Genomic DNA, 143,681 nt, shown 5'->3' with positions numbered 1-143,681 from the left:
CAACGTTACATTTTCTGAATCTGCTAACAGTATGGTTATGTAAAGGTCCCAGTTTTCTCATCTATAAAATGGGGCAATAATAGTGCAGACTTTTTGAGGAAGCTGTGTTAATTAACTTATGTAAAGTACACAGACCAAGGAACAAAACATAGTAACTCTGCAAAAAAGTCAGGCCTTTTTTCAACCTTAGAGGATCTGGGCATTCAGAAGAAGAAAAAAGCTCCTAAATTTTATCAGCCTTCCCTCCTACAAGGCCAGCCTGTCCCAGTTTACAAAGCCCTCTGGTCCACCACGTGCAGGCTGTGCCGAGATGAGGAAAACCCAGGCCCTGAGAGGGGCAGACACCCACCCCAGGTCACACAGGAGCAGTGGCCAAGCTAGACCAGACCAGGTCTCTTGCCTTGCAGCCAGTTCACCCTCAACACCTCACAGGTATGTACCTAGTCAAGGGCCCAACCAAACCTGGGCTTCCAGAACAAGACAGGAAAGGGCATTCCCCACTATGCTTAAGAAATACACCGTGAAGTAATGTGAAGGGGTAGAGGAATGTGATGGAGGTGACAAATCCTCAAGTGGTTCAGAAAAAAAGAATACATGAGCGAAAAAAGCAACAAAGCAAACATGACAAACTTGAAACGTAGTGGATGCAGGTAACTGGTATATGGGAGTTCCCTGAGCTACTTTTGTCACTTCTCTGTGTGTTTGTAAATGGTTGCAGAATGAAAAGCTAAAGTCGAGTTTGGCCCACTAGGACGTATGGCCTGCTATACGGTCTCCTGGCCCCCTTTAACCCATCCTTGCTTCAGCTGCTCCAACAGAAAGTGGAAAAGAGCCTCAGTGGACCCAGGTGTCCCTGCCCATGACTCTCAGGCCCCTGTGCCCTTCGAGAGGCTAAGGTGGTCCCAGCCCCCAAGCCTCCTGCCACCTTGATTTATGTCCCTTTGAGCCTCAGCAGCTGTAGCCTGGGTCCCGCCAGGCAGCCTGCTGGGGTGGGGGGTGCAGCTTTTGCTTCTCAGCGTGTCTAATCCAGACCAGACTTACAGAATATGTGGGCTTGGGATCAAGCTCCCAGGAGGCCGGGGTCAGAGGGCAGGCCAGCAGGGCCTGGAAACCGGGGAGGCACTGAGGGTGAACTGGCTGCAAGGCAGGAGACCTGGTCTGGTCTAGCTTGGCCACTGCTCCTGTGTGACTTGAGGTGGGTGTCTGTCCCTCTCTGGGCCTTGGTTTTCCTCATCTCGGCACAGCCTGCACATGGTGGACCAGAAGGGCTTTGTAAACCGGGACAGACTGGCCTTGTAAGAGGGAAGGTTGATGAAATTTAGGAGTTTTTTTCTTCTGAATGCCCAGATCCTCTAAGGTTGGAAAAACTCCTGACATTTTTGCAGGGCTACTACTATGTATCATTCCTTGGTCTGTGTACTTTACCTAAGTTAATTAACACAGCCTCCTCAATAATTGCCCCATTATTGGCTTTACCTAAGTTAATTAACACAGCCTCCTCAATAATTGCCCCAAATAATTGCCATGCACTATTATTGCCCCATTGTATAGATGAGGAAACTGAGGCCCAGGGAGGTTAAAAAACTTGCCCAGGGTCACGTGGTGGCTGATAAATGAGTGGATTTGAACCAGGTGTTCTGGCTGTAGCATCCCACTGGGCTCTCAACCACTGCCCCACACGGCCTTACCAGGTATATACCTAGTCCTGTAAGGGCCCAACTAAATCTAGGCTTCCAGAACAAGATAGGAAAGGACATTCCCAGTCTGGCTCTTCACCCTTGCCCCAGTGTGTCAGAGCATTCCAGGGCCCACCTACAATAAAGGAATGAGAGTTTGGGGGTGCATCTCCCATGGTCTCCCCAGCATTGCCAACGCTTCCTGAACTGAATAGGCTCAAACACAGACTCTTAGAAGGGTCTAAATGGGAGGGCCTCTGGAGCTTATCTCCTCAGAGAGCTTCAGTCAACAACGGGGACACTGAAGCCCAGAGCAGGCGAGCTACATGCCCAACATCACACAGCGAGTCCCAGACGAGCCAGAACCATATTCCACGTGTGTGTGTCCATTGCCTGGTGGCACCTGCGAGAGCAGCAATAAGCAGGAGAGTGGTGATGCTGCTGGGCCTTACTAGCTGGAGGCACCGCTCTGGGTGACTTACTTTAAGGGCTTCACTTCATCTCGCAACAGCCTGCATAGGTAGCTACTGTTGTCATCCTCATTGCACAGACTAGAAAACCAAGACCAAGGTCACCGAGCAAGGCAATGGCACAGCCATGATTCGAACCCAGGGGGTCTGGCTCCAGATGCATGGCCTGAGCCACAGCTAGGAGGTGTAGGGTAGAGTTTGACATCACAGAACAACTTAAGATGGTGGATCAGCCTGTCAGTCAGTCAGTCAGCCAGCAAACATGTATTGAACGGCTCTAAGGATGAATCAGAGAATAAGACATTTCTGGTGCCTGCCCTCGTGGCACCACTCTTTGAAAAGCAGGTATGAACAAATAATAAAAATGTGACGGATACTTCCGCGGCTTGTGGGGATGTGTGACGGGGAAAGAGGAAACATAGAAATGATGCTTCTGAGGCAAGGGCAGGCTTTGCCAAGCGTAAAAGTTCTGCAAAGTTGTCCAGCCCACGCCTGCATCATGAATGTGGGGCACCTGTGGGTCTTCAGGTCACCACTGAACATAACCTGATAATCCCTGACACCTCTCCTCTGAGCAGCTCTGAGAAGCAGTCAAAGCAAGACCAGCCTCGGTGGACAGAGGAGAGTAATAACAGCTAAGGCTGGCTGAGCTCTGCCTGTGCCAGGCACTGTTTGAGCCCTGTCGCTTAGCTAATTCTCCCCAACCCAGTGAGGCAGAGGCTATTATCTCCATGGCTCCCCAAGGTCACACAGCCCCTGAGTGACAGGCCTGGCTTTAGACCCAGACATGCAGGGTCCAGAGCCCACCCTCTTTACCTCCCTCCTCTGTTGCCCATGTGCTAAATGCTGAGGTTCCAAGGCAGGATAAACTCTTTCCCAAGCCACAGAGCCCGGCCAGAGCCCTTGTCCACCACACCTTCCGTTTGCTGTCGTGCTGCAGCAGCCCCGGTGCCTCACACGGTGCCAGCACACAGTAGGTGCTTTGCAGATACCTGCTGAAGGACCAAGAGGCATCGCGCTGTCTCGCTCAGTCTGCACACCACCCTGCAAGGTCCATTTTACCCATTTCACAGATGGGGCTCAAAAAGGAGCAGTGGCCGATTTAAGGTCACACAGCTAGAAGTGCCGTTAGACCTTGAACCCATATCTGTGGTTTGTCCGTCTGCAGAAAGCCCATGCCGTCTGGAAGCGCAGAAGACACTGGCAACAGGCCTTTAAACATAGAGGAGAGAGGGATGGGCCCAGAGCTTAGGGAGGAGGAAAGGCCCTGACCAGCTGGGAACTTCGTGGGAATGTCTCTCACCCCCCAACCCCACCCCACCCCAGTGTGTCCCCCAGGCAGCAGCCAGGGCAGGGCGAGGAAGGGGTCAGGGAGGCAGGCCTTGGATTCCCAAGGAGGATACCCCCTCCTGCCCTCTGTTGGATGATTAAGGAGCCACCCAGAGCTGAGCCTGTCTTGCTCTCTCTATCCTCACTCTTCTCCTGGACGCAGCCTCCCCTCCTGCCCACCCTTCACCCACCTCCCCCTGCCTCTTCCCCCCTCTCAGCCCAGGCCCACCTTCTCCCCCGCCCCTTGCTCTCAGAAAGCCCTGGAAAGGCTGCTTTCTTTGAGACAGGAAGGTGTCCTCAAGTCTCAGGAAGGAAAAACAGTCAAGCTGAACCCACCAAGACTGTCTCCAAGGGGCCGGGGCTGGCGCCTGGCCAAGGCTGACATCACCTGGGAACTGCCGCAGCCACAGCTGCAACACGCCTCCTGGGGGGACGTGCTTTTGCTATTTAAAATAATAATAATAATAATAAAAAAACGTTTCCAGTCTGGTGTTTTTAAATGTGCTTTTTATAGTGGGCCCTGGGGTGTGGGTGTTTTGGTGTCCCCCCTCTCCTTTCCCCTCACGCCCTGATTTCCACACCACACAATGAAGCCTTTGACTGATTCCTGCTAATTCCTGGGAATGCTGGGTGGAAACTCATTCCAGTTTCTGACCCCCTCTGATTATCTCTTATCTATCTAGATACATTTAATTTTAACTTTTAAAAAATGTTTGCCCGTGATACCAAATTTAAAATGGACCTAAGAGCGTGGGTGAAAAGTAAGTCTCTCTCCTGCCACTCCATGGCCTTTTCCGTCCGCTGAGGCAAGCCTGCCTTTCTTTCATCCAACAACACCTCCTCTCGTGCTTACTAGGTGCCAGGCACTCTTCTAAACACCTATCTCATATTAACTCATTTAATCTTCAGAAAAACAATATGAGATAGGGTTTCCATTGGCTATTTTCTTGCGAATATTGCCAAAGATAGTCTATGTACATAGAAGCAAATCTAGATCTATGCTCTTACCCTCTCTCTTTTTAAAACCACAGAGAGATGCTTTTTACATACCCTGGTCTGAACTTTACTTCATTTACTTAAAAATATTGGAATGATTCCACATTTGGTGCATAGAGATTCCTCATTCATCTTTATAGCTGCATAGTATTCCCTTCTATGGGAAGAGGTATCTTAACATAGTTAATGCGTCCACTCTTGGTGGACATGAAGGGAGTTTCCAATTTTCTCTCTTAGGAATAATAATGCTGCAATGACTAGCCAAAATGATCTTTCTAAAAACAGCTTGGACCTCATCAGTCCAATATTCAAAAACATTCCGTCTTTCTCCCTTGTATGCAGAAGGGCATCTGAAATGGAGATGTTATTAAAACCTCCCTCCAAGACTGATGAAAGTAATGAAACTGCTCCCCCTCCCCCACAAAAGCTCATGGACAACTGAGTTTCGTGTGAGGTTCGGGGGTCTCCCCGAACCCATGGACGCAGTAATGACCAGACACATCCCCCAGCTGTGTGGTGTGCCCATGGCTATGAACTGGGCACTTTGCACTGACAGCTCTGCTGCTTCTGAGTTACAGGGCCTTGGGAAAACTGCTTAATCTCACCAAGCCTCCATTTTCTCATCTCTAAAATGGGGGCTAATTACAGTGGCTTCCTTCTAGGGTTGTGGAAAATAAATTTGTTTAGCCTGGCACACAGCAAGTCCTGAACCGAGGTTGGTTATTAGTGGTGGTGGGGGTGGTGGTGGTGGCATTGTTTCTGCAAGATAAATTCCCAACTCATTCATTTATTCAACAAATATGTATTGAGAACAAACTATGAGCAGGACCTGAGGGGTTCAGGGAGGTGAGGAGAGAGAGGGGCTTTCAAAATGTCAAACAAAGCAAGCAGCTCTGCGTGATAGTGTGCTCAGGGCTCTGAAGGTAGAAGTGGGGATGGAGGGAGCGCGGAAGGGGAGGGGCTAAGGCAGCCTGGGCCGGGGAGTCAAGGAAGGCTTCCTAGAGGAGTGAAGCTGAGGTGACTCTTGAAGGATGAGGGGGAGAGTCTCTGTAGAAGAGAGAGTACATACACCAGCCTCCAGGAGATCGAGAGCTGGAGGCAGCAAGGGAACTCACGCGAGGCTCAGAGTGGCTGAAGTGTGGGGGCCGAGGGTGAGGAAAGGGCAGGGGTGGACGGGAAAGTGGGGAGCGGCGGCTCTCACCAAGGGAATGACTGACTCCTCAGAGGCGCAGTAGAAAGAGCCCCTGGGGACCATGGTGAGGGCTCGGCTGGCAGGAAGCATGGAGGCCAGTTGGAGGCCACTCAGGTCGTCCACATGACAATGATGTCCTCAGCTAGGTAGTGGTCATGAAGGCAGGCCGAAGAGGGCAGCAGGCAGGAGAGAGATTCAGGAAGCAGAGGTGAGATAACTGCCCTGATTCAGAGACTAACTGAGTCTTGGAGAGAGGCAAGAGTTGAGTAGAAACGGCCAGCTCACGTTTCTCCCCTGCCTAACCCTGCAAGGGCTCCCATCACTCTTACAACCAAATCCAAAGTTCTCTCTCAGTGGCGTGCCAGCACCTGTAGCCTCATCTCCCTCCCTCTCCCCACTTGCCCTCTGGGCTCCAGGCACACCAGCCTCCTTGCAGTTCTTAGAACACACCAGGCACACTCAGACCTCATGGCCTGCTAAGTCCCTTCATTTCAGATCTCTGTTCAAATGCCACCTCCTCAAGGACGCCTGCCCTGACCACTCTAGCTAAAACAGCATCCTCCACTAATCTTTTTTTTTATTATTATGGGAAAAGATATGCAACATAAAATTCACCATTTTAGCCATTTTCAGTGTAAATCCAGTGGCGTTAAGTACATTCACAATATGAGACCATCATCACCATCCATTTTCATCATCCCAAACAGGTCTCCATCAATCTTTTTCCCCTTTACTTGTCTTAGTTTTTCTTTGTAAGTTATACTACCTGACACTATGATATTTATTTATCTATTTATCATGTTTACTGCCTGTCTCCTGTGACTAGAACGGAAACTACAAGAGGGCAGGGACTTTGCCTATGGTGTCTACTGCTATCTCACCATCCCTTCAAGAGTGCCAGGCGCATAGTAGGTGCTCCATAAATGGTCATGGATAAATTAACTGATGAAGGGCACTCTTCCAGAGAAGGAGGATGGAAGCAAAAAAGTAGACTGATTTTCTGTCCAATTCAGACACATCTGTCCCTGCCAGCCCCTCTCCCACCACTTCTCTACCCACCTCCCTTCTTTCCAGCCACAGTGACCGTGCCCTTCCCTGCACTGCCAAGCCTTTGCCCGAGCTACTCCTCTCACTGGAAATGTTGTTTCCTCTTCATGCATCAAAATCGTCCTCATTTTTCAAAACCCTGCTCAAATCCCACCCGCATAAGAAAGGATTTCCAGACAAATCTCCATCACTCCAACCGCCCTGCTTTTCCAACTTTCCCATGTGTTTCTGCCTGGAACCTGGAATTGGCCAGGTTCCTTCTGGTGGTAAGTGACAGAAATTCAGCTCTCAACATGGCTAATGGGAAAAAAGAAAAAGATGAATTATTGGCTTCCAGAACTGACTTTAGGACACTGATTTTGTGGCTAAATCCAGGTGATCTTATGATATCATTAGAACTCTTTCTATGTCTCATCCTGCTTTCCTCAATGCCAGCTTCATTCTCAGAAAGCCTCTCCTCTTTTGCTGGCAAAGATGGCTGCCAGCAACTCTGGATCACCCTTATCCTTTTAGAAAGTCCTTTGGAGTGAGCAGTTCCAGCAAAAGTCCTGGAGAAAGCCACGATTGGCCTGCCTTGGGCCACTTTGTCTAACTTTATGCCAACGCCTATGGCCAGAAGAATGAAGCATTCTGATTGGCCAGACCTCATCATGTGTCCACATTTGAAGTGGGTGTGGGTTTTGCCTGGCCTGAGCTACAAGAAGCAACAGTGGGGGAGGGATGGTTTCCAGAAAGAAAATGGGGAAATGACCATTCTGTGGGCAAAAGCCCCAGATGTCACTAGTGATGCCTCTGTTGGAACACTTGCCACACTGCCTCCAGGAACTTGAGTTATTTTTGCGGGATGTGTCTTTCCCCTTAATCCCTGAGTTCCCTTGAGGCAAAGTCAACACCTAGCGCAGGGTCTAGCACATGGTCAGTGCTGGATGAACACCAGCGTGTTTCACTCCTCCACTTCAGGGCCCGGGTCCTTTCTGCCTTCAGTCTGTAAGTTGACCAGCTTTGGAGAACCCTGACCCTGGCCAGTGTAGTGGGCAAGCCCATAGGCGTACACTCGATCTCTGACCTCTGTCCTATCCGTCTGGCACAGGATGTCCCCATCACAGCGGGATCAGGTGGTCCAGTTCCCAGTCTATGTCATTGGTGTGACCTTGAGAATGTCCTTTCCCCTCGTTAAGCATCAGTGGACCCTTCTTTTAGATAGAGACTGGGAGAAGCATTTGACCTGAGAGGCATTTTGTCCTTTTCAGCCCATCACATTCCTCTTTATAATTTTTTTCCATATCTGGGTACCACCTGTGCTGCCAGTTACATAATATTTTCTTTAAATGCACCCTCTTTCAAAAACATAAAAATATTCATTTCAAAAGGGAACTTGAGATCCCTCCATAAATGGAAAACCAGTATCTCATGCCATAAATAGAAGGTAACCATAAAAATAAGTACAATGAAAACAAAACAATGTCATTAAATTCTTGCCAGATCCGGCTGCCCGCCCAAGGCTCGGAGGTGGAGGGCCTGCTCTCTGTTAAAAGGGGAAGTAAGCGTTAAGAGAGGTGTTAAAAACACACCAGCATTCAACAGAGACTTTCTCCTTAATAGCAAGTTGAAAGAAAAATAGAAAGGGAGGAAAGTTCTTGCTCTGGGTTTTGTTGCTGTTTAGTTAGTTGTGGCTCCACCTAGCAGCTGCTCAGGTGTAACCTGTTGCACCCAGCCCACTCATAGGAAGTGGCGGGACCTAGCTGTCCCTTCTCAAGGAGGGGCTGCACCTCCCCTGCACGCAGGCCAGATGGGGAGGTCAGAGTTCCAGCCAGGATGGAGCCCCAGTTTGGGGCTCTGACTCATGTTTCAGGGTCAGTGTGGAATGGACAGGAGTTCCTGTCTACTCATTCCCAACTACCCTCACCAACTCTGGGAATAACAATAGACATTTTCATTTGCATAAATTTGCATGAAGAGATTGGGAAGATCAGAAACTGACAACAGTGGTGAGAACCAGACAGATGGAAAATGGAGTGAAAATGAGACGCTTCACAGTATCCCTTTTTATAGTTTTTGAACCGTATGAATATATTACTCAATTTTTAAATAACAAAAACAAATATTTATTAGCACCTGTTATGTAAGCAGACTTGGTGTTAGTCACTGTGAGTCCATTCATTCATTCATCTCCTTTATTCACTCTCTTATAAACTAATCGATTCAATGAGCATCAGCACAAACTGTGGATGGAGCCTTCTGCTGGGCCCTGTGGATTTGTTTCTTCATTCATTCAGTCAACTAATGTTTATCAGGACTCTGTGAACATTGTTGTTCAGTCTTGTGGGGATGGATCAGCGGTAACTCACAGTCTAAAGGAGGAAGCAGGTGACCTGACAGACAAGTCCAGGAGTCCGGACAGTAAATACAGCTTGTGCGAGGACGGGAGACAAGAGGTTGCTGGGGCTGTGCACATTGCACATTCTCCTGGGAGGTGGGACGGGGGGTGAGGCAAAAGGCAGGTCATGGGGGCCACATCAGGAAGGCCTGGTCACCAGGGAGAGGAGTCCAGGCATCATGCAGGAGGAAATGGGAGGAGGGGGTTGCCTTTGATGCTCAATGAATCCCACATGGTCCCTGCCCACCCCTACAAAACGCCTCTCCACTCCAACCATTCTTTCCATTTCCAGTGCCATCTTTCATGTCTGCTGTCATCTCTTGCCCAAAAGACTACTATAGCCTCCTTGCTAGTCCCACCTCTCTATTTTGTCCCCCTCCAATTCACAGCAGCCCAAGTTATCTTTTTAAACTTAAAATCTGATAAAGTCACTCCACAGCTTAAACCCTATAATAGCTTCTTGATGCTCCTAGAATAAAATCCAAACTCCTTACTGTGGCCCACAAGGGGTTGTATGACCCAAGCCCTGCCAACGTCACTGGGCTCATCTTCTCCCATGTTCTCCCTCCGTCACTGTACTTCTGCCACTAACCCCTTTCCTGTTCCTCAGATACACCAAACTCTTTTCTACCTCAGGACTTTTGTACATCCTGTTTCTCTGCTTGGAATGCCAGCTTCTTCTCGTTCTTTGGGTTTTATCTTAAATATCATCTTCTCAGGAAAGCCTTGCATGACCTCATTATTTAAAGCAGGGATCAACAAACAATGGCCTGTATTCCAAATCTGGCCCTCTCTGTGTTTTTGTAAATAAAGTTTTATTGGAACACAGCCATGCCCATTCATTTGCATATTGCCTATGGTTACTCTCCCAGGACAATGACAGAGCTGAGAGGTGTGACAGAGACTCGATGTCCCTCAAAGCCTAAAATATTTACTGTCTGGTCCCTTGCAGAAAAAGTTTGCTGACACCTGATCTAAAGTGATCCTTCTGTCTTCCTAAGTTCATCTCTATTGTATCACTATGCTTATTGATTTCACAGCACTTACAACAATCTGTAATTATCTTAATTGGTGTGTGTGTGTGTGTGTGTGTTTCAAAGAAAATTCAGAGACACAATAATTTAGGAATGAAACAAAAATTTACCTGAAAAGAAGTTTTACAAGGGAGTCCAGTTTTTAGAACCATAAATCACCAAATAAAAAAATACAACAGATGTTTCGAGGGAAAAAATTTTTCAAGGGTTAGTCTGTCCAAGGTAGAAAAAAAGCGATCTTCTCACCTGATTATTATATCTGCAAAGGTAATCACATGTTTTCAGATGTGGTTTTGCAGAAGTAAGAAATAAAGTAGTTTTTGTTAGGGAGTCAGTAACTCACAGGAAAGGCCCAAGACTGCATTTATTTGGGGATTTAGAACTAGACAGAAGAGCCCTGGTTTTTCTCAGCGCACAAAGTGCTTTTATAATCTGATTTTAGACAAAAATGGCAAAGATTCAGTTTGGCTTTCAAAAATTGTCTGTTCCCCGTCCCTCCACCCTACTACTAGAACATAAGGGAACATTATAACATTTCCCTTTAGGGAGATACTGTGTCTGTATGGTTTACCTCTGTGTTACCAGTACCTAGCGCAAGTCTGACTCATATCAGGGAAAAATATAAAACACTTTGAAATAGAAAAATTAAAAAAAAGCCCACAAAGATCACTGGATGTCCTATGGAATGCTATGCATTGTCTTTTCCTCATTTCGGGTTCTATGGTGGTTAATGCCCTTTCTTATCTTTGAGCTATCGTACACCTCTGTAAGTTGTAACAAGGTTGATAGTAATACAAATAATTCATGCTAATAGAGATGCAAATACATTTCATCTGCTGGAGGTACAATTGATCCCTCCCACCAGTCCTCTTGGAAGAAAATAATTTTGCACCTTTAGCAAATTTATTTCAGCATTCTTCACTGTGTGTGTGTGTGTGGTGTGTGTGTGGTGTGTGGTGTGTGTGTGTGTGTGTGTGTATCTTCTCTTTGGATTCTCCTTTGAACCAGTTTTTAACACCTGTTTGTTTCTTCATAAGTTAATGGTTTAAATAAAAACTTTGACACAGGTTCATTTTATATTTGAATGAGAGGCATGATTTTATTATTTTGAAAAAAATTATCTTCTAACACATATAATATCTTGTTAAATAGTTGTATAATGAATGCTACAATGAATAGTGAATATGTTCTCAGAGCATTCCGTGCTTCTTTGTACGGCTGACTTAATAATTTAATCATTATAGTTACTTGTGCATTTATTTGTGTATTATCTGTCTCTCTTGACCATAAGCTCCATGAGGGCAGGGACCTTGTCTGACGTGCTCATCACTGTTTTCCCGAGAGACTAGCATGGTGCATATGTATGTATGTAGATTGTATATATATATGTAGAAATACACGTGTATGTGTGTGTATGTTTGTGTGTGTGTGTGTGTGTGTGTGTGTGTATATATATATATATATATATATATATATATATATATATATATAGAGAGAGAGAGAGAGAGAGAGAGAGAGAGAGAGAGAATGGGTATGTGCTGCCCATTAAAACTGACTTGGATACCTCTTTAAAGCTCCCAGTACAAGATGAAATCCTTTCAAATTTCTGGGACAAATTGAATAAACAGAGGATGAAAGAAAAGAGTGAGAGGAAGGAAGGAAGGAAGGAAGGAAGGAAGGAAGGAAGGAAGGAAGGAAGGAAGGAAGGAAAGAAGGGAGAAGGAAACCAGTGATGGTTCTCTCTGACAGGAACAAGCCAGTGGTACTCAAGACCCATCCCCTCCCATCACCCACACAACTTCAGGGACCATCTATCCTCACCAATGAGACTACAGAGACCAAGATATTGTGGGCTGTTGAGCATCTATTGAAGGAAGAGCTATGATTACTAAGCCATCCTCCCCCACCTCTCTGCTGCCTCCTCCTTTCCAGACTCTTCTCTGCTCCTTCACCCAGTCCAGCCCTCTTGCAAATCACCTTCCTGTGTCTCTCCACGTGCTGGCCGCCTCCCAGACGCCCAGCCTGACCTTTAGTCCTCTCCACCCTGATCGTCATTGGGCAACAGCCCTCTAACCCACTTGTTCCGATTCCATCAAATCATCAAATCTCTGTCCAGAGTCTGAGCGGTCCTCCTCCGTAAGTCTGAGCTAGAAGCTGCCAGGGTCATCAGGATGATTAAAATAGCCCCCTGCCCTCAGGGAGCTCACTGTCTAGTGGGAGAGAGGTGTGGAGTCTTCACACTACGGAGACTACTGGTGCCCACATATCTTCTTCTCTGTGGCAGAGACCACTAGTTGCCCCCTTAGAGCCATTCTCCCCTTCTCCTATAGAAATAAATCTTCTGACTTTTAGCTGGACATTTAGCCATACAGAATAAAGACCACATTTTCCATTCTACCCCTTGCATCTAGCTATAGCTGTGTGACTAAATTTTGACTGATAGTGTGCAAACAAAAGTGACATGAGCATCTTCTAATTCACGGCTGCCCCTTGTCTTTCCCCCTGCCCACTGGCTGTGGTATAGATATGGGGGAGCTATCTGACACCATAGGGACCACCCTACAGATGGCAGAACTACAAGAAAGAAGAAGCCTGGGACCCCCAACTCTATCAAGCTAGTCCTGAATCATTTACACCAAGACTTGACAGAAATAAAATTCTAACTTCTTTATGCTATTATTACTTTGGATTTGTGTTAGAACAGATGAACCAATATATTCTGTATTCTAATTGGTCATCCATGTTCTTTACAATAGAATTCAAGCAAGAAGAAATATATTTTGAGTGCCTACTATGTGCCAGACACTTTTTAAGAATCTGGGGGTACAGAGAGAATCTTTGTAGTGTATACTTTATTAAATGAATAATTGTATCTAAGTCATGTGTGATTCTCCTCTTCTTACTGTCATTCCTCCTTCCCTACTTATCTACCATGTTCGGTGACTAGCATAACCATACACCATGCCCAAAGAACAATGAGAGAAAGGCAGCAAAGAGTAGTGGAAAAACGTGGAGTTTGTTGCCACATGGACTACATTGAAAGCCTAGGTTAACCTCACAAAGACTCAGTTTCCCGATCTGTAAGAGGGGGATGAAGTCATACCTACTTAGGGTTTCTGCGGGTGGGAACAAAATGAGATAATGCATGGAAGACTTATAACAGTGTTTAACACACAGTCTACAAGATAGGATCGAAAAATACGGTGAATGTCTAAATAAAAAATTTATTACAGTAAAAGACACATGGCCACTAATCCCTCTCAAAATACTCCCTCTTGCTTCGAACATACTTATCCTATCATTCTGGCCACTTTCTGAAGCAGAAATAACTGGTGAATGGTGAACAGATGACTGATGGGTGAATGATAAATACATAGACAGATGGAATAATGATGATGGGGTGGGTGGCTAGCTGAGTGGATATATGGATGATTGATAGATTCATGAGGGATGGATATAGAATAGATGATACATAGATGGATAGTGGTTTGGTGGTGAAAGCATGACGATGGATAAGAAAGAGATGATGGGTGAAGGATGAATGGATGTTTGCTAGATGGATGGTGAATGGATGATGAATGAATTGTTGGTGCTTGAATGTACAAAAAAATGGATAAGTGATGGCTGGATAGATTGATGGATGCTGTGTGAACAGTTCGTGAATAGATGGGTGTTACCACGGATATTCTTTGAGGATCTTTCTAGCCCTGCTATTTTGTGAGTCCCCTCTCTAGGAAAAGGAATGAAACTGATATTTGATAAGCATCCATGATCCAGGCATCGTCATGGGCACTTGACTTACGTCATCTCAAGGAATCATTGCAACAACACCGCAAAGCAGGTATGGTTATGCCCACTTTACAAATGAGGAAAATAAGACTCAGGGGAGGAAGTGATTTTCCCAAGCCTGGCTTCATTTGCTTCTTTGTCTGTTTTCTCCTTGTTCCTCTAGTGATACCTCATCCTCTCTAACCATTCTACACATCCCTGCACCATTCAGGGCTTATCTTGTCCAAGAGTCTCTCCACACCTGGTCCGCAGCGACCTCTGTAGTTCATACTTGAGACCCCCAGCCCTGCCCTTCTCTACCTTTCACTTGGTCCTACCATGATTCACAATCCTCATCAAGACAACCATTTATTGAGTGCTCACCATGTACATTGACCTCAGTGCCCTACATATATTACCTCATTTTATTTCCATGAGAGCCCTAAAGTTAGGTATTATTATCCTTATTTTAAATGCGAGGAAGTCAAGACTCAGGATGTAAGTTGCCCAAGGTCACCAGCTAGTTAGTGATGAAGATAGGGGTGTAACTTCTGGTCTGTTCAATCCCAAAGCCTGCATCTTAACGGTTAATGCTACATTTCCTCTTGGCTACTGCGATGTTTGGTTCTCCATGTTTGCTTGTTTAAGTGTGCATATATGTGTATGCCCAGGTATTTGTGTCTTCTCTCTTCGTGGATTGGAACAGAGACACTTTATCATGCTTTTACTGAATTCCCTTCTGTGTCGGACGCAGAGAAGAACCCCCAAACGTCAATGTGGGTGTCCTGAAGTTCAACCCCTTTATGTTCCTGGTGAGATGAGGTACCAGTCGCCTATATGGGAAACTGGTTCACCAGTTCTCAGAGAAGCGATGTACCATGCTCGAAGCAATTTGGTGGCTGGGCTGGGACCTGAACCTAAGCTTTGGTGTTCAGCAAAAATTTATTTATTGATTAAACTCAGCCTCCTGAAACTACTGGGTTGGGTCTCCTACTATTACTAATTATTATTATTATCATTAGTAGTAGTAGTATTTTAAAATGTGAAGCAGGTATAACTCTTAGTCCACACCCAAAATAAGTAGTCTCCCTTCCACTGGGTAGTAGAAACTTGATCCTAGACAATTTGGGGTGTCTTCTTTCACTTTTTTCTGCTCAGGTCACCTACTCTCCCTGTGAGCAGAAAGGGTCCTGGTCCAGGGGGCCTGCATAGCCACTTAGGTATCTAGGCTCAGGGCTTCCTTAGGTTTGACCCAGGAGGAAGGCCCTGGGTCTTGCTTTTCAATCCCTCAATATTATCTAAGGTTTTTGTATTCTTTCCTCAGGGTCACACACCAGTCTCTACACGTTCCATAGTTTCCTATATGTAACCCTCTGTACTACTTGGGATACTAATTCAGCTGTTGTAGCATAGGCCAAACTAACTGTGTCCTAAGTAAGATAAAGTGGATTTCTCTCTCATTAACCAGTAGAGGGTAAGTAGTATAGGCTGATATGGAATCCCATGGCATCAGGTATCCTTCCAATGCAAAAACCTTCCATTTTGGATGCTCTGACATCCTTCACACGTGGCCTCCAACTTGTGGACTAAGATGGTTGCTTGAACCCCTACCATCGTGTCAAATTCTAGCTGGCCGAAATGTGATACGAGGCCTGGTAATAGAATGTCCCTCTTTTCTTTAAATACACAACCCCAAATTTCACATATCCTTTATCAGAACCCGGTCATGTGGCCACACTTAACTACAAGGGAGACTGGGAAATGTAGTCTTCAGCGGTGCGGCCATCTGTAGCTATAGAAGAAGGGGACGTCGGCTCATTGCATGACAACTAAATCTCTCTGCTACACTTCCCTTCTCTTCATCTCCCAGATGATCTTCACCTCATTTCCTAAACAGGAAAACTAATTTGACTCATCTAGTCTTAGTTATGGCACAAATTGTATACCCTCCAATTACTCAGGGCTTTGACTGAATTTCCATGACTCTTGCAAACCAAAAGCTTTAGTCTTCGAGACTCAGAAAAGAATTTCTTCCGTTTCTGTCTCATGATCCCCTCTCTAAGGTGGTAGAGGCCACTAACAAATAAACCAAAGGTCAGGTGCACCAAGAAATGCGGGAGATGCCCTCAACGTTATCAAATGCTTTACAGCCACAGAAAAAAGTCAGACAACTCCTTTTTCTGGTAAGACTTTTGGTGGCTTCCCCTGAACTTAGACTCTCAGTCTTGGCTCAAATGAAGATGCTCAAAGAGACATTTTCTGTCACCCTATTTGTTTCCTTCATACAGACATCACAGTATATAAGTTATAAATATATACATTTTAGTTGACCTGTGAGCAACATGAGGGAAGGGACCGTATCGGTCTGTTCATCTTCGTATCCCCAATGCCTGGCGCAGCACCCAACACACAGTAGATGCTCAGCAAATATATTTGATTGAATGATGAGTTCATGTACCAGGGCCCTGTGAAGTACAACAAAATGTTCAGGCCTTTTCCCAGGTGACTGAAAATGGAGTGGATGTGACCCTACTTACAGTTAGTGGCCCAGGAGGAACTACGCTTCTTTGACCACAGAGGTCAAAATATCCATGTGGATGGGCCTTTTCCCAGTGGACGCCAATGCAAGGAAGCATGCTGGAGGGTCAGATGGGTGCTACAGCTTGCAAAACACCAGTGAAAGAACTCTCCTCTTCCCTCAACCAATATTAAGATGCTCCCACCCATCCAGTACTTAAATCAACCCAGGAAAAAAGCCAGGAAGGGGAAAGCTTGACTTAATCATGTTCAAATCTGAAATGACTGGGTTTTTTGTTTTTCTTGTGTGTGGTTTTTTTTCTAGATTTGATTGAAGTTTGCATTTTCTGGCATCAGGAAAAATAGGAGCACAGGAGAAGCAAAATTCAGTTATAGAAAATGGCGTGTTATATTTCTTGTGTATCTGTGTACGTGGCTGATAGGCATGTTTTAGCCATATTAGAATGACGTCATTCTAGAACCACAGACATGGTTAATTTATGAAAACTTATAATCACAGAGTTAATATATTCAATCTTAGAACTACATTAGAAGGTTAAAATCATAAACTGTATTCAGCGACAACATTAGATATTGTCTTAGTTTAGGTTCCCCAACTAGCAGAACATAAGACAGGGATTTGGGTACCAGTATCTCAGGAAGCCAGAGGAATCTGGGAGAGTGAGACAGGAAAGGGATGAAAGGCAATAAAGGTGAGTTATTGAGCCAGTTTCCAATATGGGCGACTGATGCCCTATCTCACTCAGACCTTCTGAGCAACCAACCAAAGGGAATCGCCTCCAGTGGATAAGAGGCTGGGAAATTTATCCACCAACTCCCATCCCCCAGTGATTAAGGGTTTCCCCAGGGTGCATCAACTCCTCCCAGATCCTGGTTGAGAGAGGTCCCAAGGCTTCAGAGAAACCAAAAGACTGACAAGCACTTGAAATAAGATGCTGTCAGTATGCTGAGAAGTGCCCACGGTAGCTGCAGCTAAAGAGAGTGGTAGGCTGAGGGGACAAGATAGGGGACACCAACAACAAATAATGATCCGATTTCACCCCAGAACAAGAATTCCCTTCTAGTAAGTGTCCAGACTGGGAGTCCACAGGCTGCCTGCCATCAGTCTGGTGATTCATTTTGTTTCATTAGCATCTTATTAAAATGAAATTGGAATCTAAAGGCCTTTAGGAGGCTCATGCAGTCTTCATTTTGTCATGGACTCCACCACTCCCCATTGCTCACATGCTTTCAGGTTTCTGTTGCCTGCCTGGCCCCAGAGGCATTTGACATGGAGGCCCCTGCACAGCACCTCTCAGCAGCTACAGGGTCCTTAAGAAGATTGTTGTCTCAAGTCTGTGTCTTCAGCTCCCCGACACACAGCCTGGCCCATGATGGGGCCTAATAAGTGTTTCCCAGTGAATTCAGCCTCTGTTTGCATTTTTCCCTGCCTGGGAGCTCACTCCTGTCAAAGCTGCACGTTGTATTGTCTGCTACCTGCCCCCACCCCCTCCTGCCCGGGCCCCCAGGCATTCCCAGTGGGGACTGGGGGTGAAACTCCCTGCTTGGGGTGAGCAGCAGGTTAATTTCCTCCTGGAGCTTCCCTCAGCAAACAATGAGACAATGGCCAGCCGGAGGTGGCCTGCGTAAGACAGTGGCGGAGGGGAAGTTGTAATCTGTGCGTGAAGCCAGCGGGCAGGCAAAGGGGCGAGAAAAGCAGCCCTGGCCAGACCGGGCCCTCCACCCAGCTGGCCCCTGGGACCACTGCAGGCCCCAACCTGAAGGTCACCTGAATCGCCCTTAAAGAAAACAGCCACAAACCACCACCCATGTGGAGAAAACACGGAAGGGTGGGGCTCGCCCCACACCCCCTGCCTGGCCAAATGATCCTAGTTTCTCTCTGCATAACCCCATCTGCTCACCTTCTGGGTCCTGCTGGCAGGGAAACATCCCTGGACAGACACAATCTGATTCTGGCTGTGTGACCTTGGGGTGTGTTACTAAACCTCCCTGTGCTTTATTTGTAAATAGGGAATGATACCACCTCCTTCCTCTGATTGTCAAGAGAATTCCAACCCTCCATGTATCCAACAGGCATTTATTGAGCATCTGCTGTGTACAGGCACTGTGTTGGGTGTTGGGGATATAGCTGTGAGCAATGGCCCTGCCCTTGTGAAATACACAGTCTTACGATGGAGAGAGTCAATAACCAGGCAATTGCACCAATACATGAAATCACACCAGTGACAGGTGTTACCAGGAGAGCAGGCCAGTACCATGAAGACCATCCAACACTGGACCCAACCTCGTCTGCAGGTCAGGGTGGGCTTCCTCTTGGATGAGGCAGCTAAACTGACTGAACAGGGAGTGGAAGTTGACTAGGCCAAGGGGAAAGAGTGCAGGGAGCAATGCAAAGGCCCGGATGCTGGAACAAAGTCAGCATTAATTAGGAAGAGCGAGGAGGCCTGTGCACCTGGGACAGGAGGGAAGCCACTGAATGTTCCAGTGGAGTGACATGATCCCATCAGCTTTCAGCTAAGCATGGAAGCACTTAGCCCAGTGCCTGGCCAGGTAGGTCCCTCCTCCTTGATGGTGAGGTCCTGTCCAAGCACCTCATGCACGGCAAACCACTGCTTCCCCAAAGCTCCCCATCACCTCCAGCCAGCGTTGGGACTTCCAGGGATCACCTCACAGATGAGGAAACTGAGACTCAGGGCAGGGGAGAGAGGGAGGTGAATGAGCACACCAGATGGATCCCAGCTTCCTCCGGGAAAGGGTCAGAGCTTGGCAGGGCATCCTGAGACCACAAAGAAACTCAGGAGGACCCCTGGCCTCCCCCCCACACACTCACACATCCTCAGGGTGGCTCCTTGCCCCAGAGGTTCCCCTAAATCCAGCTCGGTACCGAAAAAAGGGAAAAGGGCCACAGATGATTCAGGGATATCCCCATCTCAGGCCATGACCCCACATGTCCCCAAGAGCTGAGCAGCCTTACTCAAAGCCACAACCACACCTGGATTCAAAGCTAGCCATTGGCTCTGCCACCAGAGCCTGTCCATTCAAGCGAGTGGCTGTGCTCCACGGAGACTCAGAAAGAGCAACTCCCACCAGGGACAGTTGCAGCTGTGCCCTTTATGTCCTTCCTCTTAGTCATCCAATTGCTGTGAGCCCCACTTTACTGAGGGGGAAACTAAGGCTTGAGAAGGAAAAGCCTCCTGCCCACGATCTCAGAGCCAGCAAGGAGCTGATGGGCCTCAAAGTTCGTGCTCTAGGTACACACCCCCTGGAGGGCCCCCAGGTGGCTCATTTTACAGACCGTGTCACTGCACCCTCAGGGCCCTTAGTAGCTTCCCATGAACACAGGGAAGTCCTTGCCACGGCCTCCAAGCCCCATGCCTTTCTCTGCAAGGCCTTTCCTTTCCTCATTCTCTCGTTCCCACCTCAGCGCCTTTAGCACCCACTGCTCCCTCTGCTTTATTCACGCCTCTGCTCACATGTCACCCCAGCAGAGGCCGTCCCCAAACGCTTGCACCTTGCTTTATTTCCCCCCCACAGTACTCATCTCCAGCTGACCACATGGGGGCATTTATTTGTCTGCTCCTTGGCTGTGAGCCCCAGGGCAGAACGACTTGGTCTCTTGTTCATAGCTGAGCCTCCGTGCTTGCACAATGGCAAGTACTCAATGGGTATTTGCCACTTGAATGAATGAAGGACAAATGAAAGGTCTGCAGTCCCACCCCTGCCCTAACTGCATCCCCAGACCTGCATCCCCAGCTCCCCTGAAACACCTCACTTGCCAGTGCTGGCCTTTTTGGGTTCGGGAAGAGCCCAAACACGGCCAGCACCTCAGTGGACTGGCCATCGGCCTTGTCAGTTCCTGATCACAGGCCCCACTCTAAGGAGGGAGGAAAGCAGAGCTCAGCGAGAACGTGTGGCCTGTCCAAGGTCACAGAGGTGCAAAGGTCACAGAGCTGCGATTCCCTAGGAGGGTGTCACTGCCCCATCACTACAGTGGGAGGTGCCTCAGCTCTGAGGGCACAATGGAATGGGAATATAGAGGCTCACCCCCTTTATCCAGAGGACCCAGTTATGGGGGGATGGCAGGGGTGTTGCTCGGCTGCCACCAGCTCCCCTCCTCCCAGTGCTGGAACTCCAGCTCCGTGTGTTCCAGGAAACCCAGTGAGCATTTCCCTCTAGGAGCCACCGCCCAAAGGGACCCTCTGGGGAGAGACAGAGCATTTTTGAGGAAAAGGGGGGTGAAGGTGGGGGTGTGGGAGAGTCACCAAAAAAAAAATTGTGACTGGGCCAGGAATGTGCCTGGGTGAATCAGAGCCAAGCCTCCTGTCACATCCACAGCTGTGCAGGCTCGGGCGGGGTGCAAGACACAGGACGGGCCAGGTCACTCTCAGGACAGGACACCAGCTGCCAACCTGCTCCTGGTGGGCAGGCCGGCTCCCTGCCAGCACCCTGGTGGGGGAGGAGCTAAGCAAACGCCTAAGCCAGGAGTCAGGACACGGGGCTCTGCCACCTCACTCCAGTCATCAGCCTGGGCCTCAGTTTCCCCATCTGTGCAATGACAAGATTTGGAGAGATGCTGAAATAGGGTGACTTTTTAATAAGAGACCAGTGGAACAAAGTGAGAGACAGCCACACTTTTTAGCAGGGTGTAACCTGGAGTCCCAAACTCAGGGACTCTGTGAACTTGGATAGGAGAAATAATAACTTTATATTGATTAACTCTAACTGAAATGCAGCATTTCCTTCAAGTAAGCATGTGAGCTGTGAGCCACAGCCGGGTGAACTGACTTTGTCACGATAGATGTCGAAGACACTTTGGTCTGACATCGCAGTGGCTGCAGACACCTCCACAAATGGTTTGTGCTCCTCTACACATGAGTGAGACCTGTATCCACCCCTTTTATCAAAGGCGCTATTAAAGAAACTCATCTGTTACTGCATCACAAATCCGTGTTACTATTGCAGTAACAGCATTTCAGTATAGTGGGATTCCTAAAGTGTAACCCTATGCACTTTGTTTTATGTGCTGAAAAAACATGATCCTTCCCATCACCAGATGCCAAAGGGGCCCATGATACAAAAAGCCAAAAATCTCTGCTTTAGATGCAGCCATTTTTATTTTTAAACAGGGAAGTCCTCTATATACTGACTTGGAACAATGTCAAAACACAGTGCTAAGTACAATCCCCAAAGCAGGATACACCAGGGTCTGTGTAAGAACCAGGCCAGGTGCCTAAGTTGGCTTCATGCAGGGAGCGCCGAACTGTAACAGTTGTCATCCAGTGTCTGAGGGGGACCCGACACTCAATAACTTGAGCATTGATTTTTTTTTTCATAGACATATATTCAGAAAGAGTCAAGATTCTGGGAAAGTGGCTGTGAGAAACACAGTTTTTGAATCTTCCCAAATCACCACCTCAAAACAAGCAAATCAACTACGAGGTAGCAAACCAAAACCCTGCGAACATGGTTTACAACTAAGCTCTGTGACAAGGAGTCCCCACAAATCCCCAAATACAAGTGGGTGGCGACAAAGCTACACAGTGTCAGGGTCTGTGTGAGAGAACACTCCCACCATGAGTATTTATTTGTTTTAGGGGATACATGAAATGACGATAACGTCCCAGCCACCGCCCCAGGGTCCAGGATGAGTAGGGGACACAAATAATCACAGAAACACATAAAATTGTAACTATGACAAGAGAAATTCTAAGAGTTTGAGACTCTGAAAGTACATAAAGGAATCCATGTATAAAATATTTAATGTTTAAAAAAACAAAACAAAGAACCAAGGAAGAAAGAAGGAGAGACAGAGGCCAGTAACAGACAGACATTCATGCTGGTGACCCCTCCTTTGCAGGCCCAGATCAGTGGCCACTATGGCGTCTGAGGGGAGCTACCCAGCCCTCAGCTCCGGCCTCAACTCCCGCTGCCCATCGTCTTCCTTTCAAATGAATCATATGTTTGTGGACTAAAAGGCAGGGTTACCCCAGCCAGGAAGCCCTCAGAGTCATCAGCATGGAGGCAACCCCTTAAAACAAAAAAAAACACAGCCCTCAGAGGTTGAAGACACAGGTTTAAGTCCCTGGAATTCACAAGTGTGATCTCACACTAATCTCAGAGGTGCAGAAAGAAGGCACCTGCCAGGGCTTTCGCCTAGTTAACCTGCAAGACGTTTCTGGACTCCCAGGTGAGCTCCTCCATATGGGGGAAATAAGAAGCCCTGACAGCCGCTAAAGGTAGGGGTGAGAATGAAAGTATGATGTTGTACCGTCGCTCCCCAGGTTCTCCAGATACTGAGGCATCACCACTTTCCAGGCAGGACAAGAACAGAGCAGTCGGGACCCTGCCACACTTCGGTTTACTCTCAAGAGCAACCCCAGCAGGCAGCTATCCTGGTCCCCATTTTACAGGTTAGGAAACAGAGGCTCAGAGAGGGGAAGAAGGCCACCTGTGGCCACACAGCCCTAATGTGCTTTAACCCAGGTCAATCACAGGGGGTGCACCTCACCCCCGGGGGCAGCTCTGTCCCGGCAACCCCAACCTCACACCAAGCCTGGAGGCCCACTCAGGGGTGTGGCTGTCTCCCTATGAACAGGACTATTTTTAGTGTCAGCAGCAGGGGCTAAGGGCCAAAGCCAGGAGTGACAATGGGGGGAAGGAGGTGGGGCTGCTGGCGGCCGCCCCCGCACCCAACAGCCGCCCCATTTCCTCGAGGAACCAGGCCGTGCACAATACAAGGAAAGCCGAGTGGGGAGCGGCTGGGGGCTCCCGTGGTGGTGGGGGGGCGGGGGGACTGACCTGGCCCATCAGGGCAGCTGGGGGCCAGGAGGAGTCCTCGGGACCGGGGGAAATGGGCCGTTAGTGCAGCTGCCTGGCCCAGGCTGAAGTGATCTTTCATGCGCTAGACTCACACACACTTGCATTCTCACACACTCACGCTCATTCTGTCATACAATAATCACACTCACTTTCACGCACTCGTTCACTGACACTCATTCTCTTACACACTCACTCACTGGAATTCATTATCTCACATTCTCTCTCTCTCTCTCACACACACACACGCACACACACACACAGGTCTTTTATTAACTCCTAAGCCAGGTCAGGACCTACTCCAGCCTCAGAGGCAGAGAACTGAGCCCTGGGGACTCAGTGAGGTAAGATGCCCTCAGAAGCGAAGCAGGCATTGATTTGGGGAGCCAGGTGGGAACTGCTGTCATGAGCCCCCGAGACACTTCTTCTGGCCTCCTGGAAAGGGGTGACCCTGCTGGGAAGAGTCCTAGCCTGGGGCGGGGCTCCAGTCAAGGGAGGCTGTGTGACAGGAGCAGGAAGGTGGTTCCCCACAGCCTGGCAGCAGGCGCTTCCTTGCACCTCTACAAAAGGGACTCCTGTTTTGCTGGGGCAAGGGCCCTGAACTGAACTTGATGTCTGAGGTCTCCTGTGTTCTCCCGTGGCTTAGGTTGGGAGATGGCTTCTCTCCCTCCCCCTCCCTGCACTGTCAGCAGCCACCACAGACTGAACTCTGCTGATGCCTCCTCTCCATCCCACCCCACACCCTTGTGGATGCCGTGCCCCCTGCCCGGGATGCCCTCCTCTGTCTCCTGTTCTTCTTCCACCATTAAAGCTCTGAGAGCAAGGACAGTGACATTTTTGTTTGCTATCAGGTACCCAGAACAAAGCACAGTGTCAGGCACGTAGTAGATGCCCAGTAAATACCTATGGCATGAAATCTTTGCCTCCGCTTGGAGGCGTCCCCTCCTCCCTTCACCAAGTTACCTCACTGGACCTTCTTGACGACCCCGTGAGGCAGACACATTCATCCCTACTTTAGGGAGGAGGAAACTGAGACTAGAGAGGAGATGTGGCTTGCTGGGGATCACACAAGGGGTAGCAACATAGGCAGGCCTCATATCTCGACTTGGGGTTCCCAACTGTGTCCTCACAAGGCCATACCTGCCCCTGGCTGTCAGCTCTCGAGTCTGAAACTGATGGCTGGATGGGGTTCCTGCCACAGCTGTTCCACTGAGTGATGAAGGAGATGGAGGGGTTGAGGAGATGGGATGAGATTTCAGATGTATCTTAGAGATGGCGCCAATAGGACCAGCCAATGGTCAAGAAACAGGGGTGACGTGGGAGGACACAAGGAGATCTCTAGGTGTTGGGTGGCCCCTTTACTGGGTCAGGGAGAAATGCAGGAGGAGCAGTTTTGGGCACATCGATGAGCAGCAGGATATCAGCGTCTAGAGCTTAGGGGAGAGGCTGAATCTGCGTCTCAGATCCACATTTAAGGGTCCTCAGGGTATGGGTGGGCTGAAGTCACAGGGCTGCGTAACATCACCTGGGCGTGAGTCCACCAATGAGAGAAGATGGCAGAGTTTTACTAAAAGAGTAATCAATGCTGATAAGCGTGAGGTTTGCTTGCTTTGGGGTGGTTCACCCCAAGAATGAGGGCTTCTCCCGCCCTCCCAGGGCCTACCCAGAACTGGGTTCTCCTGCACATGGGATGCGGCTGCACCCAAGGATCAGGAGGGGATGGAAGAGGGTTTTGGACACGCGCTGGGGGCAGACTCTGCACAGAATGAAAAGTGACCTGCTGGAGATATTTAAGAAATATTTGGCAGAGTACTACTCACCAATGAAAAGAAACAGACTGCTGATCCTTGCAGCAATACGGCTGAATCTCAGAGACATTAATATGAGTGACAGAAGCTCGCCACAAATCAGTACATGCTGTCTGATTTACTGATGTGAAATTTTAGAAGAAGCAAAACCAAGCGAGTGTGACAGAAATAAATTAGTGTGGCCTGGGCCCAGGAGGTGGGATTCACGGGTAAGAGGCACCAGAGAGCTTTGAGCGCGATGAAAATGAGCTGCATTCTAATTGGGTGGTGGTTGCAAAGGGCGGATGTTTATCAAAATGCGTGGAAAGATACACTTAAGATGGATAACGTTGGGTACCTTTGGTTTTATGTTAATTACATCCTAATATAGTTGATTTAAAAGATTGGCATCATCCTCTCAACCTTGAGAATGTATGATTGCTTATGAGTTGGACTACGTTCTTTCTGGTAATGGACAGTGCCTCCTCCCAGACGGTTCACAAGTCCCAACACTGAGGTTGCAATTAAGCATCAGCCAAAATTATTTCCAGGGCTGGGGAGGACTGCAAAGCGAACACAGGTTGCTATTAATTGAGGACGTACTTGTCATGGGTAACTCACTTCCCTCAGCACCCATTGAAGTGGGTGGTCTCATTCTCCCCACTTCACAGAGGAGAAAACAGGTGTGGAGAGAGGGGTCTTACTCAAGATCACATAGCTGGCAGGTGGAAGAAGGGGGATCTGAACTCCGCCTGGCTCCAGAGCCCCCGTTCTCTGCCATGTGGGAGAGGGTGCTGGGGCCACTGTTCAACCTTCCCAATGGTCCCCTCTTTTCCAGCCTCAAATGTCCCCACCACTTCCATAAAACAGAAGCCCTGCATGGGCACGGGCGTGCTGTCCTTAGAAGACAGTTTGGTGCTGGGACCTGGGAGTGTCCAAAGAGGCTGGAGCTCATCTGAGGGAACTTGTCACTGTGTTCCTCCCCACACCTGCATCCGGCTCATCCTGTTTCCTGGCTCTGTGACCTGGGGCAAGGGCCTCTACCTGCCTGTGCTCATCTGGAAAATGAGGGTAAAAACACGACTTATCCTCAATGGGTACGAGGTTTTCTTTTGGTGATGAAAATGTTTTGGAACCAGATAGAAGGGGTGGTTGTACAACCCTGTGAATGTACTGAATGCCACTGAATTGTCCACTTTAAATGGTTAATTTTACGTTCTGTAAATTTCACCTCTATAGAAAAGACAAAGAGGAAAAAAGAGATCATCTACATAGATCTAACTGGACATATACATTAAGAAAACAACTACCTACCTAAAAGTTGTAGTGAGGACTAAAAGAACAGTAAATATCAAGTACTTAGAATAGCACCTGACCGGTACTAAGCATGCAATAATACATTTTTATTTCCCTCAATATTTAGTGCTTCTGATCGTTGGCCAAACTGACATCCTTGCACAAGCCTTCCTGCTGCAGCCCTTGCTGCCCTTGTCTGCCCTCACGTTCCATCTTTCTCTTCATTCACTCATCTCCATCCATATAGGCCTCCTTGCCTTTCACACATCTCCCCATGCCAGGCATGCTCCTGTCACAGGGCCTTTGCACTGGCTATTCCGTCTGCCTGGAATGCTCTTCTCCCAGATTCCTTCAGATCTTTGCTTAAATGTCACCTCCTCAGAGAGGTCCTCCCTGACCACCCTCAGAAAAAAGCTCTGCTCCAGTCACTCGTCACCCCTCACCAGCTGTACAGCCTGATGTGATATTGTGCATTGATTTGTTTTCTGCATTTTGTTCATCTCCCATGAGATTGGTGGCTCCTTGAAGAAGACGTTGATTTTTCTTCTTTGTTTTGGCTGGAAGCCCAGCTTGGTATGTGGTGAGCCCTCCATAGATAATTGTTGATTGAGTGGATGGATGGATCGATGGATGGATGAATAAATGCATGCCCTGGACAGTGTTCATCTGGTCATGCAGCTGGGCTCAGAGTATGTGAGTCTCCGAGGGCAGGGACCCTGGGCTTGCCTCAGTGGCCTCAGGATCACCTAGCACAGCAGTGAGGGAAAATCTCTGCTTGATTCAGTGTCCTGCCACCTGTGGAGTCTGGAGTGGCAGGCGTCTGAGTCCAGAACCCTGGTCCAAGGGCCCAGCCTGTCCCCACCTCACCCCTAGCTCTGTCCCCAGGACTCCAAACTCTGCTTCCTCCCTTGCAGCTGTTCCTTCCGCCTCCCAGCTTCTTCCTTTCTCCTCATCTGGGCCCGAGCTACATCTCCTTAGGCCTTTATCTTTCCCCTCAGCTGCCCTCCTGGGGAGGGGAGGAGGTATCTTCCTCCATCCTCTTCTTCCCCACCTTCCTGGCTTGGGCCTTAATGCCTCTCCCTCATGCTCAGCACCCCTCTCCAGCCTCTCCGCTCACCTCCAGCCACTTCCAGAGGGCAGATATGGTGACCAGGGGCCAGACAGGAGTGGCCAGAGGAGACTCAGATCCTTCCTCAGCCTCCAACCTGCTGTGTGATCCATCTCTCCACTCAGAGGCCAGCGGGGGAACTGGGCTATCTGTGTTCCAGTCCCAGCTCTGCCACTGCTAACTGTGTAGCCTTAGGCAAGTCACTTAACCTCTCTGTACCTCAGAATTTGACTTAACACAAGGATGCAATGCAATACTGTGGAATGGCTTTGTAAATTGCAAAGCCCTAAACCATGCTTGGCTGTGTATTTGTGCCATGTTTCTGACCCAATGAATGTGGAACTCTGAGGGAGAATCTCCCAGTGGCTGCTGAGCTATCTCAGAAGTTATCTACCATCATTATCCTTATCATTAAATGATCAATAACATCCTCAGGTTTCACGAAGGTCACAGTCAAGGGTCCATTTCCTTTGAGACAGGGTTAAAATCCCAGAGAACACTCTAGAACAGCACCCTTCCAGCTAAGCCCTCTGTCCCTCAGGGGCCTCATAATAATCCAAAACAGGGCAGAGTCATTATTGTTCCATTTTACAGATTTGGAAGCTTCAGGCTACCTGACCCCAAAGCCCGAGCTCGGTTGCTGTTCCTGGCTGACAGACAGGAGTCCCTGTCCAGACTTCTGTACCTGCACCCACCTGAGCCCCCTGAGGACTCCCTTGAATTCCCCCACACTCTTGCTCAGCAACTCTTCTCCCCAGTTTTTCCCAAGCCCTTGCCTATCCTTCCAGAATCCTTCTGATCTCAGCCAACCTGGCAATACCCGATCAACTTCACTTTCCCTCCTAATTCCAAAAGAAGAGAGGCTGGCGTGCCTGGTCACTGCAAGGGCCCAGGCCTAGAATTGTGTGTAAATATTACCAACAGTTACCACATGGGATGGACTCTTCTTCCCAGATTAAAAGACAGCTCAGAGAAATCAGGTGAGCAACTTGCCTGAGGTCACATGGCTAGGGAGGATGTTAGCTGGAACTCAGGTCTGTCTGACTCCAAAATGCTTGACATCATCCTTCGAAGAGTTTGATGACATTGGGCGACTTCATTCCCAGCTCTTCTCAGGTTCCTCATCTCTAAGATGGAAAGAGTCACACTTCATGAGATTTGTGGAATTTTGAGAATTCAATTGGATGGCTTTATAACGTGCCCAGGACAGCACCTGGATGTGGCATCGCTGAAGGACTCGGGGTTCTGAGGTCAGGCCGACCAAGGGCCAAGTCCCAGCTTCACCACTTTGGCTCATCCAGACAATTACTCTACCTCTCTGAGCCGCACTGGACCATGTGGACAACAAGGACGACCAGTCCCTCTTACAAAGATGGTGCTGGTCCCAAAAGCTTAATTTTCTGGAAGTTAAAAACATGGCTCTTGTACCGATAAAAAGTGAGCATGTGCCAAAAGCAGATGTAATTCATTAGCATGACGGTGAAACTGCTTCAAACATTGAAGAGAGGCGGAAAGGTTTATAGCCAAGGAAAGACAAAATGCCAAAATAAGACGGAGAAATGAAACTGATTAATGTCCTAGAGGACAAAGCAAGTGTACTCTTCGGGGTGATCTTTTCTATTGGAGAAAAATGATTTGCAACTTAAATCTGCAAGTGAGCCCATAACTCCCCCACCCTTTAGACCCTAATAAATAAGGAAATGACAAGTCAAACAAAGATCTGTTCCCCTAGAGAGTTAGTTAACCCTTGGGTGGCCCTGGAGACAATACTCCAGCATGTTACTCAAAAAAGATGCCGTCCTCCTTTTGTTTTATTCCCAAGTTTTGGATACATTTTTTAAAAACCTGATGATACAATGTAATAATGGAGGTAGAAGGAGTTTATGAATTTTGAAGTGCTAAACACCTCCAGGCTTGCTATTTGTGTAGTGTCTCTGCCTCCCAAATCCAGAACTCTGAGCGTCAGCCCTTACACTCACCAAGGGAGGTGGACAGTGATCTAGGAACATTCACAAGACTGTAAACAATTTGCAAACATGGTCTTATTCATCTTGATTTCCTCCGAGAGTACTCTGACCATCAGGCCTGGGCCTAGGTTGAGGCAATGCTGCATATCACACAATCCGTTCAGTATCCTTTCCAAGGAGTCCCTGCTCACCCACTGACTCTCTGGAAGAGCCTGAAAAACTCTTCAGTTGTATATATTCAACCATTATTTCCTGGGGGCCTATTTGCAGCCAAGCAGTGTCCTAGGCACTTGGGGTAAAGCCGAAAATGAGACAGACCCAGTATCTCTCTTTGAGAGCCTCGACTCTAGATAGGAGACAGACGATTGGTTAATTGAGATAGAGACTAAATGATCACAAATCACCACAAGTACTGAAAAGGGAAAAAACAGGGATCAACACGAGCAGAGCCACCAGCTTTAGAGAGGAGTAGCAGAAGCCTCCTTGAAAAGGTGACATTCAAGCTGAGGCATGAAGAATAAGAGGATGCCAGCCAATGCAACAGCTGGGGGAAGCATCCCAGGTGGAACGTAAGGCATGTGCAAAGGCCCTGATGTAGGAATAGGCTTCAAGGGTCATGTGACCATTGTTTTGCATATGTGCTTCCCACAGGGCCAGCAGCAGGAGATAAGGCGAGGGAAGAAAGCAGGCCCTGAGTTATAGAGGAGGTGGAGGAGAGTGGGAATTTGGCAAGTGACCTAGGTTTAATTCCAAATGTGATTGGAAGATATGGGGTGTTTTGATCATACACCTCCATTACCCCACTGTGTTTCTACCTCAGGGTTTCAACCAGGGGTTTTCACAGTGCGAGCCCTGAACCAGCAGCCTCAGCATCACCTGGAACTTGTTAGAAGTGCAGATTTTTGGGCCCCACCCGAGACCTACAGATCGGACACTGAGCAAGCTAACAAGCCCTCCAGATGAGCTGATGACGTTTGGGAAACACCGCTCCGGAATCAATACCCTACAAGTTAGAAATGCAACCCAGAGTCGCTATCTGGTGGTCCTCGTGGAAACTACATCCCGGCTGCCGCTTCCAGCACCAGCCAGGAGTTCTCACCAGGAGTGAGAACAGAAGGCCTCTTTCCACTTAAAGGATCCAGGATTATAGACAGGAGGGTGGATTTAGAGTGTGCCCATCCACTCTTTTCACATGCAAGGACATACAACCTAAGAGGACTTCCCCAGTGAATCACTTCAAGTTTTCTCCCTGCTATGAATGGAATAAAACCCAGATTCCTCACACAGTCTCTCTGTCCTCATTTCCTCTCTCCTCTCACACTCCCTGCCAGCCATACTGGCTTCCTGGCTGTTTCACAAACACACCAAGCATACGCTCACCTCAAGGCTTTGGTATTTGCTGTTCCCTCTGCCTGAAATGCTCTTCACCCCATACTTGCATGGCTTGTTCCTTCACTCATTCAGATTTCAGTTCAAACACCACCTCCCTTGGGAAGCCTTCCATGACTACACTCACCAAGGAGCTCTCACCCTACTCTTTCTGTCTGTAACCCTGTCTTCTTTTTCTTCATCCTTGACATTATTTTATATATTTATTTAATTTTTGTCTATCCTCCTTATGAGACCGTGAGTTCTAATGAGGCAGGGATGTTTGTCTGTTTTGCTCACTGTTGTATTCCCAGTACAAATAGTAGGTGTTCAATAGGTATTTACTGAATGAATATACTCAGTGAGGTAGGTAGTATCACCCCCTTTACCGTGAATGGGGAAACTGAGGCTCAGTGAAGTGATTTGACTCACTCAGGCTCACACAATGAGTATAGAGCTGGGGTCTAGATTTGACGTAGGAGTTCTGGAAGCGGAAGAGTGAGCTGTGTCCCCAGTGGCACCATGAGGTTCCTGAGGCTGGGGAGATTTTTCAGTCAGGCCACCATGTCATTATCACCTCAAATCAGCAAGCAGGCAGCTGTGAGTTCTAAAGGATGTTCTTCTCGGGAAAGGGACAGAAGACAAGGGTCTAGCGCCAAGATCCTAAGTGGGGCAGTGCTGTCAGGACTGTCAGCGACTGGGGGGTGCCCTTGACATACACAGGAGGGGAGCAGGATGCAGCCATCCCACAACAGGTCCCAAGTCCTACATAGTATTCAAATCTGTTAGTAATTGGCGTAGGTGAAAACCTTGTTTTTAATGCTCTGAGCCCCAAATTCTATTTCACATGCAAATACTGTGTTTTGTTATTGTTAACTTGTACTAGAATTTCTCTTGTAGAGCAGTTTTAGGTGTACAGAAAAATTGTGCAGAAATGACACAAAGTACCCTTATACTCCCTCTCCCCAGGACACACTGTTTCTCCTGTTATTAATGCTTTCCTTAGTGTGACACATTTGTTACAACTGAAGAACCAACATGGATGAATTATTACTAACTGAAGTCTACAGTTTACGTTAAGGTTCACTCTTTGTGTTGTATAGCCCTATGGATTTTGACAAATGCCTCGTAGCCCACACAGAAGGCTGTCACCGCCCTAAAAATGCCCTCTGCCCCATCTTCTCAGCCCTCGTCTGCTTCCCCCAAATCCTTGGCAGCAGCTGATCTTTTTATTTTCTCTATAATTTTGCCTTTTCCTGCACAGAGTGTATTTGCCTGGTTTTAATATACAATGGCCCCGCCAGGAAAGTGACCGCCACATAAGTTGGGAACCAATCAGGTTTGTTTGGTTCAGAACTTTACCCAGCACTGCTGGCATTTTGGGCACTCACAGCCATGATGTGGTGTTTGAGTTACCAGAGCTCCTGATTCAGCCCTCAGAGTCACCGTGATTCCACCCACAGCCATGACCTCCCGACTACTTTATGATGTTTTCTATGTGCTGTGCCCTAATATTTATGTATTAATTTATTCAAAATCACTTTTATTTTGTTTTCTTTTATATCACAATTAAGATATTATTTATGTTGAAAATTCTGTGTGTCAGTAGGTTGTGTTATCCAGGAAGTTTATTTTAGAAAAGAAAAGAAGCATTATAATTGTTGTTAAAAGGAACTTTGGGTCCCATAAGGTTTCAACCCACAGTTATACTGCGTGACCATCATAGTGGCAGCAAGCACTCAAAAGGCACTGTGGTAGGTCAGCGACTTACGGGTACAAATCATTACCTCCTCACAGCTCCCTGCCAGGTATTACGTGGTGTGTAGCATTTCCCTACTTTACAGAGGGGGAAACTGAAGTTCAGAAAGAATAAAATCCCTGAGTGGGGCTAGAAATTGAATCCAAGCGCACGCTCCTGACAACCCAGCATCCAGCCCTGGATTTCCTGGGCCTCCTGGAAAGACCATGTTGGGTGAGCTGAATATCTCCAAGCCAGGAGAGGGTGGAGAAGCACATGGGGGAATGGAGAAGTCAAGAGTACAGGGTCTGGCCTGGGTTCCAATCTTGGCTGTGCCACTTACGCATGTGTGACCCTGGGACAGTCACACCCCCCTCTGAAGCTCAGTTTTCTCACCTGTAAATGGGGGTGATGTCACCAAAGTGTGTAGGTACTGTCCCTTTCCATGTTACTGATGTGAAAACTATGGTTCATAGAGGAGAAGTGGCCTGCCCAGTGTTGATTGGAGGGTGATGAGATGGTCCTCTAAGGACATGTTCTGTTTGCCAGTAAGGTCCCCGTGGCTCCTTCAAAGCCCAATTAGAGACTCACAGGGCACCAGGCAAAGGTTAGGGGCCACCTTCTCTGGCTACTCATTCCACATGTCACCCCACAGGGCAGAAGTATCTGAAAGCCCCAATAGGCTGGGAGAGCTGGGGGGAGTTCTGTCTTTGTAAGTCCTGGACCTTAGTTTCCCTGTGGTGGATTCCAGCTCCAAAACACGTCCCAAATTGATCCATTCCTCTCCATCTTCACCACTCCCATCCTATGCGACCATTGCCTCTCATGTGGACCACTCCTGCTTCCCTCCTGCTCTCTCCCCATCCAGGAGAGGAGATCTTTTATAATGAAGTCACTCCCTTGCTTAAACCTTCCATGGCTTCCTATTGTTCTTAAGCCAAACTCCTCTACATGGTGCACAGGACGCCGCCCACCCCTCCCATCTCATTTCCCATGATGCTCCTTCCACTCCCTTCCTCCCTCCCTCCCTCCCCGTGTATGTTCAGGCCACATTGAGCTCCAGGCCTGTTCCTGTCTTAGGACCTGTGCCCATGCCGTTGCTCTTCCTTGGTCAGTGCATACACAGCCCCCTCCTTTCCCTCACTGGCAAACCCCTCCCATCTGCCTCCACTACATCAGCTTTTCCTGTTATGCTGTCTTGCACCCCGCCCGCTGGTCTCTCCTAGCAATTTCAGTTTGCAAGGACAGATTTGTCTGATATCTTCTCCCCACTTGACTGAGCTCCACCAGGACACTGATTTATTTCCCTCTGGACTGAGAAACTAAAGTGTCTGCCTCAGAGTAGGTACTCAGGAGAACCTGCTGACCGGCAGACTGAATGGTCACCCAAAGGAGAGGAATGGCCCATCTCCTCCACCATGTGGACTAAGATATCCAAGACAACTTGAAGGGAAGGAGGAAACTGGGGAGAAATGGAAGGCAGAGGAAATCCCAGGCACAGTTTAATTCTCTGTCCAGCATGAGCCCACACGTGCCGGGCACCACGCGTGCAATGAGCCGGCACTATACCAGGCTAGTGAGAAAACAAGCTCTGAGCCACATTGCCTGGGCTCAGAGCCCAAATCACTACTCACTAGCTGTGCAAGTTTGGGTAAGTCACTAAACCTCTCTGAACCTTGGTGTCCCCAACTACAAATGGGAGAAGTGAAGAAGTAACATCATTAGAGAAAACCCATGCCTTAGCTCATTAGGACTTAATATGCCCTTGAAACCCCAGTGGAATCAACAATTCTGTCTGGTTACTATTGCTGGATCACAAATCACTCCAATATTTAGTGTCTTAAAACAAACTTTTTTTTTTTTTTTACTGTTATATGAGTGGGGGACATTGGAAAGGATCAGTTGGCCTGTGATTATTGGAAAGCTCAGTGACTAGCTATTGGCTGGGGGCACCAACATGTGGCTTTTCCACCGTGGCAGTCTAGGGCAGTTGACCTGTCATGTTCATTACATGCACCCCATCCATTATCTCAGTTTCAAGCAGCCAGCTCAATGACCATCACCTCCTATCTTTCCAGCTCACTCTCTCCAGTATCCAAACTCTGAAAATCCTTCAAGCCCCACTGGAACCTCTGATCCATTGAGCCTACCACCTTTTCCCTCATGTCCTTACCTCCTTCCTCACTGATTAAAGCCCAGGAGGCATTATTACGCCCCAAGATGCCTGCATTGCACACTCCTGAGAGCCTCCTGCCCCTCTCTGGCTAAACAGATGCCAAGTGTCTGTTTCTCTGTGCTTGCTCCCCTGCAGTGGGATATGGCTGGAGAACAAACAACACACCACGGTGGACTGGTCTCACTTTACTCACCTGCTGGCTAGCCTCAATAAGGTCTTCAGTACTGCCTGACAGTTACACTACAGCTCCCTCGGTTCATTCATTCTCCCCAGGCAATTCCTTCCTATCTTCTCCTCAAGACTCCATCACCTTATCCCCCATTCTCACTCTTAACTGAGCACCTTGTTTCCTGTTTCATAGGGGAAATTGTAGCAATAAACAACACTTCCACAATCTTCCACTACACAGCTACCCATCTACTCGCACGGTACCTATTTATAAATACTATGCTTCTCTTCTGTGTCCATGGACCAACTATCTGTGCCCCAAGCCATGGTCAAACCCTCCTCCACTTGTGTATAGATCCCATCTTTCTCTCTCTTCTCCTTCGAGAATCATCATTTCCAATTTACGGAATCATTCACATCAACATAAAAATATGCTAATATTTCTGCATTTAAGTAACTTCTCTTGACCCCACTTAGCTTTTCACCTATGACCCCATCCTCAGTCCTACAGCAAAACCCCTCAAAAAGTTGTCTGGGGCCGGCCACGTGGCGAGGGCTGCCGGTTCAATTCCCACATGGGCCAGGGGGCTCTCAACCACAAGGTTGCCGGTTCGACTCCTGCAAGGGATGGTGGGCAGCGCCCCCTGCAACTAACAACGGCGACTGGACCTGGAGCTGAGCTGCATCCTCCACAACTAAGATTGAAAGGACAACAACTTGACTTGGAAAAAAGGCCTGGAAGTACACACTGTTCCCCAATAAAGTCCTGTTCCCCTTCCCCAATAAAGTCTTAAAAAAAAAAACACACAACAAAAAGTTGTCTGTACTCACTGCCTCAGTGTAGTGCACACTTGCTCTCTTTCCATTACAAAAAGGTACACAACGAGTACAAAGAATGCCCAAATACAAACCATGAAGCCTTTACCATGTTTGCTCTATCATTCTCTTTCTCTTCCCTCCTCCTGAACTCGTTTACAGTAATTTACGTACATGAATCCCTTTATCTCTAAAAGCCAGTATTTCCTAAAAGCAAGGACATTCTCTTATAATAACCAACATCAGGAATTTTTACCTTGATATAATACTATTATCTAATCTACAGACCTCATTCCAATTTCCCCAACTGTCCTACTAATATCCTTTAGAGTAAGTGAAAATCATTTCTTCCTGGTCCAGAATCTCACATCACATTTAGTTCTTGTGTCGCTTTCGTCTCCTTAACCTAGAACGGCTCCTCAGCCTTTCTTTGTCTTTCATGACCTCAACCGTTTTGAAGAGTACAGGCCAGTTATTTTGTAGAAATATCCCTCAGTTTGGGTTCATGTAGTGTTTCCTCGTGAATCAGTTAAGCACTTTTGGCAGAAATGCCCCTATGGATGCTGTGTCCTTCTCAACGCATCACATCAGGAAGGACGTGGTGTCAATTTCCCCCATTACTGATGCTCATTTGGATGGGTTGGTTGGTGTGTCTGCCGGGCTCCGTTGCACAGTTCCTATTTTACCCTTTGTAATGAATAAGTATCTTGTGAGGAGATATTCTGAGACTGCAACTATCTTGTTTCTCCTCCAATTTTAATCCACTATTGATTGCAGCATCCATTAATGAGTCTTTCCTGAAACAATGATTACTATGGTGGTTGCCAAAGGGTGATTCTTCTAATTCTTACTCTCCTAGATTTATTAGTTGACGTTCTCCTCTTAAAAAGAGCTTTCCTTTCCCTTTCTGTCTTTTTGTCTTCCGGTCCTTCTGTATATATGTATTTAATTCTCCTACTGTCTTAATCGCACGCCAATCAAGCTTTTGCTCCCACCAGTCGACCTAAACTCTTTCCTGCCAAAGTAACAATGCCCTCTGCTTTGCTCAATCAGTTCTCGGTTCTCATGTTCTCGATCTCTCAGCAGCATTTGACACAGATTATCAACGCTCCCCGCCTTGAAATGTTTTCCTGACTTGGTTCCCAGGATACACCTCACTGGTGCTTCTTCTCAGGCGCCTGTGTTGGTTCCTTGTCTCTTTATGTTGGAGGCTCAGTCCTTGGTCCTCTCCCCTTCTCCATCTATGCTCACTCCCTTGGAGACCTCACCCAGTCTCATGGCACTGAAAACCATGTCTACAATGAAGACTCTTGTATTGTATACTCAGGCGGCCAGAACAAGACACCGCACACTGGATGGCTTAAAAACAGAGAGTTATTTTTCATATCTCCAGTTCTGGAAGCTGAAAGTCTAAGATGAAGGTGCCAGCAGGGTTGGTTTCTGGTGAGAACTCCCTTCCTGTCTTGCAGCGTCCTCCCTGTGTCCTCACGTGACCTTTCCTGGGGGGGGGGGGGAGAGAGAGAGAGAGAGAGAGAGAGAGAGAGCTGTGATGTTGTCCCTCTTCTTATAAGGACACAAGTCCTATCCAATTAAGGCCCCACCTTATGACCACAGTTAACGTAATCACACCACCACCCCAAACACCCTACCACCAGATACAGTCACATTGGGGGTTAGGACTTCAACATAAGAATTTTGAGAAGACACAGTTCAGTCTATAACAACTACAGCCTGGACGTCTCTCCTGGGCTCAGATTCATGCATGCAACTTCTAACCAGGTGTCTCCACTTGGAAGTCTGATGGGTGACTCAAATTTAACAGGTCCCGAATGGAACCGCTAATTCCTCCCTTTTTCCCCCCAAAAAGTTCTCCTCCTATAGCCTTCCTCATCTCAATCAAGGGCAAATTCCTTCTTTCAGTTCCTCTCGCCCAAAATCTTCAAGTTACCTTCAATTCCTTTCTTTCTCAAACACCTCATACTCAACCTTCGGCTTTACTTTCAAAATAACCCCAAAGTTAGAGTTGAAAGTCTAACTTTGGTTCAAACCATTGCCATCTTTTGTCTGGGTTGAGGCACTAGCCTCTTACTTGGTCTCCCTGCTTCAGCCCGCATTCCCATTCCACTTATTCTACACCCAGCAGCGAGAGTTCCTGTAGAAATGCAAAGCTGGTCGTGTCCTCCCTCTGCTCACAATGCTCCAATGTCCCCCACGTCACTCGAGCAGAAGCCAGAGTCCTCACAATGACTCACAAGGCTGTGCATGCTCTAGCTCCCATGGTATCATCTTCCTCTCGCTTACTCAGCTCAGCCACCCTATCTGCTGGGTGTTCCTTAAACCCACCAGGCATGAGTCTCCTCCACAGCCTTTGCCCATTCTGTTCCCTACGCTTGGAACAATCTTCTCCCATATGCCTCAGGGCTTCCTGCCTCACCTTTTCCAGGTGTTTGCTCAAGAATCACCTTCCCAGGGAGGCGTCCATTGATTACACCATTTGAAATTGCACCAAAGCACTGCTTTCTCCTCCCTTCCCTGCTTTATTTTCCTCTATAGCGCTCATCACCGTCTGACATACCACACGTGTCTCCCCAGGACATGAGATCATAAGGTCAGGGACTTCGTTTTGTTCACAGTTGCACCGCCAGGAATAATCACTCACACTGCTGTACCCTTGCTATGTGTTATCATATTTTTAAGGGCTTTACTGTATCACTCATTTAATCCTGACAAGATCCCTGTGAGGTGGGTATATCAGTTAGATATTGCTAGAATAATGTTGCCTAACAAACCACCCTAAAAGTCTGTGGCTTATAATAGCAAACATTGATTTCTCCCTCTCTCATCTGCAGTCATTTGGGGTTTGGCTGATCTTGGCTGGGCTCTTGTGGGGCTTGGCTCCAGGTCAGGACGGCTACATGTGTCTTTCATTCTTCTGGACCAGTCTGATGCTGGGGATTTGGATAGGAGCTACTGCTTCACTAAATTGACACAGAGCATTCTCTTCCTACCTCTTTAGGTTCCTGTCATTCAAAAGATATAGAGTTTGTGTGAAAAAATACAATTTAAAATTTAATGCAAACTAACCCCAAAATACAAAACTATTCTCAGCCCAGACTTTCCTACAGCAATTTTGATTGGGATTTTTTTTCAAAAGATGCAATGCACCAATGAGAGTCCCACCCTTATGGAAGAGGTGGAAATTCCAAAGGGAGCAATTGAAAACATGAGAGACCTCGTAAGGCCTAGTATCGACCCTGAACATTGTCACTTTCATCTACATTCCACTGGTCAAAGCAAATCATATGCAACTACCCCTAGTTGGGGGAAAGAGCAAGTCACTAAACAGTAATCTAATTTACTGCCAGATAAGTCATTCTATATATCCCTTCTCCCTCCTCCTCCCTCTCTGCCAACCAAACTACCTCATTCTCCTTCCTTCCTTCCTTCCTTCCTTCCTTCCTTCCTTCCTTCTTTTGTTCTTTCCTTCCTTTGTTCATTCCTTCCTTCCATCCTTCCTTTTTCTTTCAACAGATGAGGAAATTAAGTTTCAGAGAAGTCAAATAACTTGTCTGTCCAGGGTTATACTGACAGAAAATGATGGAGCTGGAATCCAACCGAGCTGGAGTCAAATTACAAATGTCATGTACGCCAGGCCAAGAGGTGTGGACTTCCCCTGCAGGCGATGCAATGCCATAGAAAACTCTTGAGCAAGAAAAGAAGGTGGTGGTTAATACACTTTCCTCCAGTGGCAGTGTGCAGGGAAGGATGCGTGGGAGAGGGAGGGAGGAGGGGCCCCCAAGGCAGTCACAAAACTTCAGGCCAGAATTGATAAGGGGCTGGGCCTGGGCAGTGTCAAAAAAAGAAGAAAAAAAAAAAAACAGTAAATGTAAAATTCAGATAGAAAAAGACAGAGGTGAGAGACAAGTTGAAAAACATTTTTAAAAGACCTTTTTCTTTATGGAGTATTAACATAAAAATTTATGTTTGTTGTACAAATATTCAAACAGAAAAATGTGCATAATGCAGAAGTGTTTAAAGTAAAAGTTCCCTCCTCTTCCTCTCTTCAGAGATTAGCTCCATTAATAGTTTGTGGTAAACCCTTCCTGCCTTTATGTAAAACTATAGAACACATATACATCTATTCATTTTTAATGTTTTTTACATATGTTCTGACCAAATTTTTGCTTTGTCTCTTGCTTTTTATCACATAACAGCATGACAGGGCCAGCTTTACATGTCAGGATATTAAATTGTCCTCATTCTTTTTAATGGCTTTGCCACTTTACTAGCTGTGTGACCTTGCACAAGTTGTTTAACCTCTCTGATCACGACATGGTGTGCTTACTTTGTAAATAGGGATAAAAATGTACCTGCCACACAGGTCTGTTGTGAGGATTAAATGCGTTAACATACGTATGTATGGCATGTTGTAGAGTTTTTGACACATACTAAGTGCTCAAAAGATTAACTCTTATTGTTGTTAATAGCTCCATACACAGCTATACCATAATTTATTTAACCAGTTCCATACATATGGTCACTTAGTGTGGTATGTTGTTTGCAAAGTGATCACAACAATTCCGCCCATCCCTGTACACATGACTGTTTACAATATGACTTGATGATTTTCCCATCAAGAGATGGAGTCTATTTCCCCTCTCTTTGAATCTGAGTTGGCCATGTGATGGGCTTGGATCGACGAAATGCAGTGAACATGATCCTATAGCTCTTCTGAGCTTAGGTCTCAAGAGACCTTGCTGCTTTTGTCCTCTTCCTTCTGGAGGCCATCATGTAAGGAAGCCTGAGCTAGCTTGCTGAAGAAGTCCTAAGGAGAAGTAAGGCACTCAGGTCACAGGCCAAATCCGTGGTCAGACCTGTGAATGAGGCCATATAGAACCACCCAGCTTGCCAACTTGCTAACTGACTGCAAATGGGGGAGTAGGTTCAGGCAAGACCAGATAGAGCAGAAAAGAGTGGTCCCAGATGAAACATGTCCAAACTGCCAACCCACACAAACATAAGCAAGTAAGTGATTCAACAATCTTAAAAATGATTTAAGCCACTCTGTTTTGGGGTGATTTGTTAAGCAGCAACAGAAAGCTAACACATTTAGATTCTTAGTGTAATGAGTAAGGCCCCGGTTGAAATGCAAGTTCTGTCTCTGGCATGTGACCTTGGGCATGTCCTGTAATCTCTCTGAACTCAGTTTCCTCATCTGTACAATGGGATACTTTTAGTTCCTACTTCCTCAGGCTGATGTGAGGATTAAATGAGATGATGAGCATTCAGTGTGTGGCACTGTCAACATCTTTACTGTGGTTATTGCTGTTGTTGTTTGAAGGCAGTCTCACCTGAGAGTTGTGATGCAGGGAGTCAGGAAGATTAAGTGTGAAAGATCACTGAGCTGGTCTTTGGAGGCTTCATAACTAATGGACATTGAAGATTGGGAGCTTCTTGGGACCAGAAACCCCTGGGAGATGGCAGGGGTTGGGTCGCAACTGTGTCCTATATAGTACAAAGGGTTGTATGTGTGTGCCTTGGGGCCTTGGTGAGCCCTCTGAATGAGTTCATGGATGGAGGCTGGAATTGGATGGAAGAATGACGAATGGCACTGTAGGAGGGGCTAAGATCATAGGAAAGGTGTAGAGCTAAGCCTCGGGAAATAACCTCCCCCTCTCTTTTCAAATGAAATCCCAGACCTCATACCATGGCTTGCATGCTCTGCCCACCTCTCCCACCATTTTTCCTACCTTCTTTCCCTCATTCACAGTGCTTCAGCCATCCTTGGCCTCCTGCTTCAAACTTCAAGTTCTTTCCTGCTTCAGAACCTTTGTACCAATATTGTTCCCTTCTCAGAGCAATCATCTGAACCATTCAGGCTAAAGTTCTCCCCCCTTTTATTCTTTTTCACAGCTACTTATCTTTTTCCTTCATGGCACTTATTGATACCTGAAATGACTGTTTATTCATTTGTTTACCTGTACATTACTTATCACCTTACAAGTGAGGGCCATAAGGAACTGGTATGTCTTATTCATACCACATCCATAGCACTTCCCAAAAATAAGACCTAGCCGGACCCTCAGCTCTAATGCGTCTTTTGGAGCAAAAATTAATATAAGACCCGGTCTTATTTTAATATAAGACTGGGTCTATAATATAATATAATGTAATATGATTTAATACTGGGTCTTATATTAATTTTGCTCCAAAAGACGCATTAGAGCTGATGGTCCGGCTAGGTCTTATTTTGGGGGAAACACAGCAGTAGAGTGTCTGGCTCATAGCAAGTGATTAATGGCTATAAATGTGAACAAAGGTGGGGGGAAAGGAGCAATGAGAGCCAAAAAGACATGGCTTACGAGCTAAGTGGAAGGCCAGTCATTTCCTGAAAGAGGGCTTCACAGAAACCTCAGCATCATCTCATCTAACCTCCTCAGTCCATAGGTGAGGAAACAAAGGACCAGAGAGGAGGATTGACCAGCCTGAGGGTACCCAGAGAGCCATTACTGTGGATTCCCAGCCTACTGGGATCAAATGCCACATACCTGTCTGACAGATGAGGCCCAGAACAGGTCCAGGCCACTTTCCTGAGGCTATCACTGTATGCCTGCAACTGCCATTACACTCCATCCCAGGGAGGACGGGGAGGAAATTGTCTCTTTGGGAGCAGAGGTGCCAGTCATCTGACAAACTGCCAGAGGAGGGCTGGCGAGGGTGGGGAGGCCCATCACTAGGCCAGATAGTTACTCTGAGGCAGGTGGGGATAATAGCTGGTACCAAAATAACCCAGCTCCTCACCCTTGTTCCAGCCCTCACACCTCCTCCGGCCCATCATAGGTGAGGCTAACATTTCAATTCCTCTCAGTAACACTTAACAACACCAGCATTTAGCAGGGCCTGCAGGGGACAGGGTGATAATCAGACCCAGCCCTGCCCACTGGGGGCTCACAATCTGAAGGAGGCAGGCTAGGGACCAGTCAAGCTGCCGAGTGATGGTGCCTAGGTCTGGGGGAGCTCAAGGGAGAAAAGATGCCCCAGAGGAAAGGACCCCTGAATTATTTTGATGGACATATAGAAGTTAGCCAGTCCAGGAAGTAATGGTAACAGAAAGAACTGCCAGTGCGAAGGCAGGGAGGCAACACGGATACATTCCAGGAATAATTTGCAGTGTTAGTGGATGGCAGCATCAGGAATTTGAGAGGAGAGGGGCAGAATGGGAAGTAGGAAGGCGGGGTGGGTGGATTGTCCAAATTATGTAGGAACTTGGATGTCAAGAGCAGAGCTGGCGCTATCTTTGGTGCGTGAACAAAGGAGAGCTTTGGGAGATTTTTAACCAAGAAGACGCGATGATCAGGTTTGCAAGGTAGAAAGTGCCCTATGGCTGCTTCGGGGAGGTTGCCCGGGCAAGGATCGGGCGGGGGCAGACAGAAGGGAGAAAACACTCTTCTGCATGGGCAGCTCTAGATAGGGCTTCTGTAGGAGGCAGGAATTGGGTCTCAGTCTCTAGAGGGCGAGTATCGTCACCTCCTCGACTCCTGTGCCACACCACTTCCGGCGTCCAACTTTCGTTCGCTTGCTCCGAACTCCAAGTTTGAGCAGGAAAAAAATGTGCTGCTGGAACCCTAACCCTAGACTAGGGGTCCGAGCAGGAGACTTCAACTCCCAAAATGCTTCGCTCCACCTGCAGGTCGCGCATGCTTCTTTTCAAGAATGGCGGGCCGGCTTGTAGACTGATGGGACTCGTCAGCTGGGTGAAGTGCGGGAAACCTAGGGACCGCCATCTTAGCTTGGTTCAAACCAATTGTCCACTTAGGGAAAGGTTCGTGTTCTCTCTCTCATCAGTTCTTAAATGTACTAAAATAAAACGCGCTCAATTATTACAAGTCGCTTTATTATGCTTTCCGTCGAGAACTCCTTCCATTTTGCGCCCTAGTCCGGAAACGAACCCCAAGGCTGCAATAGAATATCCCAGCATGGCCGCACTCAGCGCGACTCCGCTAGGGGCGGAGTCTGAAGTGGTCCCGTCCGCCTCCTGGCAGGAGCGGGTTTCCGCTTCCGGCAGCGGAGGCTGCAGCCTCGCTCTGGTCCCTGCGGCTGGCGGCCGAGCTGTGTGTCTCCTCCTCCGCCGCCGCCATATTGTCTGTGTGAGGAGCGGGGAGAGCGGCCGCTGCCGCTGCTGCTTCCACCACAGGTACCGTGGGAGCCGCCAGGCGAGGTCGTTGGGGGTTGAGGGGTGGCCCAGGATAAGGTAGCCGGGCGCGGCCCTCCCCTGTGCTTCCATCAGACTCTGAGCGGCCCGCCGCTTTCCCCTGCCCCCCCTCTACACACACACTAGCCGAGGCCCCTGCAGCCCATCGGGGAGGCCCGGGGCCACCCCCCAACCCGAGGCAGGTAGCGAAGCTTAGGGGCAGGAGCTGATGAGAGGGTGGGAACTGGCTCGAGAGTCCAGCTTATTAGGCTAGGGGAGAGGGCTGCACTGGGGCGGGGACAAGGGGGCAACTTGGAGGAGGGGGTCGCCAGAGGGGGAAGGGAGCTTGAGGGGTGGGGCCGCAGGGGGATGCTGGGGGCCGGTGCCTAGGGGAGTGGTGCCTGCTGTGTAGGGTGGGGTGAACCCTCTCGCGGAGCAGAGCAGCTGGAGTGGGGGGCATTCTAAGGGTCCCTGTGGGCGACGCTGGACTTCCCACCTGCAGACTGGGGTGCAAGGTGGAGGGAACCCCGGGCGAGGTCGCTGAGGAGAAAGGCGGAGGGGACCGCGAAGTAGGGCAGAACGAGTTGGAGTTAAGGGTTAGTTGGGATCCTGTGTGGAAGAAGAGAGATTTGTAGAATTAAAGGTTGGCTAAGAGTGTACATATTAGTTTGTGACCTTTTGAAAGAGTAGGACTTTTCGTTTTTGATTTTTTTGCAGCGTTGGAACATTTCAAGCCTAGGCAGGTGATGGGTGGAGCTTCGGTAGTTTGTTTTTGGAAAGCAAAGTCAGGGTCAGAAGAAGTTGCTTCTTGGCTATTGCTATTGTGGGAAGGAAACAGGAGGTGGCAAATTAATTTGAAAATACTTGATTACCTTTCAACTGCTGAATTCTATGTGAAGGGTGTGAGGGGAGATGAAATGAAGTGAAAAGAAAGCTAGAAAGGGAAAATTATTTCCTAAGAGTTGGGAGACCTTATTCCATCTAAGGGGTGGCCCAGTGGTAAAGAATGAGACTGCCTGAGTTCTCATATATCAGTTCTACTACTACAGTAGTTGTGTGACCTTACCTCTGTAAACCTCAGTTTTCCTGTCTGTAAAATGGGGGGTGATAATGTGCCCTAGATCATAAGTTTATGTTGCGTATATGAGATAATTTGTGTCAAGTGCTTACCAGTGCCTGGCAGGTAGTAAGTGCTCAATAAATCTTACCTGTCACTATAATTAAAAGGGACTAGCTGGTATATTTGAGGTTCTTTTGTTCTTATGGTCAAGAATCTGACAGTAGGCAAGGCTTCAGAATATGATCTTGGTAGTTGTTGCAGTGTTTTGTTTTGTTGTAAGTCATTTGGCTTAATTGGCTTGGCGGACCTTGGGCGGAAAGATCGGGGCCATATCATTTTTAAAAGTTCACCTGCAGTTTTACCTGGGTAGGTTTGTTCTTCTGTGACTTTGAGAGGGTGGGAACTGGCTCGTTTCTTTTCATTTCTTTTGAAATGAGTGTATGACTTGAAGAAGGAACAAAAGGATTGGAAGTTTGCTTAGATTGATTTATTAACTGATTACAAAGTTAGGTCACTCTGGAGCAACTTTTGTTTTAAAAAAAATGCCTAGTTATATGTCTTCTCGTGCTGAATACAGGAGAGGAGAGAAGCACACATTTAAGGGGGAGCAATGGGTTACTTTCTGCATAATGGGTTAATTGCCTTGCTGTTTGGGGATGAAACAATTGGCAGCTTCTTTTCCACAATGTATTTTAAGCTCTCCTGTCACCTAGGTGAGTCCTTGATTTTACTATCGTCTCTATCTTGGAACATACACCTTTACTTCACGTATTCTTTTAGAGAAAAATTTTCTTTAGAAAGCGAGTTTAAAGCCTTACACAGGGTTTGGGTTTGTAGTAGGCAGAATGACCTCCCCCCCACCACCCCTTAAAAAAGATGTCTGTACTCTAATCTCCAGAATCTTTAAGTATGTTACATGGTGAAAAGGACTTTGCAGATGTAATTAGGGTTAAGAATCTTAAAATAGGAAAATTGTCCTGGATTTTGTGGGTAGGCCCAATCGAATCACATGAGCCCTTAACAGCAGAGAACTTTCTCCAGCTGGGCGTTGACAGATAAGGCAGAAGAGAAAATCAGAGATTCAAATCATGAGAGGGACTTCATTTGCTGTTGCTAGAGGGGCCACATGGAAAGCATGAGAAGGAATGTGGGCGGCCTCTAGTGGTAAAGACCAGCCCCAGCTGACAGCCAGCAAGGAAATGGGGACCTCAGTCCTACAACCAGGAGGAATTGAATTTGGCCAACAGCCTGAATGAGCTTCTTCCCTAGAGTTTCCAGCAAGGACTACACCTTGGATTTGGCCTTGTGAGACCCTAAGCAGAAGACATAGCCAAGCCCACCCAACTTCTGACCTGCAGGAACAGTGGAATAATAAATTTGTTGTTTTAAGCCACTACGTTTGTGGTAATTCGTTATGGCAGCAATAGAACACTAGTGTAGATTTTGGTACCAGGCGTGGGGTACTGTTAACACGTTGCGTACGGATCACGAGAATCTTCATTTTTTCTGAGCGGATTTTTATGAGGGATTTAAACCCCGCCGTACGCAACGTGTTAACTAAAAATGTGGAAGTGGCAATGGATGCCAGAAAAATTTTTCGGAGTATGACAGAAAAGGACTAGAACAGATTGTTAGTCGAAATATGGATGTTAATGACTGTTAGTGAGGGCTCAGGTGGGAGTGAGGTATTCATTGGAAACTGGAGGGAAGAAGATCCTTGTTACACAGTGACAAATAAGCTTAGAATTGTGTCCTATGGTTATGTGGAAAAGACAACTTATAAGTGATAAACTAGGACGTGTGGTTGAGATTTCCAAGCAAAGTCTTGAAGATGTACCTGATTTGTGGGTGTGAGTCTAACTAATGGAGTGAAGCCTTATAAAATTCATGTAAAGCCTACTGGATTCTTGATTTTATACTAGCAGAAACAAAACTAGCTTGGATTGAAAGAGACAATTGGGAGTTAAAGAGTGTTGTCAGACCCCCTAAATTCTACTGGCAGGAAGCAGGCTGGTAAAACTCCTCAAGTGTAAATGTTCTGCTTTTTGTTTAAAAGAAAAAATGACTCGGTAGAACCAAGAGCCCCTGAGAAGTAGAGCTAAAAGCCACAGGATTTTTCCCTGGCTTTGAAACGGGATGGAGTTTCCTTAGATTTTGAAACTGCTTTGGACCCATAGATCTGTTTTCCCTTAAACATTTTCCCTGTTTGGGCTGAAATGTCTGTAACTGTTGCCCTATGCCTGTGTCCCATCATTGCATTGGGAGCAGATAACTTTATTTATTTATTTATTTTTTTAGGAATTGTACTCCAGGGATTGTAGCCTCATCCACACCTGATTTAGATGATGAGAGTTGGGACTTTGATGAGCTTTAGATGCGATTTTTGGACTTTGAGTTGGGAAACCAGAGGGTGGGCTATGGAAAAGAGAATTACACCCCCATCCCCAAAGATTTCTGTACCCTAATCCCTGGAATCTGAATTAACAGTTGTGTGGTGAAGGGACTTTGCAGATAGGAAGTTATCCTATTGCAGATTATCCTGCATTTTCTGAGTGGGTCCAGTCTAGTCACATGAAAGCCCAGAATTTTCTCCAGCTGGAGTCGGAGAGTGAAGCATGAGAGGCATTCAACCTACCATTACTAAAGGGGGGGGGGGCCTCATAGAAAGCATAAGAAGGAATGTGGGCAGCCCCAGCCGACAGCCAGCAAGGAATTGGGGACCTCAGTCCTACAACCCAAAGGAACTAAATCAGTCAGCAATCTCAATGAGCTTGGAAGCAGATTTCTCCCATTTTCCGACAAGGAACACAGCCCTGTGGACATCTTGATTTTTGGCCTTGCGGAGATCCTAAGTAGAGAACCAATCTACCTACGCTCACCTGACTTCTGACCTATAAAAATTAAGACAATAAATTTGTATTGTTTTGTGTTTGTGGTAATTTGTTATGGCAATAATAGAAAGGGTTTGCTGGTTTTATTTAAGAATCTTTGGGAGGTTATTTTCTAGAGAACAAAGTTAGCAAAAATTATTGTGTAAAGGGATTTGGTCCTGGAAGACTGCAGAACAATGGTGTTGAGTAGAACCTATGCCTCTTCCTTGATGTTTAAATATTGTGTTACTGTCCTTATATGAGATTTGAAGGGGTTAGATGACCAGCGTGGTAAGTGTATATTCTAGACCTACAGGCCATTTAGTAGGATTTCTATAAATAGATGATTCTTCCATGCCTATAATAAAAGTCTTAGATAAATGGCATAATTTCTTCATTAATTTTTATTGGCTGAATAAAGCAGTGAATTTATGTGACAACCTTTTAAAGACTTATTTCCAAATTTTTGAGGAGATAGAAATGGGTGATGTGTTTTATGAATTGATAAACACACACACACAATGGTCTGTTCTTTCACACCTCCCATCCCAACCCACGGGTATTGTAAGGTCTTTTCTCCCTGTCGTTGTCATTTGAGGTGAGTCAGATTTGGGAATCATAATTGCAGAATGGAGTTCTAGCTTTTAAGAAAAGCTGTTTTTGTTCTTCAACAGTATCCTATTGATTAGATTCATAAAATGTGGACTCCCAACTTTAGTGAGGGAGACTTCAGAGGGTGGAGGAAATGAGACTTTCTTTTTGAGTTAGTTACCTGATTAGAAAGATGGTTACAAAATTAGAGCGTTTCAGGGTATGAACAAAGTTTGAGGTTATCTGTTTGACTTGGTGGTTTGGAATAAAGGAAATTGGGCCACATGAAGGTTAAGTGGCTCAACTAAGTATCTCATCTCAGCCCTAGAGCTGGCCTAGAGTCCTGGTCCAGGCAGTGGAGAGTAATGGCTTTTGAACAGTGAGTCCTTGGTAACGTTTTTTCTTTAGAAGGTTGATGAGATGCCATAGGAATTTCACTCCTTTAGATCAATTAGCCTATGGTAAAATTGGTGTCATTATGTGTTGTGTCACTTAAACTTGCGGAACCTATAGACGCTTTAAGTGAGCACTTATTGGATATTCCCTGTGCACCCCTGCTTACCCTTCTTCTAGATTTTACCTTGGACAGATGATCTCTCTGCCTCAATTTCCTCATGTGGGCCATTATAAGTATTGAGATAATGCGTGTAACAGGTTTAGCCCAGTATCTAACACAATGCCCAAAATATGTTAACTGTTATAACCTTTGATAATTGTTTTGACAACTATATGGTAACTTTTGCATAAATATTGCAGTGCAAGAACAATTTGTGTACGTGCAAGTTCAGAGATTGAGAACTGATATACTTAGGCATTAGATTTGGTAAGGACTTAGCATTTTAAGGTAATGATGATTGTGATACTTGATTTAAAATGAGAAACGGGATTTGATCCTTGGTCTATCAACAATTCATTGGGTGACCTGAGCCAAGTTTGTTTCATAAGAGTATTAGTGTGTTCATACACCTAAATTTCTTTGAACTCCTAAAATGATAATTTCAAAAGTAGTGTATCGTTTAGTTGTTTCTTAATAGAGAGAAATCTAGGCCAGCTAGCTTTTCAAATGAAGGAATTCCTCTAGAATTATTAAGGAAAAGGAATTGCTGTCATTGTAACAAGGGATATATTTGCATTGGATTATAGACAATTGGCAGTTTTTCTTAAATATTTAGTATGTTCCAGGGTAGATGGATACCAGCAGACTTAGTTGTTGACCAAACATTTTTTTTCACATTATAGAAGTCAAGGATGGAATCCTTTTAAAAGTTTAAGGTGAATGAATTCACAGTATCGTGCTAGGAGTGGAATTTCACTGGTTTCTACCTATTTTGTGTTTTAGACATAAGAAACCTGCTTAGCAACAGTTGATATGGTGGGCAAACTCTTTTACATTAGTATTTTATTAGTATTTACATTAGTGATGATAGTATTTTATTGTATAAAAATATTGTTACCTGAAGTGAGGGTTTTAGGGTTAATTACCAGGGTATACTTAGAATAATCTTTTATAGTTTTATACGTGTCACATCTTAAATACCTTTATGTTGGCCACTCTTTTCTTTTTACACTTTCTGGTCTTGTGGATATTTCCGACTGGTTTTCATTAGCCAGATAACATTTTAATCTGTTTGGAAAAGTAAACACTTGAAATTTATCTGAAGTTATGGCTAATGCGTTAATGGGCATTTCTCAGTTTAGTCATATCATTAACATTCTACAAAATTTAAGAAAGCAACCCTGTTAAAAATGAATGGGTAAATTATTATCCTAAAAAATTGAATCATGTCATATGGGAAAGTACAGAATAACCATTTTGGGCTATTGAATTTATAACCAGTCAAAAGATGTTGCTCATTCAATGGACCCTGAATGCTTAGTACATTTCAGGTAGGTGCTGTGCTGAGGATCTCTAGATTGTCGCTGTCCTCAAGCTTAAAACCGAGGACATTTTGTAACAATGCATATATCGTTCTACAACTTAGTAGTTTTCTGAGGTGTTTTCTTATGAAAATCTCTGTTGGCTTTGTATCTCAGGTATAGTTTCTGAAACAGCTACAGAAAATTCCATTTTAATAGAATTCTTTAACTGACATTGCTGGCGGGGATAGTTGGAAAGAATTCCAACCTTGGAGTCAGACAGACCAAGTTTGAGAACAGTTAACCTTTCTTAAGCCTAGGTTTTGTCATCTTGACAACTTATTTGTTCATCTCCGTTTCTTCATCTGTAAAATGGGGTTTTGTTGTACTGACCTCAGTGTTCTTTTGAAGATTAATAACAAAACAGCAGATAATGTTATCTAGGGTTGCTGTGAGGATTAAAGGAGATGATTTATGAAATGCTGGGTGCCTGGCTAATAGGAGTTTCTTCCCTTTGCTGTCAGTGAAGACGGTGGTCATTGTCACTGCTGCTACTGTTTGTTCTTTATTTTCATTTTCTGCTGCCAGGAGTTCTTATTAATAAAGCCTTTGACTGGTACTTTCTGTTTCTTGTATGGCCTACGGGGTGGGTGAGGTGCTGAATTGCTGCTGTTTAGGGATGGGTCAATATGTAATTCAAGCCCTGTGTAGATTGCCTCAGTTACTCAAGCACAGTGCAGATTGCCAGAGTGCGTATCTAATCTTGGTGAATACAGGGTTGTCTTGCTTCTAGGTAGAGAAGTGAATCTTCCCATCCCAGACTTGGGGAGAGTTCAGGGTGTGCTCACCTACAGACTTGTGAACCTGGATCAGAGATCTTATTTCCCAATTGTCCTTTGGTCATAGTTTAGGAATTACTTGTGTATTGTGTGTTAGGGATATGTTTCAGGAACTTTTTCCTGCATTAACATCTTTATGTCCTCTACTTAGGTGATGCACTAAATTGCTTTCTTGTTTGCTCTGTATTCTTAAATTATAGACTCCATAGGTCTAGAGCAAGAACCTGTCTTTATCAGTATTTTAAACTAGTTAAGTGTTCTGATTATTTATGACTATATAGGATGAATACAAATAGCCATCTATCTTGGAATTTTCCATCTTTTAAAACCTTGTTTTCATACCGTGTGGCCTGGTGGTCAGCCCATTCAAATAAGAGAATAGTGAAGACTGGATTATTGAAACTCACATCCCCCACCCCTCACCTTGCCTCCAGATTTAAAGCAATCCATTTCATTGTACTATTTATGATAGGCTGTTATTGAATCAGTGTGCAGATTTAGGGAAATAGGGTTGAATTAGTGAAAATAACCTATTTAGGTCTTATTAGGTTCAGGTCCTATTTAGGTCTTGAATCCTAAACAGACTTGGGTTCAGATCTGGCTTCTGTAATGTAGTAATCCTGTGCTTTGGGCAGGTCATTTAGCCTCTGGTCCTGTTTATTTCTAAAATGGGAGTGTATATCTCATACCATGCCTGGCTTATAAAAGTCATTCAAATGATAGCAATAATTATTACATACATCATAAATGCTGGAGTATACTTTAGATTACTCTAGGTTTCAAATGAAGTTTTTTATCTTTTGGTTCCAGAGGATTGTGGCCAGTGGAATAAATATTCAGATTGTGACTTTATTTTGCTTGTGTTGCCTTGTAAAAAGATATACAGATGATGATGTCTTTGCCCATCATTTATTGTATTCTGTATTATTGGGGACAATACTGGACTGTATTAATTCAAATCCAACTGCTTGGGTTTTCTTATAGTACTTCCCTTTATTGGAAGACCTATCACTGTTGCAGTGTTATTTATGTAACATTGGCACTCTGATTCCTTTTCTAATTTAAAGGTAGAGAAATAAAATTCACACAGAGGACCCAAATGCTAATGTCTCTTGTTATTCCATACTTGCTGGTTTGTTTTATGAAAATGCTTGAGTGTATTGCCTTTTAAAGCAAGAATGTTGTAAATTTTGCAGTTGGGAATAAAAACAAAATGCCCAGTGTGATACGATAAGATTATAATGTCTTAAATAATCCGGTAAGTTTACCTAAGCAGTAACTTAATGAGTTATTAAGTCTTATTGTGAATATCTATATTCTGAATTCAGCTCCTTAACAGAACCAGAAAAAACTTATACTGTTGGCCTTGAACAGTTTTCTTGCTTACTCCGTGTGTGCGTGGAATCTTGGGATTTGAAGGTCAGAATGGGTTAGGGGAGCTGTCAAGGAGCTAATTGTTAACCATTTTAACCTGTATCATTTTCCCCAATTAAAAAAACAACACTATATGGCATTAGTTTGATAGATGAGAGAGAATATTGTTGGCTCTGGTTACCATCTTAAGTTGAAACAGGAGAGGAAAAACATAACTTCATTTAATTTAATGTTGCATTCATTTTTACCACCACCTTTTAGTTTTCTTTTGGCTTATTCTTCCAAGCTACGGTTAGGAGGTTTAGTTTGTGTTTATTGTTTTTGGTGTTTTTTTTTTGTGCCAGTCACCTCCAAATAGATGATCTCCCAGAAGAAATGGTTGCTCATTAGTGATGCATCTGGACTAGAAAGCTGCAAAGATTGCATAGCTCTCAAAATAAGGGGAGTTATGAAATAGTTTTCTTAACCTACTGCATGGATTTTGACTATTTGGCTGTGATCTCTATAGGTTATTTGCACCAAAAATTTTCAACCAGTGCACTACCGTATCAGGAGGAGTTGCAGATGTGCAGGTGTGGAGGGTACAGGGCATCCAAGCCAGTGACCGTAGGTCTGAAAGTCTTGATCATTAATCCCAGTGTGCCATACAGATATTTTCTGTTTGTATTTTGACTTTTTAAAAGGCTATAAGCACTAATTTAGAAAGTTCAGTAATGGTATCTTAACAGTTTTAAGACTCAGGAGGCCACCAATCTTAAAATAATCTTGGCTTTAAATTTAGAAAAGACAAGTATCTCTCTGACCCTCCAGTGATTCTCTTTCCACATATAATTCAAGGGATATACTTAAAAATGTAAGACTCTAAATGATGTAAGTTCGGACAGTTGTGAAGAAATTTAAATTCTTATTTTTTAAGCAGTAATGTGAAACAAAAATAAAGTTCCCTTGTGTAAAACCGTTGTCCTCGCCTGACTGACTCTGAATGCCACTGTATCTTTTCTGAAGCTGACATTTTGTTAATCATTCATCAAGCTTGTGTCTCATGCTGGAACATAAATTGAAGCCTAGGATACATTGTTTTTTCCTTCAGGAGAGAATGGGATATACTTAGTTTGAGAAACTTAATTGTTTAATATTTATGTAAGTTATCCAGTTAACCTTTTAAAATGGATATTTTACAGTGTCAAAAAATGTATGTTTCCTTTTATCTAACTCAGCTGTTCTTAATTCTGCTGGGGTTTATAGATTCCTCTAAGTCTGTAATAAAAGCTACAAACCTTTTCTTCAAAAAAAGAAAAAAAGAAAGAAACCTGCAAATGCCATTTTGTGTATACTTTCAGGGAGTTCATGGACTTCTGATCTCACTGATGAACTCGCTTTTCAGTGTCATAATTTGTATTGTTCAAATAATAGTTTCCCCATTTCATTATTTGTTTAATACTGTAACACTGCCTGATTTGTCATTTGTCATAGTATTCTTTCAGCAAGTATTTCTGGACCACCTTCTATATGTCAGCTTCTGTGGTAGATTCCTGAGGATACACTGCTCTCTGCCCTTGGAGCTTTGTAGCTAGAGATGGATGTGGAAACAGTCCAGTGGCAGTGCTAGATGGAAGAGGCAGGCAGAAAGTGCTGTTGGAGTACAAAGAAAGGGGTCTTGACCATTAGAACTTTTCTGTAAAGCCTTGGTCAGTTCTGTATTTCTTAATTGGCAAAAGGCATATTGTGAACTGCCCCAAGGTTTTTTTTGTTTTTTGTTTTTTGGAGTTCTAATCGAACTAGTAATGGAAACTAAATCAAGGAGCAGGTAGTCTCAAATCGGGAGCTTACATGTGCTTGTGACTGCATGTGGTGATGCTGAACATTTTCTTTGTCCAAGTTTTTTCCCAGTTAGCCTTTTTAAATACGTGGTTAATTAATTATTTTACAAATTCCCATACAGAGAGCAGGGATTGCTTAACTCAAATACCCACGGATAAATGAGTTATTCGGGCTTACCTGTGTCATCTCCAGGGGGTGGGTTTTAGAGCCCATTGTTGGATAATCACAGCTCAGTAGATAGGAGTAATTTTTGTCAGTGTGAATACCAGACAGACAGACCTACCTACCTTTTCTGCTTCCTTCTTTTGAGAAACTGAAGGTTAATTTTTATTTTGTTTTTTTTAATGTTGGCAACAAAGTCACATTTTAAAATAATTTATTACAAAAAAACACATAATTCAACTTAATACCTGATTTACTTGCTAAAAACACTTATGTGAAAAACTTGTACAAGGATGTTCACAGGCGCATTATTCACAGTGGCTGAAAAGTGGAAACAACCCAAATGTCCATCAGCTGATGAACAAAATGTGGTCTATCCTTACAGTGGGTTTAGCCATAGAAAAATGAATTAACTGCGCTGCAAATAAAACTGCAACATGGATGAACCTCGGAACCATGCTAAATGAAAAAAGCCAGACACAGAAGGTCATATATTATGTGATTTCATTTATATGAAATGTCTAGGGTAGTCCAATCCATAGAGACAGAAAGCAGATTAGTGGTTGGGAGGAGGGGCAGGGAGTGTTAGGATGACTGCTGTGGGGTATCGGGTTACTTGTTTGGGCGATGGCGTATTCTGGAATCAGATAGTGGTGATGATTGCACACTGAATCTACTAAAAACCACTGAATTGTGTACTTTAAAATGGTGAATTTTGTTACATGGATTTTACCTCTATTTTAAATGGGGGGGGCAGACTATGTGAGCCAAATAGGACATGTGCAGAGGGTGCCAAAAAAATATATATACATTTTAAGAAAGGAAAAAGTGTATAAAAATTGTAATACAGTGAATGACGCAAGCATTCATTGATTCACACCATCTTTTGAGCGAACGTCATACTACACGTTGCTACCGTAATTCAATTCAACTTTGAAAAGTAATATATAGATAACATCTCTTAAAATGGGTACATTTTTTTGGCACCCCCGGTATGTTTGCTAGAGCAGAATGAATAGGCTGTGGATCTAAACAGACTACTTTTAAATCACCACCTTTTTGTGATATTGTAGAGATTACGCAGATTTGCCTTCTGTAAAGTGGAAAAGGTATTACTGAGGTCTTGGACTTGTTTGGTTTAAAAGTGATCAATATAAATCCCAAGAAGCAGTGACTGACCCACCATATGCAGTCACAAACCTTTGTAATTGGAAGCCAGCCAGTATTTGCTATCCTTGGTTCCAGCCTATTTTTTAGTGTTGGTAAGTTTAGGACAACCCACCCTATTAGTTAATGCTTATCCATCACCTGTAGGAAGTATGGTTGTCTTCTGTGTAATCTACCTCCATGACAGTGAAGGAGGGTATTTATCCATATATTCTGCAGTTTAATTGACAGATGCAAGCTCGTTCTTAGCGGTTCCAAGGTTCTTGTCTTTCAGTAATAGAGTACTGACCTGTTTCTGTAGCTCTAGCAAGGATTGCTGGGCACTGTGCTCGTCACATATAAATCACACAGCTTCAGAAAAGCTCATGGCCTCAAAGAAACCAGTGGTTTCCCATCTCATTGGGAAGTAACAGTATGACCGTTTTCCCTCTGCTGTTCGTGATGGGTGTGATAACATTTGTGTGTGTAAGACCAGAGAGCGTCTTTAAAATCAGCTACAGATCAGCTCTCCATGATACAGCCAAACTGCTTTTCTTAATTTTGAACAGGAGATGGTTCCTATGTAAGCAAGGTTAATTTTGGCCAAACTATTGTCTGCTACTACTGTCTTGGTATTAGGTTCTTCGAACATTTATGGAACACCATGCTAGACGCTGTGATACATGCAGGGCATATACCAAGAGAAATCAGGGTCCAAGTAGGTCCTTGAATTCATAATCTACTGAGAGAAGGATATAAACAAAACACACGATAATGTAATGAGTTTGGGAGGGCTTTGGCTCCACAGAGGAAATACTTGACTCGTTTTGGAGAGGTATGGAAAGGCTTCATCGTGGATGTAAAATTTGACATTTTTGAGGGGTGAGTAGGAGTTCTCCTAGCAAGCAGTATTGGAGGGCAGTGTAAAGGCACAAAGAAGGGGTGGCGGGAGTATGTTCAACACTTATTTGCGTAACATTTCAAAAGTTTGTAGCTTTTTAAGTGTTTTGGAAGTATAAAGCTGTGCAGTAAAAACGTTAAGATAGAAAACAGGTTGTAAAGTGATACCCAGATACTGACTGAACTGGTGATAGGACTAGTCAGGGTTTTCATTTCTGGTGTCAGTGTTGGTCAGTCTTTTTCCTCTAAGAATTTCACATTTACTGGCATCAAGTTGTTTATGTTACCCTGTGTTTAGTTATCCTGTGTTTTAGGACACCACATATGATAGGATTTTTCCCCTTTTTTAAATTTTATTTTCACAGTTGACATACAGTGAAATTGATTCCTCTTTGTGTGTACAGGTCTATGAATTTTAATGCACATAGATTCCAGTAGCTGCCATCACAACCAGGACACAGAACCCTTGGTGGTCACACCCAATCTCCCAACCCCATTTTCTTGCAACCACTCTTCTGTTATCAGTTACTATACTTTTATCTTTTCAAGAATATTATAAATGTAATCAAACAATACATAATATTTTGAAACTAGCTTTCACTTAACATACTGCTTTTGAGATTCGTCCAAGTTGTATCAACGGTTAGCTCCTTTTTGTTGCTGAGTAGTATTCCATTGTATGGATGGACCACAGGTTGTTTATCCATTTAGTTAACATTCTTTGATTATGAATAAAGCTTCTGTAAATGTACGTGTATAGGCTTTCGTGAACATGAGTTATTGCTCTAGGGTAAATCCCTATGCGTGGGATTGCTGGGTCATGTGAAAAATGTAATTTTAACTTTATAAGAAAACTGCCAGACTTTTTCGGAATAGCTATACCATTTTGCATTCCCCCAGCAATGGATGAGTATTGTTGCTCATTCTCTCTAGCAACTAATATTATTAGTATTTAACTTGCAGTTTTGAAATAATTTTAGATTTACAGAAGAGTTGCAAATATGGAATCCTCATATACCCTCCATTCAGCTTCCCCTAATGTTAACGTTTCCCATAACCATGTCACTTTATTAAAACTAAGAAGTTAACATTGATAACAATACTATTAATTATGGACTTTATTTGGATCTTACCAGTTATGTTCTTTTTCTGTTCCAGGATCCAGTCCAGGACATCACATTACATTTAGTCATCATGTCTCCTTAGTCTCCTCCAGTCTGTGACAGTTTCTCAGTCTTTCCTTGATTTTTCAAGACATTGACACTTTTAGAGAAGACTGGTGAGATTTGTAGAATATCCTTCAGTTTAGGTTTGACTGGTATATTCTCATGATTAGATTGTGGTTATGGATATTTGAATACCAAGAAATGACTGTCCTTCTCATCACATCATATCAAAGGTATATGATGTCAACGCAACTTTAAAGATTAGTGATGTTTAGATAGGGGTTTCTCCCCTGTAAAGTTACTCTACCGTCCTTTCCATACTTAACTCAGAAGGGCTTTCCTAAGTCCAAACCACCTTCCAGGGGAGGAACACAGCCCCACCTCCTCAAGGGAGGCATAGCAGATCGTTTTGGGGTATATGTTAAAACCACGGTAGTCATTAGTGTTCCGGAGGGGATACTTAGAGGCTGTGCAAATGTCCTGTTTCTCCTAAAAGTTTTACTCAAAAATTGCAGCATATGTCAGTAGATCTCGCCTGCAGCAATTACTCTGCTGGGCTAATGGTGATTTCCTACTTCTTTCCTTCTACATGTATAAGTTGGAATTCTTATTAAGGAAGATTTAACAATTTTATTTAGTCTATATAGTATGGACTCGTGGATATTTTATTCTTTGGGATTACAATCTAATACTATGATTGTTTTATTATTCACATTGCTCAAGCTTTGGCAGTTGGAGCTCTTTTCATGTTGGCTCCCGTGCCTCTTCTACTGCAGGATTTGCCAGGCTGTCTTGTATTTTTCCTGCCTCATCTTTAGAAGCAGCCATTTCTCCAGAGAGCCCTTGTTCCTTTTATCGGAGAGAGGTATTGAGAAACCAAGATTGGGGCAGTAGTTATTCCCATTGCTACTTACTGATACTGCTTCTAAGTGCTCTCAGTGGACAGACTAGGAATTTGCACCCAGTAATGTCCACTCTTCGTGATGTACAGTTCTATGGGTTTTTGCAATGCTTACAGTAATAAATTTTCCTCTACAGTATTACACAGAACAGTTTTATTGTCCATGGGGCAATCACCCATCTTATCTCTGTCTTTATGGTTTTGCCTTTTCCAGAATGTCATATAAGTGGTGAAAATTCAATACGTAGATTTTAGGATCTGGCTTTTTCATTTAAAGTATATTTAAAATTCATCCATGCTGTTGTACAAATCAAAGTTTGTTTTCCATTGTGTGATTGTACCACTGTTTGTATATCCATTTACCTGCTGGAGATCTTGGTTGTTTCCATTTTCTTGCAATTATGAATAAAACTGTGATCAAAATTCTAATGCTGGTTTTTGTGTGAACATAGGTTTAAGTTCACTTGAGTAAATACCTAGGAGTGGGTATGCTGGGTTGTATGGTTAAGTGTGTGTTTAGTTTTATAAGAAACTGCCAAACTGTTTTCTAAGGTGGCTATATGAGTTGTGATAAAAAAATATATGGTGAATGTTTAAATTTTTTAAAAATTTATTATAGTAAAAGACACATTGACATTAATCCCTCTCAAAATACCCGTGTTTCAAACACACTTATCCCATCATTCTTGCCACTTTCTGAAGCAGTTCTGGAAGTCCTCTTTCGTGAGTGTCTTTAGTTGCGCTGTCGTGGCTGCCTCCATGTCTTGAATCACTTTGACTTTGGGGAAGAGCCAGAAGTCGCCCGGTGCCAGATCCAGTGAATAAGGTGGATGAGGACACATCATAATGTTTTTATTTGACAGCAATTGCTGTACCAGAAGCGATGTGTGACAGAGTGTTGTCATGATGGAGGATGAAACCGTTTGCCCATTTCATGTTAATACATTGTTCATGATCCATGATTTACGGCATACTTTAAAACACCTTCTCTCAACCATAGCTCACACCCAACTGACTGAACAAGTAGAAACTTGTCACACACTGTGACAAAGGCGCGCACCCACTCCTGTATCTTCTGTGAAATGTCATCAGATCTTTTGCTCATTGTTTAATTGGGGTTTTTTTGTTTGTTTAATTGTTTTTGTTTTTTTGTGTTTTCTTAATAAATTCTATTGGGGAATATCGGGGGACAATGTGTTTCTCCAGGGCCCATCAGTCCAGTTGCGGTTTTCAATCTTTAGTTGCAGGGAGCGCAACTCACCGTCCCATGCGGGAATTGAACCAGCAACCTTGTTGAGAGCTTGCTGTCTAACCATCTGAGCCATCCGGCCGCCCCTAATTGGGTGTTTCGTTGTTGTTGAATTCTTTATATATTATAGGTTTAACTCCTTTTTTATATCAGGTGTGTGAGGTTTAAGTTGAAGTTCATGATTTTGGATATGGATGTCCAAATTTTCCAAAACCATTTAAAGAAAAGATTATCCTTTCCTCATTAAACCGTCTTTGTATCTTTGTCAAAAATCAATTAGGCATATTTGTGTGGGTCTATTTCTGTACTCTCCATTCTGTTTCATTGATCTGTTATCCCTTTGCCAATATCACATTATTTTAATAACTGTAGCTTTGTAATAAGTCTTAAAATTGGATAGTGTGATTCCTCCAGCTTTATTTTTCTTTTTCAAAATTGTGGTTATTCTGGTTCAGTTGCGTTTCTTTTTTCCAGTCTGGCAGTCTTTGTCTTTTATCTAGATAATTTCATTTATATTTAGTATAATTAGCCATATTTCTGTTTTAACTTTCTGTCTTATGTTGAGTTTTTTTTCTTATCTTTTCCTACTATTCTTTTGGATTCTTCTTATTCCATTTCTCTTCCCCCCCCCTTTCCTTTCTGGTTTGGAAATACATGGTAATTTTGTTCATGGTATTATGATGGTAAGTAAATACCATCATAGATGTTATAACTTGGAGCCCAAACATATCAAAGTCTAGTATTAATCAGTAGTCAATGTTTATTTGAACTTTTCTATAAATTTTCCCGTTTTGCTCCTTATTTTCTCATTTAAACCTACCCAATGGGATTATTCTTTATCTTCTTTCTTTAGAGGTATTTACTGGATACAGAATTCTAATGTGGCAGAGTTTTTTCCTCAGCACACTGCAGATATTAAACTGTCTTGGTTTCATTTGTTGCTATTGGAAAAGCAATTGTTCTCATATTTCTATGAATGTAATCTGTCTTCTCTTTTTGCTTTTCAGATTTCTCTTTGTCTTTGGTTTTTTGTTATTGTATGCTTAGTTGTAGATTTCTTTTTATTGTTTGTTATTTGTTGGCTTCTGGAATGTGATTGTGTCTGATTGCTTCTGGGAAATTCTCGACTGTTAAAACTAATGTTGCCTTTGCCCTGTCCTGTTTTCTTCTTCTCTTCTACCAGTTAAAAATATGTCAAACTTTTCACAGTATTATTCCTCTCTTATTTTTACATAGCTTTGACTTTTCTGCTACATTGTGGATAATTTCTAGCCTATTTTTCAGTTTATTAGTTTTCAGCTTTGTTGAGTCTATTGTTAAATCAATCCATTTCAAGTTTTTTGTTTCTGAAAGTTCTATTTTGTTCTTTAACTTTTTGAAATCTGTTACTTTTAAAAATATCCTGTTCCCTGTTGATATTCTGAAATTTATAAGCATATTTGTTTCATAGTTTAAATCTGGTAAGATCAGAAGTGTCTGTGGGTCTTTCCTGTTGTCTGTCTTTCTGCCAGTTTTTAATCTTGGAGTCTTTTCCTTCAGTGCTTCATTATCTTTGACTACAAGCTGGATGTTGTATTTGAAAAGTTACTTGTAGGAATTGTTTGAGCCCCACACATACATAGCAGGGTACTTTTCTCCTGAGAGCTTACTTACTCATGTCAGGTATCTGGACATTACTGGTCCAGGGACCACTTTAAAACAAGCTCCAGATCTGATATTCCCCCCAAAGGGCTGTAATTCTTCCCTGGATCTTCACTCCCCATTCTCTCTCACCCTAAGGTTATCACTCTCTGAACTCGCATCTTTTTATGGAGAAGTTCTCCTTTTAGACTCTTCACCTTGTGAGGGCCCTAGGCTTTGGTTTCTGTTAGAATAAATTCTTATTTTCAGGGATCAACAAAGACCCTTTGGGCTTCCTTCCTTGTTTGCTTGCTTCTCTGGGTTCTCATTTTTTCTTCACTTTTGGCTATAATTGCTTATCTGTTTTATTTCAGAATGAGAGACAGAAAAGGGGAGAAGGTGTGTGTGTGTGTGTTCCATTTTTTTAGTTGTTCACAATGGGAAGGTTGACCCAAATAAATTAGCCCACCATTGCTGAAAACAGGAAAATTATTTGCAAAAATCTTGTTTTTTTACTTTGAAAACTGAAAAGCTGTAATCACACATTCAAGGATCATCTACACCCCCAAGTTACTTGTCCTTTTTAGACATTCTGCTCTGTGACCTCTGCAGTAAAGCTGATTTGTATGTGGAGTGGAGAAAGGAAGAGAATGAGATCTGAATTGCAATGATTGTGAATTAATGATTTTTTTTTTGAAGACACACACAGTAACAGCCGAGTAAAGTGCACTAGTATTCCCCAAATCAGATATAAAAGGGTTGGTGATCTGATGTGCTTCTCGTAGGGGATAAAAGGTGTGTCAGCCTTTGGTAATTTCAGGGTCAAAATTACAGGTCTTTAAAATTCTTCACTTGCTTCAAGTATTGTGCTTTATAATTTCTTGTTTTCGTGTTCATGTGAGTAATTCCTGCGCATTCTTCAAAACTAAGCTTAGATGTTATTTTTTCCCTGACAGCTTTCCCCCAAATATTGAGGTACTCCATAAATATTTGCTGAATGAATGACAATAGGTTGGTGGGTAACCTGCATTCCCTTTGATGCCTGCAGAGCACCCTATGTAATTCTTTCAGGCACTGATCACTTGAGATTGTAATGGTCTGTTTTCTTTGTCAGAGGGGAGAGATACTTTCTCTTTATTCTCCAGGGCCTTGGTAAAGAATCCCTTCTTGGCAACAGGCACACATTTCCTGGTACATAGTAAATGTTCAGTAAATGCTTACTGAGTGAACATTCTTCTCCTGATTTAAAAAGAGGAGAGAATAATCATTATGTTGTTTTGTACACCTGAAACTAATTTTTAAAAAAGGAGAATATTGGAAATTAAGGCCAATATGGACATTTGAAACAAGTTTTACAGAGTATTAACAACTTTTTTGTGTTCACATGGCCTTCTAAGCAGTGCCATGTTTGAAAGGGGAAAAGGCAAGATTTTGTGACTCAGTTTGTCTGCTTCTACAAGGCAGGAACATATACCCAGTTTTTCCCCCTGAGTTCCACAAATCCTGTTCTCTCCTACCAGTTTATGCTGATTGCTAGGAAGAAGAGGTCGTTCTCTCCAGCAATGTTAAAAGTGTTGTTTTCCTCATATAACTGCTTTTCCTCTCTCAACAGGCAGTCCTCAGTTATGCAGAGAGTATAATATAAACACGTTCCTCATTCTTTTTTTTCTTTTTTTTAAGATTTTATTGGGGAAGGGGCACAGGACTTTATTGGGGAACAGTGTGTACTTCGAGTGCTTTTCCAAGTCAAGTTGTTGTCCTTTCAATCTTACTTGTGGAGGGCGCAGCTGAGCTCCAGGTCTAGTTGCTGTTGTTAGTTGCAGGGGTGCAGCCCACCATCCTTTGTGGGAGTCGAATTGGCAACCTTGTGGTTGAGAGCACAGGCTCCAACCAACTGAGCCATCTGGCCACCCGGGAGCTCAGCGGCAGCTCATTGACTTCATTCTAGTTGCAGAGGGCACAGCTCACTGGCCCATGTAGGAATCGAACCGGTAGCCCTGTTGCCCAGAGCTCGTGCTCTAACCAACTGAGCCACCTGTCCGCACTTCCTCATTCTTTGCTACAGAAATCTTTGTCCTGTCTGGATGGTTATGAGATCTTATTCATTCACTATAGTTGATCTATGGTTGCCAGGAGGTTTTGTTTTTTTAAGATAAAGACCCAAATAAACATTAGGGTTACAAGAACTAATAAAACTGTAATACAGTTTGAAAATGGACTTAGCTTTTCAAAGTTCTGAAATAATCTTTTACAGTTCTAATACTAGAAAATTCATTCTCTAAAAATACATTAGCGCAAATGACTAATCAGACTTGTGCAGTTTTCTGGTGTTAGACCATTTCCTAAACCTCTAATTTTCTTTTTAGTTGCCAGATTGAAAAACACAAATCACATGGAATAGAAGAGATTAGAGGGACTGAAGAGGGCAAGAGTTGTTTTTATTGAAATTAATTAGTTCTGTTACATTCCATTTTATGTCAGTAAACTCTGATTGTGGCAGTGCGTAATTTAAAAGCCTTACTGTTTAATGGAGTTTTCATTTCCTTGCATTTCATAAAGAACAGATCAAGCAGAGCCATGTAATTGGCTTTGGTTATAGGTGTGGTCTAGTTTTAGTAGGACAAATTTTTTTGACAAGATAATTTTTCATAGTTGATTGGTTTCTGTTGGTTAAACATTGAACAAACAAAATGTAGCCATGTCTTCAGGGTCAATCTGAGGGCTTTTAAGATAGAAGTAGTGATCTGAAATGGTTAGCTACTAAAGTTAACACCTCCTTTATGCAGTTACACAGGAACAGTAAGGATTAAGGAAATGGAAATTATTAGGAAAGGTAATACTTTTTCTGTAAGTCAGAGTTTCAGGTGTACTTGTATGATGAGCAGTGGGAAGGAGAATTGACCTTGCTGGATATATCGCTCTTAAGCACTTTTCCAAACTTTCAAATAAGCTGTTACAAAAATTGCTAAAGTAAAGTTTCTCCAGTATTCTCTTAATATTAATTGTTGTGGGGAGACTAGTCTTCACTGTGGCCCTGTTATTTAATAGAAAAACTGTAATAATGGGAGGGAGAGAGAGCAAAGGGAACAATTACTCAAGAATCCTTGACGTGGTCTTCCAGTTCCCCTAGCTGTGTACCCGATGACCAGAAGTGTTTAGGGCACCCTACGTTTTGGAAGCAACTTCATTTTCTTTTCATTTTTTAAAAAAATAAACCACCATTGATTGATCAACAAGTGAAATTTACTGTGCGTCCTACAAAATGCAAAGCCTTGAGCTGTGTACTATGAAGTAAAAAGATAAATCAGACGAGATCTTGACTCGGGGAGCTAAGAGTCTAATAGGGAAATTAAGATTTGAAGACTACTGCATACGAGGTGCAGAAAGTGTTAAGTTCTATAGGAATGAAAAGACTTGAACCTTGAAGGTCAGCCAACTTGACTTGGAATCCCAACTCCATGTCTGCTGGAGATTCTCGGTCAAGCTACTGAGCTTTACTTAGGCTGTTTTCTTAATCTGTAGATTAGGGAAGGAAATGCCTGCCTCATAGAATTGCTGGGAGGGTTAGATATTTAAAGCTGAGAAGCTCTTTCAGCTCGACTTGTGATATGTAATTGCTTATTTGGTATCTTTTTTAATGTCTAAAAGCTATTTTAACCTCATGTCCAAAACCTGACTTGCGAGCTCTCTTCCAGAATGTTTTCTATTTCCGTGAATGGCATCAACAGTCTATCTAGCCAGAAATTTAAAACTCAACCTCCCGCTCCTTACCCCATTATCTAATCCACCCAGAGCTATTTATTTTCCACCATAAAGTTTGTTCCACATAGTAGTCCACTCACCTCCATTGCGACCACCATAGGTCAAGCTTTCATCATCTCTCACAACGGCCTCCTGTCTCTCCTTAGCTCTATTCTCTCTACCTGTCCCATGCCCCGCCAAAGCAGACTTTTCAAAATTACATGTTGGGTCACTTTTCTGTTTAAAACTCTTCGATGAATTTCCAGTATCCTTAGTCTACAGATAAATTCTTAAAGGCATATTTGTCTCACCTTTGTTCTGCCTTGCTTGTTATTGTATTCCCAAGGCCTAGCATAGTAGTACTTTTCATACTATAGGCTCATATATTTAAGGGATGAAAAAGGAAGGAATGTATGAAAGAACCAAACCAATAATTGAGAAATTTAGGCTGTCCCTCCCTGTATTTCCTTCCTGTTGGGCTGCATGTGAATATACTTGCATATTTTCAGAGGTGCAAGTGAAATACTGTTTCTGAATAAAATGTTTATCTTTGATGACATCTTTTTCCTGTCTTCATGACCCCTCTTTATTCCCATCCCATCACCCTCCCTCAACTCTCTTTGCACCCTTTTATTGATCTGAAGTTGCTGAGCTACGGTTCAAGAACCCATTTTCTTCTCCCCATACAGTTAATGAAGGCCAGCCATTTCAAATGTGTGTGATTGACTCTCTTACTATAAGCTGATTATTTGGTATGCATGAGCGTTGCGTGAAGCACCCTTTTGGGGTGCTGCAAAATACTTGTCCTCCCAGTGGAGAATCACGTCCACCAGTTCATAAATTAGGTTCCAGCTGATGAGACACAAAGCTGCAAGGGTCAAACAAGTACTTGAGTTTCAGTGGTGAAGTCTTGCTCTGCTCTTCACAGAGAATGCCAAGGCCTTTAGAGAGCAGAGGAAGACTGGATGGTAAGCATGTGATAGATACTCATATGGGCTAGGAAATGGGAGTTGGGAGGTATTTCCCACGTGAGTCAGTTTAAAGGAGAAGTGAGGTCTCATTTTGTAATGTCATGTCTACCTATGAGTTGCCCTCAGAGGCTGGGAAGTATTTTAAAGAAAACTGAGGATGAAGACTATGTAGTCTTTTAAAGATAGATTTCTGTTTATTAGTTTTCATTAAGGAACATGGCATAGTAATAATTTAATAATAATTTACATGTGTTTGGTGTTTCTGAGCCCTTTCTGCAAGATACTCTCACTTAATCTTCTCTTCAGTCTGCAAGTGCAGTTAGGCAGGTTTCATAAGTGAACCAAAGCTGGAAGAAGCCCAACAGAGGTCCACTTAGGGATTTGAAACCAGGACTCCACTGCTTGTTTCATCACCCTATTGCATCTGATCCCAGTTACTAAATTTGTGTTGATTTACAAACTTCTTAAGCTGATAGGGGAAGGACTTTGAGATCCACAGGTAAAGGTTATCTTCTAATAAGGTTTAAAATAGCAACCAAAAGAATAAAATGCCCATAAAGGAATATCGGAGACCGAAGAAAAAGATAGTTTTTATCAGATAAGAAGCTAAGAATTTAGAAGTTGAGTATCATTAAAAGTCACAAATACTTAGGGACAATATTTCTACTGGTTTCAGCTGTTGTCATACTGTTTTGGCTGTTTGTGTACACACACACACACACACACACCCATACACCCATACACCCATATCCATCTTCTCAGTGTCTTGGTGTTGTCAATGTAGACATAATAGCCCCCCAGAAGGGAGCAGTCCTACAGCATAAATGACCTTGTTTCTTTGGAAAGAACAAAAGTTACCATCAGTGTCTACTTTCTGGTTTTTTGCTTGTATGTGTTTTACACTTAACTGATATTAGGTAAAGGTAAATTAGGTTACTGTCACCCTGGTTGTTTTATAAAACCAAGGAATGAATATTTGGAAATAATTTCTAAGACTGTTTTCGTTCACTTTTAATAAGCATTTGAAATTTGAATAGTTTTATTGTTTTCGGGCTATTTAAATTTATACTCACGCGACCCCAGAGTTGAACACAGGCAAGTTACAGGGGTTTATGAATGAGAGATTTCATGAGTAGATAATATGAGGTATGATCAAACAATACAGTGAATGTTTAAATTTAAAAAAATTTATTACAGTAAAAGACACATTGCCATTAATCCCTCTCAAAATACTCACCCGTGTTTCAAACACACTTATCTCATCGTTCTTGCCACTTTCTGAAGCAGTTCTGGAAGTCCTCTTTCATGAGTGTCTTTAGTTGCAGTCGTGGCTGCCTCAATGTCCTGAATCATTTTGACTTTGCGGAAGAGCTAGAAGTCGCCCGGTGCCAGATCTGGTGAATAAAATGGATGAGGACACACCGTAATGTTTTCATTGACAAACTGCCATACAAGAAGCGATGTGTGACATGGAGGGTTGTCATGATGGAGGATGATTTACAGCACACTTTAACACTTTAAAATACACCTTCTCTCGGGGTGGCCGGTTAGCTCAGTTGGTTAGAGCGTGGTGCTAATAACACCAAGGTTGCCGGTTCAATCCCCGCATGGGCCACTGTGAGCCGTGCCTTCCTTTAAAAAAACAAAAAATCTACTTAATAAAATAAAACACACCTTCTCTTAACCATAGCTCACACCTGACTGCCCCAAACAAGTTGAAACTTGTCACCCTGTTATTAAGGTTCCAAACACCGCTTCCCGTATTGAAGATCCCTGCTTTTCTGTTGGATGGCGCTCAGCAGCAGCATTTACCGTATTTGTTGGTCACAACAGAAAGGCTATGTTTTACAGGGGTATCACTTCTCGTGTGGCAATTTCTGTCAAATAAAATCATTACTGTGTGTCCTCATCCACCTTATTCACCGGATCTGGCACTGGGCGACTTCTGGCTCCTCCCCAAAGTCAAAATGACCATGAAAGGTAAACGTTTTGAATTGATTCAGGGACGTTGAGCAGCCACAACAGCGCAACTAAAGACACTCACGAAAGAGGACTTCCAGAATTGCTTCAGAAAGTGGCAAGAACGATGGGATAAGTGTGTTTGAAGCGAGGGAGGGTATTTTGAGAGGGATTAATGGCAATGTGTCTTTTACTGTGATAGATTTTTTTAAATTGAAACATTCACTGTATTTTTTGGTCATACCTCGTACGTGGATCTTTTGATCTCATGTGTTGTGGGGGAGTATCACTGATTGTGTTTGTCATACTTTCAAGTACAGCATTAATCCCCAACCCAGTCTCTCGCTCTCTGAACGCTTCAAGCCACTGAAACCATGGGCATAAGAAGACATCTCTTCTGGCTTCTCTTCTTTGGGTGTGGTAGCTAAACTCCATCTTCAGTACAACAGTGGAAAGACATGGGGTTGTTGTAAACAGGTCTCTTAGAGCTCTCACGTAGGCACAGTTCTAAACAGTTTACATTCACTAACTAACTGAATCCTCATCACAAACCTGTGAGGTAAATACAGTTATCCCCATTTTATAGTCTGGTTGCATGTCAGCTCTTCCACCTGTGTGTCCTTTGGCAAGTTCCTTAACCTTTCTTTACTTCAGTTTCCTCATCTGTAAAATGGGGGAAATGATAACTTTTCTCACAACTTATGTGGTGAGGAGTAAATGAAACCCATTTAAAGCGCATAGTGAATGTGCATATCTTGCTGGCACACAGTGAGTGAGCACTTGTAGATGTTAGCTGTTGTTACCTAACTAGTTTATGACTGTATGTATGACAAACGAGACCACTATCACAGCAGTCAGTATTAAGTAGCTATGTGATTGTGGGTACATTTTCCGGTTTTCTTATACCCATTTTTTAAAACCTTTTATTTGGAAGTAACTTCAAATATGCATGAACAAAAATAAAAATAATACAGATAAAGACACTAAACAAAAGATAAACAAAAGACAAAATAAATTGGACTTCCATCAAAATTAACTTTTGTGCATCAAAGGACACCAACTGAATGAAAAGGCAGCCTACCCAATGGGAGAAAATATTTGCAAATTGTATATCAAGGAGTTAATAACCAAAATATATAAAGAACTACAACTCGACAATTAAAAAAAACAAAAAACAAAAAATGGGCAAAAATCTTGAATCTCTCCAAAGAAGGTATATAAATGGCCAATAAGCACATTAAAAAGATGGTTAGCATCATTAAGTATTAGGGAAATGCAAATCAAAACCACAGTGAGATACCACTTTACACCTATTAGGATGGCTACTATAAAAAAATAAATGCTGGCAGGTGTGGAGAAATTGGAAACCTTGTGCATGGCTGATAGGAATACAAATGATGCAACCACTGTGGAAAAGAGTGGTGGTTCCTCAAAAAATTAAACAGAATTACTATATGATCAAGCGATTTCACTTTGGGTACATACCTAAATGAATCAAAAGCAGGAACTCCAAAAGGTATTTGTACACCAGTGTTCATAGCAGCACTGTTTACAATAGCCTAAAGGTGGAAAGAACCCAAGTGTATATTGAGGAATGAATGAATAACCAAAATGTGGTCTCTACATAAAATGGAAATATTCAGCCTTAAAAAGGAACTTATGGCATATGGTACAGTACGGATGTACCATGCTAAATGAAATAAGCCAAACACGAGAGGACAAATATCCTATGATTCCACTTAAATGAAGTACCTAGAGCAGTCACACTCCTGCAGACAAAAAAATAGGGTGGTGGTCATAAGGTGCTGGGAGGAGGAGGGAATTGGTGTTTAATAGGAGTAGTGTTTCAGTTTGGGATAATGAATAATCCTAGAAATAGAGGGTGTGGTGTGGTGATGGTTGCACAGAAGTGAATGTACTTAATGCAGCTGAACTGTACACTTAAACGTAGTTAAATTGGTGAGTTTTATGTATTTTTTATCACTATTTTTAAAAATATATGTTTCAACAACAAAAAAAATAGTACGAAAAACATCTGTATCCCCTTTAGCCAGATTTACCTGTTGTAGTATTTTATTTACCCCATTTGCTTTATCGTGTGTGAGTGTGCTGTTAAGTATACCTAATCTATCATCTAAATTCCAGTTTTATCATTTGATCTTGATAGTACTGTTTTTTAATAACATTTCCCCGCTCCAGTACAGGATACAGTCTAGGATAGGACATTGTGTTTAGTTGTCATGTCTTTTTAGCCTTCCTTTGTCTTTTATAATATTGACATTTTTGAAGAGCACAGTACCACCCTCACCCCCACCCCTCAATAGAATTGTCCTCATTTTCTGTTTGTCCAGTGTTTCCTTTTATTTAGATTGGGGTACACAGTCTTGGCCAGAAAACTGCATAGGTGATGATGTGTTCTCCTCAGGTTATTGCATCTGGAGACTTAATACATTTTTAAAGGCATTGTAACAGGAATCAACAAATGCTATAGGAAAAGGAAACTTAGTTTACCAATTTGGTAGAAAGCATATTTCTAAAATTTCACCCGTTTTCTCTCAAATTTTGCATTAGTTCAGCCAATATGTATTACTGGTTTCTGCCAGTTTTTTTAAGCTTGCTACTGTATTAAATCAAGAGGAAATTACTGATTTCAGTTTTTAAATTTAGTGAAATCAAGTGTGGCTTTCAAATGGTGACCAAGGGTTTGCTCATTATTACATAAGATTCCCCAAATGATTTGGATCAATATAAAATGACATTGAACTTCGATGTATGAGAATGAGTCTTTATTCCCCCTTCGTGGTTTTATCAAGTATTAGTCAGACTGACGGTTTATACTCTTGGCTTTGCCACAATTCCAGAGCCTTTTAGCACACCTATTTGAGCTGTAGAAAGTTGCTGAAAGGAAAGTACTGTTCTTGCCAATATTTTTTGTAGAATGTGTAGGTGCTAGTAGTGCTGATGGGTCTACCCTCAATGCCATTTTTCCCTTCCAGGCTGTCTTATAAATTTTAGACGAGGTAACAAACTACTTTGAAGAATAGGATTAGGGCTAATACATGTTTGAGTTTCTTGGGGTTGTGTCTTGGGGTGGTTTTGTTTTGTTTTGTTTTTTCCCCCATATGACGGGAAACACTGTGGTTGGCACAGTTGGGATATATTCATTGATTTAACAGGTAGGAGAGCCAGAGGTATATTTGAGGCTATTGTTGTAACTTGATTTTATTTTCTTCCCATATGCTTTAAAAAAAATAATTCCTTGGCCTTTGTGAATTTTGTTTCTGCAGTTTGAAGAACACAGGTCTGAAACAAGGTCTTACCCCCCAGCCGCCTCTGAACACAGTAACTGCAGATCTCCAAACAGCAAGTCCAGCTTTGTCGCCAACCTGTCTGACATGTCGGGACCCGTGCCAAGCAGGGCCAGAGTTTACACAGATGTTAATACGCACAGACCCCGAGAGTACTGGGATTATGAGTCACATGTGGTGGAATGGGGGTAATTGTTTCCTTTTACTTCATTATACTCACCCAAAGGGCTGACTCTTGTGGATTTGTTGAGTAATTTATGTCAGGAAACCTCCCTGACTGTGCATTTATGAACCTCAAGATCGGAGTCTGATTTGTGTTTTCTTCTGCAGTGAAGAACCAAGGTATTGCTTTGGCAAATTAACAGTTTTGATGGGCTTGTCATTTAAGAATCATTTCGGTCTCTTCTTCCCTCTGATTTATATATATATATGCAAAGCTGGTAACAAGGAGTAACCTATCAGCTTGCCTCAGCTAAGGGCTTTGCAGTTAGGTGAGAATTAATACTTGAGAGACTTTGAAAACACCAAACTCTAACATAAAGTATTTTTGAAGTCAGAGAATTTTGCCCCATGATGATGATAAAGGATAAAACAGTTCTTCAGAAAGGTGTATGCTTTCTATTGAGAAACAAAATCAAACCCTTAAACATTTGCCATTATCACGAGACTCAGCATGTGTAAAATGTAATTCAGCCCAAAGTCTATCTAGAACAGTTGCAGTCTGCCTGAACAGCTGCGTTGGCCCTCTTAATTCTCTGTGCAGTCTCATTTGGATGTTTGTATTTCTTGTCCCAACGTGGTATATATTTATCAGGTCATACTTTTTGTGATAAAAGCATTTTGACATTCAGATGCAAAAGAAAGCAATTTGAAAACTCAAAGCAGCTCCCGTATGCTGCATTTTATATGTGATGTCCATCGCTTACAGGTGTATAAATACAGCCTCCCAAAATTGTCGTGATTAGTCATGATTGGGCCGTAATTCTTACCAGTAAGTATGTTGCCTCTGCACAGAGGCACCATGTACTTCAAAGATACCGTCAAGAACCAGTGGCACAATACCAATAAATGTTATCATTATTAATAATCTAACAATTCCCCTTATGTCACAGGTTTTGGATTCTAGGAATACCTGTTTTACTACAGAAATTTCAACCATTCTATTCAAATTGAGTGCTTTGCACTTAGTTCTGCTTAAATGTCACTAAACAGCCCTTTTGAGATTTTGGCATGGTGCTGTTTGGTTGCTTGCATTTGTTTTCTATGCCCTCCCATGGGAGGAGAACTCAGCCAGAACTAAGAGCTTCCTTCCTCTAGACCTGCCATGATTATTACGTTGTTTGTCCTTAGTACTTTTTGCGTTCCTCTTCATTCACTTTTCTTTTTAGCTGCTTGTGGAGAATGAATGACTTATTTGTTACATGTTGGATTCTCAGTGTCTCCAGCAGGAGTAAATAGAATTTAGGCCTTATTAAAAGGACCATGTTTGTCATTTAGAGCAAAGTCCTGTAAGTTGTAAGCAGAGGCAGAGAGAAAATGTTGGCATTTCCCTTATTTTTATCTCTGATGTCGCTTAGTGGTCATGAAATATGGGTAAAAGTAGAGGAAAGGATGCCCAACTATGGCTCATGCTGTAGTGTGATTTGCAAACGTATTACATGGACTGTCTTCAGAGCTTGACTTGGGGAGCAAGTGGGAGGTCAAACCTGTATGTTTGAAAACCACTTATGTGCAAAGAAGCCCATTGAAAATCCGCTGCTCCCCAGGTGTGGTTGAATTGAAATATTCTTCTAGCATGTATTCACTTATTGCTAGGTACCAACAACACTGGGCCAGGCACTAGGGGACAGGAATATATAAAAATTATTCTCCCGGGAAAGCTGTCTGTTGTTGGAGACAAGCATACATAACAAACCCTAATGCAAGTCAGCTATGTGTAACATGGCAGTAGAGGTGTAAACAATTCAGGATTTGAAAGAAGAATTGAAAGGCTTACATTTTTCTAATTCTAGGATTTGGAACAGACACACATTTTTAGCTGTCCCAATTAAAAAGAAACCAGTTTGGAATTCTTTAAAATAACTTACTTTTAACCATTGTGACTTTGACTCTTTTTGTTCACAGAAATCAAGATGACTACCAGCTGGTTCGAAAATTAGGCCGGGGTAAATACAGTGAAGTATTTGAAGCCATCAACATTACAAATAATGAAAAAGTTGTTGTTAAAATTCTCAAGGTGAGTACAAGAATAGAGATGATAATTTCAGAGGTATAATATTTGGAATTTAGATTTGTTTTAAGTAATAGTAACGCTTTCTTTAAAGTATCATTTGAAAAGGTTTTTTGGAGGGCTTTAACACCTTTATTTTATTATATCTTCTGAAATCAGTAGAGGTCTTCATTTGACAGATCAGGAAACTAAAGCAAGAGGAGTGATTTGACTCAAGTCATACAACTAGATTGTGGCAGAGGAAGGGAGTAAAAAAGTTCAGTCTTCTCTCTCCTAGGCCTAATGCTGATGGGATTGCCTAATACTGATGTTCTCGATTTTTAGCTCTATTCCATGCTTTTATGCTCAATAAGTTGTTACCTGTACTGTGTAACGATGAGCAGTGACAAACGCAGGCCTTTACAGGGCAGGCAAGTGACACGCAGCTGGCCTGGTGTACGTGCCAGTGCTGAGAGATGAGTGGGGACTGCCGCATATGCTCCAGCACCAGCTGCTTATCGCCTGCAGTGGTGCAAGTCAAGTGGTGCTTGATACTTTTTTGTAAAAACAAGCCAGAAATGTATATTTGTATATCAGTTGCCCTGATTTCTAAATGTTGGCTCAAGAGTTTTTTAAAACACTGTACAGATCCTAACTCAGTGGGTCAAAGTGTGTCCTGGGAATGTACGTATTTAAAAAAATCCAGGTTAAAATCCAGATTGTTAATCATCAAAATTTAGTCGCCACCAGTCTTGTTAATGAAGAAATGATAATATGTTTAAAACGGTTTCTGAGAATTATATGCGCATGTCAGTAATCTGAGGTGACTGACACACTAGGAGAGACCTGCGTGGTCCGGTATAGCAGGCATGGGTCACATGTGGCTATTGAGCATTTGAAATGTGGCTGGTCCAAATTGAAATATGCTGTAAGGATAAAATATACTAGATTTCAAAGGCTTAGTACCAAAAAAGTGTATTAAATTGCTCATTAGTAATTCTTTATATTGATTTCCACGTTAAAATAAGATTTTGAATATATTTTGTTAAATATTTTTTTAACATGGGTACCTGAACATTTAAAATATATATGTGGCTTGCATTGGACCAGCATTTTGGACCAGCACTGTTGTTTTAGACTATATAGAAGGGAGGCTTTGTGGAGGGGGTCCAGTTGGACCAAAGCCCTCAGAAAAATGAAAAGGGTTCTGTACCACAAATGATGGGTGAGGACAAAGGAATATGAAAGATATACTCAAGTGGCTCAGCAGAGTGGTCTTTTTACAATAGAGGGAAGGGTTTATTTATAGGAATGTTGATCATAAGTCTAGACAGATAGTGTGTGTTATGTCCAAGCCATATTGTGAGATCTTTTCATATATTTCATTTGATTCTTACAACAACCTTACGAGATTGGTACTCTTGTTGATCATTTTACCTGTAATGAAAGGCTTAGAGAGGTTATGTCACTTTCCCACAGGCACGCAGCTAGCAGGTAATGAAAGTAGGATTTGTACTAGGCAATCTCGACTCCAGACCCACATTTAGCCCACAGGGTTATGCTGCGTAAACATGGTTTGGTCATCCTTTCTGTCGGTCCTGATTCTCTCGCCTCTGTTGGGTGTTTATAGATTTAGAGGGAGGAATAGAAAGAGCCCATGTTTGATCCCAACCAATAAAAAGATTTTTCAGGATGTACCTTAGTCTTACTAACCACTTCTTTTCATAGTTTGTATAGTTGTAGAAAGTTAACATGTATAGACTGATGATTGGAATGAAATGCTGATTCTGCAGAGGTTTGATCTTTGGGATGGAAATCTTTTTATTTCAAGTCAACATTTGCTAAGTATTTGCAAGGTGCCTGGCAGAAGGCTAGGAGAAGGGGGTTCAGAGATGAGTCAGACACATTTCCTTCCTTCAAGGAGCTCATAAGTAAGCCATTTATGTATTATATTACCTGTTGAAATACCCTGAAAACTTTACCCTTTCACTGATGGACTTTTACCCTTTCAGCCAGTAAAGAAGAAGAAAATCAAGCGTGAAATAAAGATTTTGGAGAATTTGCGAGGCGGTCCCAACATCATCACACTTGCAGACATTGTAAAAGACCCTGTGGTGAGTATAATAGGTGCTAGCAAGGCCCACTAGGGCTGAAGTGTTTGCCCGGAGCACACAGCTGGCCTTTCTGTTCCCCCCTCTACTGTTAAGTCCTGCTTTAAAAGTGCTTAATCAGTTATACCATTTAACTAGCTTGGGTCTTTCTTTCAAAGAGACCTCCACCCACAGACTATTTCTTATTCTTCTAGGCTAAGAGACTGATAGCACTGGAAACTGAAATGTGTTAATCCATTTTGCAAACTCAGGTCCGATGCCGATGGGCGATGGGTGCATTGTCGGGCTGCCTAGAGCCTGGTGAGACTTCAGCTCCATGTCTTCTGTTTGAAATCCATCCCCAAAATGACCTAAGTGTGGTGATGATCAGAGCGGGGAGGGCTTGTAGCAATAGAGGGTTTCCTGCTACTGAGGCGAGGACTGCCAAATTCACCATGTAGCATCTGCAAACATTGTGCCCGCTAAAGCTGCCAGGGCTATTGCTAATGTGTGTTTTCTTTTTCTTTCCCCTAGTCACGAACCCCTGCCTTGGTTTTTGAACACGTAAACAACACAGACTTCAAGGTATAACATATAACCAACCACTTCAAGCTGTGGGTTTTTAGACCACATAGAAAGCCTTTTAGGGATGTTACTATTAGAAGAGCTTCCTTCTAATTTGCTTAAAAAGAGCTTTGCATCTTTACAGTGTTAAATTTTAAGATAGAAATACTCCTGTACAAATTGTCCACTTTCGACATCTTGGTATTTTGCCCTTTTATTTGTTTTGTGCTCTTCTTAATGAGGAATAATGTTTACTTCTCACCACCTTTACCATTCATTTGACAGTTTCTGCTGATGTCAAATCTAATGAAACAATAACACATGTTCAGTCAGGATCTGGCCTAGGGTATTTCACTTTCAGTGTTCAGGAGGAATGTGTTGTGTATGGAAAAGCAAGATCTGCTTATACCTTAGGATTCCTCAGAAATTCTCGGCTTTAGATCTTTAAAAGGGACGGGTGAGGAAGGGTGTCATAAATTCTGCTACAACACAAACCTCTACAATAGATAATGTCTCACTTCCAGCCCTTCCAGCGGGCCCACTTATTTCAAACATTTCTCAATTCCAGTATAACAGAAGAATCCACATTTTTGGGTTTCAAGTTGTAAAAGTATTTGACTTGCCTTTAAGCCAGTCTCAAGAATGTTCTGTATCAATAAGTGGGTGAATTCTTTTGCTGAGAAAAGGAAAAAAAAGGAAGAACTGTTTTAGAATCAGAATAACATCAAAGAAAACATTGTCAGAGCATATCATTAACCATTTAATGATATACGTGCATGTTTTTTAAAAACTGCAACTCTTTGGAAACTAGAAAGGATACGTAACAGTTGTTCAGAGTTTACCTTCAAATTGGGACAAGAATAATTCTGTTAAATTGGCTTCACAAATTTGTATAGCTTCAGCAATACGATTTTAAGTAATTTTTCACTTTTACGTGTAGAGTTGAAGACCCAAGTGTCTCTTTAAAGTGAATGTTATGTTGGAGAAGTAGAGACTGGTATAAGGACAGATCTTGGAATGATGGCAAATGAGCCAAGTCTTGGTTTGAATTACTACAAATGAGGATGAGAAATTGCCTTCCATCGGTAGTGTTTCATGGCTCAAATGTTGCATTTTCTTTAACAGCAATTGTACCAGACGTTAACAGACTATGATATTCGATTTTACATGTATGAGATTCTGAAGGTAAGGGAACCTTGAATACTAAATATCTTTAGGTTCGTCTTCCCTTGTTAAATAATCCAAATGGCTGTATAATATGTTGAAAGAAGGGGCCTCTTCATCTATCTAAGTTTTTAATAAGTTGCTAGCATCAGAATTCTTCTGCTAATGTAAGGGTTATGAGGTAGGGGTTAGTAAGAATAATTTAGAATGCTTTGGAAAGGATATTTAGAAGAGGGCTGAGACCCCTTAAATATTTGTAATCTCTATTTTACTCCTATAAAAGTTAACAATTAAGTTGTCTAAACTTGTAAAAATAAGCTCCTGATGTCTTGGCTTCTGGTATACTTTATTTCACTTAAAGTTGAACACATAAAACATTAAACTGAGCTGTCAAAGGGTCATTGTCCTAAGGATTATGTAAATCTCTGCTTAGAGATTGCTAATTTAGAGTGGACTTTGATTTCTAAAGTGGAATCACCAAATATCTTGCTCCTGGTAGTCACAAGGTCAGCTTTATAGATGAGAAAATTGCTAAGAATTGGCTCAAGTTTCTCACTAACTGAGGGTTGGGTGAAAGCCTGCATTTGAACCTTAGAAGTACCCTGAAGAGACTACGCCAGCAGAGATATTTGATCTTTCCATTGGCGTATGTAGTCTGTGGCAAGCAGGACTTTACAGACTTAAGGATATGCTTGCCTAGCCCTGGGAACCATAGGAACCCAAGTTGCCCTTTGGGAAGGACAAGAATTTGGCCTGTGACATCAGCTGACTTAAAGGCTGGGATTAGCAAACCCCAAAGGTCGTGCCATTCAGTTCACCTTAGTTTGAGATTGAACATGGTTTTTAAATTGGATTTGATGTCATAAATCAGAAGTTGGCAAACTTTCTTATAGGGATAAACAGTAAAATTTCTGGCTTTGTGGGCAGTAGGGTCTTTCTCACTACTCAGCTCTGCTGTTGTAATATGAAAGCAGCCACAGCATGCAGACAAATAGGTGTGGCTGTGTTCCAATAAAACATTCACAGAAGCAGGCAACAGGCCATATTTTCTCCTTTTTTTCTTCTTCTTCCCCTAATAGTTTCAGGTGTACAAAACAATGTAATATAGTTAGACATTTATACCCCTCACAAAGTGATAGCCCCCCTCCCCCAATCTCCTACCCCTCTAACATCGTATATAGCATTACAGTTCCACTGACTCTATTCCTTATGCTGTACTCCACATCCTGTGACTATATACATATATAAAATTATAGTTCACGTTCATTATTCAGCTTCAGATGTACGCTGCAGTTGTCAGGCTGTATTTTCTCCTTTTGAGGAGGCTGTTTGTGCAAATAATCCAGGCTTTGGGTAAGGAGGAGAAAATGGAAGTGATGCAGTTGGTGTATGCTTTTGTGTCTTTTTGAACAGAAAGGATGTTGAAACAACTGCAAGAACAGAACTTGAAGTTCAGAGGCCATGAGTTAGACTGTGGGATCTTGAACAAGGCTCTGATGAATAGCTGTGGGAGTGATTGTCCTAACATTGACTCCTAGGGGTGTTGTGAAGCTAGAAGGAAAACTATGGAGGAAAAAGTAAAGGACTTTAACTAAAAAAGCACTCTTATGCAAGCTTACTCTTTCCTTTCTTACCTATTCCTTTCACAGGCCCTGGATTATTGTCACAGCATGGGAATTATGCACAGAGATGTGAAGCCCCATAATGTCATGATTGATCATGAGCACAGAAAGGTAAGGAGATAATTGGCAAGTCTTTATCATCATGATAGAGTGAACAGCCCCGCATCTGTCACAGTTCCTGGTACCTGTTAGGCACTTGACAAATATTTGATGAATGACTGAATGAACATCAGAATGTTTAAACCATTATTCACTCATATTCCTATGAATACTATCAAGAAGAAAACAGATTAGTGTGGTGGGCAAAACACTTAATTTTGGGCAGGGAACCTGGCTTCTTGTTTTATTTATTGAATAACTAGTATCTTGGAAAACTCCTTTCTCATTTGCCTCCTCTTTCTTACCTGTACAACAAGTATAATGATATTTGCCCTGCATGCCACTACCGTGTTTCCCCGAAAATAAGACCTAGACAGACCATCAGCTCTAATGCTGGTGGTCTGCCTAGGTCTTATTTTCGGGGAAACACAGTAGGTTGTTATGAGAATTAAGTGTGTACAGTTGGAAATGAATGAAATAGTCAAAAAATGCTCATACTTATTCGCAAGTGTCATGAGGCCCCTGAGCTCTACAGGTGCTGTTAATGAGAGCTGCAGAGACCACGTGCTTACTTTTTTTTTTAAGGAGGGCGCAGCTTGCAGTGGCCCATGCAGGTACCGAACTGGCAACCTTAGTGTTATTAGCACTGCGCTCTGACCAACCAAGCTAACTGGCTACCCCCTGACCATGTGCTTTTTAACATTTCAGTTTTGTAAGGTTACCAAGCCCACCTTTTGTGGGTAGTAATGGCTCTTTGTTGTAGGCTTTGGGGATGTAGGTGATTTGTTCATTGAACTAATATTTGTTTTAAACACACACTGTGTAATAGGTATTTTTCTAGAGACTGGGAATATATATGAGACAAATAGTAAAAAAAAAATTTTTTAATTAAAGTTTATTGGGGTGACAACTGTTACTAAAGTTATATAGGTTTCAAGTGTACAGTTCTGTAATACAGAACTATATATCATCTATATATCATGTTGTGTGTTCACCACCCAGAGTCAGTTCTCCTTCCATCACCATATATTTGATCCCTTTCACCCTCATCTACCACCCCAAACCCCCTTACCTTCTGGTAACCACTAAACTATTGTCTGTGTCTATGAGTTTCTGTTTCTTCATTTGTTTGTCTTGTTCCTTTGTTGTTTTCAGTTTTATATAGTACATATCAGTGAAATCATATGGTTCATTAAAAATTCTTGTCCATAGGGAACTTGCATTTGGGGGAGGTTGGTGGGCTAGAAAGTTAGACGTGGTATGGAAGAAAAATAAGTCAGGAATAGGGAACAGTGGAGGGTGTTGCAGTTTTAAACAAGGGGAAAAAGGGAAACTTTCATTGGGAAGGTGACATTTTTGTAGAACACTTGAAGAGAATCAGCCCTGCAACCTGTGTCCCAGGTAGAGGATATCATAGATGCAAAAGCCCTAAGGCATGAATGTGCCTGGCATGTTGGAACAGTGACAAGGTTAGAGCCGGGGTAGAATGAACCGTGTGGGTTGGGGTTGTGGGGAGAAAGGAAATGGGATCAGAAATATAAAGAGAACCAGATCATGTAAAACCTTAAGTATCATCGTCAGGCCTTTTCTCTGAAGATGCAGAGCTTTTGCAGGATTTGAGGAGAAGGTTGGCAAGTTCTCACTTGCATTTTAGAAAGTTTACTATATATCCATTAGAACAGCTAAAAGTAAAAATAGTAATAATACTAAATGCTGGCAAGGATTCAGAGAAAATCTCATACATTATTGGTGGGAATGTAAAGTGGCACAGCCATTTTGGAAAAATGCCAAACAGTTATTTTATAGTTTGTTGGGTTCTTTAAAAGCTATACAAACATATGCTTACCAAACAAGCAGTGGCATTTATCCCAGAGATACAAAAATGTATGTCCATATAAAAACCTATATACGAATACAGCCTTATTTCTGATAGCTCAAAATTGAGAGAAAACAAAAACAAAAAATGTCCTTCAGTGAGTGAATGGTGAATAAAACTGTAATATATCTATAACATGTAGTTTATTACTCAATAGTATGACTCAGCAATAAAAACAAAAAAAACTATTGATGATGCAACAACTTGCATGGATCTCATGCTGAGTGAAAACAATCTCAAAAAAGTTATTGTGCTTAATGATTCCATTTATAATAACATTTTCAAAATGATAGCGTTAGAGAACAGAGGGGTTAGAAAGTGCGGGAAAGGAATAGCACAAGGGACATGTGTGTTGATGGAACAGTTCTGTATCTTCTAGTGGGAGTTACATGAATCAATACGTGATAAAATTACATAGAACTACACATACACACCAACATGTAAAACTGGTGAAAAATAAGGTCGGTCTGAATCGTGCCAATGTCAGTTTCTTGTTTTGATATTGTGCTATAGTTATATAAGCTGTTGCTATTGGGGGAAGCTGGTGACAGGTACACGGAACATCTCCAACTTCTGTGAATTTATCATCATTTTTAAGTCGAAACCTTTTTAAAAGAATCATTCTAGTTGCTGTGTAGAGAATAGAGGACTAGAGTGAAAGCAGGGAGACCAGTTAGGAGAAGGGGCTGTTATAGTAAATCACACACCAGATGGTAGTGTCATGGACCAGGGCAGTAGGAGGGGAGGTGATGATAGTGGTCAGAATGATGGAGAGCCAACAGGATTTGTTGACAGATTAGATGTGGGGAAAGGAAACGACTGCAGAGTGAAAAATTTTGGATTTGAATGACAGGATGAATGGAATGAACCTTTAACTGAGAAGGGGAAGGCTGTGGGAGAAACAGGTTTTGCAGGGAATAACCTTTGAGATGTATGTTAGATGATCACAGAGGGAGAGGTGGGCTGGTAGGGAGGCATGGACTGGAGCGTACAGGAGAGAAACACGGATGTGCTGTGTGTGAAGCCACAAAACCAGAAATAGTCTTCTGGGAATGCTTACTGATTAGAAAGGAAGCCCATGAGCACGTAATACTAAGAGGATGAAGAGAAAGGCTATAAAATATAAAAAAGTTACACTTTCCTACCTTTTGTTATATTTCCCTTTGTTTACTAAAAGAAGACACTGCCTAGTTAACAGTGAACTTAGGGAGACAGAAACAGAGTAGTCAGGCATGAATCAGGCCTGACTGCTCACACGTCAGTGGTTATGCTTTGCATCGGGGGCAAATAAGGTTGCCTCTTGTCCTTGCTAGTCCTTTTACACTTCAGGATACATTTTGGTAAGAACCATCTTCTGTGGCTTTTCTCTTCATTCACTCAGCACATATTTCTCATTTTCCTCCTGTGCACTGGTCATTATGTTGCATTCTAAAAATTACAAAGATGAATAAAACAGCCTCTTGCCATTAAGGAGCTTATAGTTCATATTGAAAAAGAAAGATAGAAAACAAATATAGAATAAAGAGTCTTATGTTCTATTAAAGACGTATATCTGAGCTTCAGGGGGTGCTAAAAGCAGTGGTTGGTTCCACTTGGATAATTAGAAAGACTTCAGTGAAAGGGCTAACTTCAATATCTCAGTGTTCACTAGTAGGAGTCTAGATTGGATAGTGGAGACAGTCTACTCAGATGAGCAGTTTAAGAAATTCGCAGAAGCACAAAATGAGATTGTGTCTTTCTGAATGTCTCACTGGAGCACAGGGATTAATTAGATCATGGAGAACCCTGTATGTCAAGGTAAGTTTGATTTTCATCCTCAATATAGCAGGTAGTCACTGAAGGGATTTCATGGCTGGTATTTTAAAAAGAGTACTCTAAAGGCAATATGGGGCAGTAGCTTGAAAGATAAAATTGCTCATGGTTTATTTATTTTTTTTCTTTCAGCTACGGCTAATAGACTGGGGTTTGGCTGAGTTTTACCATCCTGGCCAAGAATATAATGTCCGAGTTGCTTCCCGATACTTCAAAGGTCCTGAGCTACTTGTAGACTATCAGGTGAGAAGAGAAAGGCAAATAAAATTTCAGTCCTGTGCTTGCTTTGTACATAATTTGCAAAAAATGTCACTTGCGCTTTTGAGTAGGTCATTTATACACATCTATAGCTGTCCCTTTATATAAATGAATCTAAAAGATGAGTCACCTCAGTTTATGTACCATAACTTAAGTTTTTATTGCCATAATGTGAGTAGAACATGAATAGATCTGCATTTGATCTTAACTAAAGAGAAAGTATACCAGAGATACTTTTTTTAATCAGAAACTCTAGAGCTAGTTTGAGAATTGTAAGGTAGGTTTAACCAACCTAAGAAGTACACTGAAAAATGTTCTCTTACGATTTTCCTAAATTGTATTGTTAGGTTGGTGCAAAAGTAATTGCGGTTTAAAAGGTTAAAAATAATTGCAAAAACTGCAGTTACTTTTGCATTAACCTAATACCGATAAAGACCTTCCCCTTACTAAAAAAGAAAAAAAGTCCTGTTTCTCCTCACAGAAACAAAATCCTTGGGAGTACCTTGTCCTCCCAGATGTTATTATCAGACACCTTAAAAAGTTCAGACTCTGTCCTAGAAATTCCTTTCCTGGGATTTTGAGGATATAAAACCCTGAGCTCAAACATTTTATGCATAAAAATATTCTTAACATTATTTATAATGGTGAAAAACGAAACATTATCCTATTATGGGGAATTAAAAGTTAAATTCTGAAACATTTATGCAATAAAATAATGCTACAGATTAAAAAGTTTCCATAGGCTAACGGTTTGGGATGTTCTTATGTAAGTGAAAAAAATAGTATGCACAGATTGTGTTAAGACTGGGGGGAAATGCATAGAAGAAAAGATGAAAAGAAGTACATGAAGATGTTATGGGGGGTTGGACTTTTCAGTGGAGTGATTTTTTTCTCTTTTTTTAAATTAAGAGCAATTTTTAATTTTGAAAACTGACATTTTCTTCACTTTCATGCAGATGTACGATTATAGTTTGGACATGTGGAGCTTGGGTTGTATGCTGGCAAGTATGATTTTCCGGAAGGAGCCATTTTTCCATGGACATGACAATTATGATCAGGTGATATATTTTGTTCCTGTTTTGGGAGTTGCTGATCTAACCTAGAGATGGCCAAATCTGGCTACTCCTTGGAAACTGCTAAAACACAGGTGCCCGGCCACCACCTAAGACCTATTCAGAATCTCAGAGTGGGGCCCTACACTAATTTTCAATTCATGGCTTATTCAGCTAACCCAATATTGATCCTCAAATTGGTGTTTTGGGAGCTATCAGTTTAGCCTTTTGAAATTGCAGTTTTTCCCCTAGTCTTTTTGATTTGTATTGTTTGTTTTATTGTAAAATAGGACAGACATTACCTTAGAATTTCCTAACATGAGCTTTCATTAGAGTTGGGGATGTTTTCTCCGTCATGTTGGTTTATATGTGGTATTTCTGTGCTCTTTTTGTCTCTATATGGATTGAGTTGGAGTCTGTCAATAGAAATATAGATGGTGTTTTTAATACTAGCTCCACTTCCCCTTGAAGATCGGTTAAAATCAGTATATCAGGTGCCATACAGGGCTGGGGAATACAGACAAAAGGGAAAGACTAGTCCCTCCTCTGATAGTTCATAGTCTGTCTAGTAAGGGAATCAAACATATAAGGAAATAAGTTACAGTTATAAATGTCAGCGTAGAAGTGAAGACGGTACAGAAGGCAGTCGTGGGAGTGAGTGGTCTGAGTATACGATGGGAGCCTCCAAAAAAAGTGACATCTTCAGCTGGGCTGTGAGGGGGAAAACACAGGACTTCATCAGGGAGACATTTCAAGGGGAAGGAACCAGGTTATAAAGTGGTTTGTTTTTTCTTTTTGGCACCTTCACATTGAGTAATAATTTAGGGAGTTTTATGTGGAAATCCATTCGTGCCATGCACAGAAATTTGAAGTAAATTGAAATGTAGCATTCATACCTGTAGCCATGAGGAACCCTTCCTATTAATTCAATCATGGTTGATTGTCGATTTAATCATGTAATGGGCTTGTCGTGTGGATTTTTGTCTTTCTTCAATCCTAGTTGGTGAGGATAGCCAAGGTTCTGGGGACAGAAGATTTATATGACTATATTGACAAATACAACATTGAATTAGATCCACGTTTCAATGATATCTTGGGCAGGTAAGTCGTTAAAAAAAAATCTATGCATCCCTGCCTTAAGCACTTTGGGTATAAACTGACACTTTGGATCCTCAAAATAGTTATGTTCTCTTTGCCAACACTGCTGAGGTGGCAGTGGTCCAGTGCTATAGGATGTGGCCTGAGCAGGCCTGTGATCAAAGTATGGGCTCGAAGGGCCATTTTCCCAGATTCGCCAGCAGGAGGCTGCATGTGGAGATGACAGAGGATTCCTGTAAAATGAATGCAATGTAGATTCTAGTAAAAGGGTTGCAGTTGAGTCAGACATCCAAATCTCTTGATTTAGCTTCTCCAAAAGACAAAAATCCTCTTCAAAGAGAAAGAAATAGTAGTAGAAAATGCATGCTTCAAGACTGATGTGCAGATGACAGACTCTGAAAATAGTGACCAGACACAGTACTAATTCACCGCTTAGCAGGAGGTGAACTTGCCTGATGCAAAGGCGTTTTGCTGGCCGGGTGGCAGACATCACAAGAATGTGTGTGGGGATGGGAAAGAGGCCTGGTTAGCTCAGCCACCTGACCCTCCCTGCTGTGCAGAAGCATTCAGTCCTGTAAAATAACCTGAATCGTGTTTCATAAAATTGTCAGGACCCGGATTTCTCTTTTCTGCAACACTGCTCTTTCCAATCTCTCGGGTTAGATTTGTTGTCTCCCCAGTGGCAGAGTGGATAAGACTACTCTCTTGAGTTTTTATCTCTCTCTGCTACTGGCTGGACTTCTCTGCCCCTTGGTTCATTTCTCATTCCCGCTTTTGGCTCTGTAGACACTCCCGTAAGCGATGGGAACGCTTTGTTCATAGTGAAAACCAGCACCTTGTCAGCCCCGAGGCCTTGGATTTCCTGGACAAACTGCTGCGGTATGACCACCAATCACGGCTCACTGCGAGAGAGGCCATGGAGCACCCCTACTTCTGTGAGTCCCACTGTCCGATCCACAGAACCTGCACAGGCCCGCCCAGCAGACTGTCCAGGGCAGGGGTGATGGAATATGTGCTGTGAAGAAAGCTCTGGGCCTACAGTCCTACAGAACCGAGCTGGAATCCCAGCTCCACTTAGCTTGCGGCAAAGTTACTTCACCTATGATGAGTCTTGGTTTCTTCAAATGGGGACAATGATGGCAACTGTCTTGCAGAATTGTTGGAAGGATTCTTGTCTAACAGAGTACCTGCCACATGATCACTCCTAAATAAACTGCTTTTCCTACTGTGGGTGACACTTCTCAGTGGCTAGTCTGGAGTGCTTGGATTGTAACAAGCAGCCCTATATCTGTCCTATTTTTGGTAATCGTTTATTGGAGAGAGCCAAGGAGGCTTGAAAATCTTACTGTATGAACGCCTTGACCTAGGTTTGTGAGTACAGCTAATTGCTGTCGGGTGAAGATGTCACTTAGACCCACCCCACCCTCACTATGATGTCAGCTTCAACATTGGATTGTCCCTTGGGGACTGATGGAATGGTTCTGTAGGGACTCGATCCTACTCTTGCCCAGTCTTCTGTACCTGAATCAGACTGACAGGCTGAGATGGAGAGTGCAATCTGTGCTCGTAGCACTCATTTGCACAAACCTCTAGTTTTGGCATCTTTGGCACCATGCTTGAGTAGCTGAGTTGGGGACTGCAGAAGACCAGTTCACTCCGATAACGTCACTGTGCAGGCCAAGTTAGATTGTATTGTCTCATTAAGCCCTAAGGGGATCAGTTTTGTTTTAAATTAGCTCTACGATGGATAATTAGCTCATCTTCCTGCCATTTAGTTTAAGATGTCGCCTTTACCACAGTTTGACAGGAAAGATAATTCTATTTTCTATTACTTGTTTAATTCACGGTGAAGGCAGTTGCCACCTTAAGTTCTTCTGGGAATAATAGGCAGTATAAATAAAATGCAAAGAATGAGGGTGACTGCTTTAAGACCATTAGTTTAATCATTAGACGTAACAGAAGCAAACCTTTTTGTCTCTTTCTAGACACTGTTGTGAAGGACCAGGCCCGAATGGGCTCATCTAGCATGCCAGGGGGCAGTACGCCTGTCAGCAGCGCCAATATGATGTCAGGTCAGTTCACTGGGAAATTTCTTTGTTAAAAAAAAAAAAAAGTAGACGTCAATTATTCTTCCTAGTTTTGGTCCCTGTTTGTGGCCTGATTTCTTGTGGACTACCTCCTCTCTGTAATGATCACCTTATTGACATGGTGACTTGTGTGGCTCTTTCCACCAGGTTTCAGGATGCTTTTGACACCTGGTATACTTCAGTGACACTGCCCTGAATAGGGTATCAACAGGCTATTCTAAGCTAGTGTCCCAAACATTTCTCAGAGGGACTTGAAAGTCCAACAAGCCATGAAGAATAAAAAGAGATCCTTTCATCTCACAGTTTAGGGCGGTAATATTTGACATGGTCCTGTGTCAACAAGATTAAGAAATTGAGAGTAGAGGTGAGATTTGTACATGGATGTATATGTATAAGAATGATTCTTTGATTTTTTTTTTTTTTTGCCAGAGCAACTACAATGTGCCTAGTAAATTGTAAAGGTCTATATGAAATTATTTTTCATTATTGTTGAGTCACTGTGATTTAGAGTGAGTTTTTGTACAGAGTACACAATTTTCAAAAGAAGCTATAGGCCCATCTTCTAAGAATTATACATGCAGGCAACATCCACATGGGTACACTTGTGGTAATGACGGCATTTACTCAGACACCTTCAGATAATTGCTGTTGTCCCAATTCTTTCTTAAAGAACTAGCTCCTTCTAGACTTTACCCTCTGGGTACCTTTCCTATGTGCAGAATGCTGTATATTCAAGGTTACTCGTCATAGCCTTATTTGTAATAGCAAAACATCGAGATCAGCTCTCAGTAGGGAACTGGTTAAATGATTTATGGGACATCCATTCAGTAGAATGTGTACAGTCAGAGAAAAGAATGTGAAATAAGCAAGATGCAGAAGCATGTTGAAGACTAGGGGTGGGCAAAAGTATATAATCACATTCTTATATATGATTCTTATATGACGATTCTGGTAAAATTTTATTCATGTATGTGCATAAAATAGTTCTGGAAGGATACACCCCAGAAATGGTGCCGTAAGTTGGCCAAGCAATAGAGCAAGGGAGATTTATCACTGTATACTCTTGAACCTTTTGTATTTTGAGCCACGTAAATATATTGCCTGTTCAAAATACATATATAACATTTTGAAAATTGAATAATTGGCTGATTGAGGGCAATTAACAGGTAGTTCTGGTCATTGGATGGAAGAAACCAAATGGAAATAAATTCTAAAACACTACTTCAGCTTAGAGATGGGAAGTGCTCCTTTCTCCACTGAAAATGACTTAGTGATTTTGAAATTTGAATGGCTTGTGGTGTAAGAGTATATGAGCTTTGACTCCAGCCATCAGTATGGGAGTGACTAGCCACGTGTGGTATTTAAATTCATGAAAATCTAATAAAACTTAAAAATCAGTTCCATAGTTTCACTAGCCAGAGGCTGCCACGTGAGCGCAGAGTACAGAGCACCAAGTTTGGACGGACGGTGCTGCACTAGATGGGCGGGCGTGGGTTGGGACCCGGGCATAGCTGCCACTTACTCGCTGTGTACTTGGACAAACTGCTTAAACTCTCCAAGCATAATTTCTTTTTACCTGTCTCCTACATTTATTAGAACTTGTCATTTTAATTTGTGAGTACTTAATTTGAAATTGGTTTAATTTATAAAAATCTGGCTAAGGAGATGCCTTCGATAAAAAGAATTACTGTGTCACCTTTGAGGTAGGTCCTGTGAGAAACTGGTGACTGAGATTTCCGTGGTTGGTATCTGGCTCACTGTCGGCTGTTGTCTTTCAGGGATTTCTTCAGTGCCAACCCCTTCACCCCTTGGACCTCTGGCAGGCTCACCAGTGATTGCTGCTGCCAACCCCCTCGGGATGCCTGTTCCGGCTGCCGCCGGTGCTCAGCAGTAATGGCCCCTTCTGCCTCCTGATGCCTGAGCAGAGGTGGGGGAGTCTACTCTCTCCTTGATGCAGCTTGCGCCTGGCGGGGAGGGGTGAAATACTTAAGAAGCACCGTGTCTGAACCGTTGCTTGTGGATTTATAGTAGTTCAGTCATAAAAAAAAAAAAATTATAATAGGCTGATTTTCTTTTTCTTCTTTTTTCTTTTTTTTTTTTTTTAACTCAAACTTTTCATAACTCAGGGGATTCCCTGAAAAATTACCTGCAGGTGGAATATTTCACGGACACATTTTTTTCCTCCCTTTCCAAATTCAATTTCTCATCACTAAAGAACAAAGATAAACCAGCCTCAATCCCAGCTGCTGCGTTTGGGTGGAATCTCTTCCCACGCCCACCATCACTCCCTCACCATCCCACACGATGGGGATTTGTATCATGCTGTTCTCCAGAGATTACAAAAATGTAGCTTCTTGAAGGGAGGTGGGAAGGAAGGAAGAAGGGAGGACCCAATCTGTAAGAGCGTCATGCTGGTCACTCGCATCACTTTACTCCAAAAGTGCTCCAGTGGGGCTGTCCTGGTGAATCTAGTGGGGATATGTCTTAGTGACATGGAGATGCTGAAAAGCTACCCAAAGTGCAGACAGGTCCAGAAAACTTCTGTTCAGTATGAATCATGTCTTACTGACCTAACCCGAAATCCAGCTCACTTAGAAGTTTAGTTTCCATTTAGTTTAAAATTTTAATAACCTTCCCTCCCAGGCTCCTTACCTTGGTCCTGTCCCCTTTCATCTCCCATCACACTCTGTAGTTGGTAGGAGGGGGAAGGCAAAACCTTTTTCAGCTTTCTTTGACTTGGCCATTTTGAATTTAGTTAGTTACTGGGTATAACTTATTGCTTTTTACAAAAGAATACGTTGTATAGGTTTTATGCTGGCAACTCTTTAAGAGCTAATGGGAGATGTGGCCACAGTGTTTCATTTTAAGCTTTTACCTTCTTTTCCTCCTACCTTCCCCTTCCCTCACATGTCATCCAGTGAGAAGGACCTGCCCCTCGGTCTTGTAAAGGTATCTGAGAGGTAGGAGCAGAGCCACTGTCTCCAGTGAAACTGAAATGGTAGACCTGTAATTGTGGGAAAACTATAAGCTCTCTTGTTACAGCCCTGCCACCCCTTGCTGTGTGTATATATATAATACTTTGTCCTTCATATGTGAAAGATCCAGTGTTGGAATTCTTTGGTGTAAATAAACGTTTGGTTTTATTTATCAAGGTTAGATTTAAGTTCCCTGTGTAAAGGTCTCGCTGGGTGGGTGTCTCACGTTCACATCTGAGGGGCCTACAGCCCTGTACCATGGAGGCTTCCTAAGGCCCCCATTTTTATACACCCCTCGTTCGACCCATGGTACTGGGCAGGGCAGAGAGGCCTTAAAAAAAGCACCACAAGCCAAAGCGTCTCTGGGGATTAAGGATCCTTTGCCATAAAACTCATTTTGTCTCAGCAGTGCAGGGATTGGGGATGGAAAAGTCACCAGTTTTTGTGTGTTTGTGTATAGTGGGTTTTCCACTGTAATCCAACCACCTAAGTTTATCAGGTGCTTCACTGAGGAAGCCTAGTTTTTTAAGCACAATAGCAAAACCATCAGCTCTGTATTTTCTCCTGTTACTTCATTACAGTAGCTGCTTGTGGGGACTAGGAAAAATTCTTCCAACATGATTTAAGGCCTAAAGTCTTAGTTCCCCATTCTCCTACCTTTATAGATTCATAAGCCTTTCTCACCTGGGCGTCATAGATAAACATAATTATTTGAGGAGTTGAATTTAATGAATTTAACTAACTTTGTAACCAGTCTTAGCTCTAGTAACTTTATCAAGGTGATGGCTTTAGTGAATATAATGGTGAACTTTAGAGGAAGCTGAAGCCTCCTTTTATGCTTCTCAACCATAGGGAAAACATTCTGACGTGTGGCAGGGTGATATTCTTCCTTGTGGCCACTTACAGTGGATATTTATTGTTCTTGACCCTTTTATGCCCCAGAATGCTCTGGAGGTTACCATGTTGACCTTGTGCAGAAGCTAAAAGCACCGGATGTGCCAGAGATGCAATTTGTGATTACGTTTGCACTGGATTGTGATTTGAACAGGACACTTACGACTAATAAATTCTTTCTTTTAAGGTGGGGAGGAGGGTTGTAAATCAAGGCTTCATATCCTGCCCTTGTAGCTCAGAATCTAGGCGTAGCAGAGGCTGATGTGGGGAGCTGCAGACAGCTGGACTTCCTAAAAAGCATCAGACCTTGCAAGAAACTGAAGGTGAATGCAGAGGACTCTGAAAAGCCACCCAAGAGCCTTTAAAAGAAATAGAAGTTTTTAAAATGCTACTTAAGGAGTCACTGCAGAAGCATGGGAAAAAAAGAGACCCAACTGGGTGGGTGGGGGGGGCAAGGGTTTACAGAGTAACAACTTCTGTGTTGTTGTAAATTACCTCATCTGTATACCTTGTATTGGGACACTATTTCTCAGCACTACCTGTGTCTGCATTGATCAGATGGCAGGAAATGGAATGCCAATATAAGACAGTTGTGTTGGCAATTACTCTGAAAGGTTTTTTAAGTATTTTTTAACTTTGTTTGAATTGGCCCCCACCCTTTTCTTTTAAGTTTGAAGTCAGAAGTTCCCCCTCCCCTCCTTGATTTATTGGTTGTAATTGTATTGTAATTGATAATAACTAAAACATAACTGTGCTGGGAAGAAGTTGTGCCATGAAGGTCTTTAATTTTTTTTTTTTTAAATAAAAACATTTAAACAAATGAAATGTCCCTGCAGCCTGAGCAGTATGCTTCTCCAACCGACACCGTGTGGTAGATGGCTTAGTTCTCACCTGCTTTGAATTAATCCTGGGCGGACAGAGATGTGGAGTGGGGTGGCCAAGACAGTCGGGGAGCACTGACATCTGGGACTTGTTGACTTTGAGATGCAGTGACGCGAGCGTGATGTTACCAAACAGGATGGCTTTCATTCCTGCCCTGCCACGGGCTTGGCTACTTGGCAAGTGACCTAACTTCTGAATCGGTTGCATCATCTATAAAATGGGGCCACTGCTTCCTTGGGATTGAATGAGAGTAAATGTCAAGTGCGTTTGCCCTCTTATGCCCTTGATAAACCTAATTCTCTTGGCCCCCTGGTTTGGAGGATTAGTTCTTGGTCCTGACTTGGCTGGTAATTCATTGTACAATCTCTCCTGTGGCCGTCTCGGGACCTATGTGTGTTCAGTCAGCGAGAGTTGTCTTCTGAGTTCCTTTTCAGCTCTGACATTGATTTTAGAAAGTTTGGGTGGTGGTTAAATGATAAGGTCGGTGGAGACCTTATCAGATGAGGTTTAATGAGCCTTTGGTAAAATTATAAGTGACTGAAGGCTAAGCAGAGTTTGGGTGGTGGTTACATGATAAGGTCGGTGGACAGCTTGTTCACAGCAGAAAAGACCAGTATTCGGAGAATGGCAGTAAGCCCTGTGGGAAGTCAGCCTTGGAGATACCCCCGGCCCTGGAAGCAACTTGGCAAAGTCGGTGACTGGCATGAAGGTATGCTGGTGAGCTTATAGGAACATATTTGGCAGCTTAAATAGAAACTATCAGGAAGGCTGGTAAAAGGTGAAACTGGGTTTCCTTGCTTATCAATGCCAACTGAGTAAATTCTACGAAAGTATATACTTGGAATTGCCATTCTTATTTAATTACAGTTTTTAAAAATTAAAATCCGGAAATGATATTATCCCAAATTTTTAGTTTCCTTTAAATTTTCACTGCATACTATTTTATGGCATCTACGTGATATTAATATTGGGACTTGAGAAGTGGGATTTAGATAAAAGGAACCATTGTGTAATATCTTGTATCTGAAATGTGTGTCTAACTTACATGAACTTTAGTTTCTAACATTTATTCCCACTTTGTGCATGAGAGGGAGAGGAAGATGAAGTTGTTGAGTGGGCCTGTTAGAGACAGGAATATATTTTGTAAAATTAGATCTTCAGGATATGGCTAATTACTATAGCCCTAAAGTAGAGAAAATTGAACATAGATTGACATACTTGGGAATTGTACTTTTTTCTCAGTCTTTAAATTTCATCTTGTTTCACCTGTTGTCAAGTGTGCTTATAATTAAAACTGACGGTTTGAGCATCTCTTGAAAAATCTAGTTTTGTCACCATTGCCTACAGATTCCCACCAGCAAATTCTCTCCCAAGATTAGAATTGGGTTTTAGTAGTTGTTGTTTAATCATTAGTCTTCGCCGGCCTCCCTGCTGGTCATTCCTCCTCCCTTGTACCTCAGCTTTGGGGACTGTGGCTGCTCGTGGGTGACATGCATGCTAGAGAGGCTGTCTTCCCAGGGCCTTGTCCTGCTTGAAGAAAAAGCCAAAAGGTTTTGAAGTAAACTGCTCCCCAGTTCCCTCCTCAAAATGGGAGAAACCTTGATCTTAGCTGATGCTCCACCGTATCTAAAGTCACCGCTCCTTGCTTCCCCCACTGCCCTCACTAACTACCCTCTTGCCCTTTTTTCTAAATACCTGAACTTTGTAGTGTGAATTTGTTTTGTTGGTCTCTCCCCCCACCTGCGTGTAAACTCCCTGCTGAGTTTATATATCTTACTAATCTGTGCATCCTTATAAAAACCTTTTTTTTTTTAAGTAGGCCAGTATCCCTCGGGATTGAAAATTGAATGGAGTAGCACGAGGACAATGCTTAGCACCACACCAGATTCATAATAGATGCTTGACAAATGGTAATTTTATCCTTCACTCCCATTTCCACCGTCCCCCTCCCCACCACACAATAAGTTAATGGAAGTATTGTTGCATAAAGAGCATCTCAAGATCATAAGAACTTTGCCGTTAGGTTTACAACTGGAATTATAAGCCACAAGCCCCCAGACTGAATTAGCATGCTAAGAAAATGTTTGTTTAATGAGCTTTTGGTGAAATTATAAGTGACTAAAGGCAAAGCAATGATCCTGACCAATTTAGTGTAGACCGAGATGCTAAAATATCTCTGCTTCCCACCACTTGTATATAATACGAAATGCAGACTATTCTCCAAGTAGAACAGGCGTATAGAGGGTGTCACAAGAGGAATCTGTTCCTGGAGTCAGTCCTAATACAGACAAGTACTTTCTAGATTTTATAACCTTACTATGACTCTGTGCTAAATTTAACCATTTCAGAGAAGCAACCTGTTAAAACTGCACTGTCCTGGTATTCTAATCAGAGGTCTGTCTGGCTATCTGGTTTTGATCAGTTACTTCACCTCTTTGAATCTTCACAAGTGACTTAAATTATTGTAAAACATGTTAGATATGTACCAAGTTATAAAGAAGTTGTAACACACTCTTGAACCTGCTGCCTAAGTTAAATGTACCAATACAGATGAAGCCCCTTTGTCCTTTCCTGATCATGTCCTCTTCTGTTCCTCCCTGCCACAGAGGTCCTCACATTTCATCTTAAAATTGGGGTGTAAACACCTGTTCTGTAGGATGGTTGTTCAGATTAGATGATAAATATTTGGAAAATACCTATCAAAGTGTCTGACATATAGTAGAGTTAGACTAAATGTTCATTTCCACTCTGAATTGTGCAGTGCAAATTATGTGTAGAAAAAGGTCACAGCTACCAGGATGCTATCGATTTGTACATTTAGTTTTACAATTTTACAGTAGATGGCAGTCAAGTGTCTCGTTCTAGAAGTAAAAAAAAATCCATGCGTTAAATATGACAGGTTTTGGGACGGCTGGTTAGCTCAGCTGGTTAGAGTGTGGTGTACTTAGCAACGAGGTTGCCGGTTCGATCCCCACATGGGCCACTGAGCTGCGCCCTCCACAACTAGATGGAAACAATTACTTGACTTGGAGCTGATGGGTCCTGGAAAAACACATATACATACATACGTACGTACATACATACATACATACATACATACATAGTTTTAAAAAAATGATAGGTTTTCAACAGATGCAACTTTCTAATTTATATTGCCCTGTTCCCACTCCCACTTTCCCTCTAAGATCTTATCACTGTCTCCTCTAAATTTTTAATTACTAAAAGCCAACAACTTTTGCACTGTAGCAAATTACAATCTGGGTTTGCCTTCCTGTAGCCATAATTACCAGGGATTCTTAGTGGCCTCCATGTAAGAAGCTCTCCCCCAGGTTCCTCCAGATGGGAGTTTATAGGATGGCTAATCTGTTTCCTGGGGAAATTCCTGAGGGGATTGGGTATTTCTGAGTCAGCTTCATTCTTGCATCACCTGTTTGGCAGCATTTTCTTGGCTCCTCTAATGAGAAAGGAAAAACAGTAGCATTTGGTAAGTGGTTTCCAGATCCCACCCTATGAGTCAGAGTCAAACATTTGTAGACTTCATCTAGAAAGGCAGGACCTTATTCTGTGTTGAGCAGTTCTAGTAACTCCACAGTGAACATCCTATGAAGAAGTCCAGATACCCACTGCTCTCCACACTCTGGTGTATACCTCTCATTCTGTTCACTCAGCTTCATCTTCTCAGACCAGGGTTCCTTATGCATTCACCTTCTTGAATGGTCTTTTCAGAGTTAATTTGTTTATATAAGATGCCCTTCAACAAACATTCATTGGTGTCTACGAGCCTGGTCCTATGTTAAAAACACTGGAGATAGAGATGAGACACATGACACATGAGGGGAAATGTGTTCTTTTCAAATAGAAAAGCAGGAAACAACTGTGTATATGAGATCATTTCAACTGTGTAAAAAAATTAAGTTCCTCAGGAAAAAATCAGATTGCCAGTCAACGTGGTAGGCTGATCTAACTAATGTCGGTATGTACCTTCTGCTCCAAACGTGAGGATGCTGACTAACAATTTACTTTTAAATAGCCAATTTCCAAGAAAATAATGTCAGTTCCCAGGTGGCAGAAAGGAAGACAATTCATCCTGAAGGTAAGTGGATACTGAAGTCACAGTGGATATGGATGGGCCTTAGGGGCTAGGGTTTGAATGACCCCGGGGAGATAGGAGACAACCTCAGGACCATAACTGTAGTTGTCTGGGAGTTGAGATTAAGCTAGATGTCACAGAAAAACTCAATAGGAAGAAAGGCCTGAACTTGGGGCAGGGAAAATGGTCAGGGAAGCCTTCCCAGTGGAGGGGCTGATAGGGCTGGCTGGGAAGAAGCCTGATCTTAGCAACTTTGAGCTGTCAGGGCCAGCACCTGGGATCAGAACCCGTCTTCTGGCTCAGTTCTGCTTCCTGGATTGTCTTTGTATAGCTGTGCTTCCAGGAATCTATCCAGCTTTCTAGCCAGTCATTATAGTTCAACTTTTTCTTTCACTTTTGTTCTCTGGTCCTTTCAACAAAAAGATTTATCTTCACACAGATCTTTAGGTCAACTAATAGTTTAACCGATCTAAACTGGGTTCAGCCAAGCACCTCTTCTCCAGGTTGAGGATTGGCTGGGCTAGACTTCTAGGGCTAGGAAACTGTTGATTGGACTCAGGTTTGCTCCATATGGCTCCTCTGGGTCCCATGCTGAAGTCACAACAGGCACCCAGGGCATGTCTCATGGTGGATTGCTGGAGAACAAGAGGCCACACTAATGAAGTCATACAAACAAATATTTGAAGAAATAAAGGTTAGGAATTTTCCAAAATGGAAAACACACCATGCCACAGATCCAAGAAGCTCAAAGAACACAAAGCAGAATAAATTATCCACACAACTAGGCATATCATATTCAAAAGGCTAAAAGAAAAAAATCTTACAGGTAGGCCAGAGAATAAAGTGACACATTACAGAGGAAGCTAAGAATTACCAGAAATCATGCAAGCTAGAAGACAATGGAGTGACTTCAGTGCTGGAGGAAAAAAACTGTCAACCCAGAATCCTGTACCTAGTGAAAATACCTTTCAAAGTGAAGGAGAAATAAAATCTCAGACAAAGAAAAACTGAAGAAGTACATTGCCAGAAGACTTACAAGAAATGTTAAAAGAAGTTCTTCAGGCAGAAGGATTATGGCACCAAACAGAAATTCAGATCACAACAAAAGAATACTGGAGGGGCGGCAGGATGGCTTCAGTTGGTTAGAGCGCCAGCTCTTAACAAGGTTGCATGTTCAACTCCTGCATGGGATGGGGGGCTGCACCCCCTGCAACTAAAGATTGAGAACGGCAATTGGACTTGGAGCTGAACTGCGCCCTCTGGAACTAGATTGAAGGACAATGACTTGGAGCTGATGAGCCCTGGAGAAACACTGTTCCCCAATATTCCCCAATAAAAAAAAATTTAAAAATGAATACTGGAAATGGAATAAATGAAGAAAAAAATTTTAATTACCTTAAAAAATAACAATTCAGTTTTGTGGGTCATGATCTCTATTGCAACCACTCAACTCTACTGTTGTAGAATGAAAGCAGTCTTAGACGATAGGTAAATGAGAGTATAGCTTTGTTTCAATAAAACTTTATGGAGTGAAATTAGAATTACAATTTCTATGTGCCACTAATCTACTTTTGATTTTTTTCCCCAATCACTTAAAATTGTAAAAACCATTCTTAGCTGATGGGCCATACAAAATCAGGCATCAGGCTGGTTTTGGCTTGTGAATGGACCATCCTTTGCTAACCCCTGATCTACAGCAAAAATATTAGCAGTGAGTTGTGTATTTATAGCATATGGGTAAATGAACTGTATAATCATATAATGAAATGTGAGCAATAAACAGAGAATTGATACATGTAACAACACGGATTAATCTTAAAATTGTACCGACTGAAAGCTATTCTAAAAAGACTACATACTGTATGATTCCATCCATATAAAGTTCTAGAAAGTACAAACTAGCGACAAAATGCAGTCACATCGTTGTCTGCAAGTGTTGGGTGAGGCAAGCAGTGAGAGAAGGGGGAAGAGAAGGAATTTAAGAAAAAAGTGTATGACAGCATGAATAACGGAAGGAAATGGGAATCTTTTGTAAGGTCTTGAGACAACTATGTATGAAGCAGTATATTGTTTGAAGGCAAACTGGTTAATTAAAGATGGTGTGTTGTAAATTTGAGAGCAATCAATCTCTTCCACCTCTTTCCCACTCAGTCCCAGGGTTTTGGACAGAATTCCACCCCTGGCTCAATGGTGGAACATAAGACTCAGGCCTAACCAGTCAGCATATGGTGGCCTCTGACTGGTTCACGCTTAGGCAGGTGACAGAGTCAGCCAGTGAGACATGTAAAGACTTTTCTTGGAAATGCTGGGGGCAAAGACTATTCAGCTGTATTTCACAGGGTCAGATATAAAAAGTCTGGGGAGACCTGGAGCTGTCAGTGTCATGTTATGACTCTAAGGCCTGTGGGAGAATTCAGTCAACATGAAGAGGTGGGCAGCTGAGAGGGGATGAAGACGGGCAAGAGCTTTTCAGTTATGTGAGCCAATAAATCTTTCAGCTTCTTTGGGGTGAGATTTCCAGTCACTTGCTGTGTAACAAAATACCACAAATTTGATTGTCTCAGTTTCTGCGGTTCAGGTATCCCAAGTGTGGGTTAGCCAGGTCCTTTGCTCAAGGTCTCACCAGGCTAAAATCAAGTTGTCAGCCACGGCTGTGATCTCAACTGAAGTTCCGTGTCCTCTTCTAAGCTTACTGTTGGCCCAATTCAGTTCCTTTTGGTGTAGGGCTGAGGCCCTCCACTCCTACAGGCTGCCCACCTCTCCCTGCCATGTGGCCTCCACAACATGGAAGTTCACTTCTTGGAGGCCACCAGGAGAAGGTCTCTGCTGCTTTGAATTTCTTCTTCAGGGAAGGCCTGCACCTTCTTTTGAAGGACTCACCTGATTAGGTCTACCCAGGCCAGTCTCCCTTCTGACTGCTTCAAAGTCAGCAGATTAGGGACCTTCATTACATCTACAGAATCCCTTCATCTCTTGCCTCATAACATCACCTAATCACAAGAGTGAAATCCCATCATATTCACAAGTGCTGCCCACATTCAAGGAGAAGGGATTATGCAGCATGTACACCATGGGTGGAAAGATTGAGGACCATCTTAGAAGTCCACCTACCACAGACCTCACATGCCCCTGTTTCTGGGATTTTCCATGTTTTCCCAGACTTACAGGTTGTGCCGACTCACCTCTATTCACTTGGCCTTACTTGTCTCCTCCATTAGAATCTTAATTCAACATTTGTCACTACGTCCCAGCTCACAGCCTGGCATGGGTTTTGTGCTTCATAAACCTTCGCTGTATTGGACTTGAATTCCAGTCCAGACTCGAGTATGGTTTACGGGGTCTTGCCTGACCTGCCCCAGCACACTTCTCTGCCCTCACTAGTGTCAAAGTCCACTTTCTTTTTTGGACTGCTGTAAGAACACTAAAGCACTTCCAGTTTTTAGACTGATTTGCTTTTGTTTAGCTTCACAACAGTGCCTGTGTTATTTCCTCTGCCGAGAATGCTCTTCCCGACATCAACTGACTGACTGCTACCCTCCTAGGTAAGCTTAGAAGTCACTACCCCAGGAAATGTTCCTTCATCATCCTCTCCTGCCCCTCTAAGCTTCTTCCCCCTTTCCTAGTATTCATCACCTTTTGTAAGTGGAAGAGGCCATCTCCGCTACCAACCTGAGCTGTCCTGGAGAGTAGAGAATAGATAAAGCATTGTGTCGTGTCTCAGCACAGGCCTGGTCTGTGTAAGGACCAGGAATATTTGTTGAACAAACAAATGGATTCAGTAATCTCCATGTTTGTGATTGGGGGTTTTACAAGATATTTGTGCTTCCTGGTGTTCTGGGCCCCGTGGCAGACCAGCCCAGCAGGCTCTGACTCACCTACAGGCTCCAAGCCCAGGCCACAGGGCAATGAACATGACCATCACAATGCTCAAATCATAGGCTTATTTCTATTGACCAGGGAAGACTTCCTTAAAATTTTCATCTGCCACCTAGAGCTCTTTTCAAATACAGTGGGCATGAAGAATTATGAGGCAAAATGACTGGCATTCCTGATCACGCTGACATTTAGAGCTCCATAGTGATGAACTGCAATTAGGCAATGTGCTGCCCAGAAGATGGGGAATCAGCCCGGGACGACAACTAGTTATCTCTATTGGACACATTGTTCATCTTCCTGAGCACTTGGCAGTAGCTTGAGTCTCTTTCCCTTGAGAGCCAGCCACTTCCTTGTTTCATGGAGGATAAGAGCTGGCCCAAGCCTCACAATGACCACTCACTGTTTAGTCCTAGAGTTGTGATGGTGGGGAGGCGAGCAGATCACTGTCCCGTCACTACCACAGGCAAGAATCTAGCTGGCACACCAGCCAGCACAGTAACAGAAGGGAATAAATACCCCAGATTGCTGGAGCTTATTACTCCCATATTGGGATGACAGTTCTTTCTTCAGGGCAATCAGCATCCTTTAACCTCAACTACAATTTAGAATAAAGACGAGAAATGTTTCAAGCTCCCAGTGCTAATACTTTTGTATTAAGCGATCTATGAGGTGTGATCATAAAAATATGGTGAATGTTTAAATTAAAAAATTATTATAGTAAAAGAGACATTGCCATTAATCCCCCTCAAAATGCTTCCCCTCACTTCAAACACATTTATCCCATCATTCTTGCCACTTTGAAGCAGTTCTGGAAGTCCTCTTTCATAAGTGTCTTTAGTTGTGCTGTCATGTCCACCTTGATATTATGAATTGATTCAAAATGTTTACCTTTCATGGTCATTTTGACTTTGAGGAAGAACCAGAAGTGACATGATGCCAGATCCAGTGAATAAGGTGGATGAGGACACACCGTAATGTTTTTGTTTGACAGAAATTGCCATACAAGAAGCCATGTGTGGCACGGAGCCTTTCCGTTGTGATCACAAAATACAGTGAATACTGCTGCTGAGTGCCAACCAACGGAAAGGCAGGATCTTCAATATGGGAAGCAGCATGTCGAACCCTAGTAATGGTGTGAGACAACTTTCAACTTGTTCAGTGCAGTCAGTTGGGTATGAGCTCCAGTTGAGAGAAGGTGTGTTTTAAAGTGTGCTGTAAATCATCCTCCATCATGACAATGCTCCGTGTCACACATCGCTTCTGGTATATGGCAATTTCTATCAAAAACATTAAGGTGTGTCCTCATCCACCTGACTCACTGGATCTGGCAGTGAGCAACTTCTGGCTCTTTCCCAAAGTCAAAATGATTTGGGACATCGAGGCAGCCACGATAGCGCAACTAAAGACACGAAAGAGGACTTCCAAAACTGCTTCAGAAAGTGGCAAGAACGATGGGATAAGTGAGTTCAAAGAGAGGTGGAATACATTGAGGGAGATTAATGGCAATGTGTCTTTTACTGTAATAATTTTTTTAATTTAAACATTCACCATATTTGATCACACCTTGTATATAAATGTGATCCTTTAAATTCTTATATATTTAAGATAATTTTGAGAATTCTAACAGATTCTTGCAGTACTAATTACAAATGTATATTTGAATAATAGATTTAGACTTGTGATTTTAAGTTGAAGTCTTATTAAATTTGTATTGATGTTTGAAAATTCATGACTCAACATATTTATAACTTTATTTCATTTACAGGAATTACATAAGGACTCAAGGCTTTGTTAGAAAATTGTGGTACTTAAAAAAGGAAAGTGAATTATTAAATTTATAAATGCAGTTTCGAATCTTCAATTCCTTCGACTCTTCAAAGGAATTTAATTAACCAATTTTATTAATGGGACCAAAGAAGTGACTGTTAAAATGTACTAGATTTATGAATGGAATTGTAAAATTTGTCAGTTGGAATTAAGAAATAACTCAACTTTGGGATTTCTAATTGTAATAAATTGAATATTAGTTTTAAAAATCAAATTATCTTCAGAGTGATCTTTTCTGCTCATGAAAGACACCCAGAGGACCCTGGAACCTGGATTGAACAGGATGGGCATGAAACCAAGAGGAGCCAGTAGTAATGGGTTGTGTGGATTGCAGATTTCAAAGAATAAAGAACTGTTATGGTAGGAGTCATCCAACAACCAGAATCATGGGAACTTTGAGTGGGGGGAAGTGATGCATTGGAGATTTGTAAAGTGGGGTAGTTGCTGGCAATCACAATAGGGGTGTGTGTGACCGAGGGAATGTGTGGCCAATTGGAGAGAAAGGGCTGTCATTGGAGACGAGAAGGTGGTCAAAGACCTAAGCCAGATTCTCATTTTGGACGAAGTGGCCAGTTTTGTACAACTCAAAGGGGATCACTGCTCACGTAATCATCTATATGAACGGCCCCTCCTGGCGTGGGGCAGTGCACAGCCTGCGGAGCCGTATACGGTGGTTCTGATAAAACCCTGAAGTAGCCAAGCATGACAGGAGTACGTGTGGGAAGGAGAAACAGGAAGTACAATCTCTGGTAAGCAAAAACAGTAGCTCATAATTATGGCGTAGTTACTATATGCTTGGTAGTATTCTACGCACTTTCCCAATAACTGAGTTCAGTACTTTTATTATCATCAGTATCATTTTACAAACAAAAGCAAAAGCCATGACAAAATCAGGTCCTGAACACACTTGTTCAAGAGCGCCACGCTCCACAGCTCAGCTGGAAGTCTCCCTGGCGCGCTCCCTGCCCTCTTCCTCGGCTCACGGCGCCCGCACGCGTGCTCCGGAGACAGCTGCCCGCTCCAGCGTAGCGAACGGTCACGTGTCGGCACCGGGCTGGGGCCCGCGCGGGGATGCCTACGCGCCTGCGCACCGCGGGCGACCGAGCGGAGCCTGCCCCGCGGAGCGGGCGGTGGGTCCCGCGGCCACAGCCGCGTCTTCTGGAGGCTCCGCCACCAGCCGGAGCTCGGGCCCGAGTCCGGGCCCCCGGGACATGGCCTCCCGGAGTGCGCAGGGCGACGGCCTCACTTCCAGCCGCTGGGACGGCAACACGGAGAAGGCAGGTACGGAAGCCGGCCGGGGCGCGGAGGAGTGGCTTGCGAGGACGGCCTGAGGGGCAAAGGCGGCCCGAGGGGCAGGGGACAGCTGTCGGAGGAGAGGGCCCCTGCGCCAGCGGCGCCTGAGGAACCGCCGGCTCAGGGGCCCGGCGGCGACTGCGCAGGGTGCGCCCAGGGCCGCGGGCGGGGTCGGGACGGCGGGAGAGGAAAGGGCTGGAGGAGAGGACAGCCTGCAATCGGGGGGTCAGCGGATGAAGAGACCAGAAGAAACCTGGCGGCAGAACCGCGTCCCCAGTGAAACGGACCGGGTGGGGGGACTCTGCCCTCGGCCTCGTCTCGCCTGACTCGGAGCATCGGGTCTCTCTGAGAACTCAGGCCGAGCCTCAGCCCGGGCCTGAAACTGTCCGGCCACGTCCGCACACTCCTGTTGGCGCCTCCCTAGTTGTAAGGCTGGTTTCCCAAACTTCATTCATCTGTCGCCGGCTTTATTTACGCGGCGTGCATGACCACCTATTTCTTTTAATTACCATAACATACTCCCCTTTCAAGTGTACGGTTCAGTGGTGCTTAGTACTTGCACACGGTTGTCCAGCCTTCCCCGCTGTCTAGGTCCACAGTGATAATTCGGGGCGGGGGAAAAAAGGCTCTTACTTCCCATTCCCCAGTCTCCACCGCTCCTGGCAGCCACTCATGTACTTTCTGTATCAATCCTGTCCCACCTATTTTAATGTTATTTGATTGTGTAAAAAGCAATGTTCTATTTTTTTAATACTGTTTCATCTAAGCAATAATTTGTGTGAAATCATGGTCTTGTTGTGCACTATATTTTCAAATATATTTTACATAGAATTAAGACATGACAGTTAAAGTTATTGTTTACTCTGTACCGAGTAAAACAATCTTTTTTTCCCTCTGGAGAAGACTAATGGAGCTTTCCCACTTTTCCCTCCTCTAATGGGTGGTGCCCATAATAGAGCCAACAACATATTCCCCATGGAGCCCCTAAATTTCGATGCAGCACCCATTCACATCTTGTTTCTCTGGTCTCGTTTTCTTTTATCCCCTTTTTCTCCTATTCTAGTCCTGGATGGAAGTGGAGCTCACTCACATTACTTCTCTGGGCCCTTTGGCCTTGTAACCCTTTGCTGGTGTTTGTGTGACATCTGTCCTGGTGGCATAATAGTGTCCCAGGTGGTATGGGTCCTTTGACCTGTTGTAGTGCAACTGTGCCTAAGTTAAGAGACTTTACCCCCCACCTAGTTTCCTTGACTTTGCTTCTCTGAATGGATTTAGAAAAAGGTTTTTGTTGTTGTTTTGTTTTTCCTGTTTGTTTTTGTTGTGTTTTTAATCATATTGGCAAAGTTATTAATACTAGCAGCTCTCCTTTGTAGAGTTTATGATCAGATTGATTTACTCTCTAGAATATTTTTCTCCGTTTTGGGGGTAAAGCTGTGTTAACACATACTTGTCTTTATGTTTCCCGGAGTTAATGAATCTGCTAGTTGCAGTACTGTTTGTTGAAACTAAATAGAACCTTCAAAAACAGAGGCTACTTTGTTTTATTTTGTTTTTAATAGGAGCCTTAGAAAAAGGTAAGGTTTTCCTCTCCCATTGTCTTTCCAGTACAGATATGAAGTTCAAGCATAAAATTTTAAGTTAATTTCCAATGTCAACTTCAGGAGTTTATAGGGGTGGGGTAGGGTGCTGTCTACCTGTCTAAGGAGATCTCTCTCATGCGTTCTCTCCCTCTCTGACTAGTTCTTCCATTGTTTTGATCAAGACTAGCGTTGCTTAGTTTGAGTTTAATGTCTATTTAAAGACTGCAAAGCTTTCTTGATAGGCAAGATTAAACCAAATAATTGGTATGGAATTTTGTATTCTCACATGAGATTCCATTATTAAGTATATGGAGCTTTTTAGCTGATATAAGTCACTAATATGTATTTTGGAAAACTACATATGGAAAAACTTTTAGAGGAAGCATAGCTAGTGTTGATCTTTAGTCATTGTTCTTTCCCTGTCTGTTTAGTTCCCCAAGCAGGTGCTTTCAGAGATACCTGTTTGTTCTGAGGAGGCAGAAATCTTTACCTTGGTTCCATAGCCAGAATTGGGGAAGGTTTGAGACAATAATGGGCTGAACCATCATTATCTGAACCGTTCAAGAACTGCTTCAGTGCCTCTTATTAAAATGACCATTTTAATGGCGAGCTAGCCAAGTAATGCCTGTATCATTTCTTTTTCCTTTGTTGACTGAATTGCTTTTTCAGGCATCAGGGATTTACTTACAGCAGTGTCTTATATTCTGCAGCCAATTGTAGGATAGTCATTTCATTCTGTCACGGTTATGATAGCCCAGACCTTTTCCTGTAAAGGAATTTGGAAGATACCAACTTTGGAATAGGTAAAACCTCTCATGTAAGTGGGGCAAAAAGAAATTGGAGAAGCAAGGATTCAGGGACTTGTATTATCACATATGCGCTACCTCCAGATGAAATGTGGGCTTTTATCCCAAGCCCAAATTAGCAGTCTCAAGTCCAGAAATGTGTGTCCCACCCCAAAATCCTTGTATAAAATATTTCTTAAAGTAGCTATTAGGCATTATTTTTAATATTTTCCTGAGCATCCCAAGAACAGCTCTATGATTTTTCTCTTTCTGAGATGGAGGGGATATGTGTAAATTGGTTGTTGAGTTGAGACTCTGCCAACCTTCTCTCCCTCAGTGTGGAGTTTAGAAGTTGCCCTTATCACTCTGTAATTTATACATCTCTAGCTCACTCGAGGTTTCTGTTTTCTCCTCCCTTTTTACGTCACAATGAGAGCCCATGTATTAGGTGTCATAAATATTTGTGGGGGAGGGGATGGCACACTTAGGAGTACCTTCCTCATCTGCCATTAATACATAATCACTAGAATTGAAGAACGTGATATTGGAGCCTGAACAGACTGCAGCTAAAATGCACATTTGAGCAGCATCCTACTCGGGGAAGTACCGGAAGCTTTAGAAAAAGGGCAGAGCCTACAAATCTACAGTCGTGTGCCACACATAATGATGTTTCAATCAATGATGGGCCACATATACAAAGGTAACACACCATATAGCCTAGGTTGTAGCAGGATATGCCATGTAGGTTTGCGTAAGTGTGTGATACTCTGTCATGCTGGCACAGTGACGAAATGCCTGATGACACATGTCTCAGAACGTATCCTAGTTAAGCGGTGTGTGACTATTTAGAGGTGTGCAGTGGGCATACCCTTAACAATAGTATGGAGAAATAGTCATTTACTCCGGGCCAGTTTTTCCAGAGGAACAGTAGCTAACCTAAATTATTTTTTCTGTTCTGCCCATATTTATTGAGTTCCTACAGAGCACCGAAATCCAGAAGATCAGAATAAATTTTGAAATGCAGGATTAAAAATAGAATCAGAACAGAGTGCTAAGAGGACTAGGTACTGGAGCTGTGGTTTGGGTTCAGAATTAGTGAAAATTCTGGCAGATTATTTGCCAAAACCTAACAGAAATCCAACTGATCGCAAACAGCGTTATTTTCCTCAAGACAGAAGCAACAGTTTTCCGTTCCCCCAGATTGCTGAATAGTTACTTGGAAAGAGGGGCAGGTGGATATATGTCTAAACAAACTGAGAAAATTTGTCTACACTCATAGCAAGTAGGTTAACAAGATTTCTACATGTCAATTTACCTCAAGCCATAGTCATGTTACCATGTAAGTGTTCTTAATTTGTGATACGTAGAAGGTACAAGGAAGCTCTTATAAGTAAAAAAATAATCATAATGTAGGCTATCTGGTACTTTTTTTCTTTGTTGGAAATTAATTCAATTCCTTCTTATATTTTGTCTCAGTCTGTGTTATATAAAAAGTCTTCTCTGTTTCCTGTGTCTCTGATCCCTCTTTGGAAGCATACAGTCTTCTCTTACAAAGGATGGCCCTTCGACCCAAAGTGAAATCCCTCCCTGTCTTCCCGTGAGTGCAGGACAAAGCCCCGACTCTTCCAGAAGCCACATTTACTGCAGTTTTTCCAGCCTCTGTTTTCTCCCTGTACCTAACACTTCAGCCTCACAGAATTTTTGCTGTGTTTTCTGGACGTGATATTTCTTTCATGTGACAAAGTCTTTACACACGCTCTTTCCTCTGCCTGGAATACTCTCCCTTCTAACTACTCTTCCGTGTGCAAAGTTTTCTTTAAGAACGTACCAGAACATATTCTTGGCGAAGCCTTTCCTGATTGCCTAAGAAGTAGTCATTCCTTCCCCTGGATTTTCATAATTCTTCATGATTCTGTTATATCATGTATAATAATTGTTTGTCCCTCAGCGCTGGGAGGGAGTCACATTCATCTTTTTAAGCCCAGTACAGTGCTTACTACAAGTCGATGTTCATTAAATGATGGACTGATAAATGAAGTGATAGACTAATGAACAAGTGGAAGGATGGATGACAGATAAATGGAGGGATGGATGGACACACTCAAGCCAAGAGCTTAAAGCACCTTGTAAACAGACATTTGACTAGTTAGGTGCTGTGCTGACAAAGGGAATTGAGATTTGATTTTTCATGATTTCTAGATAGAGTAACCATTTAATTTAGCATACAAACTGGGACGTTTTTGAGAGTGCAAATAGCAGGAAGGGTTTACTATGAGTAGTTATACCAGGATTATAGGTAGCAATCAGGAATCTCAGACGAACTGAAAGAGATAGATGGTCACCCTACTCGGCTACCAGGGAAAATAACAGTCTAGCCAGGAGAACAGGTTTACCGAGGTGAAAAGTCACCCGTGTTCTTTCCCTGACTGCACCTCCAATTGCATGTGACTCCAGACCGGTCGGTGTATATGTCGCAACTCCCATAGGTGGGTAACCAGGACCATTAGTCCCAGCTTTCATTTGTGTTAATAATGTGCAGCTTTGTCCTGGAAACAGTTTGTAGACTATTGTCTCAGAATAGAACACTACTGAGGAAAGCTGCTTGTGTCCTTTCTAAAACCTAATCTACCTTCCGATGTGAGTCCCTTCTAAAGCCTAACCTACCATCTAATCTTCCACTTCACGTAACTCTAGTGCCTTACGCCTGGTATGTGCTACATAAATGTTTTTTAATGAGTCTGTTCACATTTCAATGAAAGGGTCTTGTGTTTCCTGTCTCGAGCCTTCCTTCTGCTCTCCACCTCTACTCCCAGCCTCTTGAAACCCTCCTTTTCCTATTTAAGCTACATTCTTCAGTAATGCCCTCTCAGACGAGCCTGACCCACAGTAGTCTCTGAGCTCTTGGTGTCTGCACGTACCTTTTTTTGGGCAATTATAATGCACTGCTTTGTGACATCTCTTTTGTGGTGTCTTGTTTAACTTTCCTTGTGTTTGCCGTTCCTAAAATTAGACATTCTATATGAAAACTCTGAGAACCCATCACTCCATTATTTTAAATAGGAAAATTATAATGTGATAAACATCAACCACAAACTCTCAACCAATTTCCTAAAAAGTAATTTAAACACAGTAAAATGCCAATGTATAAATAACAAACTATCACATAAGGATGTAAGATGCTTAAAACATTACTTCCTGATCATAGTAATTAATATGGTTGTTAAGAAGCAGTTGCCTTGTGTGCAGTATTATGCCTCTCTTACCACCAGTCACACTGGAGACCTGAGTATACCCTTTGATATTCTGATTTTGAATATATTTCTATGTGATTCTGATCAATATTTCTATGTGAGTCATAACTGGAGACGGTTGTGGTTTTGTTTAAAAGTGTAGTATTGAATTTTGGTGGCCTACATATACATTTTTCTTCTGTAAACAACAGGAAACAATGATTATATTAAGAGATATATATGCTCTGAAGCTTAGTATTAAGAAAGAACAGGCATTCTATTAGGAAAACATGAACAGTAACTGTTAGATATGCCTGAATTTACTGAGCATTTATTACTTGTCACTTACATGGTATATCTCTCTAATGTTTTACACATTATGTGCTAATTAAACATCTGTATGTTGGCTTTAAATATACCAACCTGTACCTCAGACCATACAAGGAGATTGAGCCCTGAACAGAAAATGTACACATGCTGAGTATGTGCCTAATGCCTCCCCGCCACCTTTTTTTTTTTTTCAGACTTTAATGCCAAAAGGAAAAAGAAAGTGGCAGAGATACAGCAGGCTCTGAACAGTGATCCCACTGATGTGGCTGCCCTTAGACGCATGGCGATCAGCGAAGGAGGGCTCCTGACCGATGAGATCCGGCGGGAAGTGTGGCCCAAGCTCCTGGATGTCGATGCCAGTGACCCACCTCCAACGGCAGGTAAGGAGGGGGCTGGTCCTGTGAGGGGAGCTTGTCCAGGAGGCAAGAAAACAAGAATTCCAGGGTCCTTGATTTTTATGCTCATGTCAAACCAAGAGTAGATGAGTAAATCTAAAGCACTTTAGGATATGCTCGGGCCCCATCTGAAAATCAGGCCAAACTGTAAGTAGAATTTTATTCAAAAATGGAATGAGCTTTTATTATTAGGTAGGTATGTAGATCGCTTTTATTGGCTAGGTAGGGGAGTTTATTAAAAATGCATATTGCAGTCTTGAATATCTTAGAGGTGGGTTGTACGCATCTGTATTTCAGTAAGCACCCCAACCTAATTCTGATGCAGATGGACTACATTTTGAGAAACATTGGCTATGGGGAGAGATGATACCTCTATGGTCCTTAAAAAAAAAAACTAAAAAAAAAACTTTTTATTGGGACATACTGAGATCCTTTTGAATTCTAAAATTCTATAATTGTGTGAAAAGCTGTTAACTAATTTGCAAGGTCCTTGTAGTGAAAGGAGTTCCTTGGAATACAGTGCAGAACAGGGAGCCTACTTCGTCATTCATTCACTCAACGAACATTTATTGCCCTCCTGGTACGTACGGCCAAAATCCAGGTGCTGGGGATTCTTTCACTCATTTGGCAGATATTCACTGTGCTCCTGTTGTGTGCCAGGTATTGGAGATGATTAAACCAGCCTCTGCCAATAAAAGTTCACAGTGTCAGAGTGCAGCCGAGTACGTGTTAAGTTGCCGCTTGTTATCGTCTTTGAAACTGGCTGCCTCAGAGCAGTCGGCTTTTTCTTGGAAGGAAAAGGCATTGCCACACTCTGAATCCTGAGATGATGTTCTTCTGTCACATTCCAAATTTCCCAAATCTTTATAAGAAAGAGTCTGGGGTGGGGAATGGGGGAAGTATTGCACAGGCTCCTCTGGGAGCTTTTGATTTCAGTTTGTGAAGGAAATGCAGACTTGTTATACAACACTCGGTTTGGGTTGAGGGAAATGTACACTTGTGAGCCGTAACAGCTAGCTGCTGCCGCCTTACTTTCACACTGTTGTGGGCTTGTCACCTGAATACAAGTACTATCTCCTATTTGCAGTGTCTTAGTTTTAGGATTTCTGGGTCAAGAGAGGTTATCTTCTGAGTTTCTTAGTGGTGCTTTCTGAACAGCTCAGTTCTCCTAGACTTGATAGATGCTAGAGTTTTTCCAGTGGTCTGTGGTTTCCACATTCATGATCTTGTTTGGTCCTTACACTAACCTGAGACGTCCATTATGAAAGGGATTATTGCCATTTTACAGACGTGGACTTTGCAGTTCAGAGCAGTTCCCCCCTGGCGGCCACACGAGGCCTCTGGCCTCCTGACCGCTCCTCTGCTGCTCTTTCTACCTCGCTCAGTTGCCCCCTGGACAGTGCGTTCCCTCCTCCTCCATCATCAGGACTCGCATCAAACAGCATGTTTGGAACTAAACTAAAGATTCCTCTCCCAGTGCTGTCTCTTGAGTTATGTCCTTTTCAGGAAAAAAACTGAAGTATGTCCTCCAGGCTGTTGCTGTCATACCAGAATGTTTTACTCCTGCTCTGGCTTCCCAGACTGTCCTATGATAACACGTTCCTTTTCCTCCCGCAGGGAAGGACCTGCGACAGAGCAAGGACTACCAGCAAGTACTGCTGGATGTCAGGCGGTCCCTGCGGCGGTTCCCTCCTGGTGAGACGCTCTCTCGGTCTTGCTACACTGGCTTTCTGTCCCAGTGCACTTACTGTCTTGTGTTGGTGCCTGCCAGCCCTGGGCAGTTTCCATCCCAGCACACAGTGTGAACTAACATGCAGGACCCTGCTTTCTCAGGGACCCTGTGTGCTCCCAATCTGCTGAGTCATTCTTTCATTTACCGGGTCACACTCACACTCCCGACTGTGAAGGCATGAGCCAAAAATAATTTCTCTTGGCCTAGAAGTGGTAAATGAGAGAAGAGGTTTTTTTCCCCCCTTTCAGAGCCACAGAAGAGACTTCACAGGGATTGCTAGAGCCATCAATCTGGCTTTAGAACGTAGATTGGTTTAGAAGTGGGTACTAACAAGAACTATTAATATCTTCATTTGATTAGATTTATAAATAGTGATATCTTGCATATACCTATATTGAGTGCTTTGGACTGGAAAGGCAGCCATTCCCTGCATGTTTAGAGAGTCAGTTTCTAAAATTGCCTCCCCATTCCAGGAAGAATGAGAATGACCATTGTCTCCAGTTTTACAGTGAAGGAAACTGGACGACAAATCTCATATTTGTGATCTATTTCTCTTCATTTGGCAACTCCATCCCTAGGTCCATGAAGAGAGGGAAATTGCTAAAGGAAACAGAACCTCCAAACCCATTGCTTCACTCTTGCTTGGATTTTGTCTTTTTAAGGTCCTTCTTTTCTGCTTGCATCCTTGCTCCCTGGAGAGGTTCTTGGGATTCTCATATAGCCAATGGCCTGCCATCTTGCTTTTCAAAATTTTATTTATTTTTATTGAGTTATAATTGACATCCAACATTATATTAGTTTCAAGTGAACAACATGATTTTATATTTGTTTGGATCCAACTTGGTTTTGATGAAAACATATGCCCATGGTCCTGTCCCCTTTTCCTATCACGCTTTGGGTGGGACTACACAGGACGGACACCTCCCCTTTTTCTCCCGATGTAACCCATTTTCGCTCTGAGCCATTTAGTCCTCTTCCGTTTATGAAACATCAGTCAATGGTATTCTTTCTGGAGGCTGAACTTTCCATGTGGTTTCTTTTTTTTTTTTTTTAAGTTTGTTGGGGTGACAATTGTTAGTAAAATTACATAGATTTCAGGTGTACAATTCTGTATTACATCATCTATAAATCCCATTGTGTGTTCACCACCCAGAGTCAGTTCTCCTTCCATCACCATATATTTGATTCCCCTTAACCTCATCTCTTACCCCCCACCCCCCTTACCCTCTGGTAACCACTAAACTATTGTCTGTGTCTATGAGTTTTGTTTCTCATTTGTTTGTCTTGTTCTTTTGTTGCTTTTGGTTTATATACCACATATCAGTGAAATCATGTGGTTCTCTGCTTTTTCTGTCTGACTTTTTCGCTTAGCATCATACTCTCAAGATCCAACCATGTTGTCACAAATGGTCCTATTTCATCTTTCCTTATTGCTGAATAGTATTTCATTGTGTATATATACCACAACTTCTTTATCCATTCATCTATCGAAGGACATTTTGGTTCCATGTGGTTTCATACTCTTTGCATTCATGTTCTCAGCTTAGCTGACCACTCTTATACTGAAAATTCAAACAGGGTTGAATTTTTTCTCTCACTACTTTCATGACTTTACCTATCCATAGTACTTAGTTTACTGCATTTTCTTTTTTATTTTATCTTGTAGAGTGTGCCCTTTCGAGAAGCAGTAGGGTAAATACGGGCAAGAGATGAGCTTCGCTCTTGTCTTAAACCCTTTGTTCAGTTTAGTCTGAGCCCTTACATTAGCTATTTTAACTGGGAAAACTGATGGAGTAGGAAATCTGTGCTATGTGCCATTCTTTTAAAGCAGTTCACAAGGCCAGGGTTTGGCGTCTTTATACGAAAAGCCAGATGAGCTGAGAAGCAACACTGCCAGACTCAGCTGCATCCTCAGAAGGAGCTCCCGAGACAGGCTCCCCTGCTGCCAGCTGCATCTTTGGATCAAGGAGATCAGTATTTCCTGTGATAATCTGGTTTGGTTTAGAAGGGAACAAGCAATTACATTTTTTTATTTTTATATAATTTCATACCTACAGAAAAGTAGCAAAAATAGGACAAAGAATTCCCCAGATAGCTTTTACCAGATTTTCTTACATGTTAACCTCTTACTGTATTTGCTTTCTCTCCTTCTCCATACACACACACACACACACACACACACACACACACACACACACTTTTTTCTGAACTATTTAAAAATAAATTACAGACATGGTGCCCCTTTGTCTCTAAATATTTCAGGGTGTATTTCCTAAAAGCAAGGCTCTTACCTAATCACAGTACACTTGTCAAAATCAGTAAAATGTTGAAAAATACTGCCATCTGATTACAGATTTTATTCAGATTTCACCATTTATCTCAATAATGTCCTTTATAGGAAAAGAAAATACAAATTCATGCATTTCTCATTCAGGCATCGCTTCTCTTTAGCCTCCTTTAATCTGGAATAGTTCTTTTGTGTTTTATGACAGGCCAGTTATTTCATAAAATTTCCCTGAATTTGGATTTGTCTGGTATTTCCTCATTATTCGATCTAGGTTTATACACTCTTGATAGGAATTGCACAGAAGTGATGCTGAGTTCTTCTCAGTGCATTGCATCAGGAGACACATGGTGCCAAATAGCCACACTATTGGCAATGTGAACTGTGGTGTCTTGGTCAAAATGGGATCTGCGTGTGCCCCCACTGTAAGGTTGCTGGTCTGTGGCTCTTTCCTGTCTGCCATGTGTTTCCTGTATGTATGTGGATCTTGATATGTGTTACAAAATACAAACTTTCTTTTATTAAATACTTTCTAAAAATCCATTACCGACCGTCCTCCGAACCTCCGCGTTGCTAGGCGGCTCGCCATGTTCAAGCGCGCCTCTGTCCTCTCGCCTGCCCAGGCATGCCGGATGAGCAGCGAGCGGGGCTCCAGGAGGAGCTGATTGACATCATTCTCCTCATCCTGGAGCGCAACCCTCAGCTGCACTACTACCAGGGCTACCATGACATCGTGGTCACGTTTCTGCTGGTGCTAGGCAAGAGGCTGGCGACTTCCCTGGTAGAAAAGCTGTCTACCCACCACCTCAGGTACCAGTGCAGAGGAACATAAGAGCCCCCCTCCCCCGGGATAACTCCTCAGCCCATTTTCTAGTCAGTGTTTTCAGCGGTTTGAGCCCCATTCCATCCCCACCCCTGACCTAAGTATTTGGTCTTTCCAAGCTCATTGAATTGTCTCCCTCTAGGGATTTCATGGATCCAACAATGGACAATACCAAGCATATATTAAACTATCTGATGCCCATCATTGACCAGGTGAATCCAGAACTCCATGACTTCATGCAGAGGTATTTATGTGACTACATTTGTGTGTACACGCACACACACGCCTTCAACTGTCTCTAGCCTTTGTTTCTTCCTCACAAGTCTAGCTCATCATCATCTTACGTTGATTAGTCTTAAGTTCTTCCAAGGTGTCCTTTTCAGTTACCAGCGGTCTGGATAATTCAGTTCTGTACAGTCTTGGAGCACTTTTGGGGTGCTATGCTCTTTGGGGATACAAGAGATGTCCCAGCCCAGGGCTTTGAGGAGTTTACATGTAGCGGGGAGAGGTGGACACGGTAAGTATGCCGGGGTGGACTTTGAGGTTATTGCCACCAGAGAAGTACAGTCCTGTAGGACCCGGAGGCAAGAAATATAAGCCCACCTGTGGGGGGTTTTATTCACCACGTACCAAGAAGAAATATTTCTTCGTAGATCTCTTTTTTTTTTTCCTTCTCTTGAGTTGGAAATGTGTCCTTGGCCAATGCGTCACTTCTTTCTTTTTTTAATCATGGCTGTGTCTTAAGATGTTTCAGTCATCTCAGGTTAACTGAAAAATTAATAGTTGTGTTTTCAAGCCTGAGTATGTGCCTGTGCCCCCCAAAAGGGTATGACTTTCTCAGATGGAAAATCCTGGTATAGTGTTCTGAAAACAGATGCTTCTTGTTCCTGTAGTAGACATTCGTTGGCCATTAGGAGAGCACCCAGTACGATAAGGCAACCAGGACCCTATTGTAGTTAATACTGTCATGATGGCAGCTACATTTTAAGGACTTTGTATTTTGTGAGGAGAAAATGCTGAATTCCTAGGTGGCTGAATTTTCCAGAAAGCGTATTTCCCAGATGCTTCCTTCTCACAGCGCTGAGGCCAAAGAAGGGCCCAGAGAAAGGAAAGGGCTGACTCCGCAGGGAGCCTAACATGTGGATTTCCTTGCTCCTAGAGCCGAGGTGGGGACCATCTTTGCCCTCAGCTGGCTCATCACCTGGTTTGGCCACGTCCTGTCTGACTTCAGGCACGTTGTGCGGTTGTACGACTTCTTCCTGGCCTGCCACCCCCTGATGCCCATCTACTTTGCGGCTGTGGTAGGTACAGGCCTAAGCCTACAGCTAGCTTCACCATCATACGGTCTAGCTTGATCATTTCTCCTAACGGGAAACCTGGGGATTTTAGAAAGAGGCAAAAGACAGCATTTGCCAAACTGGTGTGCCTGGATGCCATTCTGTGCTACAGTAATGGCAGTGTCATGGAAAAATATGTTCTGTGTAAAAATAAGTCTGGGAAATGCTGGTTAAACGAAGTTGAACAGATTTGTTTATGGCGTGATTTTTCTGACCTTTAAAATGCTCACCTGCATTGTGAATTATGTTCTCCTGCTGACATCTCCTAACCTGGTACAAACTGCCAACTCTGGGTTTAAGAAAAGAAGAGATGTGGTATTATGATAGAAGATTGAGATGGTTTGCGGGGGGGCAGGGGTGCAGTTATTAAGGGCCTGAGTCATTGGGGGGTGGGGTGAGGGTGGGGACTCGTGGGGACTCTTCATTGCTCTCTAAAGAGAGCAAGACCAATCTTTCGACTGTTTTGAACAATTTTTTCCTGTGCCGGACCTCCAGGAATCTTCCAGTAATCCCTCTCCTCTTCTCCCTCCTTAAAAGAATCTCCTTTATTTAATTGGTCAGTCTCTCGTATCATGGAGTAGAGGTTTGCCTCTAATAGGAAGGGCCAGCCCAGCAGGACAAGCACTCAGATAGGTACATTATTACTCCCTTGATGGATACAACAGTTTGCCAGACATTTGGGGTGAGCCCTGTCTGGTACCAGTTTAAATTCATCCCTAAGGAGAATGCAGTGCACCTAGCCAAGGCCTTGTCTGTTCTGGTCTCTGATGCAAAGCCTTGTTCTTCACAGATCGTGTTGTATCGAGAGCAGGAAGTCCAGGATTGTGACTGCGACATGGCCTCGGTCCACCACCTGTTGTCTCAGATCCCTCAGGACCTTCCCTATGAGACGCTGATCAGTAGAGCTGGCGACCTGTTTGTTCAGTTTCCCTCCTCCAAACTTGCTGAGAAGGCAGCTGCCCAACAGCAATCCATGAAGTGAGTGATACTGAGGCACTGCTTGGGAGTGGGGAGTTGTTAGTGAGCAGAAATGGTGGGAGATTGTGTCAGTGGGGACAGGGCTGGGGGGAGGTTTCCAGAGCTCGAAGCTTAGGCCAGCGGAATCCCCACTTGGTCAGCAAGGGTCTTTATAAAGAAGAGTTTCCTGAGCAATGAATGGCTGAGCCCTCAGCCTATTTCTTTCATACTATTTCCTTCTTTCTGTCTCCTTCTCTACAGAACGGCAGCCTCTACCTTCAAAGACTTTGAGCTGGCGTCAGCTCAGCAGAGGCCTGACATGGTACTGCGGCAGCGGTTTCGGGGACTTCTACAGCCCGAGGAGCGAACAAAAGACGTCCTGACCAAACCAAGGACCAACCGCTTTGTGAAACTGGCAGTGATGGGGTTGACAGTGGCACTTGGGGCGGCTGCTCTGGCTGTGGTGAAAAGTGCTCTGGAGTGGGCTCCTAAGTTTCAGCTGCAGCTGTTCCCCTGAACGCCAGAGAAGACATTGCCTCTGACGTTACGTTAAGGTCTCGCCCTTCCATGGAAGGATGGGGAGGGGTGGGATGTCCTTTATTAAAAGGGTTTCTGTCAAGGGTTTTCTATTCCTGCCACCCTGCCCGGCCTGTCCACAGTTCGCCTTTGCTTCAGAGGCCAATAGCAGAGCCTGCCTGACATTGGGCACTGGGGGGCCTGGGCAGAGAACTCCTGTTCCCTTGTGGGGGCTTCTGAATGGGCTCTCCGTACCTCCTCTTGTGTTGGAGGAAATGAAGATTTTTAGCTCCCCGATGCCTTTGGAACCCACTGGGCCTGGTTACTGGGGACCCTCCTGGCTGCCCAGTACTAAGTAAGCTGGACCACTGAATGCCCGCCTCACAGCTTCTCCTGTTCTGTCTGCTTCATCCGGACAAAGAAGGAAGGAGCTTCTGCTAAAGAAGGCTGGCCCCTGTAAGTGCAGCCCCACTAGCTGGTCAGAAATCAAGGAGACAGACGTGAATTAGGTTACTGGGTAAATCCTACCAATTTTCAGCCTAGAAAGCACTGGGGCATTTCCCGTCAGATGGGAAGGAGTGTTAGGTTTTAGGGCCCAGACACAGGCTGGTTTTGCCCGCGCTTTTTTTTCCCCCCCCTACCTACTCGATTCTACAAGCCACACAAAGTTGCTTATAAAAGACACTTTTATTACTATTTTTAGAATTACATAATACCCAACATGTGAAGTAACTTCACTTTAAAAATAATAGTTCCTTCATGGAAAAAAATAGCTCTCATCAGAAGGATGAGCTTCCAAGGCCCTGAAGTTGCCTTTTTATTCAATTATTTAACATTTTATTTTAGCCAGAGTTGGTATTTGTAAATGGCCCCACACTTCCCAGGTGCCCACTTCCTGTCTAGCTTTCCTTCCTGTTTTCCTCAGATCACCCATCTACTTCCAAATAGGTACCCGCTCACCTCCTTGACTTTGTTTTCTTGGTTTGATTTATCTCCTCAACTGCTGGTCTCTCCTTCTCAGTTGGAAATGAAATGTCACTGGAAACTTGTTAACACCCAGAAAGGGACAGCCTGCAGCCCGAATAGTGTGGTAGGAGCCGGGAACACCCAGCTCCCTGCCCCAAGCTGCCTGAGGACTCTCCAGGCCTCAGGGAATGAGATGGATCATTTCAGTTCTTCCCAGACAACTTTTCCTGTAAGCAAAGCCAGGTGTGTTTTAGATTAACTCTAGCTTGAAATAAAAGTGCCTTTTGCTGCTTCAAAGAATTGGGGTATATAGTATAAAGCAGCCATGTACTTTAATATTCCTGGTCTGTCTCCAGCACTGTTCCCTCTTGACAGGTGTTTTCTTAAAGTGAACATGCCAGAGGCACTCTACCCTACCATCCACATCCTTCCCACATACCCACTGTACAGAGTGGAGGGCATTTAGCATGCTGGGCTGCCGGCGAGCCCAGAGAGGTCACGACAGGCGTCAACACTAAGTTGCACTTTAAAACCAAAAAAAGCTCATAGTGACGGATCATTCTTCATAGCCGAGTCCCACCTGGGGTGAGTTCAATGTGCATGAATTAACCTAGAAAGTGGTGGATACATCGAGAAAAAGGAAATTCTTCCAGGATCCATAGGTAATGATGTGACAGATATTCCCAGTCTTTCCCCACAGCAAATTCATCCTCTTGTCATCTTTACAAAAGAACAGCAGCGTCGGCTGCTCCTGCCACAAGCACTGAAGCCTGTCGGCAAATACGGAAGGAATTGGTGGGGAAAAGGAAAGGAGGTGAACACAATCAGGGTCCCAGCACCACAGCATTTTGAATTCCAGGAAACAGGTGGCATTTGCTTTCATGTGGCCTAAGGAGAAGAAAGTTCATTGGTTTTATAGCTTTGCTGACATCAGGATTCTCCCCGCCAATGAGAAGAAGGCATTATCTTTTTACCTTCAGGTGGTTTACTATTCTGTAAAGAATATGTGTAAATATTTTGTACAGAGCCCTGTATGAAATAAACAGCCATATGTGGTTACTAATCTGTCATTCTGTCCTGTCCACCACTTGTGGGCCGTGGACCCTGGTCTCCTGGCCTTAACACTGCCTCCCCGCCTCCCACCCCTGGCCCGCGACTGCATCTGGTCTGTGGACTCCCGGTTGGCGTTGACGTGTCTGGATGCCTGCAGTCTGGGTTCTATTTCCCCTGCAGGAAGTGTGACCTACACGTTCCAGCTGCTGCCTGCGCCGCTGGTCACAGTTAAGCAGCACGAGTGGTGTGGGATATTACTCTTGGGTGATCTTGACTGTTTGTCACACACTGTTCTGGGGATGCCTTTTTCTCTGAAGGCTGACATTCACTTTGGGAACCTAACCAGAGCCTGATGTGAATGCAACCGTGTCTCTACATATAGTTTCCATCCACAAAGGAGCTGCGAGAACTGTTGCCAACCTCTTCCAACATCTTAACACTCCCAGCTATGGGGTAGTGGGAGCCCAGAGAAGCCAAGTGCCTGTCACCTCCACCCTGAAGGTGGGCCGGTCACGGAGACAAGAATCCATGTCATCTGGGATGTTTCTTAATGCTTCTCTGGCACAGAGGGGAGAGGTGAGGGTGCCCAAGGCTGAGCTGGCATCACAGCTCCCTGACCACATCCCACCACCATAGGCCGGCCACCTGCTGCCCTCTGATCTGACTCCGAGAATACAGGGCCGGCCAGGACGCTGCCCTGCCTCTGGGAGCTCACACCAGAGTTGCACTGAAGGAGTCATTTCAGTGGCAGAGTCAGTGGCAGTTTCATAGTTGATGGTTGAATGTAAAGAGTAGAATTTTGAAAATTGGAACATTGAAGAAAAGGTGTGTGTGGTAAAATAAATACTTTTTGTCCCCAGTTCCCCTAAAATTCTTAGAATTTCCTGAGTGATAGGAGTGTCTTTTTGTTGTTCATCATTGCCTGTTGCTCAGTCCCACCCGAGCTTATGCTCAGGAGATGACTTAACGTGGGATCCCTATAGCCTCCGAATGGGGCCGGTCAGCAGAAAGGACCAGTGATTAGACGGTGGGAACTTTCAGCCCCACCCACTGACCTCTTGGAAGAGATGGGGCGGCTGGAGATTGAACTCTACAAAAACTTGATTTAGAGATTCCGAGAGCTTTTGGGTTGAACAAACCAAGACGCTGGAGGGTGATGCACCCAGAGGGCTAGGGGTCTCTGCACCCTCCCCCCACGTCTTGCTCTATTCATCTCTTCCATTGGGCTGTTTCTGAATTACATCCTTTATAATAAATCAGTAAACGTAAGTGTTTTCCTGAGTTCTGAGCGCCCTTCTAGCAAATACTGACCCTGAGGGGGAGTTGTGGAAACCCCTGAATTTGAAGTTGGCCAGGCAGAGGTGTGAGTAGCCTGGGCACTCCATTTGCGGCTTGCATCTGGTGTGGGGCTGCGCCCTTTAACTTGGGGGATCTGATGTTAACTCCAGGTAGTGTCAGGACTGAACTGAATTGTTGGGAACCGAGTGGTGTTGGAGAAGTGGTGTCAGAAAATATCACACAACCTGCAAAGCTGAGGGGACAGTAGTCTAAAAATAGCAGCTGCATAAAAAGTGTGGGTGTTTTGTAGACAGCAAAGCCCGGGAGGACCGGAGTTTGGGGTCTGTGGAGAGATGGAGTGGGCAATGTCCGTGGAAGGGTACTTAGGGTTCAGGCCAGACACAGCTTTGAGCACTGTGGAAGGGAGTTGGGACTCTGTAGGTGATTTGGGGGAGCGGGAGGGAGTGAGGATGGGCCATGCCCCAAACTGGGTTTACAAAGAGAGTTATTGGTGTCCTGATAGCAAGGGTGTTACTGCCTGGCAGTGTGAGCTTCTGCAAGTCACAAGTGACACTCAGTGTCAATGACAGTAAAATAGGGATCGTCCCATTGAGCATGGGTGGTTTAATGAAATGTTTGAGAAAATGCTTTACAAACTATGAGGTCATGCAAGTGTTTTGATTCCATTTCAGTGAATACTTATTAATCAGTAAATGTCTTTAGCCAGCGGTGCAACTGGGCCCCGTGCTGCTCATCCAGGGGATTCAGTGGTAACTGAAAAGAATAGGCCAGAGGCTTTTGCCAAATCCAATCAAGAGGTGATGGAGCCTGAGGTTTAGCCTGGCTTTCTTTTCTTTCCTTGCCCTGTTGTCTCCTTCACGTTTTCTGCTGGTGGCTCCTGCTGACATTTTTCCTGTCCTCACAAAGGCCTTCTACTTGCTAGTGATCTTTGCCCCAGATTTACATGCGGTTGGAATGTGCTCAGAAGCCTCTGTGACCTGGCAAAGCTGTGGGTTTAAGTGAGTGGCTTTCATGCCAGTCCCAGACACTGGAGGAAGACGTGTGCTGGCTCTGGGCCCGTCCTCCACTTCCTGCCCACTCCAGCAGCTGCTTTCATCTGAGCGGTGGGCTTCCACACGCCTTCTCCTACTCTGAGAGACAAAGATTGTGTCTGTCACACAAGTACCGCTGGGGCCTCCTGCTCTTTCCTCAGGTAGCTGGTTTGAGTCAAAGCCCTTGGGGTTTGGCTTCAAGTCTGCGCTGGACAGTTGGCAGTAGGCTCTTAAGTTCTGGGTCCCCGGCCTGGGGTGACCCCTTGGGAGACGGACGCATCTCCACTTGACCCTGCACTAGGGAGCACTTGTAAATCTGCCCATCTTCGGTCCTTTACTCCAGTGCGAGTACAGCACTGGAGGCTAGAACCCCAGAACAGCTCTGCCCGCTCCATTTTGGCTGCAGCAGGCTCACACTCCCTGCGCATGTTGGCATGGATGGAGTGGGCCAAGTGAGAGATGCAGCCAGCGAAGCCCCTCTGTCTGCCTTGTTCTCACTGCTGACAACAGCGTAGGTAAAGAAATACTTCGTTACTACTTTATGAGAAAAAGAATGGTGCCAGGGCACTGAGGCCTCGGCGTGCGGCGTCCTGGGGTGCTGAGGACCATGTGAACTGGAGGGTGTGTATCCCTCTGACAAGAGCCACTATCCTGACTCTGGGCCGTTCCTACCTTCTGGAAATGAGGACCCACGGTTAGCAAGCTTCAACTTTTCCAAGAAAGGCTGGGCACCTAGATTTTAATATAGTAGCTTTCAATTTAAATACAATGGCGACCAATTCGCGTTTCTAAAACAATACTGGTGGACTGGGTGCAGCCTGTGGCTTAGCAGTGTGCATCCTCTGCACCAAAAGAATGGTCCCTGCTTTCCTCCTGTGCCCAGGCCCCTGAGGGATGCCAAGATGGGCCCTGGCAGGAGAGGAGGGAGGAACTGGTAAGAGAAAGCATCAGCCCCCACCCGGGCCCCATCTCTCTCTCCTGCGGCTCAGCTCTCAGCTGCTTCCGTGTCTTCCAAGTCAGCGGCTCAGCCTGACCAGTTCCCACTCCCAGGGTGGGAGGCTGTCCAAACGTGCCCTTCAGCCATGACAGCTGCCATGAGCCAACACCAGCAGAGCAGGCAGAGCAGAAAGGCATGGCCTCTGATCTCTCTGCTCAGTGCCTGGGGTCAACTCTTTCAAGTCTTGGCACCCAAGGACAGGGCGACCATGCCATTTCCAAAGGCTTTGTGGTGACCCTCAAAATACCACATCTTACCAGGGGAAGGGGCGGTTGGGTCATAAAATACAGTAAAAACTTACAGAATGGACAGCCAAAACCGTGTTTTATTAATCTCTCACCAGCACAGAATGGGGACTAAGAAACAGTGCCGGACCAATACTGTGCCAGCTTGCCTGAGACGTTAACATTAGAACAGACAACCTCACCCTCAATTGCAGCAGCTCCACCTGATCCTGACATGTCTGTTTCCCGATCCCGGACGCCGGGAGGCCAGAGGGAGCAGCAAGCCTGTCCTGTCAGCCTGGAGCTGCTGCCTCAGCCCCTGCCTGCCCCTCCGACCCACATGGCTCTGCAGACGCTGCTGTGTGGACTCCACGCACTGCAGCTACCTGGGTGAATACTGACCCAAGGACACCCTGACCCTCACACAGGCATGGGGTATCAAGTGGCTCGTCCAGCCACTTCCTGCCGTAGTTCCTCAAGAGCCTGGGATCCTGCCTGTGTGTAGGGCCAGCCCATGCCCCTCGAACAGAGAGCACACTCATCCCCTCCTGGAAAACCACTTTAATCAGCTTACACCAGCAGCAAAGAGGAAGATGCAGAAGCTGGACCTGATGGGCTGGGCTTTACAAACTGCCAGGTCTCCCTCTTGGCTCTGAACAGAATTAGCAGCAGTTCTAAGAGGCCCCAGGCCTCCAACAGCAAAGCCAGAGCAAAGTCTCCCCCAGAAAGAGGCCAGGGGGTGGCGGGCTGTGAGTGTTCAGCAGACAAGGATGGTGGAGGGGGTGCGTGGACTCACAGGGGCTCTCAGAGGCTCTATCCGCAAGGCCTCTGGCCAGGGCAGCGATTAAGGCTGGGTCAGGCAGAGGTGGGAGCCGCAAAGGAGAGACAAGAGGTCTGGCCAGCAAGCCCCAGGGGAAGGGCAAAGGCACTGGGGCAGAGGTGGCTGTGGACAGCAGCTAGCTGGGGGCAGAGGGGGACCCTTGCAACACCCTAGCAAACAAGGCCATCCCCATCCATGCAGCTCAGGGGCCTTGGCATCTTCCAGGCTGGAAATCAGAACCAAAACACCTGCCCTGTCCTCCAGCAGCTTGTGAATGGAGGGCCAGCGTGGGGACCAGGCCATCTTCAGCTCAGTGGCAATTCTGACAGCTGGGGTGGCACGGAATCCCACTCACCCGGCAGCGGCAGCCCCCACTGGTGTCTCCTGGGCCCTAGAGGATGGGTAGGGGTGGGTGGGTAGAGAGAAGGTCAGCAGGGAAGACAGTGCCCCTCCCACGCTATTCCATCACACCCCAACACAGTGCACACTCCACTCTGGGCCTTTGCTCGGGCAGGTCGCCTGTTCCTCAGCTGGCCGTTTTAGCTTCAGCTACCTGGTGGAGGCCATCATGAGGCCTTTCTGGGCTCCCGCAGCACCCCCATTACATGACCTCAGTCTGCCCACGCCTAGACCCAGACCAGGGAAAGGAGCTGATGCATTTTGCATATTCTGGAAGGTTCAGCACATCGGCAGCATGGGAAAAGGTGGCTTCCTCTGCCTCCATCTATCTCGATGCCCATCTGTATATAATGAGCACCCAGTTCTAGGAACACACCCCTAACACTGACAGCTACCCTATGCAGAGTGCTGGCCATGAGGCAGGTACCCTGCTAAGCGCTTCTCTTGCTTCTTTTTTTTTTTTTTTTTTACAGTGAAAAACTTTTATATTTAGAATTAGCCAGCTGGACTCAGTTTAGATGATTCCAATTTCTGGCAACATCCAAAGCATCGTCGTCAGGAGCCAGTGGAACCTGTGCCTTCTTCTCTCCATCAGGCCAATCAGGGTGCTGACCTTGACCCCGTCAAGGTCATGGAGCTTCTTCCCAGCCTGTGTGATCTGGTGCTTGTTGGCCTTGACACCCACAATGAACACACGTGTACTGTTGGCTTCTATCTTCCTCATGCTGACTCGGCAGTTAGGGGAACATGGTGGTGGCACAGTGGTCAAGCTTGTTTAAGCTGGGTGTGCTCTTCTGAGGATACTCAGGCTGCCTTCGGAGCAGCAGTGCCTTGGGCCTTTATAGGGTGGGTGACCTGCAGATCCTTTTTTTGTGGCTGTGGACACTTTTCAGCTCTGCTTTCTTTCTTTGCCTTCAAAGTTTTTGCTTTGGCTTCGGCTTTGGGTGGGGCAAGGGATTCCTTCTTCGCCTTCAGTGCCATCTTTGTGAAAAGCCTCTTGCTTTTCATTTGATTCTGACAGGCCTGAGACAGGCCCTGCTATCACCCCATTTTGCAGATGAAGAAACTGCGGCTGAGAAGGCAGTAAGAGCCTAACCCCACAGCAAGTGTGCACCAGAGCCAGGGCCCCATGCCAGCTCTGACTCCAGACTGAACCCTTAATCGTGGTCCTCTAGGACAGGGGTCTGTAAAGAGCCAGGTATTTTTGGCTTTGCAGGCCACCCGGTCTCTGCCGTGGCACGTCACGCAAAAGCAACCATAGACAATTGATAAATGAAAGAGCTGTGCTTCCTGAAAACTTCACTTTTGGCTAAAATTTGGATTTCATATAATTTTCACAAATCGCAAAATATTCTTCTTTTGCTATTTGTCAACCATTTAAAAAATGTAAAAATGTTCTTACTTCACAAGCTGCACAAATACAGGTAGTGGGTTGGACTGGGCCGGTGCGCTGCAGTTTTCCAATCCCCCCTCTGGGGCAAGGTCCCCTCCCCACACCTCTCCTGAGTCCTCTGCTCCCCAAGGACTTACCCCTGGGCCCCAGCGCGGGCCCTTGGTGACCCAGCAGATCTCGGTGTGGCAGACGGTGCAGCGGATCCAGTCGCACCCGTCCTTCTTCTGCACCACAATCCTGCACTGCGGACAGTGCATGGCCTCGCCGTGCTGCAGCATGGACTGGGACAGGGCGGGGGGACCATGGAACCAGGCACGGGCAGCTGCCCGGTCCCGGCCCTCCCTACTGCACAGGGAAACTGGCAACCCTGCAGGAGCTGTGGAATTGCTCACCTATGCTCCTTGTTTCTGGGGTGTCCTCCCTCCACCCACACATCCTGCTGCTCCCAGCTGACCACTTGACCCACGTCCCAGCTCCAGATGGGAGCGACGCCGACAGGGAGGTTAAAGCTTCCAGGGCCATGTGAACCTCAACCATTTCTGAGAAGCTCCAACCCCCAACTAGCTCACACATCCCCAGGCCCTCAGCCCTGTCCCAGCCTCACCTTCAGCATTTCCGTCGTCTGCCGGGCGGCCACATCGTTCTGAGCCCGCAAGGCCAGGTCGTCCTGATACTCCTTACAGTTCATCTGCTCGTGGATGGCCTGCAGCGGGGTGAGGGGCTCGACGTTAGAAGTTTCCCCAGGGGGTTAGGAAGCTGGGAGAGGTGGGGGAGGCCAAGGAGGCATCCACACGAACAGTGATGCCTCTGGATGTTGTCACTGACATGCCCTCGCTTTGGAAGCCACACACCTATTCTGCAAAAGAGGACACTGAGGCCAGAGAGGTGAAACCAGGGGGATCACATAGAATAATAACGTATACCTATTTAAACCACCTCTCCCTGGCTGCAGCCCCTAGTGCCTGGTTAGGTTCTGGCCCGCCTCGGGCCCGAAGCTCTGCGGCAGCCTGCGCAGGCTGCAACCAGGCTCAGACCCATCTACTCTTCACCAGTCTCTCTAATGGTCAGCTATCGAGATGACGGAGGCAGGGACCAGCCTGGCGTGAGGGTTCAGTCCGGGCCAGGGCTCAGTCTAGGTTGAACTTCCATCTGGAGCCAGGTCTAGGGCTTGTGATAAGGGCTCAGTCCAGGGCCAGGGCTTGGTCCAAGGCTTAGGCTCAGTTTGGGGCCCAGGCCAGGCCCTGTCACTGACATGCAGCTCTAAGTCATGACAACCCGGCCAGTATCATAGCTCCCTTCCCAGGAGAATAAGCACTGAAACTGCAGTGCCCTCTGGGCAGGACCAGGGTGACTAAGCAATGTGGGTTCCCATCCTCACCTTGCAGAGCAGGCAGTTGGTGTGGAAACACACGGGGCAGGTGAACTCATTGACGTCATCCTCAAAGAAGCACCACCCCTTGCAGTCCGGTGTCTTGCAGTGATAGCTGAAGGCACTTCGATTCTCAGCGATGGAGACGCCAAGGTCCAGAAACCGCTGGTAATCCTCAGGGCTCAGCAGCTGCCAACACACCACAGCCTTGGTCTCTGGGGTTCAGAACACCCGGTATGTGGCCCTCCTTGCCACCAAGTATCTTCCTGGAAGCCCCCAATTCATCATGTCCAACCCAGCCCCAGGCTCTTTTCTTCACATTTCTCTCAGTGTTAAAAAGTCCATTCAAAAAGTGGATTAAAAGTTTTGAAGATGGATAGTGGTGAAAGTGGCACAACGTAATGCCACAGAAGTGTACACTTAAAAATGGTTAAAATGGCAAATTTTGTTGTATTTTACTACAGTTAGAAAAAGGGACAAAAATAATAACACAATGCTGGAGAAAATATGGTTAAACTAGTGTCCTGGTACATTTCACTTTGAGAAAGCAATGTGGCAATAATGTTTCAATGGTCCCAAACTTTTCTTCTACAAGTTTATCCTAAGAAAATATATAAGGAAGAGACACCATAAAAAATGTTCCTTGAAGCATTGCTTACAAATTGAGACACTCGAATTATTAAGAGGTATAAACAGGATAGTGCCATAGAGATTTAAATAATCTTTAGAAGATTTTGTAGCAAAATAGCCAAAGCTACTGTATCTATGCCAGTGACAATGAAGTAAAAATCATGCCTATCCTGATCTTGATTGGTGGTGGTTAGTTACAAGAGATACATTTGTTGCAACTCATCCAACTGCACACTTAATGTGTGCATTTTATTGTGTGCAGAGTATATCTTAATAAAGTTGATTTAAAAAGGAAAACGTGATGTCAGCCCAGGAACACCAGAATTAACAGGAGAAAAAATGTAGTCAGGATTTCCTGGGATAGTAGGGTTGTGGGTGGTTTTTTCTCTTTCATTTCTGTTCTGTGGTTTAGGTTTTTCTTTCTTCTTTTTTTTTTTTTGTAAAAACACTCTCCCCTGCATTACTTTACTGTTCCCTACCCCTTTCTCTCTCTGCCACACTTGACCATTTTGAGGTCATTCTGAGGCTTGCGTAAACTCTCAGGGGCTCCAGAGAAGCATGGGCCCTGCGGCGCTTTGGCATGAGCACTGGCACCATCACAATGCCCCCTGGCCGGGGTGACTGCACAAGGAAGACCGCTGGGCAACGACTATGGGTGCCAGGCCACATGGATTGACTGTACAGGCCAGAGCAAGGAGGCCTCAGCAACCTCCCGGAACTGCCCTTCTCTGATGACGGATAAAATGGGGCTGCTCTTGGGGTAAGGGGTGGGAGTTCCCAAGTTCTACCTCTGTGCCCTGACCTTTTTCCCTTGAGGTCGAACTCCCTGGGCCCCAGGAAACACTTGGTGAAGTTAGGGGGGTTCTCAGAAACAGGATCATAGGAGTGACAGGGAGAAACAGGGGCTTGTGTATGTGCCTGTGGGGCTCTCCCATTTGGATTTCAGTGACCTTTGCTTTGGCCCTCCCTCCATGTTTTGGCCAGAGAACCCCAAGATGCCCAGTTCTGGGAAGGCCATTCCCCAGCTGTTGAAATCAAGCCCAAGAGTCCACGTTACTGATGGGGAAATGGAGGCCCATTAAGGGAGGGGACCTACTCAAGATCACCATTAGTCAGGGAGAGAACTTGATAATATCATCAATTATAGTAACAACAGTGCACACACACACACACACACACACACACACACACACACACAGGCAGGCATATACAGCCCTGTGACAGACGGTTGGAGGAATGGCCCCAATTTGTACATGTCTCCCTGACTGCACACCCGTGGGTGGTCCCCTCCTGCACAGATTCCAGGTTTGAGCATGTGACTTGCTCTGGCCAATGGAATAGCAGCAAGTGACAAAAAAACGCAGACATGGGAAGCACTTGTGCACTGGGGCTCCCTGCCAGCTGCTCTTGGAACCCTGAGACCACCACCATGGGAACAGCCTGCTGCGAGATGGGAGACCAAAGTGGAAAGAGGCCCGGTCATCCCAGCCATGGAACATAACACCATCATAAACCAGTCCAGGGCAGCTGACCCACCAGCTAAGCCCAGATGAGACCAGCCAGGCCCAGACTGGACCAGAATCATCCAGCTAAGCCCAACCCAAATTATTAACTTGCAGATGGATGAGCAACATAAATGGTTGCTTTAAGCCACAGAGTCTGGAGTGACCTGTTGCACAGCAAAAGCTAACTGACACGGGGCTTAGCATGTCAAACACTCTAAATTCTTTACCCATACCATCTACTATAATCTTTACAATCTTTGAAATAGAAACTAACTCTAACTTTGACCCTAACGGAGATGAAAAGACTGAGGCACAGAGAGGCTGAGTATTTGACTGGAGGTCACCCAGGCCCACTCTAACTGCTGGGCTCTTTCCTTCATCTGGGTGGTTTCTTTACTAGCTACCTCCCCCAACTCCTGTCCTGTTCGCTGCTGGGGCCCCCAGCATCCCATACAGAGGCTGTGATAAATGTCTGCTGCCTGAGACTGGCACTCGAGCCGGTCCCCCCGCCAGCTCAGGGCCCAGCGCCCTGGCACAGGGCACGCTCCTCCCTCCCCAGGCCTTACCGCCCGGATCTCCCTCTCCAGCAGTTTGCCAGAGCACGAGTAGGTGTTGTCAATGAAGGGGCAGGCAACCTCGGCCTCCTGGCTGTTTCGGATGGTGCCCTGCAGACACTCCCTGGGAAAGGGGTAAGGTGGAGGTGAGGGTCATCTGAACCCCATCCACCGGCCTCTACCCCTGGTGAGCTTGATCTCAGCTGGGCTTCTCCTCAGTACCTCCTTTCCTTCCTGTGCCTCCCACCAACCCATCACCATGGCCGCCACTTGTGCCCATCCCACTGCCACCCCTGCTGCTCCAGTCCAGGGCCCATCACCCCTCGCCTGGAGGACTGCAGTAGCCTCCTCCTGGGCTCCCTGTGTCACCACATCCCTCCCCAGGGGCCTCCCATCCCACCCAGAACAGACCCAAGCCCCTCACTGCACTCCCAGGAGCCCCTATGACTCGCCCTCCCTAACACCTCTGTATCCATCCCTCTGCTCTGGCCACATGGACCACTTGACTCCCACAAACAGGTCAGGCACACACCATGCCAGATGCGCTTGTCTGTGCTCAAGTGCTGCTTCCTAGGGGCTTCCCACAACCCCTGCTGGAGCAGGGCCTTTGTTTTTTTCAATCATAATCCTCTGGTATTTGGCATTTGACACAATTTCCATCAGTGATTATTTGATGAACATCAGCCTCCCCACTGGAATGTCAACTCCAGGAGGCAGGACGTGAGCTTCTTTGATCCGTCCTGGATCCCCAGGCCTAGCACAGTCCCTGGACCCAGGGGCCGCGCGCCAAACATCTGCTGTGGCGAAGAAGGATGTGTTCTCCACAGCCCTGGATAGACTGGCCAGGAGAGCAGCCTCAGAGGGGGCACAGTGCCCACCAGCCAGGTGGCCAGGGCGAGCGCCTCGATGCCCCTGCATGGGCCTGGGTCAGGAGTGGGCAGGGGCACAGGCTCTGGAGCTAGAATGCCTGACCCGCGTGCCCTTGAGTAAGTTGATGGCCTCTCTGTACCTCACATTCCTTCCCTATAAAATGGGGAGACAGCAACTACCTCCCAGGTTTTTGTGGGCATCCAACGAGAGTGAGAAAACAGGCCCCCACCCCCTTTCTGCCCTGCGTGACTGGTGGCTGAAATCAACGTGACTTTAATGGGGTGATGGGGGGACACACCTGCAGAAGGCGTGAAGACACTCCCGCAGCACCACCGCCTCGCCAGGCGCCAGCACCGTGTAGCACACAGGGCATTCGGTGGGCTCGGCGTTCAGCACCAGGCTCCTCTGATCCAGCTTGATGTGCTGCAGGTAGTTCCCCTGCTGCTGCTGCTGCTTCCGCTGGGCACAGGGGGTGGGGCCAAGGGGCGGCTCAGGGTCTCAGGAGGGGGTCAGACCAGGAAGCGGGCGGGACCAGGGGATATGGTCAAAGCTGGGAGGGACTCAGGATTCCCGGGGAGGGGTGCGAGAGGCCAGGCGGTGGGGGTGAGCGAGAGACACTGGGAAGGGTGGGGCTCAGATCAGGGCCGGGCAGGGAAGCCAGGGGCAGCAGGGCCGGGCAGAGGCAGGCTGGGGCTATGATCAGAGGTCAAGTCTGGCAAAGGAGCGATGAGGGTAGGGGAAGAAAGGGGGCGAGGGTCTGAGGAGGCAGCCATGGGTAACGGATCACAACTCTGCCAAGCAGGGCGGGGCTAGGGCCAGGGGATGGAGGTGGAGCGGGTCAAGGCCACAAAGTAGGTCAGGGTATGGGAAGGGGAGTGATGAAGCTAGGCAGCAGAGCAAGGCAGGAGAGAGGACAGGCGGGGCCATGGTTGTAGGTAGGACCAGGAGCGAGGTCATGGCTGAGGTGGGGAAGGGCGGCACTGGGTCCAAGGGGAATGCAGGTGGAGGATGGGGGCATTCGATCAGAATGAGGGAACACTCAAGGTCAGACACCTGTTGTCATAGTGCTTGGGTCACAACTGGGGGGGGACATTATGAGGGGGGCAGGCCAGAGGGAGGGGGTCAACCTCCCTGGGAGCAGTGAAGGGCCAGGGCCAGGGTCAAAGGAAGTGAGGGATGGGCCACAGCCAGAGAGGCAGGAGAGTCCATGTAAGGTCCGAGGTGAGGTCATGGCTGAGTGAGGCAGGGCTCAGTCACAGGTGGAGGAGGGCGTGGCAGAGAGGGCTTGGTCAGGGTCCCAGCCAGGGGTTGGGGTCTCAGCCAAGCACACTTGTGTGCACCAGAGGTGTGTATGTCAAGCTAGGGGCGGAGCCACAGCCCACATGTGGGCAGGGCATGTGAGCCTGGATGGGCATCACGGCAGAGAGCCGGTTCTGTCACAGGATGACCTCCAGGAGAGGGAGGGTCACAGTCAAGTGCGGGTTCACTGCCTGTGGCATGGTCATGAGGGGGCAAGGCAGCAAAGGGGAAGGAGTGGCTACGTGGAAGGGTCTCCCTTCCTGGACTCCACCTCCCTGCAAGTGTCTGTCGGGGGACATCTCCACCCACCTGCTGGTACTGGCGCAGCGCCTCCGCCTCCCTGTCCATGCGTGCCAGCTCCTCTGCATCAGGCTGGTAGGAGGCTGGAATTTGGTAGGCCTCGGGCCGAGCCCAGCAGCACATTTCACAGCCCGGCCGTGTGGGCTTGTTGATGAAGGTGCAGCTTGGGCACTGCCAACCCACCTGAGGGTGGAGGGGCAGTGAGCTCAGCACACCAAGGGGCTAGGGTGGGGTGGTCAGGGGCACTGGGGAGGCTTACCGGCGGGGGCTCGGGCGTAGTGTCAGGCTGCCCCCTCCCTGGCTCCTGGGGGGCCCCAGGCTTCGGGGGTGCTGGCTCCAGTGGGCCCCGGGGCTGCAGCGTGAGGTCCTTGAAGCCCAGATCTGGGGAGGAGGGTTAGGGGGCTGGTGGATCCATGCAGCCCACTTTGTCCACACCCCCAGCCAGCCAGGAACCCCACACCCTGTGCTGAGTCCCCTCCTATCCTCTCCCTCCTCCCTGGAGGAGTCTCCAGCTTGGTCCTGCTAGGCAGGCCTAGGCCTGGCTGAGTATCCTGGCTCCCACAGGGCCAGAGTCCATCCTCTAACAGTGCGACAACCGGTGAGATTTGAGTGAGATCTGTAGATTAGATAATAGTACTTCAATGTAAATTTCCTAAATTTGATAGCTGTATGTGGTAACACAAGAAAATGACCTTTTTTAAGGAAATACACACTGAAGTATTTATGGGAGAGGGACAAGATGTCTGCAACTTACTCTCAAAGCAGTTCAGATAAAATTTATATGCATATAAATAATTTTTATAAATAATGTATATGTTAATAGAAAGAATTATAAAGCAGGGATATATGGTAAAATGTTAATATTTTATCACACAAATCCACACAAAAGGTCCATGGGAATTGGTTATACAATTCTTTGTACAATTTTGTAACTTTTCTGTACATCTGAAATATTTCAAAATAAGAAATAAACAATTTAGAATAAACACTAGCTATTATTTTCATCCTACCCAATTTAGGCTGGGCCTTGCCCAAGACCACACAGCTGATAAACGCCAGAGCCAGGATTAAACTCAGCCCCTTTCCCCTAGGCCGCTATTCTCAAATGGTTCCAGAAATGGCTCCCTCCTTTGTCCTCTCTTCCCCACTGTGGATAAGACCCTCCAGGGTGAATCCCTGACAGAAAGCCCATGGGCTCTGCTCCCTCTTGCCCCAGGACGTCAGGTGCACGTCCTGTGGCTCAGGAGCAGACACAGCCTCACCTTCCAGCATCCGTAACTGGCGCTCCCGCTGCAGCTCCTGAGGGTTGAGTGAGGTGTTGCAGGCTGACAGCAGATAGAGGTAAGCACTGTCCCCATTGCGCCGTACCCCATGGGAGTGCAGGGTCTCCTGGTCCCGGGCCAACCGCTGACCAATTACCCACTGCTGCAGGGCTGGCGGGAAGCCATAGTCCAGGAACACCTGGTGGGGAGGATGGGGAGAGGGGGAGTGGGAAGGGAGGACCAATGTAGAGCGGTACAGAAAAAAATGGGAAGGCTCTACACACTCACCATGTCCTTGAGGGAAGCCACTGTCATGTCAGGGCGCACCATGAGCCAGATGGTGACAGTGTGCATCTGGGCATCCTCCACACTGACGCACAGCCTGCAGAGAACAGGGGTAAGCGCAAGGGCTCTGTCCGCAGGTCCGATCTCAGCCACCAGCTATAAGCATGGACATGTTTTGCACACCTGTGCATGCACATGCACGTGAATACACACCCACAAACCCACACACATGACCCCCCAGTGTGGGTTAGGGTCCTCTCCTGGCATCCTGCACGCGTGTTTCCTCCTTTATCAGAACCCACGGCTTAAGCCTCTCCAATGGCTCCGCACTGCTCCTAGAATAAAATCCACACTCACTGTGCGTGCAAGAGCCTCTGTGATCTGGCCCCTCCCCATCTCTCCAGGCCCTTCTATCACTCTCCTTTCCTCCTTGGTCAAGCCACCCACGGTTATTATTTACCATATGCCAAGACTTTGCAAAGCACTCAACACATATTAACTCATTTAATCCTCTCAACGAATCCATGAGGCAGGTACTGTTGTTATCCCTATTTTACAGCTAAAAACATGAGACACAGACAGGTTATAGTGACTCTGCCAAGTAAGCAATAAGTGTTAGAGGCAGGATTTCAAGCCAAACAGTATTATTCCAGAGAAAGTGGCCTTAAACATCCATCTTCCCAAGGATCCTCAAACATTTTGGAAGACCAAAAGCATAAAAAGGGAAGGCTAAGATGAAAACCCAGAACTGGTCCCAGAGGAAACGGATAAATTAGGTACAAAACAGTAAGAGTAAAGTCCACTTAGTACCTTCAGAGAGATATGGGAGAACACTGCATCCATAAAGCAAGAACAGCAAGAAGCAATCAGAAAATGAGAAAGGACTCCTGGGAATTTACAAAGTGATTCTGGACGAACCTAACCTTTAGATCCAACTACAAGTTCACCAGGAAAATGGGAGATATTAAATGACACCCTGAGGAGACAATTAACAACTCCAGAATGTAGGAAAATTCTAGAGGTCAAAGATCAGGTTTCTTAAAAAAATTAATGGCATAAAAATGGAGAATAAAAAAGGCTTAGCTAGGGGGTGGGGGGTGGGAGATGAGGGTAAGGGGGATCAAATATATGGTGATGGAAGGAGAACTGACTCTGGGTGATGAACACACAATGGGATTTATAGATGATGCAATACAGAATCATACACCTGAAATCTATGTAATTTTACTAACAATTGTCACCCCAATAAATTTTTAAAAAAAAGGCTTAGACAATATTAAGAAATGCTATGTGTAGATCTTGTTTGGCTCCTAACTGGAACAAACTAACTATAAAAAAAAGCAGTAATGAGATAATCAGGGAAATTTGAATATAAACAGAGTACTAGGGGATAGAAGGGAATTATTGTTAATTTTTTAGGTGTGATAATGGTATTGAGGTTATTTTTAAGTCCTTATTTTTTAAAGACATATCAAATTATTTATGAATGAAATAATATCTGAGATTTGCTTTAAAATACTCCAGAAAATACTCTCAAAGTTCCTCAGGATAATGATTTTCAACACCCAGCCAACTATCAATGAAGCGAGGGAGCAAAATATAGAAAATTTTAAACAAGTAAAGACTCCAAAGTTTACCATCCACTTTCCCATATGAAAAGTTTTGAAATACAAGAAACAAGAATAGCTGAGTCTGATGAAGGAGAATGCATCAAAACCCCAACTGCTTGAAGAATGTTTTGAAAGTTAAGATCTAGTCCTTTTAATTTCCTTTTAGTTTTCCTCTAAATGCTATTTTAGTGTGTTTACATTTTTAGAATCAACCTAAAGGTAAAGCATAGAAGCCTTAATTATAGTTAGAAAACAAAATCTAAAAGCTATAATCTTGGGGCAGACAGGGTGGCTCAGTTGGTTAGAGCGCGAGCTCTGGGCAATGGGTCTGCTGGTTCGATTCCCACATAGGCCAGCGAGCTGTGCCCTCCACAACTAGAATGAAGTCAATGAGCTGCTGCGCAGCTCCTGGGTGGCCAGATGGCTCAGTTGGTTGGAGTGCGGCTCTCAACCACAAGGTTGCTGGATGGACTCCTCGACTCCCACAAGGAATGGTGGGTTCCGCCCCCTGCAACTAAGATTGAACACGGCACCTTGAGCTGAGCTGCTGCTGAGCTCCCGGATGGCTCAGTTTGTTGGAGCACGTCTTCCCAACCACAAGGTTGCTGGTTCGAGTCCCGCAAGGGATGGTGGCTACGCCCCCTGCAACTAGCAAGGGCAACTGGAGCTGGAGCTGAGCTGCACCCTCCACAACTAAGACTGAAAGGACAATAACTTGACTTGGAAAAGTCCTGGAAGTACACACTGTTCCCCAATAAAGTCCTGTTCTCCTTCCCCAAAAAAATTTTTTAAAAAATAAATAAATAAAAGCTATATAATCTTAGCACCAATAAACAAAAAAATACAGTTGGAGCCCTATATCCACGTCATCAGTGTCAGGGGTGATCAAAAAAATCAGAACATTTAATGCAGAGAATCACAGAAATAGCTGCAGACAAACTTTAAACACTTAATTTTACCTTACTAGTTATAAATACACATTCATTGCCCCCTCTCTAGGTGAAGGGCAAATAGCTTTTCTCTGAGTGTGACTCTGCTACTGGAGTTTCCTATGACTTTTCTTCTTGTGTGAACCACATCCATAATACATGGTCTATCATTTGCAGTATCAGTTTCTTTAAGGTGGAGCAAAAACTTAAAGACATTCTCAAAGCACCTGAGTACAGATCCTTCTGGATTTTTACCATATTTTTTTTAACAACTGTCTCACCCTAAAGTGGTTATGTTTTTTTGATGCCTCGTCTCTAACTTGTCTTTCTAAAGCAATCAACTTAGTTTTCTGAGACTCAATTTACAATGTGTGGGGGGAGGGGCTTCCCACACACCAAGCAATTCTCAGACACCAGCAGGGAATCCTACAATTCAACTCAGTTCTGACACTATCTACCTGGAGATGGCATCAGCTTCCACAGGTTAAGGGATCAGTTCTACAAGACTGCTCCCCCCTCCTCCGCCCCCCATTCAGATGCCAATCCCAAGCCCAGGTTATTACCTGGGTTTCTGACCAATGGGATTTAGATTAGGAACCACACCCTCTCCTTGGACTTCAGTTACCAGTTGCAAGTCCAGGTTGTTACGTGTACTTCTGACAGACTGGCTATAAATCAGAGATCTATGTGTCCGTATCAAAGCTTGGACACAAATGTTCATAGCAACTTTAGTCATTTAACCAAAAAGTAGAAACCACCCAATGTCCATCAACTGATTAATAGATTAAGAAAACATGGTCTAGCCACACAATGGATTACTTGGCAATAAAAAGGAATGAAGTTCTGGTACATGTTACAACATGGATGAATCTAGAAAACATGATGCTACATGAAAGAAGCCAAACACAAAAGGCCACATATTGTATGATTCCATTTATATGATATTCCCAGAATAGGCAAATCCCTAGAGATACAAAATAGGTTAATGGTTGCCTTAAGGTTGTGGGGTTGGGGAAAGGCAGGGAGACAAAGAGTGGCTGCTAATGAGCACAGGGTTCCTTTATGGGATGATGAAAATGTTCTATAATTGATTGTGGTGATGTCCGCACAACTCTCGATATACGAAGAGCCTTGAACTACGCACTAAACTGCTGAATTGTATGGTATGTCAATTATACCTCATAAAACCATTTAAAAAATCAAATGGGATCTACCAGGATCACTGTAAACTAGAAACTGTAAAAGCCATTGTCTTACGACGCAGCAGTTAAAAAAATATTAAATAAATAAACAAATATCAACGTTTATTGAGTGATTACCATGTGCCAGGTACTGTGCTAAGTGTTTCAGCATCAAGTTTAATTAAGCTTCCTGGGGCAAAGACTAACAGTACCCATTCTCCTTTGCTTCTCTTGCTAAGAGAACCCCTGAATTCTTCAAGCTGAGTATGGCTGAGAGTAAGTTCTGGTCCAGAGGAATTAAGAAAAAGTATATGTACTTTCTGAGCTGTGCTCCTAAGAGGAGTGTGGGCGGGGGTACCTTTCTCCCCTTCCTCCTCCCTGCTGACAAGAATGCTGGTGGCTGGAGCTGGAACAGCCATTTTGGACCACGAAGAAAACCTCAGACTAGAGACCATGAATGATAGAATAACAAGACAGAAGCAGCATGAGTCTCTGAGGACTCCAGGGAGCAAAGCCTCCACATCTGGACTGCCTGCCATCAAACTTGTTTATGCCACTGTTATTATACTGCCAAACAACCCTACGAGATAGCTACTATTAATTGCCCCATTTTTAAGATGAAAAAAACAAACAAACAAAAGGAAACTCTGAGAGGTGAAGTGACCTGCCCTAGACCTCATAGTTGACTAGTGGCGGAGCTACGGTTTGAAGCTAGGTCTCCTGACACCAGAACCTTGTATTAAGAATAACTGTTCTATTGACAAGAATACATTGTGACCCACTGGGGTTCAGGAAGCCGTGTCCCTGACTAGCCCGCCACACACTCCTCACCTGATGTCCTGTGTTGGGGACACCTCAGGCTTCAGTTGCACATTCAGGGGCACCCGTTGCTCTGCCAACCAGATTGCACATTGCACAGCCACCTTTTCATCCCCGCCTGCCACTGCTCGAGTGAGTCTCAGGGCCATCTCCTCGGCTAAAATCCAACACAGTAGATGCAAGTAAGCATAGGGTTTATTTTTCAGGAGCTGGGGGTGAGGGGGTGAGAGAGGTGATCCTTTGTACATGCTCCTTCCTCTGTCTTCCTGGTGAACTTCTACATATCCTTCAACACCCAGCTTAAAAGTCCCTTTCTCTGCGAGGCCTTCTCTGATACTCCCCACTCCCCTTCTGTGCTCATTTTGTTCCATTTTTCCTTCATATTCCCAGGTGCCCCACATTTCCTTTCATTATTTGACAAGCATTTAACTGTCCCAGAACTGGGATTCAGCAAGTGAATAAGATAAACAGAGTCCCTTCTCTATATGGACCTCCCACCCTGGGAGGAAGACAATTAACAATTTTGACAAGAAAAAAATTCAGATAGTGATCCATGCTGGCAAGGAAACAAATAGGGTAAGGAGATCAGGGAAAGTCTCTAGGAGGAAGTGACATTGAAGCTAAGACCTGAAGGAGGAGAAACTGGATATGTCAAGGCCCGGTTGGGGAAGAGTGTTCCAGGTTGAGAGAGCGGCAAAGGCCTTGAGCAAGAAATGGTTGGATTAGAACAGAAAGAAGCCAGTGGGGCTCCAGCAGAATGAGCAAGGGGGAGAATGGAGGAATACTGTGAAGGCAGCCAACTCAGCAGGGCTGGTGAGCTACCCAATGGCTCTGGGCTTTGTTCTAAGGACACACAGGAGCAGGGTGGTGACATGACCTGACTTATGGGCTACAACACAGGGTGGAGGGGGCAAGGGAGGAGGCAAGGACATCTGATATTCAGGTCTGTATCCCCCACCCGTCTGGAAGGTTTCCTGTGTCCTCTGGGCTCTCCCAGCTCTGCTCAGAGCTGGTCCACGAGGCCACAGGGGCATCACATAAATGAATGACAAGATGCCTCTGGAAGCAACCCAGCCCCGAGGGAGGAAACTGAAGGGCAGGTGAGCAGAGGGAGGCCAGGGTTAAAGGCCCCTCTCCCTGGCCCTTCTTGGCCAGGGAGGCCAGGTCCTGGCAGGGCCCACCTCCCACCCGAAGTTTCCCAGTCGCCTCCAGGCTGTGCCCACCTTTCTTGGTCTTCTCGTCCATCTGGCGTGATTGCGCCCATCCCCCCAAGCGGGGGCAGCAGCTCCGGGCAAATGTACCTCCGGGTCACCTGGGAGAGGGCAGGCGACCAAGAGCAACTCAGCCCCAGCCAGCGGCCTTTGGCATGGCCCAAGTCCTCTTTGTGCCTCGGTGTCCCCAATAGCAGTCAGCAGGCATCACACGACCCGGAGGGCGGGAACCAGGTCTGGGATAGGGGACAAGCCGGGACTTTGCGTGGGAGGTGAAAGGGCAGGGGGCACCGAGTCAAGCCTGCAAGGGGTGACAGAAAAAAATAGGGCAGGCCTGGCGTGTGGGAGGGCGACACCGCACAGTAGGGATGCTGGAAGGCTCCGGGTAGGGCCCCTACTTCTCTCTGCTGGGAGCGCCCCCCGGCGACCAGGATTTCAGCTCAACTCCTTCCACTCCTGCCCGTCAGTCGGGAGGAGGAGGGGAGCAGTTTCGGGGGAAGAGAAAGTGAAAGTGGCGTCCCCGGAAGTGAGGAGGAAGATTGTCGCGGGATCCGGGACACCAGGCTCCCGCCCGGCCCACTCCAGGCAGTCCCAGGCTGACACCACCCCCCGCCCTAGGTCATGGAGGTCCCAGGCGCTCAAAGCCCCTACCCCGGGCGTCCCCACCCCCCTCCCGGGTGGACCCTCGACTCCCGCACCCTCACTCACCCACGGGGCCACGCCGGCGGCGCGGCAGGAGTGGGGGAGAAGGAAGGGCGGGGCCGGGTGGAGGCGGGGAGGCGGTCCGGGGGCGGGGATTGGGCGGATCCAGCCCAGCTCAGCCAAGCCGTTAGCACAGGAGTGGGCAGACCCGGGCTTTAGCTCCGTTTGCAGAAAAGGAAACAGAGACTGAGTTTGACCTGCCCGAGGCCACAAAGGCGGATTTGAATCCAGGCCTGGTAGGCTCAGGAACTCACCCTTACGCTGCCTCTTGGAGGTCACTCTCCACCTTTTTATTGGGCCGCTATGGAAGTTTGCATTCCCCCGAGACAGGCTGGGAGCTCTGAGTCTTTGAGCCTCCTCCTCCCTTAATTTTCCTCTTATCCCTCATCCCATAGATCAGCAGACCCTATGGGCTCCACATGCAGAATAGATCCAAAATCTGTCACCTCTCACCTCCTTCACTCCCATCCCGCTGTTCCTCTGTCATATCTCCTCTGCTGTCCTGCATCAAACTCCTCACTGAGTTCCTTGCTTCCGTTTTGACCCCCACAGTCCATTTTCCACCTAGCGTCACCAAAGGGTCCTGTTAGAATGTAAATCAAACTATGTCACTCCCCAAAACACTCCCAAGAGCTCCCATCTCGCTCAAAGTAGAAACCTGTCAACTGCCTCCTCTCCTTTGGCTACTCTCCCTGGCTCACTCCAGTCAAGCACCACAGGACCTGGGTCCTGAAACAAGGCAGACACACTCCCGCCTCAGGGCCTTTGCACTTGCCGTACCCAAATATCTTCATCGCTTGCTCGTTCCTTTTGTTTTGGTTTTTACCCCAGTTTCCTCTGTTCACTCTAGCTGAAATATCACATACACACCTACACCCAGCACTTCATTTCCTTCTTTCTGGATTCTTTTTTCCCCACACACACTATCTAACAGCATATTTTACTTTTCTATTTTGTTGTTTGTTTTTGTCTGTCTGCCTCTTCTGGAGGGCAGGGACTTTTGTCTGTTTTGCTCACTGCTGTGTTTCTGGTGTCTAGAACAGATCCTAACACATAATAGGTGCTTAAGGATTATATGTTAAGTGAATGAATGAATCTCAGACTTTCATCTGGGATCACTTCCCTTTTGCCTGAAATATATCCCTTAAGACAGAGGTTCTCAACCTGGGCTGTACATTTGAATCATCTGGGGAGCTTTTAAAAATCCTGAAGCCCAGGCCACCACATCTCAGATCCGTTGATTCAGAACGATTGGGGATGGGCCTAGGCAACAGGAGTTTTTAACACTGTCTGGTGTCTGTAATGAGAAGCCGAGTTTGAGAACCACTGTTTCAGACTTCCCAATAGGAAGAATCTTCTGGTGACAAACTTTCTTGGGTTTTGTCTGAAAGTCTTTATTTAGATCTCATTCTTAATAGATATTTTCACTAGGTATAGAATTCTACCTGGCATTTCAGCACCTTGAAGATAAAATTCTATAAGACCCATTCATTTGACCTGTACAATTTAATGTTTTTTAGTACATTTATAGAGTTGTACAACCCTCACCACAATCTAATTTTAGAACATTTTTATCACTCCTAAAAAACTATGTACCCATCATCAGACACCCCCCATCTTCTATCCTTCAACCCCCAGCACGAATCTACTTTTTGTCTTTATAGATTTTGTTATTCTGGACATCTCATATTAATTAAATCTTACAATATGGGGTCCTTTGTGAAGGGCTTATTTCACTTAGCATGTTTTTGAGGTTCATCCATCTTGTACTGCTGTTCCTTTGAAAATAATCTTAGTTTTTTCCTCTCTGAGTGCTTTTAACATTTTATCTTTGTCTTTGGTTTTTTGCATTTTCACTATGAGGTATTTATGTGTGAAAATTTATGGAGTCTCCTGAATCTGTGATTGATATCTGATTTCTGTCTCACTAATTTCCCCTTTTAGCTACATCTAAACTGCCATTTAACCCATATTTTGAATTTATTATTTTGGATTTTTTATTTTGGTTATAGTATTTTTTTTTAAAAGATTTTATTGGGGAAGGAGAACAGGACTTTATTGGGGAACAGTGCGTACTTCCAGGACTTCTTTCCAGGTCAAGTTGTCCTCTCAATCTTAGTTGTGGAGGGCACAGCTCAGCTCCAGGTCCAGTTGCCGTTGTTAGTTGCAGGGGGCGCTGCCCACCATCCTTTGCGGGACTGGAGGAATCAAACTGGCAACCTTGTGGTTGAGAGCCCACGTTCCAACCAACTGAGCCATCCTGGAGGCAACTCATCTCAAGGTGCCATGTTCAATCTTAGTTGCAGGGGGCGGAGCCCACCATCCCTTGCGGGAGTGGAGGAGTCAAACCGGCAACCTTGTGGTTAAGAGCCCACTAGCCCAAGTGGGAATCAAACTGACAGCCTTTGGAGTTAGGAGCATGGAGCTCCAACCGCCTGAGCCACTGGGCCGGCCCCGGTTATTGTATTTTTTATTGTAGAAGTTCTTCTAGGTTTTCAAATATCAAGGTATATCAATTGATATAATTTCCTATACTTTGGCCATAGTTTCAAGCTTGTTATTTATTTAAACCCAGTAAACATTTTTGTTTTACAATCTGTGTCTGACAATATTTCTATCTGAACTCTGAGTGTCTGTTTCCGCTGGTTTTCACTCTTTTTGTCTTGTCCTCTCCTGCTGCCCCTGCCAGTTTACGATGGCATGTTCCCTTCAGCCCTGAGCTCATCTGCACAAATTGGTAATGGGGACAGATAGATTCGTTCAGGCGTTCTGGTCTTAGCCTTGGCCCATCAAGGGCAGAGCTGGCATTCACTTTGGACATCCTTCATCCCAGTGGGTTGACTGTAGTCATTCAAACTTGGGTTCTCACTACCTGTGTGACCCTGGACAAGAGATTCTCCTTCTCTGGGCCTCAATTTCCCTCTCTGTACAATGGTGATCAGATGGTCCCTCCCTCATTGGGTTACGGTAAGGATCTGTATCAGTTATTGGTTATTGATACATAGCAAATTACCCCAAAAACTTAGTGGTTTAAAACAACAGTTTCTATGGGTTAAGAATTCGGGAACAGCTTCTTACATCATTTGGCTCAAGGTCTTTTATGAGGTTGTAGTTAAGATTTTGGCTGGGACTTCAGTCATCTGAAGGCTTGATGGCGCTAGAGGATGGACTGTCAAGACAGCCCACTCACATACCTGGTTGGTGTTGGTTGTCTGCAGGATGCCTATGTTCCACCCCTCTCCATTGGGCTACTTGAGTGTCCTAGCCACGTGGCAGCTGGCTTGCCCCAGAGCAAGTGATCCAAGGAAGCGAGGTAGAAGCCACAGTGTATTTTATGGCCTAGGCTTAAAAGTCATACGCCATCATTTTTACAGTGTATTAGTTACACGGTCAGCCTCGCTCAGGGTGAAAAGGAACTACACAAGGGCATGAATATCAGGTGTCGAGGGTCATTGAGGGCCATCTTAGAGGCTGGCTATCACATGTCTTAAAACCAAAGCACTTAAAAACATGCTTGGCATGGGGTGTGTGCTCAGCAAACATTAACTACCCCTCATAAGTGTCCTGCCGTTGTTCTAGGCACGTAAGATCTGCATAGCAACCACTTTCATTCAGTCATTCAACAAACATTTATTGGGTGGCTCTGTGTGCCAAGCACTGTTCTAGGAGCTGGGGCGACAGTTATAAACAAAACATAGTCCCTAGCCTTACGAAACTAATACAGACAGACAAATCTAGAATGTTCTGCCAGTTGGTGCTAAGTGCTATGAAGAACCACAAAGCCAGGTAAGGGGAGAAGGATGAGGGGATGAGGACTACACGTCTTTCCCCATGAAGCTGGTA

The 143,681-nt window shown here is 44.5% G+C and overlaps 3 protein-coding genes across 8 annotated transcripts; 2 read left to right on the top strand and 1 right to left on the bottom strand.

Moving 5' to 3' along the window:
- The first annotated feature begins 43,717 nt into the window (after positions 1 to 43,717).
- Positions 43,718 to 90,480, top strand: CSNK2A1 (casein kinase 2 alpha 1). Its single transcript, XM_019755194.2, has 13 exons — positions 43,718 to 43,861; positions 71,373 to 71,581; positions 73,518 to 73,629; positions 75,615 to 75,716; positions 76,227 to 76,277; positions 77,382 to 77,441; positions 79,070 to 79,153; positions 82,962 to 83,072; positions 84,044 to 84,145; positions 85,140 to 85,240; positions 86,024 to 86,172; positions 87,223 to 87,309; positions 89,103 to 90,480. The coding sequence occupies exons 2-13, from the start codon at positions 71,481 to 71,483 to the stop codon at positions 89,216 to 89,218; spliced, it is 1,176 nt and encodes a 391-aa protein (XP_019610753.1). The 5' UTR covers positions 43,718 to 43,861; positions 71,373 to 71,480; the 3' UTR covers positions 89,219 to 90,480.
- A 12,352-nt stretch (positions 90,481 to 102,832) lies between these two features.
- On the top strand, positions 102,833 to 119,155 carry TBC1D20 (TBC1 domain family member 20). Its single transcript, XM_019755201.2, has 8 exons — positions 102,833 to 103,149; positions 109,281 to 109,466; positions 111,099 to 111,176; positions 114,121 to 114,307; positions 114,463 to 114,564; positions 115,480 to 115,621; positions 116,448 to 116,635; positions 116,876 to 119,155. Exons 1-8 carry the CDS (start codon positions 103,080 to 103,082, stop codon positions 117,129 to 117,131), a joined length of 1,209 nt encoding a protein of 402 aa, XP_019610760.2. The 5' UTR covers positions 102,833 to 103,079; the 3' UTR covers positions 117,132 to 119,155.
- Positions 119,156 to 122,783: 3,628 nt separating this feature from the next.
- On the bottom strand, positions 122,784 to 139,936 carry RBCK1 (RANBP2-type and C3HC4-type zinc finger containing 1). 6 transcript variants are annotated; one of them, XM_074317980.1, is made up of 13 exons: positions 139,845 to 139,936; positions 139,149 to 139,437; positions 137,938 to 138,082; positions 133,390 to 133,483; positions 133,102 to 133,300; positions 132,099 to 132,220; positions 131,849 to 132,022; positions 130,539 to 130,699; positions 129,383 to 129,494; positions 126,691 to 126,870; positions 125,917 to 126,015; positions 125,450 to 125,593; positions 122,784 to 123,911 (listed from the first exon to the last, which is right to left on the bottom strand). In XM_074317980.1, exons 2-13 carry the CDS (start codon positions 139,168 to 139,170, stop codon positions 123,831 to 123,833), a joined length of 1,533 nt encoding a protein of 510 aa, XP_074174081.1. In that variant the 5' UTR covers positions 139,171 to 139,437; positions 139,845 to 139,936; the 3' UTR covers positions 122,784 to 123,830. The 6 variants fall into 6 exon arrangements, with proteins under 6 accessions (XP_074174081.1, XP_074174083.1, XP_074174084.1 ...); XM_074317982.1 differs by having other exon boundaries at positions 139,149 to 139,237; positions 139,845 to 139,912; XM_074317983.1 differs by lacking the exon at positions 139,845 to 139,936 and adding an exon at positions 139,535 to 139,671 and having other exon boundaries at positions 139,149 to 139,237.
- Positions 139,937 to 143,681: the final 3,745 nt, after the last annotated feature.

Source organism: Rhinolophus sinicus, linkage group LG13 (genome assembly GCF_036562045.2).
Source record: "Rhinolophus sinicus isolate RSC01 linkage group LG13, ASM3656204v1, whole genome shotgun sequence".
Classification (NCBI taxonomy): domain Eukaryota; kingdom Metazoa; phylum Chordata; class Mammalia; order Chiroptera; family Rhinolophidae; genus Rhinolophus; species Rhinolophus sinicus.
Note: the sequence above shows the minus strand (reverse complement) of the source record. Positions and strands in the feature narration are given on the sequence as shown.

Bases quoted from the DNA above. Each gene is read 5' to 3' on its own strand.
- CSNK2A1 (XM_019755194.2), top strand. From the start codon at position 71,481: ATGTCGGGACCCGTGCCAAGCAGGGCCAGAGTTTACACAGATGTTAAT. The intron at 71,582-73,517 runs GTAATTGTTTCC...TTTTGTTCACAG, and splicing joins TCACATGTGGTGGAATGGGG to AAATCAAGATGACTACCAGC. The intron at 86,173-87,222 runs GTGAGTCCCACT...GTCTCTTTCTAG, and splicing joins CATGGAGCACCCCTACTTCT to ACACTGTTGTGAAGGACCAG.
- RBCK1 (XM_074317980.1), bottom strand. From the start codon at position 139,170: ATGGACGAGAAGACCAAGAAAG. The intron at 132,023-132,098 runs GTAAGCCTCCCC...CTCCACCCTCAG, and splicing joins CTACGCCCGAGCCCCCGCCG to GTGGGTTGGCAGTGCCCAAG. The intron at 129,495-130,538 runs GTGTGTCCCCCC...CCCCTTTCCCAG, and splicing joins TGTCTTCACGCCTTCTGCAG to GGAGTGTCTGCAGGGCACCA.
- TBC1D20 (XM_019755201.2), top strand. From the start codon at position 103,080: ATGGCCTCCCGGAGTGCGCAGGGCGACGGCCTCACTTCCAGCCGCTGG. The intron at 109,467-111,098 runs GTAAGGAGGGGG...TTCCTCCCGCAG, and splicing joins TGACCCACCTCCAACGGCAG to GGAAGGACCTGCGACAGAGC. The intron at 115,622-116,447 runs GTAGGTACAGGC...TGTTCTTCACAG, and splicing joins CCATCTACTTTGCGGCTGTG to ATCGTGTTGTATCGAGAGCA.